This window comes from Astatotilapia calliptera, unplaced genomic scaffold (assembly GCF_900246225.1).
Source record: "Astatotilapia calliptera unplaced genomic scaffold, fAstCal1.2 U_scaffold_7, whole genome shotgun sequence".
NCBI classification, from domain to species: Eukaryota; Metazoa; Chordata; class Actinopteri; order Cichliformes; family Cichlidae; genus Astatotilapia; species Astatotilapia calliptera.
This window is the reverse complement of record NW_020535811.1, coordinates 3,695-147,873: the sequence shown is the minus strand read 5'-3', so window position 1 is coordinate 147,873 and position 144,179 is coordinate 3,695. Positions and strand designations below refer to the sequence as shown.

The 144,179-nt window shown below is 41.8% G+C and overlaps 3 protein-coding genes across 4 annotated transcripts; 1 reads left to right on the top strand and 2 right to left on the bottom strand.

Annotated features, from left to right (window-relative positions):
- Positions 1-9,800: 9,800 nt before the first annotated feature.
- On the top strand, positions 9,801-15,323 carry LOC113018368 (chymotrypsin-like protease CTRL-1). The gene is made up of 6 exons (XM_026161434.1): positions 9,801-9,891; positions 10,432-10,452; positions 10,695-10,899; positions 12,928-13,175; positions 13,260-13,372; positions 14,626-15,323. Exons 1-6 carry the CDS (start codon positions 9,834-9,836, stop codon positions 15,028-15,030), a joined length of 1,050 nt encoding a protein of 349 aa, XP_026017219.1. The 5' UTR covers positions 9,801-9,833; the 3' UTR covers positions 15,031-15,323.
- Positions 15,324-48,192: 32,869 nt separating this feature from the next.
- Positions 48,193-88,108, bottom strand: LOC113018367 (uncharacterized). Of its 2 annotated transcripts, XM_026161431.1 has the most exons (15): positions 87,980-88,108; positions 86,255-86,333; positions 85,950-86,172; positions 84,616-84,896; positions 73,302-78,541; positions 63,181-63,397; positions 60,793-61,004; positions 59,967-59,996; positions 59,349-59,813; positions 59,034-59,143; positions 57,128-57,652; positions 54,943-56,580; positions 52,785-52,823; positions 50,230-50,311; positions 48,193-49,538 (listed from the first exon to the last, which is right to left on the bottom strand). In XM_026161431.1, exons 2-12 carry the CDS (start codon positions 86,321-86,323, stop codon positions 56,480-56,482), a joined length of 7,473 nt encoding a protein of 2,490 aa, XP_026017216.1. In that variant the 5' UTR covers positions 86,324-86,333; positions 87,980-88,108; the 3' UTR covers positions 48,193-49,538; positions 50,230-50,311; positions 52,785-52,823; positions 54,943-56,479. The 2 variants fall into 2 exon arrangements, with proteins under 2 accessions (XP_026017216.1, XP_026017218.1); XM_026161433.1 differs by lacking the exon at positions 48,193-49,538 and having other exon boundaries at positions 49,763-50,311.
- An 11,118-nt stretch (positions 88,109-99,226) lies between these two features.
- Positions 99,227-123,732, bottom strand: LOC113018370 (uncharacterized). Its single transcript, XM_026161436.1, is given in 8 exon segments — positions 99,227-100,167; positions 102,591-102,779; positions 110,254-110,592; positions 110,998-111,237; positions 111,240-111,335; positions 113,881-114,199; positions 123,210-123,493; positions 123,678-123,732. Coding segments are annotated over 8 exon segments (1,668 nt in total). The 3' UTR covers positions 99,227-100,021.
- Positions 123,733-144,179: the final 20,447 nt, after the last annotated feature.

Sequence of the window (144,179 nt, the reverse complement as noted above, 5' to 3'; positions counted from 1 at the left end):
AAAAAAAAAAAGAAAGATGGTACACACTGGAATCCTCTACCTCTGCATCAGCTTTGCTGCCATCGAGCTGTGTCAGAGTTGTCAGGGCACTTTCAATGTATCCTTTCCAAGATTTGAAGATATTCATCCTGGCTTGCATTTGGATCTGGAGGTTGCTGTTTGTGTGGTGTGGAACAAAGGCACTCATCACTGAAAAATTACAAAACATCATCGTATTTGTTGATTCTGAGAGATAGACATCCACTGCAGACTGTGCTTCCTCCAATAATTTCTTTGCCTCAGCTATGTAGTCTTCTTTTCTGAGGTTGAGTGTGATGTAAGCTTGATTATAAAGCGCCACAGCACTGTAGAAATGATCGCACTCTGCAGCTTTCTGCCAGTAAGTCTTTGCTCCAAAGTCACATTTAGTTTTGTTCATGCAGTGCAGGTCAGTTCTGCTTGTTGCCTGTTTGATGTAATCATAGAAATTACAGCTAGTCCCCTGCAGAAGGAAATCACCGGTCTTCTTCAAGTCTTTGGTGAGGTCTTCTCTCAACTTGCTGACATCATCATGTCTGCTGATGTGCTCTTCATGAAGGATGAGCCACAAAGCCCAAGATTCTTTCAAAGCATTCAGTGCAGTCTGATAGTCAAACTTGTTCTGGTGGATCTTAAAATATTCAGGAACATCCTTCAGTTTCACCTTGGACAGGTCACTCATTTCTTCCACCGTGTAATTCTTGTCAAAGTCACACAGAAATTCACAAAATGTGGAGAAGAGAGCTTCTTTAATTTCAATGTCACACTTATATTTCTCCATGCTGTCTAAATGTCTGAGCTCATACTCCTCTCTGAGCTGTCTCATGGTTTCGATGGAATGGCCTTGGTAGGCTGGTGCAAGATGGCCCTGGTTGAGAACCATCTGGACCATCCCTGGGTTTCCTTTCCGGGCAGTGCGTCCAAAGACCTGTTGCTCCACACGGTGACTTCTAGGAAAGTATGAGAGGAGCACAAAGAGACCTCCACACTCATTTACGTCCTGCTGAACATTAATGTCTGTACCTCGGCCGCCGAGGTTTGTAGCAATTATAATGTTTCCCTGGCTAAAGTTTTGTTTCTCAATGTTGTGCTTCTCACTGATTGTGTACATGGTGATCTCACTGGCTTCTCTTTCTGGAAGATCCATTTTTGTCTTCAGCTCATCTGCAGTGTTGACATCTTCACAAATGATAAGAACAACTTGGCCTCTGTCTGCAGCTCTCTGTGCAGTTTCACAGATCACCTGGATCCACTGAGTGCTGCCTCCACTCACCTGAACTGCTGGCAACTCAACAAGCTTCGTATGGCGGTGAGCTGGAATGACATAGCTTGCTGTTTTGTAATGCCGTTCTAGAAATACTTTCTCAGCTTCATCCCCCAGTGTCCCAGAAACACCAAAAATGCCTTTTCCATTGAGGTACCTTTTAAAGAAATGGACATTGGACATGTAATTTGTCACATTGGACAGCTGTGAAATGGCCAGCTGGTGCTTCATCTCCAGAAACTGTTGTAGGCCCTCACCCCATCGCTTGTTTTTCTCCAACATCCCACTGGCCTCAAAGTCCACAGGAATTATGGCATCATACTGATGACTATCAGCATCACTGAAACCACCAGTGTCAGCTTCAGGTGCTTTTTCAATCATGTACTCTCTTCCCGGAGTCATTCTGATGGCTTTTAAGGCGTTCTCTGCAAAAAGTGGTAACCGATTCTCAATGTAAGTTTTCAAAAATGAAGGGACGATGATAAATCCCTTACATTCATCCAATGATTTCACAGAACACTGGTCAGAATATTTAATTGTTGATTTTAATTTGTCCACAGCTCCTTGGATGAGGGATTCCTCGGACATGATTTCACAGGTACAGCCATTCTCCAGGAGAAGCAGGCTGACGTCAGGGTCTCCATGAGACCTGTCCTTCCTGTAAAGTTTGGCTTTGTTGTCCATTAGTGAGAAACAATCTACAGACACATTCTTTTCTATTTTTGTCTCAAGTTGTCTCAGAAGCTTACACTGTTTTTTCCGGTCCAATGTTGGCCATGATGTTCTCTGTGTATAATAATATATATATATCATCAGCCTTTTTTTCTATTTTGTATTCTTACACTCATTAACCGCAATATTATAATGTTGCAAGAAAACTGTATTCCCTTTAACTCTGATCTATATCAAGGAATCTCTTCTCAACACATGTTTTAGACGTGTGTCACATGTGGAAACACAACAATCCCACAATGACACAAAGATTGGTTTGAGGGGCTTCCTGCGTGGAGAGTCAGCTGGTGAATGGAAGTCCAGTCTGACCACACTGGCAGGGACCTCATTGGGTCAGTATTTCAGCAGAGCACATGGACAAAGTGGACGGTGCTGTCAGTTGGTGTTGGCTCTCTCTGTGGCATCACTTCCTGTTCCAAAACACAGTGGTGCTTTTGCTGATCTGTGTAGCAAATGTAATTGAAAACTTATAGATAACTTCTTGTTTCCTCCTGTGATCTTTGTTACTCCCCTCGAGTTTGATAAAGCTCAGCTTGTTACTCAGACACAGCCTTGACACACTGCAGGACTAACAATGATTTCATCAGATCAAACATTCACACAAACTTTCTGTGGACGATCAGTAAGAAAGTCTCTGATCCAGTGAATAATGAATCACTGCAATAACATGTGTGTCCTCGTTGAGTCCAATCAACCAATAAACGTCTTGCCTGAGCATCTGTTTGCTGTCAGTGATGTGCAGCTGTATTAGCTGACAGCAGCGCTGCATCTTCTGGCTCCTTCGTGACTTACAAGCAAAGCTGTGACGGTGAAGAAGAGTTGCAGTCCTGCACGCCTCTCTGCAGCTCGTCGAGCCTGGAGGCCAGTACGTGTACGTGGACCCAAAAGTGCGTTTTTATAACGTTTATACAGATTGTGAAGGCATTTAAAAACAAACATAAGAAATTCAAAGACACAGGCAGCCAGTGAGGCCAGCACAGGGGTTGGCTGAGCACCCTGAATGGCTGTGAGTGAGGCTGGCAGCACCTGTAACATCCAGCAGGCTCTGATGGTTCTAACAGGATATTATGGTGGACGTGTCTGTGAAGTTCTCAGTCGTCCAGGTCAGCGTTAGAAACACCTGCTGAGTTCAAACCTGAACGACTGAATAAAGAAGTGAAAGCAGCACATTCAGCTCTGTTTGACTCAGAAAGAGGACGTCACTTTGATTCAAGTCCTTCTGCCAGCAGCCGTCACGTCTCTGATAATAATGTGTCTGATTTTATCGGAGGGGGCACCTGCCGTTCAGGGAACGTTTGATATGAACTGGGTCCTGTCGTGCTGTTGTTGGTATGTGGAGCTGGTAGCTGGAGAGCTGCAGCTGTGTTAGAACAACAACTGTGCGTGTAAATAAAGTTAATGCTTAAAAGCAGGGTCACCAACCACAGGCTTATGCCTGAAATTTCCCGACATGATTTGATTTAAGAAGTTATGAGCTGCAGTCTATCTGGGTCAGATATAAACCAAGTTTAGTTTATTTTGGTTGTGCTGACTTTTTACTGTCAGTTTCAATAACTCGTACTGCGTGCTAGCTAGCATGACGGAGTTTCTATACAGCTGTGGGTGCTATGATGTTACTGATAGTGAACTTTAATTTATTCATAAGGTTAATTAGTAGAGTTGCCAACGGCTCCTTAAAAAGACGTTATCGTCTCGTATTCAGAGAAAATATTACACGTTTCATATTGAGTTGAGAAGGAACACAGTTTAGCTAGTATGAAAAAGACACAAAGCTGGAGTTATTCTGTCTTTATGCTGCACAGCTGCCTCTTCTTCTCTCATTCTCTCCCCTCTCTCTCCTGTTTCTACTTCAATCATGAAACTGATCAATGATCAGCTGATCGGCTCTCTTGTTTATTTTTGTGCCAGAAAGAGGAAACCAGCGGATAAACAACAGCAGCACGTTTAAGCTTGATCAGCTGTTGTTAGAATGTATTTAATATTAATTTCTAGTAGGTTTTATTCAAATGTTAGTCTTTTCAGTTGTTTCTCCACTTTTTTCCTGTTTCAAAATCAAACACCAGTTTGTAAGAAGATCATCTTCTTTTTTTAACAGGCAGATAAAGTTTTGCATTGGCTAATTTGTCAATTGTATGTTTAAAATGTTCATATTTTAATATTCAAAACTGTTTTTGCCCAAAACATATGTGCACTATATGTCAGTAAAAATACTATGCAAATATTGCTGTCCTTGAATGCTGAGTAAGCACTGACAAAGCACTGATTGTATCTCTTGTACTTTATCAACACAGTATCTCTGCTCTGCTCCGCGGCTGCCGAATGAGCCCTCATCTGGGACTCTCCTTAGCTCTTACTGGGACAGTGGCGCAGCTGCCCCCTCTGTGGGTCTTCCTTGGTCTCTTGTGTTCTGGGGGCCTCTGGATGTCTGGAGTTTTGATCTCCTCCATACCCGCTTAATACCATAAAGGACAGGGCTGTGGCTCCCCACACTCCCTAACAGATCATTACATGGAGAAACCTTTGGAATGCAAGCATGCTGATCCACACAGGTATGCACACAGGTGTACACACGGGTATTCACAGACGCGGACTAAAGCTTTCTTGGCTGCTGCCTCAAAGCACACTGTGCGCTGTCTATCTTGCGTGCTGCACAATATCGTTTATTATTTAGTAACTATTGATATTTATGACTAGCTAGTTTATTGTGATGGTGCTTTTTTTTTCTATTATTGTGTTGCTCTTTGTTGTTTGCTGTCTCCTCTGTTTGTTTGTTTGTTTTCTCCATACAGGTGACCCAGGAGTTTGGTTTTTTTGTTGTTTGTTTTTTTTTTCTCCCTTCCCCCCTTCTCACAGTCTCTTCTCCCCTTTGTTTTTCTTTCTTTCTCTCCCCCTCTTTCTCTCATTCTTTTCCCCCTTTCCTATTTAAAAAAAAAAAAAAAAAAAAAAAAAAAAGATGACAAAGGATGAACTGAAGCTCCGCCATCACGTGATGTCACATGCTGCTGTTTCTGATGTCACTTAAGAAAAAACAAACAAACAAAAAAAAACACAGCATCTAAAAACTTTGCACCGTAGTGGTTAAAATCTCATTCTAATAAGAGTTAAAAGCGCATTCGGTTATTAGGTTTACAGGATTATTGAATTATGGTGAACGGTTGGTAGAATTGTTTTTAACATTATCTGCCAATTACATCTGCCACCCTTCTCCAAATCTGTGCCCCTACCTGGCCCCCCCAACAAAGATTTTCTAGACACGCCACTGCTCCAAAGCCTCTCTGAACCTCCCAGATGAGAAGCATGCGTCATCTGTTTAAGACTTCAGAGAATTCATTAAAAGGATGCCAGAACATCTCACTATACGTGCAGAACCAGATACTCCAGATGTTTGTCACAGGTGTGTTTGGCAGCACATGTGAAGAGTCGTTCATTTGCATATTAGCTTGGTAACAAACTAAATACCAAAGCAACACCGTCATCTGTAAGCTTTTTAAGGCTCAAAATGTGGTGTTAGTGTCAGGGTTACAGTTAGGTTATGGTTAGGTATAAAAGAAAGTTTCATCTAATTGACTTTATAAAAGTTTTTATCGCACGGTCCTCGGGGCCGCTGGACCGTCCAGATTTCTCCTTTGAACTTCCTGTTGAACTTATCTGCTCCTCTTCTCCTCTTCCTCCATGGTCCTCTCCTCATATACTGTATCCGATCCCTGTGACTGACGAGTTCTTGTATTAAATGAATGTGAAATATTCAGCTTCTGAGCTTTGCGGGAAGAGTGGGAGATATAAATTAATCTGAAAAACAATATATAATAAAAATGCCAATAAATTAACTAAAAAATTAACTAAGCACATTATATTAAAACCAGAGTGGCAGACAGATTCCTCAATAACATCTGGAGGGGATTTGGCCTCCACGAGACACTGAGTGCTTTTTGTGCTCCTAAGATAAACTGTGAGGTCATTCATTGTTAGCAATAAATAGCCACACAAATCTTTGTTAGTTTTAAAAGTGACACACATATTTACAGTCTCTGAAGTGTACATGCAGTCAGTGTCCGAGGGAGCTGTCTAGTCCATCCAATGTTAATATAATATTTCTTTTTATATTTTTAATTAAATGTTAAAACTATAAAATAAATTAAAACCTTTATTTCCACCACTGAAAATACCTGATTGTTTTTCTGGTGACAAATGATTACAGTTTGTTTGAATGAGAAGGACAAACACTGCTCCTTCTCAATGCCTAACGCCACCTATTGTTTATCTTCCCTCCTTCGTACACCTGTATGTAAAAAATAAAATAGCCCTGTGTTTCTCTGCGTCAGTGTTGGGACGCCCCTCATGCTGTGTGTCTGGTCCTGTGTGTTTTTGTTAGATTTTGCCCAGTTTAGGTCTTGTGTGGTTTTTCTGTCCAGCAATAAAGCTGCTTTTTCGCTCCCAGTTGAGTCTGCATTTGGGTCCTTTTCCTGCCTGCACACAGCCGTCACATGACACAATCTGTCCTGTGTGAACATCGTCAACAACGAGTGATGCTGTTAGACCTGTTTTATTGGCCTGACGGTGGGATGTCTGTGTGTTTCTGAGAAGCTGAACACAAGATTTTTGTTTTACTTTTTGCAGAATAAGTGTTTTAAAACACAAAGTCCAGAGTTCATCCAAAGAACACTGCTCACTGACAGTACGTGTCATTGTTGTCAGAGTGTTGGAGGAGAAACCGACTAACTCTGCAGAAACATGGTGGACACAGGTGATAATGACACATGAAAGAAGAGAACTGACTAACACAATATGGCTGTGATAAGCATCAGGTGAGGTCGACTGCAGAAAAATGTGCATTTGTTATACTTTGAGAGGGGATTTTGATGAAAACCACTGGTGTGCCTCAACATAACCCGCAGTAACACTGATAAAACCGACTTTGTGTTGAAGCACACAGCCGGCTGTATTTCAGACAAAGTTCCCAGAATTCGTGCTTTAAAATACAAATTTCTGCGGATGAATTTGAAGTGATTATAACATAATGCTGTGCAGATGTGACCCACCACCTGCTTTTCCCTGTGTGGATGTCTGTGTGGCACTGAATTTAAATCAGTCACACAGTCAACCAAAAGCTCTGAAGCTCTGTTAGCACCTCGTGCTGTGAACAAGCATAAGAACGACATTCTGAACAGCAGATCTAGAGTTTTATGGTGTGACGAACGCCTCTCTCTAACATTCCTCATTTATAGCAGCTGTTCTCTTACTCATCTGCCCCTTCCTGCTTCTCGGTGTGTGTGTGTGTGTGTGTGTGTGTGTGTGTGTGTGTGTGTGTGTGTGTGTGTACATGTGTACATGTTTACATGTCTCTGTGGGGACCAACAGCCCTCATGGGGACATTTTGAAACTCAGAATTTTTGTTTTAGGGTCAGAGTTACAGTTGGGCTATGGTTAGGAATTTAAAACAGCATGGCTCAGTTTACCTGGTTTCTCATTGAATTTGTTCTGACTCTAAGTCGGCTGTGCTGTAAACTTTAGGAATTAATCTAAAAAAGGAGAAACAACCAATTTCAAACATGTCTCTCTGTCTGTCTCAGCAGAAGAGTAATTTTTCATTTTTGTTTTTATCCTTTTCCAAGGGGAGACTATATTCTCAGACCATGAAATTGTTAGAATATCACCTCAAATGAAACAATTCAACCTCTCAATCAGAGTTTCTCACTTTATTTACAGTCACACATAACATGTGAGGGGAGCTTGTATTGCCTGGATTTATTATCCTTCAAACTTGTCTCCGTATATAGTAATTATATTTGATGCCATGTGTTATAAGTTTGTATTAAAATACAACTTTATGGAAGATTTATTAGAGGCCTGATTTTTGGGGGTGGGACTTTATTGTCCAGTTGTTAACAAAGGAGCATTGACACATTGTTCCTCCTAACTCCTTGTCGTCACTCGTGTAGGACCCCACCGATGGGCCGGAACAGGCCGTCATTCGATGACAAAAATAATCCAAGGTCTCTATTTGCTGAAATACACTCATAACAAAGAAAGTCCCTACAAAAACCCCAGAAAATTATCAGTGTATCTGTGGCGAGGCGTGGTCGACGGTGCGGCTGCAGGGTAGGCAAACGCACCTGCAGGTCACAAAGACTGAACTGGGTCCTGTCGTGCTGTTGTTGGTATGTGGAGCTGGTAGCTGGAGAGCTGCAGCTGTGTGTTAGAACAACATCTGTGCGTGTAAATAAAGTTAATGCTGAACAGCATGAGCCTGTGGTTGGAGATTTTCCCGAGATGATGTGTCCTCCCTCCACCACCCTCTCTTCAAAACCTGAACAAAACTCAGGGCTCCAAAGCCTCTCTGAACCTCCCAGATGAGAAGCATGCGTCATCTGTTTAAGACTTCAGAGAATTCATTAAAAGGATGCCAGAACATCTCACTATACGTGCAGAACCAGATACTCCAGATGTTTGTCACAGGTGTGTTTGGCAGCACATGCGAAGAGTCGTTCATTTGCATATTAGCTTGGTAACAAACTAAATACCAAAGCAACACGGTCATCTGTAAGCTCATCCATCTGTTATGTTACCCTGACAGTCCACTTTGGAGAATATTATTAATCTCTAGCTAAATCGTGGCTGTTTTCCTTTAAAAAGACCTGTGTGTCCACAAACTCTGCCTACCTCCCTCTAGAAGTGGCTGTTGTTGAGTAACCTGGACGTCTCCTTGTCACACTTTGTGTTTTGCTTCAAAACCAGCACAAACCCCATGAGAGCAAAGCTGTGGGAGCTCTGGTGGACCTGCTCAGTGTGTCCTTTGGTGTGTGATGCTGGGTGCTGGCAGTGTTTGGGTCAGTGTTGAACTTCCATGAAAGAGTGCCGTGGTCAGTGCTTTCTACTCTGTCTTGGTACAAAAATGACATTTGATGACATTACAGCAAACTAAATATGGCTTTTTGAGCACCTTCCTGCTTTGAGTAGCACTTTCTAGAGCAGAGGTCTCAAACTCGCAGCCCCGTCACTCCTACTGGTGGCTCGTATATTGGCGTGAAGAAATATAAAGCAGTTTTGCCGTTGAAGAGACTTTTTGTTTGTTGTTGAGTGCGACGTTAAAATGTTCTTTAAATGATTTAGTATGAACAGAGAGTGCAGAGATTGCAGAGGAAAAACAAAAAGGAAACCTGTCTCAGGGCTTTCTGATAGAAACAAATAAAATGTGTCGCCAGCTGCTGCACCCGTAAGAGACAGAAAACCAAAACAAAGATACGACACCTGGGACGGATACCCAGCAGGAGATGGAGGGAGACCCCGGGGACAATCCAGCCCCCGCATCCCAGGGAGGGGCTGAAGTGTCCAGAGGGGAGAGGTGACCATGTCCCATGGGGCCAAGGGCCAGCCAGCCCCTGATCCACCCACCCACTAGTGACCCACACAAAGACATGAAGACCCATGTACACACACTGCCCCCCCTCTCTCCTGTGGTGTTAATTTAACAGGATTATTTGTAACCTACAAAGTGTCATGTTTGCCCCAAAGTGTGCGTAACAAATCCCAAAAACATGACGGCAGTAACAAACTGATCAGGGCTGATTGCAGTCTGCAGACTTTACCTGCTACTGTAGGGTCTACCTTACAGCATAAAGCAGCACCAGCTGACTGTTGCTGTGATTGAAAAACCTGCTCCAACTTTCAGTGCCTCGAGCTGCAGTCCAAACAGCACAAAGACCAACGAGTCTGACCGGATTCTTTGGTGGGGCCCTGATGACTTCTTGAAACAGGTGGAGCTGAACATACATCTGACATATTTAAAGTCTACGGTGAGCTGAAACAGCTGCAGTTAACCATGGCTCTGCAGCAGTTTGTGTGCTGCGTCACTGTGCTGATCATTTTCTTCTGCAAAGGTGAGAAACTGTTTGAATTTCCTTCCTCTCATTGCTGAGGTTTTATCAGGGCTGGAAGAAGAACGAGATTAATTACAGGTACGAATGTTTCTAAACGAAATGTTGCTGCTGGATACAAGGAAAGAGTCCATTTAGCATTAATGTCATTCAGCATCGTATTTAATATGATAATGTAATGAAGTCACAGTCACCGGAGGTCTTCACTCTTTATTTGATATCAACAGTTTCTTTTACAGACGTGTTGTTGCGTTCGTTAGTTTACTTTGTTGTGTTGGATTTCTAACAGTTGATGATATTCAGCAGAGAGTAACTTTATATTACAGTTACTGATGTTTGAGTAAACTGAGAACATGTATTTGGTGAGGAACACCGATGCCAGAGCTTTGATGCCAGAGTAACGACACAGGCGACTCTGACCTTCATCAAGGTTGTAACTGCAGTCAGCATTAAAGTGTTGTGTTTAGTGTGATCGGTTCTTCGAGTTGAAGAAAACCATCACTGCTCACTTTCACAGGTTTGTCTGTGTTTTCTCATTTTCAGGTTGTGACTCACAGCAGCCCGGTAAGCATCCAAAGACATTTAACCCGTCTTCCTTCTGTCAGCTGGACAGCACTGAGCACATAGAAAACTGAAATGATTTTTGTTCTGACACAGAGGAGGGACGTCTGTGGATCACATGTAAAGCACAGTCTGATGTTAGAGTAACTTCCACATGAATGTCAGAGCTCAGGATCTCCCAGCAGAGCGTTGATCAGTGGTTTCAGTGGTTTTAATGTTTAGCTGTGCTCTCTCTGCTTTGTCAGCATGTGGCAGCATGGCTGTGAACAGCAGCAGCATCACAGGAGTTGGTGACGCTGCAGCAGGAAGTTGGCCCTGGTTCGCTGATATAAGAGTTGGTGGTGGGCCTCCATTCATTGATGCTGGAATTCAGCTGCCTACCAGTTTTGGGTTTGGAGGGTCTCTGATCAACGACCAGTGGGTGCTGACAGCTGCATCCAGCATGTCACTGTGAGTCAGTGCTGCCAGTTTACACTTTGTTGAATATTAATATGAAGGTGAAGGTGAAGTGTAGCATTCGTGTGCACTAGAGATATTTTTAATATTTCCTCACTTCTTCTAACATTTAAAAACAGCAGCTGCTGCCCAAAGTGCTGAACTGCAAAGTTGTCTGCACAACAATCAAACCAGACGCCACATTAGTTTAATCTAAACTATAAAGTCATTTCATAGATGTCCTTGTATTTGAGAAGCATTGATTTTTCTGTCCACTGATGACAGAAGATGGTTAGCTTAGCATAAAGCTGCTGCTATTACAAACAACTACACACCTCTGTGAGGCTCGTTAATGAACACATGCTGGGAAACTGAGACTGGAGAGCAAAGACTGAGTGAGGAAAAGTCACAGTCATGTGTTTTTTTTTTTGTTTTTGTTTTTTTAAGTGACATCAGAAACAGCAGCATGTGACATCACGTGATGGCGGAGCTTCAGTTCATCCTTTGTCATCTTTTTTTTTTTAATAGGACAGGGGGAAAGAATGAAAGAAAGAGGGGGAGAGAAAGAAAGAAAACTAAAGGGGAGAAGAGACGGTGAGAAGGGGGGGGAAGAGAGAAAAAAAAAAAAAAAAAAAAAAAAAACCAAACTCCTGGGTCACCTGTATGGAGAAAACAAACAAACAAACAGAGGAGACAGCAAACAACAAAGAGCAACATAATAAATAGAAGAAAAAAAAAGCACCATCACAATAAACTACCTAGTCATAAATATCAATAGTTCCTACGCAAGATAGACAGCGCACAGTGTGCTTTGAGGCAGCAGCCAAGAAAGCTTTAGTCCGCGTCTGTGAATACCCATGTGTACACCTGTGTGCATACCTGTGTGGATCAGCATGCTTGCATTCCAAAGGTTTCTCCATGTAATGATCTGTTAGGGAGTGTGGGGAGCCACAGCCCTGTCCTTTATGGTATCAAGCGGGTATGGAGGAGATCAAAACTCCAGACATCCAGAGGCCCCCAGAACACAAGAGACCAAGGAAGACCCACAGAGGGGCAGCTGCGCCACTGTCCCAGTTAGAGCTAAGGAGAGTCCCAGATGAGGGCTCATTCAGCAGCCGCGGAGCAGAAGCCAGGGGGAGTTGCAGTGACGCGCCCGTGGGCTCCGCCGGTAGCCAGCTGTGCCTGAGTGACCGAGCCCCAGGCCAAGAGGCCGGGGGCACCCCACCTCCGAAATGGCCCGAGCGAGCCCCAATAAGCGGCCGCCAAGGAGTGAGCCGGTGTGTACCCGGACGCCCACCCCCAGATACAAAGAACCACCAACGCACCGACACCTGAGGGAGTCCGCCACCGGCAGGGGAAGTGGTGGTGGGTGGAGATAGGCCACCAAACCTTGGAGGGCCCGAGATGTCCCCAGAGAGGTGGCGTCTGATACCCAACCTGACATATAGATACAAACATACAGGCACACACAGACACAAACATCCGTTCCCACCCTCATGCTCTCATGTGCACTTCACACTCAACCGACGACAGTCATGTGTTTTGTTTGTGTGCAGTGTGATCAGCTGACCTCACGTCACAGTCAGTTCAACAACATGTAAACAGATGTTACTTGAGCTCTGTGGCTGATATCCACACCCTGCACTCTGTAATGCTGGCATTCAAAGAGACCTTCAGGATCAGCAGAAGTAATATTTTGTGTCTTCCTGGTGAATACTCCAGCTGTACACTCACCCACAGAGACACAAACTGCACAGTTTGTGTGTTTGCTGATGCTTGTTGAGCTCGCTCCTCTTATCAAACACTAGATCTCCATGCAGCACCTGAAACATGAACGCACTCAGTGCTGTGGATGAATCTGGCCATCAGTGTTAATTACTTATTTATGTAACGAGCCAGCAGGTCCAACCACCTGTGCACGCACACACACAGGAACACACGCACACACAACAAAGGCCTGAAAGGAAACTGGTGGCATCGACTGCTTTGCCCTGTGGTGATGATCGGCATGAGGCACAATAAAAATATCTGTTGTGTGTGAAGGAATTTCAGTAGCAGGGTGGTCTATCTGGGCCGCAACAGCCGCTCAGGTCCAAACCCAAATGAAGTGAATCGCACAGTGGTAAACATCACCTACCATCCTGGCTTCAACTCGTCGACTCGTGAGAACGACATTTGTCTTCTGAAGCTGTCGGCTCCTGTCAATTTCACAGACTACATTCGGCCGATCTGCTTAGCCTCACAAAACAGCACCTTCAACAATGAGACCAGCAGCTGGACCATCGGCTTTGGTAAATCATAAAATGTTTATTGTATTTTACAGCATTGTGTTGGAGTCTTTAGAAGAGCCTGATGTTTAAATTCTCTCCAACTAGGAATCAGCTTTAACCTGCAGGAGGCAAACGTACCAATAGTGGGAAACAATGAGTGCAAAGCCAGCTATCCAGGGATCACAGACAGCATCATCTGTACTGGAGAGACATGTTTGGTGAGCACAAGTTTATTTATTGTGTAATCTGTTGTTGACAGTCACTGAGATAATCTCACCTTTAGTCACACTTTGCTTGTTTTGCTGTAATGGACCATAAATATTCATATTCATTAGGGGTGCAACGATACACAAAATTCACGGTTCGGTTCGGTTCGATACTTTGGTGTCACGGTTCGATATTTTTTCGATACAAAAATGTTCATGCCTTTTTAATTTGTCATTTATTAAAATTATAAATATATATTTTAACTCAAAAGTACAGTTTTTAAATTTAACCCTAACCCTTGTACGTGTTTTTTATTTTGACAGCGAATGTGCACCACTTATGTGCACCCCTGGTTATTTAGCACAGCTTAACTTTCTGTCTCGCTAGCTTGCCCTGCGCTCTTCCTTCTGATGATGCTGTCTGTGTTGAGCGCTCAGTGGATCTGCACTGGACAGTGCAGCCTAGGCGGAGTAGTCGAACGCAGATTCACTGAGCACTCAACACAGACAGCATCGTCAGAAGGAAAGTTGATAAAATAAATTACAAATTTTGTATTGTTCTTTTTTTTTTTCTCCCCTTTGGTTTTCTTTCTTTCTCTCCCTCTCTTTCTTTCATTCTTTCCCCCTGTCCTATCCCACAGTCATGTCTGTCCCGTTTGCAACTGAAAATAAAATAAATTCATAATTATAATAAAGGTCAATCAAATGGACCAATATGATGATCCACTTGGTAAAATAAATCCGCTTGGCATCTTTCTTGGCCTCAAGACAACAATTCTGATGGCTATAGATCCAAACGGGACAAAAAAAAAAAAATGTTTTTTAAAAATTGTATTGTTCGATACATATGCGTACCAAACCGAAAGCACTGTATCGAACGGTTCGATATCGATACGAATATCGCTGCACCCCTAATATTCATGTTTATCAAAGGTTGTTTTTTCTAAAGCCTCTAATTTATTTGATGAAACTGATTCGTTTAAACGAGCTGTCTGAAACTTTCTGTCTGTGGAATCGTCACTTTCATTGCACCAAAGCAGCTGAAGTGGATTCACAGTGGTTCATGTTTCCTAAGTGGACAGACTGATATCCATGAAGTGTTACTGACTGTGTTATACTGGGACGATCAATTTATTTGTTACTTCATTTATTTAAGCAGTTTGTAACAAAACTACCAACAGAGTTCAAACTTTAGTGGGTGACAAAGGTCGACCTCTAACAGTTACACATCTGTCCTGATAACTTTCATCACTGTCTTTCCACAGCTTAGTCTTGGGGCACCCCTGATGACTCAGAGTGGATCCGTTTGGCTGCAGAGTGGAGTTCTCATTGTTGTTGGATGCTCTGCACGTCCTTCAACCTACACTCCTGTGTCCCAGTACCAGCAATGGATCAGCGACACAGTTACAGGGACACCACCAGGCTTTGTTACCTTCCCCTCCCCAGACAGTTCATTACAAACCACTGCTCCTCCCACTGCTGCTCCCACCGCTGCTCCCACCGCTGCTCCCACCGCGCCTCCCACCGCTCCTCCCACTGCTCCTCCCACTTCCCCGACATGTGTGGCTGTGTTTTGCAGTGGTGAAAACCTGATCCACTTCACTCACTTCACCTCACTGTGTGTTCTCGTTGTGTTGCTCCATGTGTTTGCTGCAACTGTTGGAAACTAGATCAACACATTTACTCAAGTTCAAACATGAAGAACTTTACCTGACATGTTACTTTATAACTTTAGGAACCTTTGATTTCACCGTATTTATGGACATCAGGAGGGTTTTCTTATTAGCACAGTTATTATTTTTATGTGATTATTTTCTCTACACATCTGTCTGTATTTGCTTTACTGTCATTATGAAATGAAGCCTTCTTACATAATTCTGAGGAGTGAGATGTTGTTATCACACACTTACTTCTGTTGTTTGCTCAAAATCTTAAACTAATCTATTAAAATCTTTGAAATCTTCTTTTGTGGTGGAATTTTTTGTATATTTCCCATCTGTCCTCTGTGGTTAAAGGTAACTACACTGCCTATACCACATGCAAAGAAGGCAGGAAGTAGCACTAGCAGGTCTAACAAGGCCACTACTTGTGCTACACCAGTACTACACGGACACTGAGGGAGTTCTCTCACACACAGGTAAGTGAACATGTCTCGTTCCTCGCCCACTTAGAATAAGACACTGCCGAGACAGAGAGTGTAGTGGTAAAGAGAACGGCAGAGAGACGCTGAATTTAATCCTTTAAACGATCTTATGCTAAACACGCCACCTGGAAATAATTTGTTGTTTGAGGTGTAAAAGTGTCATCAAATCTGCTACATGTCCATTTTTCAGGATTACTGCTTCTTTCAACATGTGTTAGTTGTTTTGTTTTACAAAACGAAAATTTTAAATTTTACAGATTTTACAGAACAAGGCTCTCAGAACGTACATGAATAAAACATGTAGAATTTGAAATTTGAACTATAAACCATCAAACAACAACAAAAATGTGAACTTTGGTCCTAAAGTTTGCTTCTGGAGTCTCCTTTTTCTAAAAGTGAGTGCTTCAGGACATGTTTTAGTCTACTTGTTGTTCCTAGAGTATTTAAAAGTAGAATGGGAGGCAGAGCCTTCAGTTTTCAGGCCCCTCTTCTGTGGAACCAGCTTCCAGTTTGGATTCAGGAGACAGACACTATCTCTACTTTTAAGATTAGGCTTCAAACTTTCCTTTTTGCTAAAGCATATAGTTAGGGCTGGACCAGGTGACCCTGGATCCTCCCTTAGTTATGCTGCAATAGATGTAGGCTGCCGGGGATTCCCATGATGCATTGAGTTTTTCCTTTCCAGTCACCTTTCTCACTCACTATGGGTTAACAGACCTCTCTGCATTGAATCATATCTGTTATTAACCTCTGTCTCTCTTCCACAGCATGCAAATTGTACAATAATAGATACAGAGAAAAACCCAACAATCATAGGACAACTGTCACGGATTCAAATATTGGGGATGGATACAAGAGGAAAAACCACAATAACAACACTGGTCCGGTCGGGTTGAGTCAAACGATGATTTTAATGATCACACGCGTGGGAGATGGACACTGATGCAGACAGCCTCAGATCTCAAAATGGTGGAGCATTGATCAAACTCTTATAGCCTCTGGTGCCCCCACCTTATCATAAAAGCCTAAACATTCACATGCTTTCTCTCACACAGCGCCTAAGCTACGACCTTGGCTCCCTGTTTATCTGCTCCTGCTGAGATGGGGCAGAAAACTCCAGCATGTTCTCTTCTAATCAGACAAATAAGGCGATGACTTTCTGCAAACAGTATTTCTTATAACTCAGCAGTATAATGCATCATAAACAATATCATTCATTCACAATAAATCAGCAGTCTAATGTAATGCAAATCAGTTTAACTAATGCAATAGTTATCAGCTTCTTCTAATTCAGGAGAATAATGCAAACTAAAACTACATAATAATTCACAATCTTTAATTAGGGGTATAAGATGGCATAAAATAATATTAGAATCCCACACTCCCCTATGAACAAGCACTTTGGTGACAGTGGCTGTACGATATAAAGCGTTTTGAGGCGACTGCTCTTGTGCTCTATATAAATAAAACTGAATTGAATTCCTCAGAAGTAGAAACATTTCAAGGTGTTATAACAAGGAAACGCAGGAAAGGCAAAAGGTGATTCAAATGCTTTCCAGCTTCTTGGTAAGGGAACATGCATTCTCCAAAACCATGTGAATATCCCATCTCTGTCAAACCATTTAAACATTAACTGAGCTTTTATATCAGGTACAAGAGGTTTGCAGAGCAGGTGATCGAAGAGGGACACAAGGAAGCAGAGAGGAGGAGACAGGAGGGAAAAGAGGAGGTGCAGAGGAGAGTGAAGGTGGTGACAGAGGAGGTGCAGAGGAGAGTGAAGGAGGTGACAGAGGAGGTGTAGAGGAGAGTGAAGGTGGTGACGGAGGAGGTGCAGAAAAGAGTGAAGGTGGTGACGGAGGAGGTGCAGAGGAGAGTGAAGGTGGAGACGGAGGAGGTGCAGAGGAGAGTGAAGGTGGTGACAGGAGGTGCAGAGAAGAGTGAAGGTGGTGACGGAGGAGGTGCAGAGGAGAGTGAAGGTGGTGACAGAGGAGGTGCAGAGGAGAGTTAAGGTGGAGACAGAGGAGGTGTAGAAAAGAGTGAAGGTGGAAACAGAGGGGGTGCAGAGGAGAGTGAAGGTGGAGACAGAGGAGGTGCAGAGGAGAGTGAAGGAGGAGACAGAGGGGGTGCAGAGGAAAGTGAAGGTGGTGACAGAGGAGGTGCAGAGGAGAGTGAAGGTGGTGACAGAGGAGGTGCAGAGGAAAGTGAAGGTGGTGACAGAGGAGGTGCAGAGGAGAGTGAAGGTGGTGACAGAGGAGGTGCAGAGGAGAGTGAAGGTGGTGACAGAGGAGGTGCAGAGGAGAGTGAAGGTGGTGGCAGAGGAGGTGCAGAGGAAAGTGAAGGTGGAGACAGAGGAGGTGCAGAGGAAAGTGAAGGTGGTGACAGAGGAGGTGCAGAGGAGAGTGAAGGTGGTGACGGAGGAGGTGCAGAGGAGAGTGAAGGTGGTGACAGAGGAGGTGCAGAGGAGAGTTAAGGTGGAGACAGAGGAGGTGTAGAAAAGAGTGAAGGTGGAAACAGAGGGGGTGCAGAGGAGAGTGAAGGTGGAGACAGAGGAGGTGCAGAGGAGAGTGAAGGTGGAGACAGAGGAGGTGCAGAGGAGAGCGAAGGTGGTGACAGAGGAGGTGCAGAGGAGAGTGAAGGTGGTGACAGAGGAGGTGCAGAGGAGAGTGAAGGTGGTGACAGAGGAGGTGCAGAGGAGAGTGAAGGTGGTGACAGAGGAGGTGCAGAGGAAAGTTAAGGTGGTGAAAGAGGAGGTGCAGAGGAAAGTGAAGGTGGTGACAGAGGAGGTGCAGAGGAGAGTGAAGGTGGTGACAGAGGAGGTGCAGAGGAGAGTGAAGGTGGTGACAGAGGAGGTGCAGAGGAAAGTTAAGGTGGTGAAAGAGGAGGTGCAGAGGAAAGTGAAGGTGGTGACAGAGGAGGTGCAGAGGAAAGTGAAGGTGGTGACAGAGGAGGTGCAGAGGAGAGTGAAGGTGGTGACAGAGGAGGTGCAGAGGAAAGTTAAGGTGGTGAAAGAGGAGGTGCAGAGGAGAGTGAAGGTGGTGACAGAGGAGGTGCAGAGGAGAGTGAAGGAGGTGACAGAGGAGGTGTAGAGGAGAGTGAAGGTGGTGACAGAGGAGGTGCAGAGCTTGGGCAGGAGAAAGGAGGAGGTGACAGTGGGTCAGATGAGCAAAGAGAGAAAGGCTGCACATGGATGAGCAGGTAACAAAAACAACACAATAATTGTGCGTGCAAGCACACACTGTCAGAACACTGAACTGGGGCCTGTTCTTCGTACGTCGCTTACTACATCCAAGATCAAATGACACATCCAAGATCAAATCATCGCGCTAACTCTGAGCTCGCTATTCCGGTTCCCCGAACACACCTGTTGTCGACGATTAGTATAGCTGGATGAAGTAATGTGAGATCACTGGGTGGCCCAACAGGGGCTACGCATCGATAGTAGAAACATTGATCGGCAACCCTTTGATTGGTCGGCGAAAATGTCGAAGGAGCGCGCTCGGTATTCTTCGGCAGCAGAGCAAGAACTCTTGAGTGAGGGATTTTAGGAGTTTAGGTTTAGGGATTTTAGGCTGGCAGAAAGTTGCTGACAAATTAAACTCGTAAGTAATTTAATAATAACAATAATAATGGAGTGGATCTATATAGCGCTCTTCAAGGCACCCAAAGCGTTTTACAATGCCACTATTCAGTCACTCTCACATTCACACACTGGTAGCTGTCACAGCTGCCCTGGGGCAGACTGACAGAAGCCAGGCTGCCATATCGCGCCATCGGCCCCTCTGGCCAACACCAGTAGGTGGTAGGGTAGATTTATCATATCACACTATATTATCCAATATTATATTACATTATATTATATTACATTATGTTATATTATATCCCCTTTCACATTAGAGCCACAACAGGACCCACTAGAACATGGGAACAAGTAAAAGTGAAATATAAGAATATTCTACAGAATGGTAATATTTATCACTTATACTGCTTTTCGTCTCTTGGACAGAGACCCTGAAATAATCTGTTTGTTTGTTTATAACAGCAACCAAGAAAAGGGGCAGCGCAAAAAAAGACAGGTGGTGGTCCTGCACCCCCTCGTCAACAAGTTGGTTAAGTGAATAATACCCTCACGGGAAAATCGATATCTCTCTATGAGCACACTGTCGCGCTGAGCTAAAGGATCCTGTCTGTCCCGCAATATACGCTGGATTCTGAGGACTCTCCTTATCAATCTTGCACCTTCCGCAATGGGTGGCTCGCGTATACGGACAGGACATGGCTGCGACAGGCTTCCCAAATCCACCTTCGCTTTTATAGCCGTGGTCTCCCATCTTGATTACACGAAGTAAATTGCAATTACTACTCTGAAATCTGAATTACATCTGTAATAATCACATACATGTAATAGAATGTTAATAGTACATTTCCCTTTTTTAGGAAATGACCTGTATGTATCTGTGTGACATCAATAAAAGGATCAAGTGCTGCATTATCTTTAGTTACATTGATGTTATTTATTTATGGTACAACAGTGGTAAAATATCGCTGTTGCTTTCGTATAAATGAAGCGGACATACCTGAGTGGCCGCGATCTAATCCTGTTTACATAAAGTAAACCTGCTCCCGAGCAGGTTTACGCTTACGGCTCTGTTGCTATGACAGCAAGTCCCGGATGGGCTTCGAAGAACCGAACGATCCAGGATCACGCGAAATCGTCAACAGTCAAATCCGGCTAACTTACTTAGCGAGGTACGAAGAACGGGCCCCCTGATCTGTGTTTGGCTCACAACAGTCAGACACATGAGCAGCTGAGAATGCAACAATATATTCATTCATGTTTTATTTAACAATGTCAATAATGTTGTGAACATGTGCAACACAATCTGGCAGTACAGCAGCGGAGAGCTGACAGCAAAAATGGCGTTGGTCCTTCAATGGCCCCTTCAATGACTTCTGCATGGACACCTTCAAGGTAGAGAGAAGGATAGCGGACCACATGAGAAATCACCTGCATGCTCCTATGCTCTCATCCAATGAATGTAGAAAACATGGACGACGCGACCCCGCCTCCTCCCATTGTGCAAAAATGAAGCCAAAATATTCTGCTTGTGGAGGCTGCCATCTTGCATTTTTGGAGCCAGAGGCTAATTCAGGGTCTGCAGCCTTGAAGGCTGTATTTTAAGGCCGATTACGTCACAGCGGCGCGCCGAAGGCTGTCCCAATTCAAAGGCTGCTCGAAATGCGGCCCTCAAATGCGTCCTTCATTTCCCTGAATTTTAAGGCTGTGGCGGTGTAGACTTCGTGGCCCAACATATCCCAGAATTCATAGCGCGGCAGTGGTGTGGATAATTTTGCCGCAGACGGCAGAAGCGGAGCGGCCGAAGAGTAAACTGTGGAAAGTAAGTACTGAATATCATGTGACTTATTTATGTGCAAATGTGGAATAATGAGGAACATTAAAACATTACTGTTGGCCACATGTCGGCAAAGTCATGTGACATTAGTGATGTTTGTACTTTCAGTGTTTACTTGGTTTTAAAGCCTTTAAAATATACACCGTTCAATAGTCGACCTTAATCTCACAGAGAATGTGATGATTTTGTGGATAATTAAAGTCAGTCATATATCCACAAACACAACAAGCTGAAAGTCAGTGATGCTGCTCGGTTTGCAGTCCTGAACATCACAGCACAAGCAGGATCCACTGTACTGTTAATGTTAGCTGTGTTATATTGCTGCCTCTGTTCGGTGGTGTCGAGCCAAACGGACTTTAACGTGTGTTTGAACGAGCTGACGGTTCACTCGTTAAGCTGAAAGAAAGATGCTTTAATCACAGCAGTCACACATGTGTCCACTGCACCATCTGGAACTCTTCTTGTTTACACTCGTAATAACACAAACACTAAATCCTGCTTCTCTGGTGCTGTTGTGTAGCAGTGTGTACACCTGAGACTGTCACCTGTCTGTCTGTCCTGCACTCTCTCTCTGTTTCTTTCTCTCTGATTGTGGAATAAAAGTATGAACATGTGTTTATAAGTTACACTTGTGTTTGAATCCTGCAGCTTATCACACATTTGATTTCCATGTGTGACGACTGCAAGTGTCCAGAGTGAGGACAGACTGAGGGACCCACTGCTGCACATCATCTGTGAGGCTTTGCAGCCCTGATGATCCACCAGGACAAACTCAGCAGTGTGTGAGGAAGAGGAGGAGGAAGAGCCAGCAGCAGCTGACAGATGGAGAGAATAGACAGACTGTTCCCTGTTTGTGAAGGACTGCTAGGAAAGTTTAACATAACTGTCTGTGCTGAATCAGTCTTATTAGGTAATGTTCAAATAATGTGATCATCCCAGTGTTTCCAGTGTGGGAGAAAGTACTCAGGGCCTTCAAGTTACACACTATGAAAGGCAGCAACAAGTTTAATGTTCAGAAACCTAAAGTCTGTATCAGCAGCAGGATGGAGCTAAAAATAAATGTTGGTTTCAGTTCTATGAAGCTTTGAGTATTTTGGATCAGTAGCTGCTGTGTTTGTTGCATCATATTGCTGTAACTGTTTATATGCTTTATATATTCTGAGCTAAGCTGATCTATAGTGTTACATCATATTCTATAAGGATGTTATGTGTTTGTAGACTTTCTGCCCAGTTTGACCCATTTAGCAGACGTCAGCCTGTTTAAGGCTCTGATATCTATTCTGTGTGACTTACAGCAGTTATGACATGGTCTGATTTTCTCACCCAATAAAGGAATATTTCATATATCAGTCGACTCTTCATTCTATCAGAAACAGTTATCATGGCTCGGACATTTTGTTTTTTATACATATATGTAAGCATTGAGCCACATTTAGTAATGCCAACATACTGAAGGAACAACATTTGTCTCTTATATATGATACATCTATATATACACTGTCAAAGATACTTGTCTTTGAGTGAAGATTTAAGGTGATAAGAAATATAAATAACTGCAACTTGAATCTTTATTGATGCTCATTGAATGACACAGAGTTCACTCACGTGTGTTATACCTGCACATGTGATGTGACAATAGAAGTGATTTGATTTGAGAGTTCAAACTCACTGCTGTAATAACTCATAATGATTAATATAATAACTATAATATTGGCCATATCATACTCTCCATACCTGAGAGTGTCCAGTCTCCAGCCTGGATCCTTCAGTCAAGCCCACAGCAGCTTCATCCCTGATTCTCCTGGATGATTGTAGCTCAGGTCCAGCTCTTTCAGCTGGGAGGGGTTGGAGCTCAGAGCTGAGGCCAGAGAAGTACAGCGAACAGACTGCAGACACACAAAACAACAATCTGTCTGTTATCCATCTCTATGGCAGCATAACTAAGGGATGGTTCAGGGTCACCTGATCCAGCTCGAACTATAAGCTTTATCAAAAAGGAAAGTTTGCAGCTGATCTTCAAAGTAGAGAGGGTGTCTGTCTCCTGAACTCAAACTGGGAGCTGCTGCCACACCCAGTCCAACACAGGCAGGCTTTCTTTGCTGCTTTGACAAAACCAACAAAGGAAACATGGAGATCACATCAGTTTGTCACCAAGGTCTAAGCCCTTCACAATAATTGCAAAGCCTTTATTTTGTCCAACTACCATCAGTTCGTCTGTACTGATGGTAACTTAAAGACACAATAATGCCGTTTAGTTTGTATAGTTTATGTAGTAGAAGTATACTATAGTACTCTGATCACTGATAGGATAGATTTATGTAGATATACACCTTTGTGTTTAACATTACTGCATTATAGTACTGTGATCTTTGACCTTATATATGGTTATGTTAGCTATACTGACGTATGCATATAACTGGATATGTATCTTATCTATTCATCTTATTTGTCATGTATTTGTATTGTGTACTTCCTTTTTGTAAGAAACCCCACACACACAACCACAAGAATCAATCAAGAATAAAGAATAAAGTGCCTCAAACCAAACCTTAAGCTCCTTATTCCACACGCTGGGCCTTCAGTGGTGCTCTGGCTTACACACCAGAGTGACTGGAGTGCTAAAGAGTGAATCGGACACACCAGTGTAATCCTTGAAATCTCCACTACATTTAATTGTCCTCCAGCTTGTGGCTGCAGTTAGCTGGTCTGCTAGTTAGGTGATCTGCTAGTTAGCTGGTGTGCTAGTTAGGTGATCTGCTAGTTAGCCGGTGTGCTAGTCAGCTGGTGTGCTGACCAGCGAACCGGTTACAAGATGAGCTCGTCTGTCTGATGAGCCAGCTCTCTCTGTCTTGGTCGTTGTGTTCTTGGAACACAAGACACTTCACCTACTGCCTACTGGTGTTGGCCAGTGGGGCCGTTGGCGCGATATGGCAGCCTGGCTTCTGTCAGTCTGCCCCAGGGCAGCTGTGGCTACAACTGTAGCTGCCTCCACCAGTGTGTGAATGTGAGAGTGAATGAATAGTGGCATTGTAAAGGGTCTTTGAGGGTTTGAAAATTGCTATATAAACGCAATCCATTATTATTATTAAGAGCATCTTTAGGCCTGACTGTGCTCATCCTTCCTCCAACCTCTCCTTACCAAAGATAACAACTACATCAGTATTAGCTCAGTAACAATTTCTGCAATTCAATTGTGGACATTCACTTTTAAACCTTGTGTAAAATGATAAAACCTAAAAGTCTGAGTATTATTCTTTGTGCAAACAGCTCTTGCAGGTTACCCCGGACTTAATAAATAATAATAATAACCTTTCCTTTGAGCAGCTGTTCAGGCTACTAAATTCATCCCAGAAATAACAAGTGACAAGCGCCCAGTTAGCTCCTAGCATTTCTCAGCAGCTCTGCCTCCTTTTCGACTACCAGGACATTTAAACAATGGATAATCCGTATACAAACAAATTCATGCTTTTCTCCTCAACAGAGAGCGTCCCCTGATTCAACAACAGCGCCGTAAAATAAGGAGAATGGCGCCTAATTACAGACTTAATAATACAGACTTTGTAACATGTCACGTGAAGATTCATCAGCCAGATGAAGTGTTTACTGACAACTGACAGTGACAGCAGACATCATCATCAATATTCCAATCAATCCTCTCCACACAGACAAGCATAAACACACTCGACTATCGCTAAATCAGATTTAACACACGTTTGTAATGACGCTAATTCAGTTTACAATAGGGTTCATTCGCTCGGTCAGCAGGTGGCGGTATCCTCTGGGGAGTAAACTGCCATTTGTTAAGTGTGGCTGTGTGCAGGCAGGAATAGGACCCAAGGTGCAGACTCCGGAGACAGAACTTAAACCAAAACAGCTTTAATGCTGAACTCAAAGATGACATAACTGGAAAAAACTCAAAATAAACTTACACCGGTGAACAGGCAAAACACACAGCAAAGTAAACGGTAGATCGCGACACGGACACAGAGAAACACAGGGCTTAAATACACAGAGGGAGCAATCAGGGAATGAGTAACAGGAGGGAAACACAGCTGGGACAAATCAGAACTGACAAGACCAAAGAAGCGTAAACTGAACACACCGAGATAAGACACAGACCTTCAAAGTAAAACAGGAAACGCATAACACAGACTGAACAAAGACACAGACTCACATGCAGGCACTACAAAGGGAACAGAGACGTGGGACCAGGACAGACACAAACACTGACTGAACACGGGATATAAGAACTTAAGATACACAGACGCGAACTAGACAAGGGGATGCAGGTGACAGGGGAGACAGAGCAGCTAAAGAAGACAGAGACATAAGCCATAAGACAGAACTCAAAGAAACCAAAAACTAGACAGTATAAATAATATAAACTCAAAAACCCTGGGTCGACGACCCAGGCATCCTAACACCATTAAACAAACAGAAGAAGAAGAAAACCCCTGCACATGCACTGTACGGATTGGGTAGACCCGATTTGTACGGTCCGACTTTGCACATGCCCAGTAAGGATTGGGAGTCTTGATCCGTAACTATCTTTTTATTTTTCGTTTTTGTCTACATTATATTGAACTGTTTCATTATCGGAAACATTTTAAGGGATACTTGTTATTCTTAACATCTTAACAGATACTCTGACCTGTAACTATCGTAAAATGCTTCGACCGGTAGACACCTTTCGATAGGGTACCGATCGGGTTTCCGGTACGGAATTGGGTAGTGACAGTGACAGCAGCAGCCTTTGAATTGGGACAGCCTTCGTCGCGTCGCTGTGACGTAATCTGCCTTAAAATGCGGCCTTTAAGGCTGCAGACCCTGAATTGGGATACAGGCACGGAAACGTGCTGACAGTAAATGTTCCTCCTCCAGTAACATCTCATATGATTTCAGGTCCCTGCTGTTCCCCAGCTGCCCTGTAGGTGGCCTGAGTGTGTTCCCACTGTTTCCAGTCACCCGACCCCTCCTCCATCAGCACAGCTGTTCCCTGCTTCTCCTCCTGCATGTACAGAAAGTCTGAACACTTATTTTTATTCATATTTAATGAAAATAGTTCAGTCTCACCAGATCAAATGTTCAAACTGTAAATTTCTCTCATGTTAGGTTGGTTTCGGTTGGTTTCAGCTCTGCTCTCAGTCTTTACTGCAAAGGTGAAGGTAGAAAGTGTGAATGGATCTGTAGACTGGAAGCAGAAAGTCAGTGTGAATGTTTGCAGTATAAAGATTTATATTTTAAACAAAGTAATAAGTCTGGGTGTGGCTGTATTAGATGTAATAGATGTCTGTTCACACTGGCAGCTACAAGGTTTCATATTAACAATTGAATTTTACATTAAACTGGTCTGAGGTCAAACACACTGATGAGATTAAGAAGCTGCAATATGATTAACATTAAATTATAAAATCAAAGATTTGTTTCTACACAGTAAAATTTGAACATGATCTGGATCCATTAAAAATGTCAAAATTATTTTATTTGTGCCTTTAAATGTTTTTAGTTTCTTGTGATGAATTGTTTTAGCTGGAGAAACTGATTATGGGTCATAACCTAATACAGTGTTTGTTTATAATCATGGGATGGAGAACAGATGATCTCTGGTTTTTTTTCATTTGTGTGAGCAAGAAAAGAATCTGTGAAATGTCTAAACGTCAGATTAAAGAAGGAGTTCATCCAGAATTAAACCCAAAACACATCATGTTTGTCTGCTGAGCAGAAAAGAGAGAAAATGTTAGCAGATCTTGTTTAAACAGGTATACAAGTAGAAGAGAAATGTGTCCTGTTGGTGTCTGACCGTCACCGAGCAGGCAGAGGAGTTTCATCACGGCTGCCCTTCGGTTAGTTAAGTTTGAAAACATGTTTCTAATACAGACTGAGTATATGCATCAGGGACATGAGAAAAACTGCAATAAAGAATTAAACTCAGGGGGCATGGACGAATAGCTCACACAGCACCAGGAGCAGGAACAGGAAGAAGCTTCTAAGAGTGACTCACCGTATTCTTTAAGTACAAAAAGTATTCAAATTGAAGTGTTTACATGTGGATAATTCTTTGTTATCTGGATGTGAAAGAGTAATAAAAACGCTGATCTGCAGGGTTCATGATCCTCAAACTGGAACATCAGGTTTCAGTGTTTACAGTCAGATCTCAGAGCCTTACCAGAAACAAGCTCACAGGTCATTTCAGTTTCTTTCTTTACACAGCACAGCTGAAGGACATCAGGGTTAAAAGGACATGCTCATGCTTTGACTCCTCAATTATTCACAGTCTGCATTATGGGTTGCCATGGTGATCTATCACGGTGAAAAATAAACCCGCTTCAAAAACCTGAAATAAACCAGAGTTAAACCTAAAGTCAACTCCCGTCACTTACATACCGGCAGTTATGTGTCCAAATAAATGCTTTCTATTTGTTTTTGAGTGACAGAAACATTCTTTCCTTCTTTATGGGATCATATCTGTGTTATTTAGAGAGGAGGTCAGAGGTGGATGGACACTGGAATGGGAATGAAGCAAGAAAGTTTGAAGAAATGATTTTGTGTCCCTAGGAACTGAGAAAAAGTGGGCAAGTGTTGTTCATCAACTTGAAGGATGTTGTTCAATGAACTCGACTAATTTTTTCATTTGTTGCATAATATTTTTCTAGTTACCATAAATCTTGTGATACAATGATTTATTTTTGGTGGAGAAACTGATTATGAGCCATAACTTAATAAAGTGTTTGTTGTTTTTGAATCATGAGGTGGAGTACAGATGACCTTTGTTGTTTTTTCCTTTCTTTGTTTTCTCATGTGTGTGAGCAAGAAAAGAATCTGTGAAATGTCTAAAAGTCAAATTGATTAATGAGTTCAATCCAAATGAAACTAAAAAACAATGCTTGCCTGAGAAAGACAACAGATGTGTTTCCTCGCCTCTCACGCTCTACACAAACCACAAGGACCAAGAAAAAGGACCAGGAGATTCATCGCAACTGGACTCTGGTTGCACCTTAGAAAGTTGAATCTGTTCATCTGGATGCAGTGTTTTCAGTGGAAGAAAGGTTTCTTCACTCATTCAGGTGACTTCTTCACTCTCTATGTTAGAAAACGTGTCTGTAATGCAGGCTGAGGAGAAAAAAACGTGTCTACAAAAACTTAGAGGGCATTGAGATTGTACAGTGGCTTCAAGCTGAGAGCAGGAACAGAAAGAAACATATGAATGAAGTATTGTTTTCTTTCATTGCAAAACTATTAGTAACTGCAGAAGAATGTTAGCTTGGAGATAAGTCTTTGTATCGGGGAGAAAAATGGTTTAAGAAATGAAAGAATGACCCTCAAACTGGAACATCAGGTTTCAGTGTTTACAGTCGGATCCTGGAGCGGAAACAAACTGAGAGCTTTTTCACAGTTTGTTTGTTTGCACAGCACAGTCAGAGCAGTCATGAACTCTGATTCAAGTCAAGTTGAGATCAAGTCAAGCCTTATTCACAGTCTGCAACATAGGTGACGTACCTCAATGAAAACCTGAAAAAAATCAACCTGAAGTCAGTTTTATAAGATAAAATCCTGCTTCTTATCACTCCTATATAACCATGTTTAGATAAAGATCGGTGTCGGTCTGACAGTCTGATCTGTTTCTTTATGGGATCATGTCTGAGGTCAGAGGAGGCTTTGTGAAGTGAAGCTGTTTCTGCTTCCTCAACCTGCTGGTTTGTGAGAAGTTGAATGGCAGACTTAATGAATTACTCCATGTTTCCGTGAGTTTATGCTAAATGGAAAGAAGGGGAGAAATGGTGAAAGGAGACCAGAGGTTAGCTTCACTTTTTATAGTAAACTCTGTTGTTCGGGAATTTGAAGGGTGTAGTTAAATGAAGGTGACTGCTGCCTCTGCTGAGCTCCTCTCCCCTGTCCCCGCCTCCTTCCAGGCAACAGCTCACTGGTGTGTCCGTGTTTAGTTTCCAGGAGTGGAGCTTGTTGTTGGTGTGTTTGAAGAAACTGTAAGTTGGCTTTGTTTCCTCCTTTAACAGTTTGTCTTCCTGAGAATAATTTGTGCTTTGAAGCAAATATTTGCTTTGACAATTTAATTGCTTTGTTTCCTCTTAACACTAAACTGAATATTTTCAGACTGATGACACTGTATTCAGCAACTCAGTGATATTTAGTCACAGCTCTAGTTGGCTTTCACATTAATCATGAACTTAGAGATAATTAGTGTGAAGCTTTTAACTCTACTGAGTTCATGAATGATTTGTGTTTCCTTCATCATTATTCACAGGGACCAGCCTGGACCTCCACCCAGCTCTGGGTCCTGTAAGAGTGGCCGGTCTAAAGGTCAGGTCATAAATTTTAATGTCCAGCAGGAGTTTGCTGCAGAGAGGTGAGCTGTTAGCAACATGAACTCTTTGAGGTCAGTTTGGTGTCTGATTTAAATGAACTGTTTTTATTGTGTTTCCTGGTCTCTAAATGGCATATCTGTAGCAGTATAAGTCTGTACAAGGTATATAATAGGCACTTAATGACTCTGATTAGAACAGATCATGAAAGAAATTAACGGTTCCATGAACAATAAGAAAATCATAGACATAGACAGACTAAAGCTTGACATTGTCTTTGGGACATTATTTACAAGTATATCAATGATGCAAAATGTAACTTAAATCCATTCCCGACTCCTGGTGGCAAAACACGCATTCATACACAGAAATGTGTAGGCAGTCCTTAGCTTAAGGTAAACTTTTCACAAAATGATATATCCATGCTGCACTACCGGTTTTCACGCAATGATCCAGCGCTGACTGAAGCCCGATCACGCTGTTAAGTGGGCAGCCCCAAGATGGTGGATAATTAGTTACAGCTGTGCAGCTCGGATCAGCAACAGGTGTGTGCGGCCAGCCTCAGCGCAGGAACACTCTCAGGGACGCTCGTCATTACTCGACGGTAAACAATCCCATCACGAGAGAGAGAGAGAGAGGGGGGAGCAACACGAACAACAACTTTTTCAGCTATTTATTAATAAGTGGCTTTTATGTGGATATATGCCTGTATATATGGTGCTATTCTTAGTTAGTGTATTGTCTGTCTCTGTTAATGTTTGTTTATAATGGAGCACTGTAACGAAACATAATTTCCCCCAAGGATCAATAAAGTATTCTGATTCTGAAACACACGGGCAGGCTGCCCGGCCATGACACATAACCCCTGTTTCTTAGAGCAACACACTTACTACAGTTTAGTTATTTTCAGTGTGACTTCATTGTAGTCAGTGTGTAAAAAGGTTATCTTTTATTTATAATTTGGGAAAACATCATCCAGCTTTGTTTCTGGTGCTGATCCAATATCAGCGATACCTTGGCTGTGTGTATCTGCTGCAAGTGAGAAAAAGCAACATCGTTGTTGTTGGATATTTCCAGTCATGTTGGCTGGTGGCAGCCAACAGTGGGAGTCACTGCACCTAGTGCTCCGATTACCACTCGGACCACTGTTACCTTCACCCTCCACATCTTCTCCAGCTCTTCTGTCATTTGGAACCGCTACATCGATCACTACGGCCGTCTTCTTCTGTTTGTCTACCACCACTATGTCCGGTTGGTTAGCCACCACCATTTTGTCCGTCTGTATCTGGAAGTCCCACAGGATCTTAGCTCGGTCATTCTCCACCACCCTTGGGGGCATCTCCCATTTTGACCTCGGGACTTCCAGGTTATACTCGGCACAGATGTTCCTGTACACTATGCCGGCCACTTGGTTATATTGGCGTTCCATGTATGCCTTGCCTGCTAGCATCTTGCACCCTGCTGTTATGTGCTGGATTGTCTCTGGGGCATCTTTACACAGCCTGCACCTGGGGTCTTGCCTGGTGTGATAGACCCCAGCCTCTATGGATCTTGTACTCGGAGCTTGTTCCTGTGCTGCCATGATTAGTGCCTCTTTCAGTCCCATTCAATTCAATTCAATTCAATTTCTTTATTGTCCCACATGGGGAAATGAGTTTAGCAGCAGGAGGATAAGAACAAACAGAACAATACTATAAAACAATAATAACAATAATAATGATAGAAAATTCAAGGACAATTTTTGCCATTAAGGAGACAAGACGCAGTAGGGATAAAAGAGACCTGGAGTCTTTTAGTCCTCCTCGGAGGTACTCTAAAACGGCGGCCGGAGGCAACAACTCAAACTCACTGTGAAGTGGATGGTTCACACAGTTAATAATAGAATGAGCCTTTCTAAGCACGTTTCTATTGTAAATGGCCAAAAGTCGATCTTGCCAGCGCCCTGAAATTTTGCTAGCAGTTTTTACCAGAAGTCCCAGCCGATTCTTGTTCTTCACCGTCAGGTTACCAAACCAGGCAGCGATACAAAAAGACATCACCGATTCGATAAAACTTCTATAAAACAAGGACAACATCTCAGATGAGACATTAAAAGATCTCATTTTCCTTAAAAAGAACAGTCTTTGTTGAACTTTTTTAGTAGTGGCATCAGCATGAGATTGAAAACACAGTTTATGGTCAAGTACCACACCTAGATATTTATAACTCTCAACGATCCCAATATCGGCAGTTTTAATGATAGTGGGTGATGAGCTATAAGAGGACTTCCTAAAATCAATAATCATGTCTTTAGTTTTTGACACATTTAGTGACAGGAAGGACTCATCACACCAATTCACAAAATCATCTACAACCTGTCCATGGCCTGACTCGTCCCCCACTAGAAAACTGACGATCACTGTGTCGTCAGCAAACTTCAGGATGTGTCTGTTTGTGAAATTGCTGCGACACTCATTTGTGTACAGAATGAACAGAAGGGGGGAGAGGCAGCAACCCTGGGGAGATCCAGTAGAGGAGGAGAGCACATCAGAAAATACATGATTCACCCTCACACATTGTGACCTATTAGTCAGAAAGTCTGTCACCCAGCCGACCAGACTAGTTTAAAATGATTGTAAAGCCTGTCAGCAAGTAAGAGGGTTGAATTGTATTAAATGCCGATGAAAAGTCAGCAAATAATAATCTTGCATGGGTGTGGGGGGCCTCAAGATGCTTATACAAAAGATGCAGGAGTGTGACAACAGCGTCCTCCACACCTCTCCCTGCTCTATAAGCAAACTGGAAGGGGTCAAGATGGTGTTCAACCTGCATTAAAATCTCCTTCTTAATTATCTTCTCAAATGTCTTCATCACTAAAGAAGTCAGAGCCACAGGCCTAAAATCATTCAGTGCCTTTGGAGATAATAATAATAATAATAATAATAATGAAAAAAAGACAAAAAGTATTAAATATTTAGGGGATTTAAGACAAGTTGGTATTTACAGTTCGTGCTAAACTTGTGCAAGTGGCATTAGATGAAGTGACAGTGTGCAGACTCCTGTAATTGTAGTGAGTGTGTAGTGGTCTGTGCAGAATGTCAGCAGGTCAAAAGCCTGATGGCTTGTGGGTAAAAACTGTCCCTGTGTCTGGTAGTGCGGGTCTGGATGCTCCTGAAGCGCCTGCTGGACGGCAGGAGTGTGAAAAGTCTGTGTCTGGGATCAGAGAGGATCCGCTGTGTCTTCCTCATGCAGCGCTGTCTGTACAGATCCTGCATGGCTGCCAGGTCAGTCCTGCTGATGCTGTGCTGATCTCACCACCCTCTGCACAGCTTTGCAGTCCAGAGCATCACAGCTGCCGTACCAGGTGGTGATGCAGCAGCCAGAAGACTCTCAATGGTGCAGTATTTGTTAGTATTCTGAGGATGATACACTGCTCTAGAAAGCAAACAAAGGTTTGCAGAGCTTAAAGAGGACGTTGCTCTGATCAGTGGAAGAAAACAGCTTCATACACGTGATGCACAAACAGTCTAAAACATTGGCTCGCTCAGCGCAGCCCTCCAGGACACAGCTGTGTGGCTCCGCCCACCTGTCCTCACCCTCCTCCTGCTCCACACATCAGTGGTCCCGGGCTGAAGTTGTCGTCCCCAGTCAGAAGAAGGACTCAGAGCTGTTTCTGAACCACAGCACATGTTTGCAGACTCCTCAGCACCTGGCTCCAGATACAGAGCTGCTAACACAGGTTTTATTGACACTTTGAATCTGTTTGTGAAATCATTCCTCTCTTTTGGAAACCAACAGAGTGCAACCCAACGGCATCACGGGCACCGGCAAAAAAAGAAATACAAAATTGCTGTACTCATGCTGCCATCAACGTCATGCCAACGCATATTGGGAATGGCATAGGTACCGATCGGTTTTCTATCGCCCATTTGCTGGGAGTAAGGGCGCCCTCCGTTTGCGGCACAGGGAGGAGAGGGCGGGGCGGCGGGTGGGCTGGCTGGAGCAGTGTCTAATAACCAACTCGCAAAATAAAACAAAATAAAAACAAACCAACAAACACGAAAACACCAGACATTATAATACAGACTTATAATTTGCACCGATGTTTTTCCTAAATTCTATACGCGAAAAGTGAGAGCGAGAGCCCTCGGTGCGCCTGCGCGCAGCTGAAGTCAAAGTAAACTTTATTGTCATCTCCGCTACAGACAGTCCAGCATATAGAGAGACGAGACGACGAGGCTCCAGCTACAGCAGTGCAAGTAAACAAACAATAAGAGGAGTAAGAAAATAAATATACAGTTTAGGACTCGGGGTAAAGGATCAATAACAATTTATCATTTATATTTTACAGTTTGATGATTTAAAGTCTCACACACAACCTGTCGAAAGGGGCGGGGCCGGCTGCTTCCAAATAGAGCACATTTCATTCATAATGATGTTAATCCAAGCCCATCCTGGAATCCTGGGTTGTGCGAAATCCCAGAAATAAACCTTAGACAAAGTGAATCTGTGAACTAAGGTGTAGGTCAGTTAGGTCATGTTGTGGTGATCCTCGGGTTGGGGGATTTGTGTTTGTACTGGAGTGCAAAATTCAAACCAAGATGGACAAGAAAAGTTCAAAGCCATCAGGTGTTCAGTTTAGAAAAAAGAGAAAAGAAGAGGAGGAGAAACGAGCAAAAGATGCAGGTAAGCAGACGTGTGATTGGATCATGGCAGGTCATCCTGAACCAATCAGAATACTTTATTAATCCCTAAGGAAATGATGTGGGTTACAGTTTCTCCAAGAGGAAATGGTAAAAAATAGCAACAGTAACAGACTAAACTCCAAACTATATATTATGTTACAGATTGTACACATTTAAGAAATAGTACTAATATATACAGATTACTCAAATATAAATATCAAGGATTAACAGAGGTGAGGCTCCATCCCCACAACATTGCTGGCCTTGTGGATCAGTTACTGTAATTTAGTTTGTTGGCATCTGTGACCCTCAACCTGCTGCCCCAGCATGCAACAGCACAGAGGATAGCACTGACCACAACAGAGATACAACAAGATAACATCAATTAGTAGGGATAGTGAAAACGTCTGTTTACATTTGTTAGTTACTTGGCTATGATAGTAAACAGTAAACACTGATGTAGCTTACTGAATCTTTGGACTGGTGTTCAGCATAATATTAATTGTCAATTGTTGATTTGTCCTGTTCTCATTGTATGACGAATTATGATGGCTGTTTGCTTACTATGCATACTCTTTCGCTCTTCATATATGTGTGTGTGTGTTTCTCAGGTGAGATTCAGTATGGCAGAGGGAGTGTTCGCCCAGGGCGCCAAATAGGTTAGGACCGCCACTGGTCATTATTTACTGTATTTTGCAGACAGAGTTACAGACTCTCTCCCAGACCACAGACTCATAATACAAGTCAGAGCTGTAAAAAAAAAGAACGTTGTGTTTTCAAAATTGGAGTTCAAGTTATTTTTACTTCCATAGTGTTAACATACTGCACAGGTCATGAACAAGATTTTATTAAATTTTCATTGTAAGTGGGCTAAAGCACTTAAAAGCAGTCTAGCATAAATGTAAATGCTGTAATTTGATTACTTTAATAAACATGTAACTTGGGTGGATTGGATGCTGGCGTGACCACAGCGCACACGTCTGCTGTTGCTCACAGTGGTCCAAGTGACGCTCAGGGAGTTTGTGTGTTCAGACACATGAAAAATTTGAGGGAACACTGCCCACATGGTACCCATCCAGCCCGAGCAAAACCCAGGTGGGGTCCATATATCCATATTGGCTGGGTTTCTACCACAGTATTTTTACATATGTTCTCGATATGCATTACTTTGTTTTATTCCTCCTCTGTCTTAAATATTATTTTGAATTCCTGTCTTATGATCTTCTTCCGAACTACAGCACTGCCTTCATCTGAACTGATTTCACCTATTGCACAATTCTAGCTTGGTGTTCAAACCAAACTTTCATCCTCACCCCACTACCTACCTCGTCCTTTTCTACCTGAGACCTCTTTTCAGTCCTCCATACCCATATCATCCTTGTCCTCTACCTCCTCTACCTACCACTACCTCTACATTCTACTCCAGTCACAAGCCAGCTTATGCCAACCGCCATCTGCCTTCTTTCTCCAAAATCCCACCATTGGCGTCCTCGGTGTTCCCCACACTAAATCTCACCCCACTCGAGTCGACTCCCTCGGGACGTCTTAAGTAGCACAGCCAGTCTCACAATCATGGTGGCCCATGCCAAGAGCCTTGTCCATGGGACCTGCTGCCCCGATGGAGCTGAATCTGCTGACAGTGAGGAACCCAGATTTCTCATGACAAAGGAAAGTTCTCTTTTTCCTCTCTTGATTCTAGTTGTGAATTTTGAGCGCTGTCTATTGGACCCAGGCTGGTCTGATTCTATTTAATTTATTAACAGCAGTCTCTACTCAAGCTGATTTCCTGGTTAATGTGTGATGTCACAAAGCATCATCTTCATTGGACTGGAATGACCAAAAACCTGAACTTTAATATACCCAATTTCTCAGTAGATTTTGAGTACAGACTTAGACAGGGAGATCTTACCTTTATTAAAGTTGGGACATGAATGACTGCATCAGGAGACATGAAGCATGATTGCTGAGGCAATGCAAACTTCCAAGGCATATCCAGAAGATGATGACTTCACCAGTGTTGCATAAGCACTGATTAGCAAATCAGGTCCAGGTACCCCCGCCCTCACAGGGGCAAGCTGCACCTAGACCCAGGAGATGTGACCCTTCTCTCTGGGGTGGAGGCAAGCGGACCACCTCCTTATCTGCAGTAGCGGGGAGGCCCCGCATCCCAGACCCCAATCTGACGGCCAGCACCTCCTCCCAGCCCCCCAGCCCTGACGGCTAACAGAACCGGGGTGAGTGAAGACCTCAAACCTCCCTACGCCCGCTCATATGTAGTGTTGCTGTGTGCTGTTCTAAAGTGCATTTAAAACTTAGGAGAGCACGGTTCCTGCTTCCTCTCAGAGAGCAGCACGGCTCCTCCCGAAAACCCTCAGTGTCTAAATGCATTTAAAACTGAGGGTAGGTTACCAGCACCAGAGGTGGGTTGGGGGGACATTCATAAAAGTTTCAGGAAACTCAGGGCACTCAAGGACTGGAGTATCAAAGCTGCAGCACAGTTGCCCTTGTGGATGACATCTGACCACACGTGCAGAGCCTGCAGTATAACTGGTTGTTAAAGAGTGTTGTAGTAACCATGCTTTCAGTTTCATTTAATAAACAGGAGACTGTTTTATGCATTTAGAAATCTTTATTAGAATTTTTAATGTAAAACCGTTAAAACTATAACTGTAAAATACTGCACAGCTCATAACAAGTTGGCATTAAAATATAAATAAGCATTAAAACAATGAAATATTATTTTGTATATTTGTCTGAACAAAATAAAGGAACCATAAATAGTTTTCTTTAAATTATTGACACAGATTTTTTTTATCATCTCCATATTTTGTTTCCTGTCTCACTATAGACGCTCTGTCAGGTTTCCAGGAGTAGCTGCAGCTGGTTAGGCCTCCAGCTCTGGGCCTCAGATCTGTCCTCTGCGTTTGTCTGTCCACACAGCATAAACACATATTTAGCCCTGCAAACTTTCATCCAAAAAGAAAAAGTACATTTTTCCTGTTTTACTTTGACAGACTCGCGTCCTATGTTAGTGTTTTCACTTTTGCTTCCCCCCCATCCCCCATCTCGTTATGTTTGATCTCTCCCAGCTGTGTTCACCATGTGTTTCAACTTCCCTTATTACTCCCTTAATTATCTAAGCCCTGTGTTTTCCTCTGTGTATTGTGTTGTCTCGTGTAGATGTGTGGTTTTCCCCTGGTGTGCTGCGGGCCCTTGTATTGCTCAGTTTTGTAGTTTTCCCATTTTAGGTTTTGTTTGGTAGTGTTCTCATTTTCTTATAGCAAAATAAAGCTGCCTTTATCCCCATGTGTATCGAGTCCTGCATTTGAGTGCATCCTGCCTGCCACAAGGTACCTACTGTGACAGAATCACAGTCCTGATAGAATTATTAAGCAAATAATCTAAAATCCAGTAAGTATAAAAGACATCCCACAGCCTCATGCAATCTGCTCTTGAACCAGCAGTGTTACATTTGCCACATTAGTTTAACCAGTTTTATATTAAAACTTAAATTGCACCATTACCTCCTTTAGCTGGAGTTGTTTTTTTCTTTTTTGTTAAGGGAATGTGCGTTTTCCCTGACAGGACCTTCCTCACTGTGAAAACTGAAAAGTATATGGAAATATAATGTCAGTAATATTAATGTTTCCTTTGTATCTGCATTTATTTTTATTGTAAAGGATACATGAAGTCCTTTCTGTTTGAATTCATATACACAACTATATAAACAAATCATTCTGTTTTTATTATCAAGTAGAGACTGTTCATTTGCCCTTACAATACAAATGTATGTAGGCATGATGCAAATAGCCTCATAAATACCAGAATTTATTTGAGGAATATATAAAAAGAAATAGCGTTTGTAATCTTAACAGAGCAGCATGGTGGTTAGCACTGTTACCTCACAGCAAAAAGGGTTCTGAGTTTAATTCCACCATCAGTCCGGGTCTTTCCTTCTGGAGTTTGAATGTTCTCTCTGGGTACTCTGGCTCCCCCCCCCCCCAGTCCAAAGACATGCAGTTAGTTGGTATAACCATCCTGATAGGTGTGAATGTGAGTGTGAATGATTGTCCATGTGTTATCCCAGTGAAAGACTAGTGACCTGTTTCACCCTAAGACAGCTGGGATAGGCTCCAGCCATTAATTAATTCTTCGATCTTAAATATGATCAACCTATCTCTAATAATCGGCTATGTACCACAGGCCTTCAAGCTGGCTGTAGTTAAACCTTTACTCAAAAAGCATCTCTAGACCCAGCAGTCTTAGCTAATTATAGGCCAATCTCCAACCTTCCTTTCATATCAAACATCCTTGAAAGAGTAGTTGTCAAACAGCTAACAGATCATCTGCAGAGGAATGGTTTATTTCAAGAGTTTCAGTCAGGTTTCAGAGCTCAGCACAGCACAGAAACAGCTTTAGTGAAGGTTACAAATGATCTTCTTATGGCCTCTGACAGTGGACTCATCTCTGTGCTTGTCCTGCTAGACCTCAGTGCAGCGTTCGATACTGTTGACCATAATATCCTATTAGAGCGATTAGAACATGCTGTAGGTATTACAGGTACTGTGCTGCAGTGGTTTGCATCATATCTACTGTGGTGGAATTTTCTGTTAATAAAGTCTGCAACGAGATCAACTGTGGTCACGCTTTGTTTTAATTACTGCACGCAGGAGCGCAAAACAGGCGTTAACCATCACTTATGCAGTCAAGTTAGCTCTACCCTTGAGATGTCGCAGCTCCCTTTTATACCCTCACACATAACTCTCTTCATCTTTTCAGTTACAATAGTTTGTCCACCTGTGCTGTTGCTGGGCAGAGATTCTCACCATCTATGCTTAGGGAGCCCCTGGCACTGGCCTCCCTGAGAGTTTCATACTGTCAGCTGATAACATAGCTAAGCAAAGCTAAGCAGGTCATGTTGACACACGCATCCTTCAACTAAGAAATAAAAGCTATGCAAAATTTTACAGTGAATTCCTAATCCCCAAGTCTAAATGTGAGAATAAACTAGAATTGTTTCACCCAAATAGACTCCAGTTTGTTCATGTAAATGGAGATGACACACATTGTTAATTATGGAGTTCCACGGGGTTCCGTGCTAGGACCAATTCTGTTTATGGACATGCTTCCCTTAGCATCATTAGAAGACATGGCACGCAACTTTATCGATCCTTGATGATGATCTCCAGGTTGATGTTGGGCATGGAAAAGTCTCTCTTCTCTCAGCTTGTATATCGTTGTCAACTTTTGAGTGAACAAAGTAGAACTTTTTCTTCATCTTCTGAGGGAGTGTCACGTCATTTTCTGTGAAGAGATTGGCTGAGATAAAGAAGTCAAGTCCAACATGTTTCAAATACTTAGCTGGAAACTTGGTGGTGCCGATGCCAGGAAGATCAGAGAATTTAAGATTGGGATAGTTTGAATGGGGGTATGGTGTACCCCCTAAGGTTGTTTCTGTAAGACCAGTAGGTCTAATTTCTAATCTATAATTACTCAAATTTTTCTGAACATTCTCAACAATACACACAAACCACTTTTTTTATTTTCCCCTTTCACTACTCACACTGATTTTTTTTTTCTATCTGGGTAATACGCTCCCCTTTGATTTTACTATCCACACTGACCATGGCCTTTTCCAGGTCCTAATCAAAGAGCTTCCACATGTCTGTGCCAATATGGAGGCTTTCTCCACTTTCCAGGAGTACCTCCAATTCGATGGACGTGCCAGTAGAGGCCACACCAATGATATGGACCTGGGCTCTGTCCTCTTCTTTTGTCTCTTGATACACCACAAGTAATTATTTAGCCTTGCAAGCTTTCCCTTTTTCATCCAAAAACAAGGAAATAAAATGTGTTAATCAAACGTTTTCCCCAAATCACCAAGTCATATACATAAACACATTATTATTGGTACAAACACATGGCTTCTTCATACGTTAGTGTTTGTGAATGATGTAGTGTGCAGCTGTGGCCCATAAGCAGACTGATTCTCACTTTATGTGAGAGACCTTTATGTGTGGTCTCACATGAAAGAGGTGAATAGCTGCCTCCCTCCACAGGGACACTGCCATGGTATAACATTCTGAAATCACAAACATGACAGAATGAAAGATTTAATAAGTAATACAAAAAGTCACTCAATACCAAAACACAGCCCACACCCTAATACAATCTGCTCCTCTGCCACCAATCTCAAATATGAGACATCACTTTCAAACCTCACACTTCAGTTGCACCATTTCCTGCTTTAGCTGCAGATTTTTTATGGAACTTCTTGTTTCCCTGACCTTCCTGACTGCCGAACACGGCAGAGTCCATTAACATATAATGTCAGTTATAGTGAATGTATACATCCGTGATAAGTCTTTCCTATTTCTATTCTGGTATTGTGGTTTTCATAAAAAATATACAAACACAAAAATGGATCCTTGGATACACAACACATTTCATAATTTTCTTTTAAACCCATGCTTCAGCAACACCAACATCAGTGTCCAATTTGCGCGTTTCAATCTCTGGCAATTACATTTGCCATAGACAATGCCCAATTCACCATAATATTGACCATTTCTGTTGTAAAGACACCTTTCAGCACACTCACCAGATGCACCTTGTTTCTTTTCCTCACCTGTGATTGGGTGTGGGGCTTGCCTTAATTGCACTCACCTGTCACCCATTATATAAGGACTGCACTCACCTACACCTCACTCTTTCTTCAGTCCCCACATGGGACAGCAGCTGAGGTGAGTTTCTGTTGAGTGCCCTGAGTTCATGTATTACTTTGAGTTACTGAGTGACTTAAATCCCACTTTATTTACTTTTAGAATTAGCAGTCTATGTGCCTTTCCTTTAATACTGATCATTCAATAAAACAAGAAACCTGCAAGTGATTGATGACTGTTCATTCTCATCCTGACCAGATGAGCCCATGATGGTAACAAGCTCCAACTTCCTCTCCTCCTGCTTAACAATTCCCATTGTACCTAACCTTTTTCTTATTAGACATTGAATTCAATAAACCCCTTTCTCTGTAAATTTATTAACAAAATATAAACTAATCATCTCGTTGTTGTGAGGAAGTACAGCATTGATGATGATAATGATGGATTGCATTTATATAGCGCTTTTTGGGGCCCTCAAAGCGCTTTACAATGCCACTATCCATTCACTCTCACATTCACACACTGGTGGAGGCAGCTACAGGTGTAGCTACAGGTGTAGCCACAGCTGCCCTGGGGCAGACTGACAGAAGCAAGGCTGCCATATCGCGCCATCGGCCCCTCTGGCCAACACCAGTACAAACTGTTCAATCTAATCTCACCAGTTCAAATGTTGGCATGACAGAGATGGACTGTATAAATACCAGAAACACTTTGAAATACAAATTATCAAATCATATTCATTCATCAAATTTAGTGTTTTTTGGAAACCAACGTCAAAAATGATTATTTTTACTTGTAAATACATAAAAACAGTCATGGCCTCTCTGAAAAACTAAACCATGATCAATTCTGCTGACAGCACAAATACAGGGAGTGCAGAATTATTAGGCAAATGAGTATTTTGTCCACATCATCCTCTTCATGCATGTTGTCTTACTCCAAGCTGTATAGGCTCGAAAGCCTACTACCAACTAAGCATATTAGGTGATGTGCATCTCTGTAATGAGAAGGGGATGCAGAGGGATGCAGCAGTCTCAAAATTGCAAAGCTTCTGAAGCGTGATCATCGAACAATCAAGCGTTTCATTCAAAATAATCAACAGGGTCGCAAGAAGCGTGTGGAAAAACCAAGGCGCAAAATAACTGCCCATGAACTGAGAAAAGTCAAGCGTGCAGCTGCCAAGATGCCACTTGCCACCAGTTTGGCCATATTTTGGAGCTGCAACATCACTGGAGTGCCCAAAAGCACAAGGTGTGCAATACTCAGAGACATAGCCAAGGTAAGAAAGGCTGAAAGACGACCACCACTGAACAAGACACACAAGCTGAAACGTCAAGACTGGGCCAAGAAATATCTCAAGACTGATTTTTCTAAGGTTTTATGGACTGATGAAATGAGAGTGAGTCTTGATGGGCCAGATGGATGGGCCCGTGGCTGGATTGGTAAAGGGCAGAGAGCTCCAGTCCCACTCAGACGCCAGCAAGGTGGAGGTGGAGTACTGGTTTGGGCTGGTATCATCAAAGATGAGCTTGTGGGGCCTTTTCGGGTTGAGGATGGAGTCAAGCTCAACTCCCAGTCCTACTGCCAGTTTCTGGAAGACACCTTCTTCAAGCAGTGGTACAGGAAGAAGTCTGCATCCTTCAAGAAAAACATGATTTTCATGCAGGACAATGCTCCATCACACGCGCCCAAGTACTCCACAGCGTGGCTGGCAAGAAAGGGTATAAAAGAAGAAAAACTAATGACATGGCCTCCTTATTCAGCTGATCTGAACCCCATTGAGAACCTGTGGTCCATCATCAAACTCCGCGGGAGTTTGCTTCATTCATCCTGGCCGCTGTTTACATCCCGCCAGATGCGGATGCGCAGGCAGCTCAGTGCGCACTCGCAGAGCAGATTCTCCACATGGAGCGGACATACCCGGACTCTCTCATCATTGCTCTTGGGGACTTTAACAAAGCCAATCTGAGCCATGAGCTTCCAAAATACAAGCAGTATATTAAATGCCCGACCAGAGAGGAGAGGACATTGGACCACTGCTACAGCACGATCAGCGGGGCCGATCGCGCGGTGCCGCGCGCTTCACTCGGACTTTCTGACCACGTCATGATCCACCTGAGCCCCGCGTACAGACAGAGGCTGAAGCTCTCCAAACCTGTCGTGAGGACTAAAAAACTGTGGAGCAACGAGGCTGTGGAGGAGCTTCACACGTGTTTGGAGACCACAGACTGGGACACAATGAAGGCTGCTTCTAACAGCTTGGACGAGTTTACGGACACTGTCACCTCCTATATCCACTTCTGTGAGGACAGCATTGTGCCATCACGCACCAGGGTGAGTTATAACAATGACAAACCCTGGTTTACTCCTAAACTCAAAAAGCTGTGGCTGGAAAAGAGAAAGGCGTTCAGAAGCGGAGACAGGGACTGCTACAGAGAGGCCAAGTACAGGTTCACTAAAGAAGTGGACATTGCCAAACATCAGCACTCTGAGAAGATGCAGCAGCAGATCTCAGAGAATGACTCGGCCTCTGTGTGGAAAGGTTTTAGGAATATCACCAACTACAAGCCTAAAACCCCCCACTCCACTGATGACTTGCTCTTGGCCAACACCCTCAACGACTTCTACTGCCGTTTTGACGAGCCATCAAGCAGCCTTCACACCTCCAACGGCCCCAACAATAGAGACACTTTGGACACTAATCCCCCCACCTCTCCCCCCTCCATAGAGCCATCACCACGTTCAAACTGTTCACCTGCAACACCCGCCTCCTCACCCCACACAAAAGAGGATTTCACACCACCTCCTCCGACCACAACTCTTCATATTCATGAAGCAGATGTGAGGAAGCAGTTTAGGAGTCTGAATGCTCGGAAAGCTCCCGGCCCAGACGGTGTGTCTCCTGCCACCCTCAGACACTGTGCAAACGAGCTGGCCCCAGTGTTTTCTGGCATCTTCAACTCCTCACTGCAGGCATGTCATGTGCCTGCCTGCTTCAAGTCCTCCACCATAATCCCTGTCCCCAAGAAACCTAGGATCACTGGACTAAATGACTACAGACCCGTGGCTCTGACATCTGTGGTCATGAAGTCATTTGAGCGCCTAGTTCTCTCCCATCTCAGGACCCTCACGGCCCCCCTCCTGGACCCCCTGCAGTTTGCATATAGAGCCAACAGGTCTGTAGACGACGCCATCAACATGGCCCTACACTTCATCCTGCAGCATCTGGACTCCCCAGGAACCTACGCCAGGATCCTGTTTGTGGACTTCAGTTCTGCCTTCAACACCATCCTTCCAGTCCATCTCCGAGGCAAGCTTTCCCAGATGAATGTGCCTGATCCCATCTGCCGGTGGATCACTGACTTCCTGACGGACAGGAAGCAGCATGTGAGGCTGGGAAAGAATGTCTCGGACTCCCAGACCATCAGCACCGGCTCCCCTCAGGGCTGTGTTCTTTCTCCCCTGCTCTTCTCCCTGTACACCAACTGCTGCACCTCCACCCACCAGTCTGTCAAGCTAATCAAGTTCGCAGACGACACCACCGTTATTGGACTCATCTCGGACGGGGATGAGTCTGCCTACAGGAGGGAGGTTGAACGTCTGGTGTCCTGGTGCAGCCACAACAACCTGGTGCTGAATGCCCAGAAGACAGTGGAGATTATTGTGGACTTCAGGAAGCACACAGCCCCACTCCCCCCCATCATCCTGACTGACACCCCCATCACCTCTGTGGACTCATTCCGCTTCCTGGGTACCACCATCACCCAGGACCTGAAGTGGGAGCCCACCATCACCTCCGTCATCAAGAAAGCCCAGCAGAGGATGTACTTCCTGAGGCAGCTGAAGAAATTCAACCTGCCAACACGGACGATGATGCAGTTCTACACCGCAATCATCGAGTCCATCCTCACCTCCTCCATCACCGTGTGGTACGCTGGAGCCACTATCAGGGACAAACAGAGACTGCAGCGTGTTGTGCGCTCTGCTGAGAAGGTGATTGGCTGCAGACTCCCATCTCTGCAGGACCTGTACACCTCCAGGACACTGGGGCGTGCAGCTCGGATCTCAGCTGACCCTTCTCACCCTGGACACAGTCTGTTTGACCTGCTCCCCTCAGGCAGGAGGCTCCGGTCCATTCGCACCAGAACCTCTCGCCATAAGAACAGTTTCTTCCCCTCTGCTGTTGGACACATGAACAATAACCATATGACTGTCCCCGCCACTAACACATGACCCTACGCTGTGTCACTGCATGTTTGGCACTGATCACCACCTGCACTCATGTATATATCATGTATATATCTTTCAACGTAGCACTCTTAATTCTTATCCCTACTTTTATTTTTTCCATGTCTATTTAAGTGTTATTTATGACACCATGTTTGCACTGAAGCACCGCAGCAATTTCCTAATGTTGTAAACCTGCTCAACATTTGGCAATAAACCCCATTCTGATTCTGATTCTGATTCTGAGATTTACAAGGAGGGAAAACAGTAATAATGGATTGCATTTATATAGCGCTTTTCAAGGCACCCAAAGCGCTTTACAATGCCACTATTCATTCACTCTCACATTCATACACTGGTGGAGGCAGCTACAGTTGTAGCCTCAGCTGTCCTGGAAGCCAGGCTGCCATATCGCGCCATCGGCCCCTCTGGCCAACACCAGTAGGCGGTAGGTGAAGTGTCTTGCCCAAGGACACAACGACCAAGCCGGGGCTCAAACCAGCAACCTTCCAATTACAAGGCAAACTGCCAACTCTTGAGCTACAATCGCCCATGGTAGGCCTAAATTGTGTTGTTGTGTTTGTGTGTGTTTGTGTGAATTAGTGCGGAGCAGGCGTGGTCTGTGGCACCGGTTGTGTTGTTATCATGGATTCCCGAGTAAGCAAGACTGCCTCACAGGGAGACGGCACATTCATTAAAATAATAATAATAATCGCTCCCGGCAGAGCAAATCTTTTTGGATATTGTCATAAACAAATGTTAGACGTTTTCTGAAAACACAGCGGCCTTGATGAGCATGCAGAGATGCCCACACCAGCAGCAGTTAAGATACGCCCTGATCAGCGGCAGCCTGTGCTCCAGACCATAGATTTAACTGAGGTGGATAAATGCTAAAAGTAGTCTGCATCAAGCTTAGGGTTGCTCAAATTCAGTACAATGACATGTGAGATGAAGGAAAATAGGAAAATACCTAAACTAATGAAGTGCATAGAGGCACTTGACCTGTGTGAAAACCTGTCATCCTATTATGTTGAGATGTAGAGCACAACTATAAAAACAAGCAATATGCTGAACCCTGTATACAAAAGCTAAAACTACAAGATGGAGAAGATGAATTAAATATTCAAATCTTTATCACTGTGCAAGTATTTGCGTCTTTTGTGCGGCAAACCAACCAACACTGTGTGAGGTTGCGTTGCGGTCACTTCTAAGCTGATGAGCAAGCTACACATTATCAGAGCAGAGGGCCGGATGCATCTGTGTGTCTTTTGCAACGGTAAAAATGCAGGCCAGGAGGAAACGCTGGGTCACATGACTATGTCGACTCTGCAAATGTAATCTTTTTAGCTGTCATTTGTCTCCGTGTTTGTGAATGTACCAGGGGTGTATTATTCATGAGTATTGCTCACAGAGAAAATGTGTATATACCTGCGCAGCGCTAACATTTGCATTCTCTTTTCTACAGCAGGGGGTTAATCATGTGATTTGATCATGTGATTTATAGCAGGACACACAACTGGTTAATGTTTTCTCACAGGATTACTGGGTTTATGTGTGAAGGAAACTGTGTTTACTGGCTATATGTTGGTTATGCAATTACACTATGTTGTTGAGAAAATGTGAATATTACAGGGGAACTGTGAATGCAGTGAGACATACTGTGTTTGAAACCAGTATTACTTCTTTTACAGCACAGTGTTAACGTTATGGCCTTTTTGCAGCACCTCTGGAATCTGTTGATCCAGGACTGACCTCCGGGATGCTTCGTGTGTTTTGCTGATGTTTGTTTCTCTCTAAGAGTGCTCGTGAAGGATTCAGCACAGACAGTGATGTTAGAGCAGAAGTGCAGTGATTGTGTGACATTTTTAGTGTTGGGCTCATTATCTGACTGCTGTCGAGTTCATAGTGATGACATGAGTGACTTGCTTAAGGAAAGTCACTGACTATGGCAATAATAGTGGTTTAATGATCTGACAAAACCTGCACATGATACTTAACTTTGATGCTGAATACTTTATTACTCTTATGAGCTGCAATTGTTTGCAAGTGTGAAGTTTGATTTATCTTCCAGATCTTGTTTACCAGGCAATGATAGTGGGGATGCAGGCACCTGTGGAGCCAGGTGTTAAGCAAACCTAATATGCAACACATACTGACATCTTTTATTGCAGGGTTACAGGTCCGGAGTGGAGCTACTCCAGAGGAGGCGCCCTGATGTTGCCTGGGACATGAGCTAACTAACCTTTTTCTTTAAGAAAGGAATCGAGTTCTGCTGAGTTGATTCATGGGAGTGTCCGTGCATCAAGAGGAGGGGTCCAGAATTGACATGAAACTATGTTTTCTATGTCTTCTATGATTTTTGCAGTGATTTGTGGGATTAACCGTTTATTTACGGGTATTAAACCTATACAAGTGGTGCATCCATGTTCGGTTTTGTTCTTTTCTCATAATCCTGGTAATCAAGGATGTGAACTCATCTGAATTGCTCTCATTAGCTTCCATGTGTGCAGCTCTCAGCTGTTGAACAAGGTCAACGTCTTCCTGCTTTGTTTGTGCTTTCTTCATTTTTATTTTATTTTTATTTCATTTTCATTTCATTTACCATTTGGATGTAACGATTTTCCTTCGAGATTAATATTTTCTAAAAAGTATGTTTTACCAACCGTTGTTGACTAGTTTCTCAAACATGTCAAAGGCTGGCATTGTCTCGGTTTGCACATGCTCAGTGTGTCTCGGAAGTCCAGGTGCCTCTGAACTGAAATGAATTTGCTCATTTCTTTTTTTTTTTGAAAATAAATAGTTTTTGTTTAGTTTCTATTAGTTTCCATCTTTATTAATTATTATTGTATTTACAGTGTCAGAGGCTAGATTAAAGTACATTAATTCAGGTATTACAATTAAAACAGAACTCTTTGAAAGCGAAGAGACATCAAAAGTCAAAATAAATCTATATCTATCAAAAGTTCGTAAGCAAGGTTTTTGTTTGTTTTTTAACCCAACTAACACTACAAACTGAGGATATTTCCTCTAACACTGGGGCATTCACTATGGTGTTTTATAAATGCTGATGGAGTCATTGCATTTTGACTCTGTTAATTTAACCATGATCATTTTGCCCTGAACAAGTCCAAACATGTGGTACCTGGAATAAGTCTCAGCTGCTCATCTGAAAAATACTTATATCTTTCAATACTTTAAAAAAATGTATATATTTATTACACAGAAGAAACTGTATAACATGGATTTTTATAAGCTGCAGCTACAGGAGACCAACTTTGTCCTGAGGAAAACTGTATATAGCAGCAGCATCCACGTCAGTGTTTGTGTGTGCGTGTTTGTCTAGAGGCAACAAACTGTATTTTCATTACTGAAAATATTTTTATGAGACAGTTATTTTCTGTTATTTTACAGTATTATTTTGGCAGCCCATCTGCCGGAATATTACTGGGGGGTTTTTTGGGATGTTTTTATTAACAGTGAGGATCTTCTTAAACCTGATGAATCAAACAGCTCAGCCAAAGTCTTTTCAGGGTGGAAGATCAGGAAGATCAGCTTATAAAAACATTTCCTGGAGCACAACTGAATGAAAGTCCACTTCTATTGGACTCTTGAAATCTAATAGAGTTCTGCTGAACACGAGAGAAACGAGAGAAAGAAATTTGGTGTTAGTACTTTTTATTGGTTGACTTTTAAGTCTCTTGGTTGTCAAACTGTAATGTTTGTTTGCATTAGCTGTTCATTTATAGATCTTACCCTTACCTGGGGGATAGGTGTGCTAAGGTACAGTAAAGTACAACTATGGATGTTTTTATTTCCATGTGTAATAAAAGAATAAACTTCTGTTAAATAGAGGAAGTGTTACAGACTGTGTTAAACTCACTGGATGTTCATTGTAGTCTCACTTAGTGCAGACCTCCTGAACCTAAACTCTGCTTCACTACAGTGTAGCTTATTCACACCACAGTCTGGGATTGATTACACAATATTTCATATCAGTATTTCATGAACTAAAGGTTTATGTTCACACATCTCATAATATGGCTCCAACAACCTGCTTTCTGTCTGTTTGAACTCCAAATCGACATGATAGACTCAAGAGAAATCTTCAGCCCCTGCCACATTTAAACCATTAGCTGTGTAGACATGTTAAACTCAGAGAAAACACAGAACCCCAGTTTTCCTCAGTGATGGAGGAGAGAAACAGGGTTTAATAAAAGTTACTTTGCGTAATTTTGAGACTGAAAGGAGAAATACGAAGAAGATTTACAAAGAATGAAGGAACAACGGTCAAAAATTCTGAAACCGAAGAAGAGAAACAGAATTTAGTCAAAGTTATTTTGTGTAATTGTGCTCTTAATTTACAAAATCTGACTGAAAGGAGAAACATGAAGAAGCTTTACAAAGAATGAAGGAACAAGGGTCAAAGAGGAGGAGGACAGAGTGATGTGGGAGACAGTTAATCTGGGACATAAAATAAAAGTATACATTTTATAATAACAGCACTGAATCAATCTACTGAGCAGAGAAATCCTGTATAAATGTTAAAACTGCCTTAGTAAGTCCGTGAAGGACAGTCCTTGTAATCAAAGTGCATCATTACAAACAAAGATATCAGTAACATATGATCAAATCATAAATGGCAGGATTAACATTGTTCCACCCTCTTCATTTTGTTCCAAACTGTGTTGTCACTTCCAGACTCGATGATATGTTTTGTTATCTCCACTTATGGTGATGATCTCATGTTGTCCTTCTGTTTGAAAAAATAATCACACAGAAAAAAAGTAGGAAACAGAAGAGAGAATAATAATCAAAGGAAATTTTACTCATCAATAAAAGAAAACGTTGTGTCCTTGCTGACAACAGTAACTGTAACAGGACTGGTGGTGCAGAGGCTGCTTTTAAAGGCTTTCTGTGTTTTTAGGGCTCATCTGCTAACATTGTGTGGTTATGGACATGAAGGTGGTCCTTTCTTTCTTTTGGTGGTGCATGTGTGGAGGTGTACCTGACCATTGATCTGCTTTACTAAGCATGGTGTCCCTCAGAAACAAGTGTCCTTCATGTGTTCATGTGAGAAACGTTCCCACAGCAGTTATTGACACCACACCTGACTAATGTTACAGACAATCATAAAGATAAAGCTAGTTTAAAGAATCATACACAAACATGTTGGTCTCTATAGATAACTTCCCCCGTGGTAACTACCATGATCTGTGTGTTATACAAAACATGGCGTCACCGGTCGAGTTGATTAATTCACTGAGGATTTTTTTTTCACACAATTTATGTGTCAGTTTGATCTTTTTTGTTTTCTACCCAAACATCAAAGTTGGTTTTTTTCTTCCTCAGTGATGAATTTGCTGTATTATTCCACCAAAAGTTCATCTTCACTGTCATGGTATTTCATAGTATTTCATTAGACACTGAATTATTGTTGTCATTACCTGTTCCTACATTCAGTCTTTTGAGCTTAGTGACTGTGTTACATTCCTCTTCCAGATTCTGCCGTTTTACGGATGTTGTGTCCTGTTTAAAAGAGAAAATCCCACAGAAAGCAGAAGACAGAATTATGATCAAAGGAAATTTTACTCATTAAGAAAAGAAAACGTTGTGTCCTTGCTGACAACAGTAACTGTAACAGGACTGGTGGTGCAGAGGCTGCTTTTAAAGGCTTTCTGTGTTTTTAGGGCTCATCTGCTAACATAGTGTGGTTATGGACATGAAGGTGGTCCTTTCTTTCTTTTGGTTGTGGTGGTGCATGTGTGGAGGTGTACCTGACCATTGATCTGCTTTACTAAGCATGGTGTCCCTCAGAAACAAGTGTCCTTCATGTGTTCATGTGAGAAATGTTCCCACAGCAATACGGCTGTATAAATGTCTCGCAGGCCCTTGGCGTGCGCCCTTACGACAACGGCGGAGAGTAATTGTGCTCCAAGAGTGAGGTGTTGTGGCCATACTAGGGAGACATTCAAAAGGGCCGTTGGTGGTGGTGGGGGGGGGGGGTAAAATACGTTTTACGGGGTTTATTTATCAGATAAAATACGTTAAATGTCACCGTTATTATCGGCCGGCACGGAAACAGCGGGGGTGTCCAGAGGCTGCTTCCACCTGAGGAAAGAAAGAAAGAAAGAAAGCTGGGTAGCACGTCACGAGCTCCCTCGGTGGAGTGAAACTCTGCTGTCTGCTCCTTATCTAAAATATGACGCAAACTCTCGACCGTCTCACACTTTGTTTAATTAGTTTTCTCTTTGACGTTTATTCAGCTGTGTGAAAACCCGCAGGAACCCACCCGAGGGATTAATGAAGTTAAATTTAATTTAATCTAAAACTTTAATATCAGCCAAACCGATTTACTCACGAACAAATCAAACACTGAAAAAGCCAAACAAGAACATTTTAAGTTATCAGAGTGACTTATATATCATGTTTAACCTGAGTAGCGAAAGCCCGCGGGGGTTTGAAGACGATGTGTCGGTCGGCTCATGTATTTGAAGTTTACACAGCTACATTCTCACCAGAAAGAGAAATAAGAGTGATATTAAAACTAAGTAGCTGCCGTCATTGTTGGAAACTGGAATTGGCTGGGCCGCGCTATGAATTCTGCGATATGGTTTTTCAATTCTGTTGTCCGGGTGGAAAATCGGGAGAAATTCAGGAGAATGGTGGCTCCGGGAGATTTTCGGGAGGGGCACTGAAATTCGGGATTCTCCTGGAAAAATCGGGAGGGTTGGCATGTATGGCTGTGGCAACATCAAACAGCTCAGAGTAAATCATATCACAGAATATGACGAGCGTATGTTGAGGCGAACTGAAGAGAAGGACAGGGACAGGTGCTGCTGGGGCGAGACAGACGTCTCTCACTGAGTCCTTTAGTGCTGCAAACAGGCAACGTGTTCAAATAGGCACAACTTCAGTTTTTTATTTCTATATGATGAACTCTGCATTATTAAGTGATAAGAACGAGTAATCTGATGCCCTGTAATCATTATGACGCTATAATTTGAGATACAATACACTGGAAAATAACTCAAAATGTTAGAAATATTCCAGTGTTAGAAAATCAGCATACTGTTAATTTGGGAAACCTTTCTGTTTAAAACAATCAAGCAAAAAACTGAAGAGAGACTAATGATGAGATGACATTTTACTCATCAAGGAGAGAAAACGTTGTTTCCTTGCTGACACAGTAACTGTAACAGGACTGGTGGTGCAGAGGCTTTGATCAGATCAGCTGCTTTTAAAGTCTCTCTGTGTTTTTAGGGACAGCACAGAGCTCATCTGCTAACATAGTGTGGTTATGGAAGTGAAGGTGGTCCTTTCTTTCTTTTGGTTGTGGTGGTGCATGTGTGGAGGTGTACCTGACCATTGATCTGCTTTACTAAGCATGGTGTCCCTCAGAAACAAGTGTCCTTCATGTGTCCATGTGAGAAATGTTCCCACAGCAGTTATTTACACCACACCTGACTAATGTTATAGTTTACAGATAAAATACACACGATCAGTGAGATAAAACTACTTTTAAGAATGATACACAAACATGTTGGTCTCTATAGATAATGTCTCCCGTGGTAACTCTCATGATCTTTGTGTTGTACAAAACATGACATCACCAGATGGTTGGGTGTAATAGACTTTCATTAATATGTGTTAGCTAAATAGCAACAGAACTCAGTGAAAACAAGTACTGTAAATACAAAATCAGTCCAAGGGGATCACTTTTGTCAGGCTAACCCATATGGAAAAGAAATAGTAAAAACTTATATGTGATTACTCATGAAAGTGGCCACTTTCTCATTACTTTCATATATTGTTTTAGTAAGTACCCAAAACATACAAGTTTCATTATATAATCTTTCAAAGATCTTATATCTGTTTTCACTCTTGTATGCTTTTCATACAAGTTTCACACAAGACTGAACAAACTTTATAAGATTTATATATATCTTTTCCATATGGGAAATGAATGTGTGTAAAAACAAGTATATATGGCTCACTTTACCTTTTTTGCGTTTCAAACATTCGAGTACGATTTTTAAATCTGGAAGAAAGAAAAATAAGTTAATCAAAGTTATTTTGTGTAATTTTGTGCTCTTACTTTACAAAATCTGACTGAAAGGAGAAACATGAAGAAGCTTTACAAAGAATGAAGGAACAAGAGGAACATGGAGTCCCTCAGAAACAAGCATCCTTCATGTGTCCATGTGAGAAATGTTCCCACAGCTGTTATTTACACCACAACTGACTAATGTTATAGTTTACAGATAAAATACACACAATCATTCAGACAAAACTAGTTTAAAGAATGATACACAAACATGTTGGTGCCTATAGATAATGTCCACCGTGGTAACAATCATGATCTTTGTGTTGTACAAAACATTATGACCGGTAGGTTGGTTGGTGCTAATAGAGTTGCATGAGTATATGTTAGCTAACTGATGACAGAACTCAGTGAAAAGAAGAACTGTAAATGTGAAATCAGTCCAAAGGGACCACTTTTGTCAGGCTAATGAATGTGTGTAAAAACAAGCATATACAGCCCACTTTACCTGCTTTTTCCTGTGCTTTCTTTTCCTCTTCTAAAACAGGAGAAAGAAACAAAAGTTAATCAAAGTAATTTTGTGCTCTTAATTTACAAAATCGGACTGAAAGGAGAAACATGAAGAAGCTTCACAAAGAATGAAGGAACAAGAGGAACATGGAGTCCCTCAGAAACAAGCATCCTTCATGTGTCCATGTGAGAAATGTTCCCACAGCTGTTATTTACACCACAACTGACTAATGTTATAGTTTACAGATAAAATACACACAATCATTCAGACAAAACTAGTTTAAAGAATGATACACAAACATGTTGGTGCCTATAGATAATGTCCACCGTGGTAACAATCATGATCTTTGTGTTGTACAAAACATTATGACCGGTAGGTTGGTTGGTGCTAATAGAGTTGCATGAGTATATGTTAGCTAACTGATGACAGAACTCAGTGAAAACAAGAACTGTAAATGTGAAATCAGTCCAAAGGGACCACTTTTGTCAGGCTAATGAATGTGTGTAAAAACAAGCGTATACAGCCCACTTTACCTGCTTTTTTCTGTGCTTGCTTTTCCTTTCCTAAAACAGGAGAAAGAAACAAAAGTTAATCAAAGTTATTTTGTTCTCTTAATTTACAAAATCGGACTGAAAGGAGAAACATGAAGAAGCTTCACAAAGAATGAAGGAACAAGAGGAACATGGAGTCCCTCAGAAACAAGCATCCTTCATGTGTCCATGTGAGAAATGTTCCCACAGCTGTTATTTACACCACAACTGACTAATGTTATAGTTTACAGATAAAATACACACAATCATTCAGACAAAACTAGTTTAAAGAATGATACACAAACATGTTGGTGCCTATAGATAATGTCCACCGTGGTAACAATCATGATCTTTGTGTTGTACAAAAAGTTATGACCGTTAGGTCGGTTGGTGCTAATAGAGTTGCATGAGTATATGTTAGCTAACTAGTGACAGAACTCAGTGAAAAGAAGAACTGTAAATGTGAAATCAGTCCAAAGGGACCACTTTTGTCAGGCTAATGAATGTGTGTAAAAACAAGCGTATACAGCCCACTTTACCTGCTTTTTTCTGTGCTTGCTTTTCCTTTCCTAAAACAGGAGAAAGAAACAAAAGTTAATCAAAGTTATTTTGTTCTCTTAATTTACAAAATCGGACTGAAAGGAGAAACATGAAGAAGCTTTACAAAGAATGAAGGAACAAGAGGAACATGGAGTCCCTCAGAAACAAGCATCCTTCATGTGTCCATGTGAGAAATGTTCCCACAGCTGTTATTTACACCACAACTGACTAATGTTATAGTTTACAGATAAAATACACACAATCATTCAGACAAAACTAGTTTAAAGAATGATACACAAACATGTTGGTGCCTATAGATAATGTCCACCGTGGTAACAATCATGATCTTTGTGTTGTACAAAACATTATGACCGGTAGGTTGGTTGGTGCTAATAGAGTTGCATGAGTATATGTTAGCTAACTGATGACAGAACTCAGTGAAAAGAAGAACTGTAAATGTGAAATCAGTCCAAAGGGACCACTTTTGTCAGGCTAATGAATGTGTGTAAAAACAAGCATATACAGCCCACTTTACCTGCTTTTTCCTGTGCTTTCTTTTCCTCTTCTAAAACAGGAGAAAGAAACAAAAGTTAATCAAAGTAATTTTGTGCTCTTAATTTACAAAATCGGACTGAAAGGAGAAACATGAAGAAGCTTTACAAAGAATGAAGGAACAAGAGGAACATGGAGTCCCTCAGAAACAAGCATCCTTCATGTGTCCATGTGAGAAATGTTCCCACAGCTGTTATTTACACCACAACTGACTAATGTTATAGTTTACAGATAAAATACACACAATCATTCAGACAAAACTAGTTTAAAGAATGATACACAAACATGTTGGTGCCTATAGATAATGTCCACCGTGGTAACAATCATGATCTTTGTGTTGTACAAAAAGTTATGACCGTTAGGTCGGTTGGTGCTAATAGAGTTGCATGAGTATATGTTAGCTAACTAGTGACAGAACTCAGTGAAAAGAAGAACTGTAAATGTGAAATCAGTCCAAAGGGACCACTTTTGTCAGGCTAATGAATGTGTGTAAAAACAAGCATATACAGCCCACTTTACCTGCTTTTTTCTGTGCTTGCTTTTCCTTTCCTAAAACAGGAGAAAGAAACAAAAGTTAATCAAAGTTATTTTGTTCTCTTAATTTACAAAATCGGACTGAAAGGAGAAACATGAAGAAGCTTTACAAAGAATGAAGGAACAAGAGGAACATGGAGTCCCTCAGAAACAAGCATCCTTCATGTGTCCATGTGAGAAATGTTCCCACAGCTGTTATTTACACCACAACTGACTAATGTTATAGTTTACAGATAAAATACACACAATCATTCAGACAAAACTAGTTTAAAGAATGATACACAAACATGTTGGTGCCTATAGATAATGTCCACCGTGGTAACAATCATGATCTTTGTGTTGTACAAAACATTATGACCGGTAGGTTGGTTGGTGCTAATAGAGTTGCATGAGTATATGTTAGCTAACTGATGACAGAACTCAGTGAAAAGAAGAACTGTAAATGTGAAATCAGTCCAAAGGGACCACTTTTGTCAGGCTAATGAATGTGTGTAAAAACAAGCGTATACAGCCCACTTTACCTGCTTTTTTCTGTGCTTGCTTTTCCTCTTCTAAAACAGGAGAAAGAAACAAAAGTTAATCAAAGTTATTTTGTGCTCTTAATTTACAAAATCTGACTGAAAGGAGAAACATGAAGAAGCTTTACAAAGAATGAAGGAACAAGAGGAACATGGAGTCCCTCAGAAACAAGCATCCTTCATGTGTCCATGTGAGAAATGTTCCCACAGCTGTTATTTACACCACAACTGACTAATGTTATAGTTTACAGATAAAATACACACAATCATTCAGACAAAACTAGTTTAAAGAATGATACACAAACATGTTGGTGCCTATAGATAATGTCCACCGTGGTAACAATCATGATCTTTGTGTTGTACAAAACATTATGACCGGTAGGTTGGTTGGTGCTAATAGAGTTGCATGAGTATATGTTAGCTAACTGATGACAGAACTCAGTGAAAAGAAGAACTGTAAATGTGAAATCAGTCCAAAGGGACCACTTTTGTCAGGCTAATGAATGTGTGTAAAAACAAGCGTATACAGCCCACTTTACCTGCTTTTTTCTGTGCTTGCTTTTCCTCTTCTAAAACAGGAGAAAGAAACAAAAGTTAATCAAAGTTATTTTGTGCTCTTAATTTACAAAATCTGACTGAAAGGAGAAACATGAAGAAGCTTTACAAAGAATGAAGGAACAAGGGTCAAAGAGGAGGAGGACAGAGTGATGTGGGATTAATGTTAAAACTGCCTTAGTAAGTCCATGAAAGACAGTCCTCGTAATAAAAGTGCATCATTACAAACTAAGATAACATATCAATAATATATGGTCAAATCATAAATGGCAGGATAGCAGCACTGAACTGATATGAACAGGTATTAAAGCCAGCTGGTCTTTCTCAGTTTGCGCCTTGTGATATTTTCAGTTAAACATAGACTGTTCATGCTAACAGAGTGAACGTAACATCATATTGCAATAATAAAGTGATGTAACACAGGCAGAGTGCAGTACTAGTAAACTGAATGATGATGAAGTCAAATATAGACTGTAACACGTGTCTGCTCACTTATTACAAACTTCAGTGTGAGTGGATCATGTTTGTGATGGCTGGTTAAAATGTGCAGACGTTTTTCACCTTTTCTCTTTTTTTCTTCTATTTCTATAAGGATTTCTTTGCACAATTGAGCCACGTCTGGATCAAAGAAAACTTCAGAGAGACGTTTTTCCAACAAATAATCAGGGAGATTTTTTTTCAACTGAGCTTCGTTTTTTCCCAACCATTCATCAAGGTTTTCTTCTTTCAACGAAGAGAGAAGATTTTTCAAGTCAGCTTCGTTTTTTCCCAACCATTCATCAAGGTTTTCTTCTTTCAACCAAGAGAGAAGATTTTTCAAGTCAGCTTCGTTTTTTCCCAACCATTCATCAAGGTTTTCTTCTTTCAACAAATGATAAGATAGAATTTTTTCCAACTGAGCTTCGTTTTTTCCCAACCAATCATCAGTGTTGCCTTCTTTCAACGAAGCTTCGTTTTTTTCTTCCTTCGGAGTGATGACGTTCTTGTAATATTCCACCAACAGCTTGTCTCCAATGTGATGATATATCTTATCATCTTTACCAAAATTCTCTTCGTTGATCGTCATTTTTAACTTGGGAAATATTTCTGTTAAAAAAATCCCACAGAAAACAGAAGAGAGAATTGTGATCAGATGAAATTTACACTCATTAAGGAGAGAAAACATTGTTTCATTGCTGACACACAGTAAATGTTATTGACAACACAGCTGACTAATGTTACAGTTTACAGATAAAATACACAATCATTCAGATAGAACTAGTTTAAAGAATGATGTTGGTCTCTATAGATAATTTCCCCCGTGGTAACTATCATGATCTATGTGTTGTACAAAACATGACGTCACCGGTCATTCAGTTAGTGCTAATAGACTTGCATTAGTATATGTTAGCTAACTACTGATGAACTGATTTCTGATTTCACTACTAGTGAAAACAAGAACTGTGCTTGATCTTTTGTTTTTAAAACAGGAGGACAGAAACGGGAGAATCCAGCTTTTACCCTGTAATGTTGAGACATTCTATCGACACTTTCTAAATGATGACAGCTTGAATAAGCCATGTGACTCAAGCTGGAGTGGACACTTTCCCCTCTGTATTTGATTTTTGGATCGCATGCCGAGCAGGACATCAGCTGACAGTATTAAGGTGTTGATTAATCCTCAGTCATCTCGAGTACATGCAACTAATTTGTAGCATGACAGGTTGGTGCATGCATTTCACATGACAGATGCAACTGTGTTTCTGATCAAAGGATGACCTGGTCATCAACATCAAGCAGTTTGAGCCTTTCCTCATTTCTGTTTTGCTCTGTACTCTCTGGCTAAAGATAAAGGATCAACAAATCCACATCACCAAAAAATAAAAGCAATAACAGTTTTTATCATAATGCTTTTGAACATGTACACAAAACACATGATCCTCAAGATTTAGTCTTATTTAATCTAGTCTAAAGACTTCCTGCGCCTTTTTCTTTTGGTTTATGTTAGAATTTCTGTTTTTACATCATGCTGCACTTCACCTGTGTCCTTGTACGTCCTGAAGATGATTAAATGTCAATGAGCCATTTTTGATCGAAAAAGTTGTTTTATTTTGTAATCTTGCTTTCTTGACTCTTTTATTTTTGTGCCAGCCCCTTATCTTCCTTTAACCTACTTCACTTGTCTCATTGTTGGTGTCTAATCTAGCTGTTCTCCACACCCGTGTCTTTTCCTGTAGTAATGTTACCCAGTATGTGTATATATTGTTGTACCCTCCCTTAAGCTTGTGAGCTGCTTGTTTCTATAGTTTAATATTTCAGTCCCAGACTCCTGTGGATTCTGGGTCCACTGCTTACCTTGCACACACGTTTCATGATATTATGAGTGCTATCTCACACACACAGAGACACACACACACACACACACACACACACACACACACACACACACACACACACATATATATATATGTTGGTAAAAATCACTTACTGTTAACAGTCTTTTTGATGGGTTTTGACACCTCTGGATTTGCTGCCGTCAGTGACCATTTTATCAGTTTTTCTCCATCACCAGAAAGAAGGGTACGTTGAAGGATTGCACTTTGAGAAAGAACAGAAGAAAGGAAGTTATGCAGAAAAACAGCACATTGAATTCAACTTAAAAAAAAAATAAATATATATATATATATATATATAAATATATATATATATATATATAAATATATATATATATATATATATATATATATATATAAATATATATATATATATATATATATATATATTTATATATATTTTCTCTTACCTGATAGCCTGAGCACATGTAGAGCCGCCATAAGTGAGGCCTTCTTCGTGATGCGACTTACGAACATTTCTGCATGCCCCGTTATCTCCACTTTCACAAATCAGATCATAAAGAGCCTTCTTTTCAGACATTTTATTTTTAAGTTCCTCCAGTTTTTCTTGGTTATTGTTATCAGCTTCAATCAGCCTCATTTTTTCAAGGATCATCTTCTCATACTCATTTTTCACAAAGCAAATTTCAATGGCTTTTTGTTTTGGGGATTTGTTTTCATCTATTATTTTTTCAGACTCAATAATGTTCTTATAGGCCTCAATGGTCTGCTCCACGTCTTTAAAAAGATAATGTAGAGGATCTTTGATATGTTCGGTATCAAGCTGCCACTTTGCCACTCTGTAGAAAGGATTTCCATTTAGATTTTTGAAGACACATTTAGGAGGGATATGGTCTGCTTCCACTTCCACAGCCCTGATAGAACACAATGTGCTTCATAAAAAAAAGCATGCAAAATTGTGCAAAAAAAATATGCAAAATGTGAAGCAGCGAAAGGTGAACTGTGTTATAGCGAGGGATCACTGTATACTAATTAATACATTAATTGCTTTGCTTAAAAATACTTACTTTAAAATGTCTTTCGTTATGGCTTTTAACCTTTAGAAAAGAAACACATTAATGACAAGATTACATTCATGTCAGGACTAAATATCATGTCACAGTTTGTCCATTCATGTCATAACCAGTACAGAACCACACATCATGGCTGACAGTATGCAAGAGGCAGGTTACATCCTGAACATACAGTAAAACTAACTCAAAGAGACAGAAAGCTGGAGAGAAGCCACACAGGGACAATTTATCATTTAGGCTGCCAGCAGTGCTTAGCACTACCCACTGTGACAGTCATAACAGTAAATCATCATCTATGTGTATGTTTTAGCATTTATCTTCACTGCAACTGTAATATATACTAATTCATACATTAAATGCTTTGCTTAAAGATACTTACTCAGAATGATTTCCATCTGAATCATTTTTCAAATAATCCTCTATTTCCAACTTCCCTTCCTTGATATTTTTTGTTATCTCTGTTAACCTTTAGAAAATATTAATGACAAGATTACATTCATGTCAGGACTAAATATCATGTCACATTTTGTCTATTCATGTCATAACCAGTACAGAACCACACATCATGGCTGTCCCAGCTGGCAGTGTGCAAGAGGCAGGGTAACCCTGAACATACAGCAAGACTAACTAAGAGAGACAGACCAGCTTGAGAGAAGCCACACAGGAACAATTTATCATTCAGGCTGCCAGCAGTGCTTAGCACTACTGTGACAGTCATAACAGTAAATCATCATCTAAAGGCACGCTTTGGCATTTATTTTTACTGCACTTTTAACATTTACCAATTAATACATTAAAAGCTTTGCTTAAAAATACTTACGCATCATGCTTTCCGACCATACCAAGACCATAATTCTTAACTCTTTGATCTTGAATCTCCAACTTCTTTTCTTCATATTTTTTTACCCAGGCCTCGATAATTTTTACATCTCTTCCTCCACAGATGTAATATCTTCCAGGGGACGTACATGTTTCTTCAAATTCTTTCTGCAGCTTCAAAACTTCCACGTATCTCGGTAAGTTTTGTTGAAGCTGAGTGGAGATCAGAGAGCAGAGGAGACGAGTTACCTCAGCAGCAAAGTTATTCATGCGTATGCATCCTATACTGTGTGCACAGTACAGTCTATGTGAGTGTGCATAGAAATGACGCACTGAAAATAAATACATCACCAGGTATAAGTCAGCTAGCTTTCAGGTGTGCAGTCCTCTAATACTCAGAAAGGGGTCTTAACTGAGGTTTTCAGTGTGAGACTTGGGTGTGACCCAGCATTTTAGTATTAAACCGAGGACAGAAAGACGCGGTGGCAAAGTGCATGATCCAACGTTACTGATCACAGGACAAGACTGGGTGTTGTTAAGGATATTTGGACATGACAACATGTAAATCCCTTTAATCTTTTACAGTTTCCCATGTGATCAGCTGCACTGAGATTCATAGTCATCCAGGTCATGGTGATCTTAGTAGCCTGAAAAAGGTTGACTTAAAAAAGGGGCTGGCAGGAAATGTGTTTCAGGAAGAGACACTGACGGGCTCACAGAGCTAATCATGGATGACATCAATACCTGTCATTCCAACATTCAAGCACTAATCCATCCAAACAACTTAAGGAAGAGGGCCCATAGAGCCTGCAATGGGGAGGAGGTGAAAAAGACTCTGATGCCATGAGTGTCGGTGTTCTCAAAGGTTGTTTCAGCTCTCTGGGTGTTCGACCACATCTTCAGGATGAGCCTGAATCTACAAAGGGTGCATGCAAGAGGTCATGACTGGTGCCTTTGCCAAAGACATGACACCCCAGTGGCCCTAAGCACTACAGATTTTACTTTTATACACTAAAATCTTAGTGTACTGTGTGTTTCTCTGTTTTTATGGTCCTCGTGGCCTTTTAAATAATAATAATACATTTTATTTGTGGGCACCTTTCTGAAACCCAAGGAAACTGTACAAAGAAAAGAAACACTATAAAGGATAAAAAAAACAGCATTAGACAAGAATTGGAGTCAATGTTAAAGAGAGTTAGCCCGTTTAAACTGGTGGGTTTAAATCTGAATAAGGCAAGAGAGCTAGTATTCCTGATATCAGGAGGAAGTGAATTCCAAAGTCAGGAAGCAGAGTGGCTAAAAGGTTTGTTCTCCATAATGGTGAGACGAGCAGAGGGAACAATAAGGTGAATGGAGGACAAAGATTTAAAGGAACGAGAGGGAGCAGCACTGTGAAGTAAATCACACAAGTAGGGAGGGGCCAGTTTATGGATAGGTATGACAGTGAGAAGCATTATTTTGAAGGAGACTCTGGCGTCTACAGTCAGCCCGTGGAGCTGATGAAGAACAGGGTGATGTGCTCTCTGGAGGGTGTGTGTGTTATGATCCAGCTGCAGAAATCTGCAGCAGCTGGAGTTTGACTTGTTAGGGAGACTAAAGAGAAGAGAATTACAGCAATCAGTCTGAGAAGTGACAAGGCTGTAGACGAAGATAGCAGAAACATGTGGGCTGAGGAAAGGAAGACTGATGCTGCGTGAGTGGAAGTAGGGTAGGGGTGGTGTCATTAATATGAAAGTGAAATGCCAAAGTGCTGTTGAGGAGGACACCCCTGCTCTTAATCTGAGGGGAGGATGGAAGCATCCCTGTTGTTTTATTAGTGCTGCTGTTGTTAATGAATCTGTGTTATTAGTGGACAGAGACCACACTGAAATTGTTCATGTATGTCTGTGCACTACAAACTAACCACAGAAGGCAGCACACTAACTACAGCATGCCAAAATGAAAGAAACGCCTGTAAATGCAGACATGTGAGTTTGTGCTGAAAACAGTTATACCAAACATTGGCATCAAACAGCATGAGGTGGGGCCAAGGGCATCATATTCTCTATATTACTACTTTTCTTCATTTCGAACATTTCATTTATTGACAGCAGGATAAATTAGTAAAGCATTCTCATTCTGCAAGCATGCAAAAGAACCTAGTTAAGTCACATTTATAACATACTTAAAAATGACTCACAAAGTCTGAAGACATGTTTTTCTAAATAGACTTCAAGATTAGACTGTGTGTTAAACCTGCTTTGTGTTACATGAATAAGATATATATATATATATATATATATATATATATATATATATATATATATATATATATATATATAAAAACCTCTGTTTTTATTTATGGATAACACATTTTTCTGAATGTGTCAACTGATGATCAAATACTTACAGTATGTTTGATTTCATTCCTGAGGATAACTGCCTCATTTCTCATATCACCTTGGTCTTTCCAGGTTGCCTGGACAACAGCATGATAGAGGCAGTTCTGACCCTCTGAATTTACAGGGATCACGGTGCCATCTGGGCGCAGGATTTCAAAGTGACCACTGCATTGGCTCCGTTCACCCCAGATCGCCTCAGTCATGTCTGAGAAGGATCCCTCTGTCCTGTTTAAATTAAAAGATTAGATTAAAGAATTAATTCAGTCAATTAAACATTCAAAAGAAAATAGGAAAACTGTCAGAACTTTTACAAATATACCTGCAATTCACAGCAAACTCTTCTCCAGGCTTTTCTAATCTACAACAGCAGTTTGTTAGTGCAAAAACTGTGCTGGATCACATATTTTCTAACTTTGTGTAACTCAAGTCTACTAAAATACAACAGTATGCAGTATTTCATGTACAATAATGCTAGGAGCTAATGATTTAAACATTTCACTTTTAAACTTTTGAAAAATTGGTGATATACAACAAAGGTCAGTTATGGAGAAAACTTATCTGGTGACAGGAAAATCATTAAATAATTAATTTTCTGTGAATATAGGAGATATTAGTTCATGGATCCTTTAGTTAATTAGTTTCTCCCCAAAAGGAAGGCTATGTTTTGATACTTTGTTTAAAATAAGAGGAAAGAACAGGAAAAAGTACAAACAGAACTGAAGACCATACTTGCTACAATGTCTACATGCTTTGAGCGTGTGGTAATGATTACTAATACCTTTGCCCAATTACATTAAGTTTAGAAGTAGAAATTTATGATGTAAAGAAAGGGGAAAAGGTGGAAGAAGCTTCCAGGCCTCTGGCGGAGGACCCTTAAAGGATAGACCGGCAAATTTTTGTGGGGCGAGCTGAGCGAGCTGAGTGTTTTGTATACAAAAGTGTTTTATATATACTGAGTGTATTTATATAAAATGCGGGCAGTTTATCCAAGCTTGGGTCTTCTGGACAGAGATCTCGATGTTGTTCCTGGTTGTCACCGCACCTAGTGCTCCGATTACCACGGGGACCACCGTTACCTTCACCCTCCACATCCTCTCGAGCTCTTCTCTGAGCCCTTGGTATTTCTCCAGCTTCTCGTGTTCCTTCTTCCTGATATTGCTGTCATTCGGAACCGCTACATCGATCACTACGGCCGTCTTCTTCTGTTTGTCTACCACCCGTGTCCTTGAAACCCGACACAGAGCTTCACTTCGACTCAGTCGTCTGCATAAAAATTAAATGAGACTTTATGTTTTTTTAATTATATGGCCAAGGGGAAGTAAATAAATACTAAAAAGCAGGGGCCGGAGGATGGATTCTTGAGATAATCCACATTGGAGGGGGGCGGAAGATGAATAAAATTTACCAAGTGAGACAGAGAAACTTCTGTCAGACAGGTCTGACTTGAACCACTCCAAGGCAGTGCCTCTAATTCCAACATGATGTTCTAAGCGAGAAATGAAAATGATGTGAACTACTCTATCAAAACCTGCTGTGAGATCCAAAATAGATGTGGGTTTTGAAAATCGATTTATTTTCAAATAAATCAAGGCCTGGGGCTCGGTCACTCAGGCACAGCTGGCTGCCGGCGGAGCTCACGGGCGCGTCGCTGCAACTCCCCCTGGCTTCTGCTCCGCGGCTGCTGAATGAGCCCTCATCTGGGACTCTCCTTAGCTCTTACTGGGACAGTGGCGCAGCTGCCCCTCTGTTGGTCTTCCTTGGTCTCTTGTGTTCTGGGGGCCTCTGGATGTCTGGAGTTTTGATCTCCTCCATACCCACTTGATACCATAAAGGACAGGGCTGTGGCTCCCCACACTCCCTAACAGATCATTACATGGAGAAACCTTTGGAATGCAAGCATGCTGATCCACACAGGTATGCACACAGGTGTACACATGGGTATTCACAGACGTGGACTACAGCTTTCTTGGCTGCTGCCTCAAAGCACACTGTGCGCTGTCTATCTTGCGTAGTAACTATTGATATTTATGACTAGCTAGTTTATTGTGATAGTGCTTTTTTTTTCTTCTATTTATTATGTTGCTCTTTGTTGTTTGCTGTCTCCTCTGTTTGTTTGTTTGTTTTTTCTCCATACAGGTGACCCAGGAGTTTGGTTTTTTTTTTGTTGTTTTTTTTCTCTCTTCCCCCCCTTCTCACCGTCTCTTCTCCCCTTTAGTTTTCTTTCTTTCTCTCCCCCTCTTTCTTTCATTCTTTCCCCCTGTCCTATTAAAAAAAAAAAAGAAAAGAAAAAAAAAAAAGAAAATCGATTTATCGATTAAAATCGATTCTAGCTTGGATAACGTAAAATCCATCCATCCATCCATCTTCATCTGCTTTATCCGGGGCCGGGTCGCGGGGGCAGCAGCCTAAGCAAAGAGGCCCAGACCTCCCTCTCCCCAGCCACCTCCTCCAGCTTATCCGGGGGAACACCAAGGCGTTCCCAGGCCAGCCCAGAGATATAATCTCTCCAGCGTGTCCTGGGTCTGCCCCGGGGCCTCCTCCCGGTGGGACATGCCTGGAACACCTCACCCAGGAGGCGCCCAGGGGGCATCCTTGTCAGATGCCCGAACCACCTCAGCTGGCTCCTTTCGATGTGGAGCAGCAGCTGCTCTACTCTGAGCCCCTCCCGGATGGCCGAACTTCTCACCCTATCTCTAAGGGAGAGGCCAGCCACCCTTCGGAGGAAGCTCATTTCCACCGCTTGTATCCGCGATCTCGTTCTTTCGGTCACTACCCACAGCTCGTGGCCATAGGTGAGGGTAGGGACGTAGATCGACCGGTAAATTGAGAGCTTCGCTTTTACACTCAGCTCCCTCTTCACCACGACTGACCGGTGCAGCGTCTGCATCACTGCAGCTGCAGCCCCAATCCGTCTGTCGATCTCCGGCTCCCTTCTCCCATCACTCGCCAACAAGACCCCGAGATACTTGAACTCCTCCACTTGGGGCAGGAACTCATCCCCGACCCGGAGTGGGCACTCCACCCTTTTCCGGCTGAGAACCATGGCCTCAGATTTGGAGGTGCTGATCCTCATTCCCGCTGCGTTACACTCGGCTGCGAACCGTTCCAGTGCGAGCTGGAGGCCCTCACCCGATGAAGCGTAACGTAAAATCGATTCATTAAAATCTTGAATCGATTTTTTAATATAAATTTATTTTCCCCGAAATGCGAGAATCTCAGGTGAAACGTCACAAACTTTCAACAACCACCAAACAGCTGGGACAGTAAATGAGAGCAGGTACACGGCTTCTGCACAAGGACGTGAACACAAAGTGCGGAGCCGCGGATCAGGATCAGTGAGATGTCGCCTTTTTCACCCGACGGCACAGACACGGTCGGGGCTGAAAGCCGACAGCTCGCTGATCCTGATCTGTCGGCGGGTCGGCGCTTTGTGTTCACGCCCTTTATGCGCTGATTCTAAAGCTGTTAGTTTGATGTCTCTCCAACAATATTGACCGAACCAGCAGCAAAAGAAGCTCCAAACTACGCTTCACATAAACATCGTCATGAATTCACTCTTTTGCTGTTTTGCTTCCACAGCGATGCACAGCTCTCTCTCTCTCTCTCTCTCTCTCTCTCTCTGTTTTCTTCATTATTCGCTTGCTTGTTACGCACCAGTCTACTGTTGTTTACAGGCTGTCGGCCGCTGTTTTTTTCTCTTTTACATTCTTCTGAAAAGAAAACCTCATTTCTGCCGTTCAATACTGAACAAATTTAAACTTTTTACAATTTTACAAAACGCTGTTTCTCTAATAAAACCGCTGTAACGTCAGAGGTAATGTTCATGTGCTGATTAATGGTTTTCTTTCGTTTTTGATGTACTGCAGAATATTTTTATAAAATCCAGAACAGGAAAATCACCTTCATGTTTTTCTGTGTTTTATCTTCAGCTACTTTGACACAAAGGCATCTGCTGTGATGCTCACACCTGTGATAAAGTCTTGTGTGTGTCAGCTTCCTTTTTATAGATACAAAAATATGTAAATGTACTGATCTGAATTATAATATTTCTGACTGTCAAAACTTCCCAGATTTAAATCGAATCGAATCGAATTGTGGATCGAATCGATTCTAGAAATCAGCGATGATACCCAGCCCTAATCCAAAAGCACAAGTAAGACAGACTTCCCAGAGTCAGCAGTTAGTAAAATATCATTAAAAACTCTCAGAAGTGCAGACTCTGTGCTGTGAAGTGCTTTCAAACCTGATTGAAATACCTCAAAAATAATCTGACTGTTTAAAATAGTCCGCAGATGTGAGGACACTACTTTTCCAAAATTTTGGAGACAAAAGGAAGCAATCGTGGCTCAAGAGTTGGGAGTTTGTCTTGTAATCGGAAGGTTGCCGGTTCGAGCCCCGGCTCTGACAGTCTCGGTCGTTGTGTCCTTGGGCAAGACACTTCACCTGTTGCCTACTGGTGGTGGTCAGAGGGCCCGGTGGCGCCAGTGTCCGGCAGCCTCGCCTCTGTCAGTGCGCCCCAGGGTGGCTGTGGCTACATTTAGCTGCCATCACCAGTGTGTGAATGTGTGTGTGTGAATGGGTGGATGACTGGATGTGTAAAGCGCTTTGGGGTCCTTAGGGACTATGTAACGCGCTATACAAATACAGGCCATTTACCATCTTTGAAATAGGCCTGAAATTACACAACAAAGAGGCATCCAAGCCAGGGTGTTTCAGCAGAGGCTGGACCACCGCCTGTTTAAAAATTACATGGCCTAAAGTCAGGCTGCTGTTTATAAGCCTTTGAATATAAGGTCAAACTTCTTTAAAAAGAGAGGGGGAAGGACATCAGTGGGAGAGCCAGACTTGATTTGGGTGACAATTTTACCAGATACGACAGAAACACGGGTTCAAAGTGGCTAAAAACTGCTAGAGGCGTAAAAATACCAGAAGGGTCATAAGATGGGGTCAAATATGTGCTCGAATAGTTAAAATCTTGTCCACAAAGACATTTAAAAAAGCTTCACAAGTTTCAGCAGAAGCTTGTACAGTTGGATTGGGGAGGGTTAAGAACAGAGTTTAAAGTACTAAATAAGACACGGGGCATATGGGTGTGGTTAATAACACCTGCAGATATCTGGTTCTTAACAGTTTTCTGATATTTATGCCAGTGATCTTTTAAGATATCGTAAGACACTTGTAGTTTGTCTTTTCCCATTTGCGTTCCACTTTTCTGCAGAATGATGTCGTTCAGCCACGGCTCAGACTGCGATTTAGGCCGCCTGACCTTCAGAGGAGCAGCAGTGTCCAGAATGTTTTCACAAGTAGAGAAAAACTTTGCAGTCAGCTCCTCAGTGTCAGCACAGGCTGAGAGCTCTGATTCAACATTAAAGGCCTTATTAAAGGGGTAGAAAACTGGGCGGCACTTGATGGTTTAAACATGCGAGAAGCAGTAGGAGGACACAAGTAATGACATTACAGGGAAGAGAAGTTTCAAACAATACAGGTTCAGAAAAGACGGCATCATAAATTTGAAGATTATAAACAGGTAAACCATGAGACAACACCAGAGTGTGTCCACGTTTATGAGTGGGACCGGTGACAGACTGCAACACATTAAAAGCATCAAGTAGGTTTAAAAAGTCCTTTGCCAGTGGTTTAGTAGGACAACACACATGAATATCACCCAATATTAAACTTTGTCCTACTTTGGCATTATTTCAGCCAAGAACTCAGAGAAGTCATGAACAAAGTTGCTGGCTATATTGGTCACTGATATTTTTATTTTATTTTGAGATGTCAGAAATTTTTATATGTGGATTGTGAGTACTTTTATTATTCTAACTTTAACATTTGCAAATAAACTAGTGAGATGGGAAAATGTTATATATATATACATATATATATATCCCCAATCCAACTGCACATAAATATATATATGTGCAGTTGGATTGGGGATATATATATATGTATATACATATATATATATATATATATATATTCTCTTAAAGACAAAAATTCACTTTTACATTCTTAAGCATTTGAGTTTAGGTTCATTAATATTTTGGATTGACCGAGAGCACTGTCCTTGATCCGTAATGAAATTAATCCTCAGAAATACAACTTGCCTAATAATTGTGCACACAGTGTATTTCAGGTTGGTGCACAGCTGACAGGCCTATTTCACAACTGGATCAGTGTCAGGCAAGTTACTTTGAAAAAGTAATTAATTATAGCTACTAGTTACTTCTTCAAAAAAGTAGCTGAGTTACAAGATTCTAAAAATAATTAATTACTTGAAAAGTAACTATTGTGTTACTTAAAAAAAAACGTTTAACCCTCTGGGGTCCAGGGTGTATTTGGCCATTTTTAACTACTATTGATTTTCACTCCACACCTTTAAAAAAACTATTTCCTTCAACTTTTTTGGTATCATGCTTTTCAGCACAACCTCACGTGTCTGAATTTACAGTCATGTTTTCAGTTTGACAAACTGTATTAACACAATTGATCTAAAATCAGAGAAAAAACATAAAATCAGAGTAGAAAAAGTTATTTTTTACTGTACCAACCACAAACACGTTTAATGAATCATATTTCATAACTTTAAATGCAAATATAAATTGACAATTTTAAAATTATATGCACAATTTTTGCAAACAACATGACAAGCCTGATACCTCAGGACTCTAGACTAACTTTTTGCCATGGGCGTACCGGTACACCTAACTTTAAAAAGTTAGGCGTACCGGCACAAAAGTTAGGTGCACACAAATTTTATAATAATTGATATAATATAATGTGTTTTTCTGGATACACTGTGTTTTTTCAGCATTCAAAGATTGATGACACCGTGTCAGAGCACTGGCTATGAATTTCAGAAGGATCAGGCCTTAACTTAACAGAAAAGTGATCAATAGTTCTTTTCCTATTACAGCTACATCCACTTCTGTCGTGCCTAGGCTGCTCATAGGGCTGCGTATCATCACTGATTTCTATAATCCATTCGATTCTGGTTTTCAAAGTCCCGATTCGATTCAACTTAGCCTCAGACAGTCAGAAATATTATAACTCTGATCATTTATCAGTACTGACTTCATCAGCATTGTGAACATCACAGCAGATGCCTTTGTGTGAAAGTAACTGAGAATAAAACACAGAAAAACATGAAGGAGATTTTCCTGGTCTGGCTTTTTATAGCAGATAACCTTAAAAATATTCTACAATGTTCTGCATATAAAGTTTAAATTTCTTCAGTATTGAACAACAGAAAAAACAGGCTTTCTTGTCCGAGGTCATTTAAGTGAAAAAGAAAAAGACAGCAGCCACAGCGCTGTGAACAACGGTAGACTGGTGGGTAATAAGCGAATGAATAATACAGAAAACAGAGATTGGAGACGGGAAACTGTTCTTGAAGTACAGAGAGAGAGAGAGAGAGCTAGCTGTGCGTGAAGTGCGATTTTAATAGTCGTGGAAGCAAAACAGCAAAATTCATGACGACATTGATCAAATGTGAAGCGCAGTTTGCTGCTTCTTTTGCTGCTGACTCGGTGGATTTTGGTTGGAGAGACAAAACCTGCAGCTCAGAATCAGCGCAAAAAGACGTAAACACAGCGCGGACCGGACGCATCAGGATCGCTAAGCTCCGACAGCGTGTCCGTCTGCGGGCCGTCGGGTGAGAAAGCCGAGAAAGACAAAGCTGATTCTGATGCGTCGGTTCTGTGTTTACGTCTTTGTGTGGAATCCGTGTGCCTGCTCTCATCTGCTGTTTGGTTGTTGTTGAAATGGTTTTGTGAGCTTTAATCTGAGAATCTGGCATTCTGGCAAAACACAGTTATATTTAAAAATCAGGATTTAATGAATTGATATCGCTTTATTCAAGCTACTCACCTCCCACTTCCACCTGCACTTTCAACTGGACCACGGCCAATCAGAGAGGTCCCGCCCCTTACTATCTCTGATTGGTTTAGTCCACGATAGGGGCATAACACGTGTCTGTTGTTGACCACAGGGAAGGTTGAAGATTTTTGTTTTTTTGTTTTTTGCTACCCGAACAGTTGGTCACACAGGTGCAGCCAGATTTATTTATTTTTAGTCGCACCACTGAAAAATTTGGTCGCATTTGCGACCAAATTGGTTGCACTCTAGAGCCCTGTACCTGCAGGTCTGACAGCAGCAGGTGTATCACTCACCTCATTGTTCTGACACACAACACAAAACTATCCACAACACTACACACTAACTACACAAGACAACACGTCACTCCTAAAACTTCCCCCTATTCCTAAACAACCAAATTTCGTGTTGCCATATCTTTTTTTGATTGGTCGCGCAGCTGCTTAAAGCTGTAGCGCCCAGATTACTTACATAGACAGCAACTGCAACTGATATAAGATGCGGTAAGCTGAACACAGCTTCAACCGTCTGTTTGTTGAAAAATAGTAACACGACCACACCGCATTTTCTTGTTAGTAACTGTAACGGCGTTGTAACGATAGGAATAGTAATTAGTTAGATTACTCGTTACTGAAAAAAGTAACGCCGTTATTCCCATCACTGCTGAGGATACATTCATCTGAGTCACCAGCCTCAGAAATCACACGTTAACAGCAACTCAGATTAGAGTCCAGATAAATGCCACAGAGTTCCAGTAACAGACTCATCTCTACATGTTCAGAGGAGACTGTGTGAATCAGGCCTTCATGGTCAAATAGCTGCTACAAAACCATGACTAAGGAAAAGCAACAAGCAGAAGAGATTTCTTTGGGCCAAGAAACACAAGGAATGGACATTAGACCAGTGGAAATCTGTACTTTGGTCTGATGAGTCCAAAATTGAGATCTTTGGTTCCACTCGCTGTGTCTTTGTGCAGAAAAGGTAGACTGTTGGTCTCTACATGCATGGTTCCGACTGTGAAGCATGGAGGAGGAGATGCGATGGCACATTGAACCAGCATGGCTACCACAGCATCCTGCAGTGACATGCATCCCATCATTTATTTTTCAACAGAACAATGTCCCCGAACACACCTGCAGGATGTGTAAGGGCTGTTTAACCAAGAAGGAGAGTAATGAACCAAGTCGAGATGGTTTGGGATGAGATGGACCACAGAGTGAAGGCAAAAGGACCAACAAGTGCTAAGTATCTCTGAGAACCCCTTCAAGAACATTTCATCAGGTGATGACCTCATGAAGTCCATCAAGAGAATGCCAATAGTGTGCAAAGCACCAATCGAAGCGGGGGGGGCTACTTAGAAGAATCTAAAATATAAAACATGTTTGAGCTTATTTCACAAATTTGTGTTTACTACATATGTGTTCATTCATAGTTATGATGCCTTCAGTGACAATCTAGAATGTATAGAGCCATACAAATAAAGAAAACCATTAAATAAGAAGTTGTGTCCAAACTTTAAACTACTATTTTGCATGAATGTTAAAGTAACCCACTATAAGGATTTAAACTGTTACGGAATAAATATATATTCTTAGTGCTTATTTTCTGATTATATTGTTTTATGTATTTTAATAATAAAGGCTTGTATAAAGCAAGGCCAGCTGTGAGAGAGAACCAGGTCAGAGGGTGACAGGTCGCCTTAGCAACAGAGGTTTAAGTTAGTGGAAGTTTAAAAAACAGGAAGTTTAGAGCAGAGCTGCAGAGGCATGTTAATAAAATACAGGAAACCAGACAGAAAAAGCAGAACTAGTAACACAGAAGGAGTTGTTTTTATCGAAACTATGTGTGACGTGCAAAGGACCAAAATAAAATAACACCAACAAAATAACACCTATATGATACACATTTTTGGTTTCTAATGCTAGAGTTCTGAAAAATGGCTTTGGGCTGTGCAGGTCTCTCTCTTCCGGAAGATGATTAAATAAAAGATTATAAATATTTTGACTGAGTCGTGTTCTCTCTATTCAGTAAAAGAATGGCAAGAACCAGATTTAATAAAACCGAACATTAAAATTGCACATTGATTTTAAAGTCTATGCGATTATAACATCTGCCTTGAAATGAATGGTTTAAGTCTCTGTTACAATTGAAATTAGAGGTGAAGTGGAAACTTTATGAGGGTTCTGATGATTTTGAAATAAAACATTTTAGTGATAACTTATACGATTTCAAATAATTAATGTATATCACTTACTGTGTTGGATTTTTTGGCTCCTTCTTCAGCTGGAGGACTATATCACCTGCTGAGTCCTCCTTCCCTGGAAAATAGTCTTCTGAAAGCTTCTTCCCATCGTTATCCACCGTAACCAGTTTGATGCCTTTGCCTTCCAGAGCATCACTTTGTGTGAGGACATGGATGTCCAAAGCTGTAGCAGGGTGGTTAACATCAGAAATTTTCTCTATGTAAGACTCCAAGTCCCTCTTCTCAGACTGTGACAACAACTCATGTGGACTTTGGATTGCCTTTTTCATATGATGCTTATAAAGCTGGTTTTCACAGAAACGTTGGGCATCGATACTGCTGAGAATGTTTCTAACGGCACCACCAGCAGCATGGTTTATTTGACTCATGCATATTTTGCTCATGATGGAGGTCATATGTCTGAAACAGGCCTCAACATAAGAGCTTGAAGCACTTTCTGCAATCATGTTGATGAGTTCATGTTTAAAGCGTTTCACATCTGATAGACCATGTCTTCCATCCTGGTCATTCCTTTCTTGGGGTAGTTTTTCCATGCTTTGCAACAGCTGAGGAACAAAAGTGTTGTTAATGACCTTCTCCGTAGGTATTGAATCCAGTGTTTGTACATTAACTTGTACATTTTCAGCTGATTTTTCCATTAGATCCAACCCTTGATGGCTTCCTGTTTGTTGTGTTACAGCACCACACACTTCTGAAAGTATATTAAGAACCTTAAGAACCATGGTACAATTCATCATCAGGGCAGGAATGACTTCTCTTGTTATCAGATCCACTGACTGAAGCATTTGTTCCTCACACCCTTTGTCAATTCTGAATTCACTGGACCCATTCTCCAGGGCAGTCTTTGGTATTCCTGAGCAAATGAAGTTTGTGAGAACTTCATCCAGCTCACGGTTGGCTTTTATCAGTGAAAACACTTTTTTCTCAAAGACGTCCTTCAGAACCTTTTGGAAAAAAGCATCAGTTTCCCTCTCAACAGTATGAGTCACATCACTGATAAATCCTTGCTTCCCCAGTTCCTGAACTGCATACTTTCCCACCTTCAGAAAACACTGTTTTACTGTACAGACAGATGTACTCTTCACTCCTGTGATCAGACTTTTTGTGCCACTTTGCACTGCACTTCTGGCTTTCTTTTGTCGGCTGAATCCACCAGAGATCAGAGACAATCCAATGGTGATGGCCTTGGAGATTGCCCATTCAGCCCAGTCAAAGCCTCCTTGTATCATTCCCTTGATCCCTTCAATCATGTCAGATACCCCCTCACAAGTCAGTCCAAGTCCAAACTGACTGGCACCACCACATGACAGAGCACAAACAAGAACACCAGCTGCTACTTGAAGGGCACCAAGAACAAAACAAGCAAGGGCATCATAGCAGAACTCGGGCTTCTTTTTAACCTCAAAGACTGTGCTAAGGCCATTTTCACAGAGCATCATCAGCTCGTTGATGGTGATTAAATCTTTATCTTTGGAAAGATGGTACACACTGGAATCCTCTACTTCTGCATCACCTTCGCTGCCATCGAGCTGTCTCAGAGTTGTCAAGGCACTTTCAATGTATCCTTTCCAAGATTTGAAGATATTCATCCTGGCTTGCATTTGGATCTGGAGGTTGCTGTTTGTGTGGTGTGGAACAAAGGCACTCATCACTGAAAAATTACAAAACATCATCGTATTTGTTGATTCTGAGAGATAGACATCCACTGCAGACTGTGCTTCCTCCAATAATTTCTTTGCCTCAGCTATGTAGTCTTCTTTTCTGAGGTTGAGTGTGATGTAAGCTTGATTATAAAGCGCCACAGCACTGTAGAAATGATCGCACTCTGCAGCTTTCTGCCAGTAAGTCTTTGCTCCAAAGTCACATTTAGTTTTGTTCATGCAGTGCAGGTCAGTTCTGCTTGTTGCCTGTTTGATGTAATCATAGAAATTACAGCTAGTCCCCTGCAGAAGGAAATCACCGGTCTTCTTCAAGTCTTTGGTGAGGTCTTCTCTCAACTTGCTGACATCATCATGTCTGCTGATGTGCTCTTCATGAAGGATGAGCCACAAAGCCCAAGATTCTTTCAAAGCATTCAGTGCAGTCTGATAGTCAAACTTGTTCTGGTGGATCTTAAAATATTCAGGAACATCCTTCAGTTTCACCTTGGACAGGTCACTCCTTTCTTCCACCGTGTAATTCTTGTCAAAGTCACACAGAAATTCACAAAATGTGGAGAAGAGAGCTTCTTTAATTTCAATGTCACACTTATATTTCTCCATGCTGTCTAAATGTCTGAGCTCATACTCCTCTCTGAGCTGTCTCATGGTTTCGATGGAATGGCCTTGGTAGGCTGGTGCAAGATGGCCCTGGTTGAGAACCATCTGGACCATCCCTGGGTTTCCTTTCCGGGCAGTGCGTCCAAAGACCTGTTGCTCCACACGGTGACTTCTAGGAAAGTATGAGAGGAGCACAAAGAGACCTCCACACTCATTTACGTCCTGCTGAACATTAATGTCTGTACCTCGGCCGCCGAGGTTTGTAGCAATTATAATGTTTCCCTGGCTAAAGTTTTGTTTCTCAATGTTGTGCTTCTCACTGATTGTGTACATGGTGATCTCACTGGCTTCTCTTTCTGGAAGATCCATTTTTGTCTTCAGCTCATCTGCAGTGTTGACATCTTCACAAATGATCAAAACAACTTGGCCTCTGTCTGCAGCTCTCTGTGCAGTTTCACAGATCACCTGGATCCACTGAGTGCTGCCTCCACTCACCTGAACTGCTGGCAACTCAACAAGCTTCGTATGGCGGTGAGCTGGAATGACATAGCTTGCTGTTTTGTAATGCCGTTCTAGAAATACTTTCTCAGCTTCATCCCCAAGTGTCCCAGAAACACCAAAAATGCCTTTTCCATTGAAGTACCTTTTAAAGAAATGGACATTGGACATGTAATTTGTCACATTGGACAGCTGTGAAATGGCCAGCTGGTGCTTCATCTCCAGAAACTGTTGTAGGCCCTCACCCCATCGCTTGTTTTTCTCCAACATCCCACTGGCCTCAAAGTCCACAGGAATTATGGCATCATACTGATGACTATCAGCATCACTGAAACCACCAGTGTCAGCTTCAGGTGCTTTTTCAATCATGTACTCTCTTCCCAGAGTCATTCTGATGGCTTTTAAGGCGTTCTCTGCAAAAAGTGGTAACCGATTCTCAATGTAAGTTTTCAAAAATGAAGGGACGATGATAAATCCCTTACATTCATCCAATGATTTCACAGAACACTGGTCAGAATATTTAATTGTTGATTTTAATTTGTCCACAGCTCCTTGGATGAGGGATTCCTCGGACATGATTTCACAGGTACAGCCATTCTCCAGGAGAAGCAGGCTGACGTCAGGGTCTCCATGAGACCTGTCCTTCCTGTAAAGTTTGGCTTTGTTGTCCATTAGTGAGTAACAATCTACAGACACATTCTTTTCTATTTTTGTCTCAAGTTGTCTCAGAAGCTTACACTGTTTTTCCGGTCCAATGTTGGCCATGATGTTCTCTGTGGCTGTCCACTTGGCATCCTTAAAGCTGTCGGTCTCTGTTTGTGTCTGACCCTCTGCTTTATTTAATTCATCCACATCCTCCTGTGAATAAAACCCCAGCTGTGCACCAAGCATCAGTAGGTCAGCGGCTGAAAAATCTTCTGATTCTGAGCCAACCACTGCTTGAATTACAGCCTTGTGGAAGTGCTGGATCCTGGTTCCCCACCTGATCTCCCCCGTTTCAAACATTTCTATTGGCCAGCAGGCAGACATCATGGCCCAGATACTTGCCAGGACTTGCTCCACGTGTCTTAGGCTACGGGCTTGGTCTGACAGATATGTGACCTGCACTCCACAGTCTAGTGTCATGTAGTCCACCTCATCTGCTACCACACATTCAAACCCCCTCAGACCTCGAGTAGTCTTCTTCTCATACTCTTGCCTCAGTATGTCTGCTGCAAAGGTACCAACTGTACCATAAACAACCTGCTGGCTGTATGCATCCTCAAGCAGCTTGTCATTATCTTTAAAAGAGCAGTTATCGATGTGTGTTGGAGGCACCGTGGATGATGTAATACCAAACACATCATATAATTTTCTCCACTCATCCTGATCACGACTTGCTAACAAAGAAGAGTTTGTCACAATGTCCACCTTTACGCCTCGTGTGGCCTGTATTGTAGCAAACATGGCTAAAATACAAGTTTTGCCCTCTCCGGTGCCAATTTCCAACAGACTACCTTTTTTATCCCCAGACTGTGGCAACAGGAGCAGCAGCAGTGAAGCCAGCTGACTGAGTCTTGGGAAGTAGCCCTGAACTTGTTCACCGCTTTGAGTGGTAAAGGTGGTGCATTCCTTTACAGCTCTGGATACGATGATCAGGACTTTCTTCAGAGCATCAATCTTATGATTGTTAAAATCAAGAGAATTTATTATCTTTTTACAATCTTCAATCTTCTTCGCCTTAATGGGCTTACTTACATATTTGGGTAGCTCTTCTTCAATATACGTCAGGACTTTTCGCAGGAGTGACAGGATACACTCTGGATAGTTTTTGTCTTCCAGTTCAGCCAATAGTGTGTCAGCATCTTTGTCATGCTCAGCTCTGTCCACACAATGTTGGATGTAGTCTACAGGATTTTTCTTTTTCAGGGCAGAGAGAGCGTCGTTACAGCTCAGCCTGTAGGTGCACGCTTTGTGGAGGATTTTTACGACTGTTTCCTGATCCACTCTCGAGGTCTGTCTAATGAAAAGCCTGATTTCTTTTGGTGTCCAGATGTTGTTGAAGACTATGTGACAGAGGATCTCCTTACATGATTCGGTCAGCTTTGAGGACAGATCCAGAACATTTGCTAACACCTGTCTGGCCAGTGTTGGATTTTTAGCTTGTAGCTGTTCCTGCAAATTGAAGAGGAACTCAGTCTTCCTGTCTTGTCCAGTCGTGAGGAAACATTTAATATCAGAGTCACCATCTAAGGTCAACTTCACAACTGACTTCAGAATGTTGAACCGCTCAGTCAGAGACAAGTTCACATATCCAGTAGCCTGATCCAAAGCCCATTGTAATGAAGTGGGGATGTGGTGCTCTTTAAAATATTGTAATGTCAGCTCATTTTGGAGAGTTTTCATCCTGTTTTTCAGTGGAATCTTCACATTTTGATCCTCTCTGATGTCATACTTTGATAATAGTTCTTTAAACTTGTCATTAACATCAGTGACCTGTATTGAAAAGGAACACAGAGCATAACATTAGTCTCAGTGAGCAAAACTGGAAGCATTGATATTATGTACAGTGTTATAGCCTATGTAACTTTTAATTGTCCATAATGTTAGTATTAAAAGGAGGTCAGTTTTAAGATGTAGGAAAAGCAAAACAAAATAAAACAGTAATTATGGGATATCATGCAGTACCCCATCTGAATAGCAGTTAAAGTGTATGCTATGCCTTTTGATGATACTGCCTATGGGAAGCATGTATAATGTAAACAGAATTGGTCCTAGCACTGAACCCTGTGGAACTCCATAATTAACCTCAGTGTGTGAAGAGGACTCTCCTTTTACATGAACAAATTTGGAGTCTATTAGATAGATATGATACAAACCACTGCAGTGCAGTACCTGTAATACCTACAGCATGTTCTAATCGCTCTAATAGGATATTATGGTCGACAGTATCGACCCCTGACAGTGGACTCATGTCTGTGCTCATCCTGCTAGACCTCAAAGTAGAGAACAAGAGATCTTTTGTAACCTGTGATGAGGGCTGTTTGATGTGAGGAAAATTTAACATTGTGATATACAATATATATCGCAATATGTCTTGAGCCCCAGTGCCCCCGGTACTGAAGGCAAAGGAGGTGAGCTGCAGTTTAAGCCTCACCGAAGTCAGGTTTTTTATGTAAATGCCAGCATGTGTGGTATCCACAGAAATCTAGGGATGGGTATCGAAACCCGGTTCTTGTTGAGAACCGGTTCCCACTGTTTCAATTCCTTGGAATCGTTTGGCATTTTTGCAAACGATTCCCTTATCGATTCCAGTCGCCCTGAATGACGTCCCCACGTTTACCTGGCAGGAAACACGGCGCCTAAGCGGCTCAAACGCTCAAAAGTTTGATTATACTTTATGAGAACGGATGACAACAGGGCAACTTGCAAAGTAGATACTTCATTTAAGGGAGGAAACACTGTGAATATGCAAAAGCATTTGCTCACAAAACACGCGATGACCGTAAATGAATGTCGTGTTTTTAATTCCGCTCCGGACTCGGTAACGTTTGCACGTCCTCTCCCGTTAATGCGGCAGGTAAATAATCAACTAACAGTGCATATTATGTTAGCACGATCTGCCTTATTACAAACCTGCCATTACTGTGCATTTAGTGACCATGATGAGACAGAGTCTGGCTCAGATGCTGGCAGTTCTCGCTGCAGTCTGCCGGCAGCGTCTCCTTTTAGGCCGGGATAGACGAACGTCACCGAGCAGAGACTCAGTTTGTGGTCAAAGGCTTGCAGCCGTTTGCCACAGCAGATGATTTTCAGTAAGTGAATGTGTTTAATTGTAGGCAGGGACATTACTGGATATTCTTGTGTAATTGCTACAGAATAATTTATGTTATACTTTGTTATTGCTACGAAGAATATTGATTTCATTATTTTACATTTACAATTGTTTTCCTGGGGACCCTGTGACACCCCATTGAAGAGCCGTAGGCTGGATCTCTGAAGATCTCACTGTTGGGTTTGTAAGGCCATGTTACTCCTAAATTTCTATCTCGTTCAAAGAGAAGATATAAAACAAAGTTCTAAGCTAATCGACCTTAGTGTTCTCCTTTTTTAAAAAGAATCGATAAAGGATCGAATCGTTAAACAGAATCGAAAATGGAATCGGAATCGTTAAAATCTTATCAATACCCATCCCTACAGAAACCTCTGAATCGCAGCTAAAACTCATATAAACCATTTCTACAACCACAGCAACAACAACAAACAATTAGTCAAAAGAGCAGTTATGTAATTTTGCAAAATGTCAACACAAACAGCGAAGCCACGAACTCAGCAAATGGCCATTGTGTAAAAGCAGAGATCTCACAGATTCCTAAAGTACAAGTTCAGTTTTGGGTCCTTTATTCTTTTTTATTGTTTTTAATATATCTTCTCCCCCTCCAGCATATAATGGGCTCCTTTGAGGACATTTCTTATCACTGTTATGCTGATGAAATTCAGTTGTACATTTCTTTTAAGCCCCAGGATTTATCTAAGCTTCAGCTTCTGAATGACTGCTTAGATTCCATCAAATGTTGGATGGCTGCAAGCTTCCTTCAACTCAACGAGGGGAAAACTGAAGTCCTCGTATGCGCTCCGGACAGATTTTTTATCCCAGATAGTGGAAGCCCTTGGTCCTCTCTCGGTGTATGTTAAATCCTCTATCAGGAATTTATGTGTTACTTTGGGCTCGACTCTCACATTTAATGGGCATGTAAAATCTCTGGTTCAATCTTGTTTTTATCATTAAAGAAATGTGGCTAAGTTAAACCCTATTTTCTCTCGCCCTTTTCAAGATGGTGCCTGTGTGTGCAGCTTGCCATCAGATTTTACCCATTTTGTTTTTGCTAACTTTATCAACCCCTGTTTTCTTCAAAAATGTCTCTGCTCTTCTGGTTTATGACCTCCAATCGCTACTAAATATCAGAGCCACTGTTGAAGAGCAATCCCGACTGGCCCCAGGATGTGAGGATTTTCGCATTCCACCTGTGTTAGAGACTGTACCACTGTTCCTCTGCTGCAATTCACGCTGCCATACCTCCAGGAAGAAATGCCACAGAAGTGCAAGGGAAACGGGGTGGTATATTGGTAAAATTTAAAACCTACATAGCTGCATCACCGATGACTAATCCTCGCGCTCTTCTGGACAAACTTGCCCCGGACACCAAGTTGTTAATCTCCTGGCGATCCCTGGAATCGGATCACCGATGGATTGTACCAGTGGCCCCGCATCTCAGTGTCCGGCATCACGGCATCTGTCCCCTCGCCTTCGCAGAGGGGGACTGGATCACCAGAATCTCTGTCCTCTGGGTTGATCACCCCAGCCAGCTAGCAAGACTGTGTTTGCTAGATTGGCTCTGGTTAATGCTAGGTTGCTAGCAAACAAGACCTTTATTTTGAATGACTTCTTCACCGGTCGTCGCTTGGATTTTCTTCTGGTGACAGAGACTTGGCTAAACTTGGGTGACTTGAGCCCACTTTCTGAACTTATCCCTCCAGACTGTAACAATCTCGACTCGCCTCGGACTACCAGCCGGGGTGTAGGGTTTTTTATAAAAACTGTTTCAACTGTCAGCAGCTAACAGCGGGTGCTTATGCTAGCTTTGAACTGCAGTTGTTTGAAATCCAGCTGTCCACTCTGGTGCTGTGTGCACTGATGTACCAACCACCGAAGTACAATAAGAATTTTATCAAGTACTTCTCTGAATTCTAGGCAGGAATTATGCCAAGGTATGGCAGTGTTTTAATTGTAGGGGATTTTAACATTCCCAGTTGCTGTTTAAGTACACCGCTGCCTAATGACTTCTTAAATCTTATAGACTCTTTTAATTTTGTTCAGTCAGTTAAAGGCCCAACACCCGAACATGGGCATACCTTGGACCTCGTACTGTCTAGTGGCCTGACTCTCTGTGACACTGAGATCTGCAACATTAATTTCTCTGACCACATGCCTGTAATATTTCCCTTTTTCATGTCAGTCTGTTAGACCTGATGTACCCAAATACCGATCTCGCATGATTACCTCAGATACAGCTGATCGTTTTGTTTGTTCTTATAAAAAGTCTAATCATGCCTTAATTTCTAATGATTCCACTCAATTGACCACTGATTGCCTACCTTTTCTGTTTAATTCAACCTGCTTGGAAATACTCGATTCCATTGCTCCCGTCAATACCAGGTGTCTAAAACCTAAAACCCAGCCTTGGTTGAATAATGCTACCAAGAACTCAGACAGGTGTGTAGAACAGCTGAGCAAAAATGGAAAAAGGTTTCATGTATTTACTCGTTAAATTATCAAACGGCCGTAAGAGCAGCAAAAACAAAGTATTTCTCTAAGATTGTGTCTAATAAATGTCACAAACCTCATATTTTATTCAGCATTATTAACTCTGTTCTTAATCCGCCTACTGCTGCTCCCCATGTGGCATCGAAAGCAACATGTGAAAACTTAATGAAATTCTTCATTAATAGGACTGTGGATATCAGGTCTCATATTGTCCCTCCTGCTACCGACCCATCTGTTCACACACCAGCTTCAGTTGCATTTGACCATTTTGAGACTGTGTCCTTTTCATTACTGAGTGAAGTGGTCAACAACTTGAAACTCACAAGATGTACTTTGGATATTGTTCCATCCAATTTACAGAAAGATGTGTTTGAAACTGGGTACGAGTTTGCTTTCTATTGTCAATAGCAGTCTTCAGTCTGGGTGTGTCCTTGCTGACTTCAAACATGCTGTGGTGGAACCTATTCTTAAAAAGCCAAACCTGGATCCAGCAGTTTTATCCAACTACAGACCAATTTCTTTCTAAAGTCCTGGAGAAAGTTGTCTTCTGTCAGCTTTCTAGATAAATAAATTGATGAAGTATTCCCGTCTGGTTTCAAAGTGCACCACAGCACTAAAACTGCTCTTTTAAAAGTTTTTAATGACCTTTTAACTTTTACTGACTGGGGAGAATTTGCCATGTTAATACTATTAGACCTCAGTGCTGCCTTTGATATCGTAGATCAGGGGTCACCAACTCCAGTCCTTGGGGCCGGTGTCCTGCATGTTTTAGATCTCACCCAGGGTCAACACACCTGAATCCAATGATTAGTTCATTACTAGGCCTCTGGAGAACTTCTGGACATGTTGAGGAGGTAATTCATACATTTAATTCATCTGTGTTGGATCAAGGACACATCTAAAACCTGCAGGACACCGGCCCTCCAGGCCTGGAGTTGGTGACCCCTGCTGTAGATCATAGGATTTGAATGGTTTAAATCCTACCTGTCCAACCAAAGCTTTTCTGTTAGACTGGGGGATACATCATGCCTATTTATAAAAAAAAACCATGGCATCTCATTCCACGGACGGGCACAAGCATAAATCTCTGATCTTCTACAGCCCTATGTCCTTAGCAGGTCCCTGAGATCATCTGATCAGGGCTTACTTGCTATAAAACAGACTGAGATGAGAACTAATGGTCATACAGCTTTTGCCACTGTGGCCCCGAGACTGTGGAACTGTCTCCCTAAACCTTAAGAACTGTGGACTCAGAAGTTGTTTTTTAAAAACAACTCAAAACTTGCCTTTTTAAAACTGCTTTTGGTTATTTTTTGCCTGTTTTATATTGTCTGTTAAACTTTTTTATGACTTCTTATCTAATGTGCAGCACTTTGTGTTTCTATAGCACCTTTCTAGACAGAATCACAATGTTATTGTTATTATTATTGTTGTTAGTATTATTATTATTAAGTTTCTTCATGCACCTACCAAAGTTCACTGAACCAGTCACAAAAGAGGACAACAAATATACTTATAATAATATCAGTATACTACTGATATTATGATAGTATACTAATAATATAAGTCCTTAATATATTTGGGGTTCGATGAACATTAACATGGAATCAGATTTATGCGTGCCATTTTTCTGTGTTTTGGCCAATAGTTGTTGTAGCTCATTTCACAGCTGGTTTATTTAACCTTTTCTTTGGTGTGTGGGGAGACGTTGACGCTGAGTTTAAAACAGTCTTGGATTTGCAGGGGATGACCTTACAGCTTTGTGGAAGAAATCCGTGGTGCTGCTACATTTTGCGGCAATAATTTTCTTGGCATGTTTTTGGAATAATTTTGTTCGACATCCTTCTTGTGAAATCCAAAAGAAACTCCTGCTATCAGCTTCTACTTCTCTATCTTTTGTATATAAACACGCATGCTAGCACGGTGTGCCAAGTAGAAAGTTTTCTCATTGGGGCGAATTAGGGACGCATTCGCAGCATGTGGAAGAACCCCCTCCCCCCACATACATTTGCAGAGAGCTTAATATTTCCATGGCAAGCTATACCTATACTCAGTGGTTACAATAAAGCCATTTTAACCATGGGCCATTTTCGCAATCACCTGACCTGGTCCTGACGATCATTGGTTTAAAATCAAAAACTTCAAATACCTGCACGCCCCACCTAACTCACCCTTGTTTCAAATGCATTTACATGGGTAACATTTACATTTCCAAAAAGATTAAGATGTTAGCTTACAACCCTACCTCATCCCTTGCTATTCCGTGCTCCTCCGCCACAAGCTCATGCAGGACTTGAGAGTGCTGCTGGTGGTAATGCTCCTGGGCTTTGAGGTTTAGCTCCAGCTGAAGCCTGTCGTGTGCTTCAGAAAGCAGTTCCCTCAGTTTTTTATTCTCCTTTTCAATCTGCTCTTGGATTGTCCTCTTCCGGTCCAGCGCTGCCTGCCGCCTCGTCTCATCTTCTATTTTCCTGCGTTTCTTCTGTTGTTGGCATCTCTCATACTCTTGTTTCTGGTCATCAATTCTTCCTGCAGGGAAATGAATGACTCTTATAGTTAACGAAGTTTGCTTTAAATTAGTAAAACAATAAAGATTTATTTGAACTTGTAAACTGGTCTCTACCACGAGCTGCACTCTGCTGTGTTCTATTCAGTTGAATTCAATTCAGTTTTATTTATATAACAAATGCTCTTTTGTTCACATGTAAAATATATGTATAAGGAGGGACTGTTAGGGTTGAACATTTTTCTTTTTTCTATTAAATAAAGCTGTTTTAATTATGTTATTTATACACAATGCAGTTGTGCTCATAAATAAGTTGGCACTCCATGTTTTGAGAGTAAAGAGCTTCATTCAGCATTATTGTCTGGATCTGAAATATTGAAGAGTGGACGTTGAGCGCAGAGGGGTATTTTGCAACACGCTTACACACACTGACAGCGTTTATAATAGGTCTCTGTGTCAGAGAGTCCGAACAAGATATCCCGAACCAGACCTAAAATAAGCAGAAGAACAATGAATAAAAACATTAGATAATCAAGGCTGTGCAGGGTGTTTTTGTCTCTCTGAGTCCAGGAAAAAGAGCAGATAGGAGGTCGAGGAAGTAAGCGGACGTGGCTTGAACAAGGAGGATTCGGAGCAAACTGCCACGTTTGTGTTGGGAGAAGACAGCCATAACAATCTTTGTTATTGTCTCACTATACAAGCCAGTAAGGCCAGCTTCAAGGTTATCTTTGATAATAATAATAATAATAATGTATACTTTATTGATCCCCATGGGGAAATGTGAGGCAGACTATTATATCACGCAAAGGTCCAGCGCTGTAAACTTGTAATTTCATTTGTTCATTTTTTAGGGAATTATCTGATTCTTGTGTCAAGTTTTGGTGCTTAACGTTATATCATTATTATATTCATGTAAAAACTGTTCAGACATTCGTTTAGGCAAAATGATTGGTTAGGTTTAGGTGATAAAACCTAAATAGTCGTATTAACAAATCTTCAGCCTTTCCTCTTAAATTTCAAATGAGTCTCTCCAACATGTGCAAACACACAACCAGGCACTTATTACTCATACATACCAAAGTTTGCACAGCAGTCAGCAATGACATTCAGTCTTCCATTGACCAGTTCAATTTTTCCACCGTCATCGCTTTCTCTTAAGGTGTACGGAGCACTGTGACCTGCACACCTGAGGTCCCACTCTGAGTGATCTCCATATCTAAAACGGAGGCCCTCAGAATTGAATGGAGGTATTGGATGTAAGTACTTTCCTGTGCTATGGCCGTGCACTGTACGAACACCCTGTAAACAGAGAAGGGTGGGCATATAGAGACGCATAACATCACAATGGTAAAATCGTTTTATATACTGTTTTCTAACTTACCCCTCTACCCACACTAGAGTAGTGAAAGGCATAGGGAGTCTTATTATGTATTGTAAAGGAGCTCCCCATGGTCCAGGCTCTGGAAGAAAACAAACAGATTATAGTTATCATTCTTAAAGTAATATTTATTTATGAAGTGGTTCTGTATATGTCACAAGCTGCTCCTCAGAAAACAAACTGAGTTAACAGAAAACCTGTTTGTCTGTTCAGCAGTTGTTGAGTAGCCAACACCGGAGCTGTGTGGAAAATAAAATCTTATCTGGAACTTGGGAACAGATATGTTTACTCAGCTTATGGTTCAGCAGCAAACTCTGGGATCAGCTGGCGAGCTTAAAACTCACTCTGTGGGAATCAGTGGATTAGCCCTCTAAGGAGAAACCAGAGTTTTGTGGCTGAAACACAGTCAAACCTTACTGCACACTGGGTTTCTGGCAAGAATAAAATGTTATAGTTTTCTTTCTCATAACTCTGATACTGCCTGACCCAGATACTTCTGTGTGTGTACAGCATTGTTCCAGGGTGTGATCTGTGGCTCAGCAGCAAGGGAGGGGTGGTGCAGTGGGTTCAGGGGCAGCGAGGAGCAGACAGCTGCACAAGGATCAGCTGTGACAAGGAAACATTGTGAGCTAGAGAACAATGTCAGCCTTGTTGGATAGAGAACAACAAGGCTGACATTGTTCTCTAGCTCACAATGTTTCTTGTCACAGCTGCACAAGGATCAGCTGTGACAAGAAACATTGTGAGCTAGAGAACAATGTTTCTTGTCACAGCTGATCCTTGTGCAGCTGTGACAAGGAAACATTGTGAGCTAGAGAACAATGTCAGCCAACAAGGCTGACATTGTTTTGATGGCTGACCTGGTTTGACAAGCTCTGGGACGGGTAGTTATTTTTACAACACTGGATTTAAACATCGGCTACTCATAGATTAATTGATCTCAATTTAAATTGAATTCAATTGTATTTATATATATATTTAAATATTTAACAACTGCCCCAAGGTGCTTTATATTGTAAGACATACATTCACACATATATTCTGTCTTGCTTTTGTTGACTTTTTATTCCTCTTCTCTTCGGAGCACACTCAGACACTCTGCTACATGCACTTCAAACATCACATCTGTAGAGCTCTTTCTCAGCATGAAGCCATTCTGTTGCTCACTGATCCTCACCTCCCTTCTTAACCTAGCTTCAACAACTCAACAAAGCACCTTTAAAAAAGTGCACTTAAGGATGGTACAAAGAAAAAGGAAACTTGATTCCAGGAGGAATAGCACCAGGAATCAAAAGTATCAGGAGTGAACAGACATGGGAACAAGACAGAAAGAGGAGACGAGATAAAGCATGAAGTGAACATGAAGATGAAACGTGTGACTAAAAATAAAGCGCAGTATAGGACACGTAGGATGTAACACAAAGAGAGGAACATGGGAACGGGTCAGTGCAAGCTGGCTCCCCCCAGTCTGCATGCCAAATATCCCCCCCCCCCCATAAATCAGTCCATTTACACGACTAAGACACAGACAGCGAGGGAGCGAGACACACACACACACAGAGGGTTAGAGAGTGGACAGAGGATGATGGAGACGCAAACAGCGATGTGTTTATAGGCATCGATATGGAAAACATCAGCAAGGACAATAAAACTAAAAAGGAAGACAAGCATTTATTAGCCTCAGAATCTAAACTATCACAAGAGCCAAAATCAATGAGATTTACTTACAAGAGTCTCAACACTGAACTTGAAGAGTTGGGTGCCTGCAGACAGACAAATCTTTTTCATATGATGGCTGCTCCTAAAAACAGACTGAAGAGGAATGAGGAAGGGCTGGAAACAGGGAGGCCACTCCAGGGTTCACTCACACATTTTTTTTTGTAAGTCATGTGATTTACAAAAAGCTGAGCAGCAGAGGGAGGGTATAACAATGTGTGAGTGGACCCTGGAGTGACCGCCCTTCCTCTGCTACTCAGTTTTTTGTAAGTCATGTGATTTACAAAGAGCTGAGCAGCAGTGCATGCTCAAGCTACAAGCACCACAGGAAGCAAGAAGGAAAGAGGCCTCTATCCAGTGTCCATGGCAAACAGTGAAACAGTAGTGCTTTGAAACCAGACTAACATGTTTCTGAGATGTCAATCATTTCCAGATAAGCCTGCAGCTGAAGGAACACAACTTTTTCCATGATTCTGGACAAGAAGGTTAGTTTAGAGATTGGCCTAAAATTTGAAAGAAGATTTGCTTTTCAATGTGAAACACTATGAAAGGCAGCAACAAGTCTAATGTTCAGAAACCTAAAGTCTGTATCAGCAGCAGAATGGAGCTAAAATAAATGTTGGTTTCAGTTCTATGAAACTTTGAGTGTTTTGGATCAGTAGCTGCTGTGTTTGTTGCATCATATTGCTGTAACTGTTTATATGCTTTATATATCCTGAGCTAAGTTGATCTATAGTGTTACATCATATTCTATAAGGGGCGGGGCCATTATTATCAGGCCATCCTGATAATAATGAATTACAGTCGTCCAGCCTGGAAGTAATAAATGCATGAACTAGTTTTTCAGCGTCACTCTGAGACAGGATATTTCTAATTTTAGAGATGTTGCTCAAATGGAAGAACGCAGTCTTACATATTTGTTTAATATGTGCATTGAAGGACATGTCCTGGTCAAACATGACTCCAAGGTTCCTCACAGTGTTACTGGAGGCCAAGGTAATGCCATCCAGAGTAAGAATCTGCTTAGATACCATATTTCTAGGATTTTCAGGGCCGAGTACAATAACCTCAGTTTGATCTGAATTAAGAAGCAGAGGAGGGTGATAAATGAAAACACAATAAAACATGTTCATAGAGCCAACCTTGATTGTTTGGATACTTGCATGTGTAACTGTCCTTAAAGACGACAGTAAGTCCTCCACCACGGTGACTGAAACAGGGGGCACCCAAGTAGGAGCAGCCAGTAGGGCGCAGTTGGTTTAGGTTAATAACCTCACCATCCCTCTGCCATGTTTCAGAGAGAAACAGAAAATCCAACTTTGTTCCTGTGGAAATCTCATTCAGGGAGAAGGATTTGTTGGCGATGGAGTGGGTGTTCAAGAGGTTCCACATCAGCTTGTGGAAGTGGAACTAACAGCAGGACCAGCCACTGGTTTTGCAATGCAAGCTACGAGGGCACAGCAGTATAGAGGTAATTGACAGAATCCAGAAAATCAGACAAGAAGAATCCAGGCTTCAGTGGCTGTGAGTACGCATTTCCAACCAAATCCAGAAGGGTAACTGGCAGCAAAAACTCCAGACCAGTTGGGGAATCTCCGATCTAGAGGCTCATCTAATGTGTACCTGGATGCTGGCCCTAAAGCCTCTTTTCCATCTCTTCTTAGCCTGCACATTTCGTAAGTAGTAATAAGTAATCCAGGAAAAAGAGCAGACAAATGGTGGGGGAAAGTTTTCTTGAAACTGTTCTGATCAACATAAACTCTTTGATGTGGATCAGGTCATAAAAGTCATCTTTTTCTCTCCGTTTTGGAGATGTGTCCACATCGAGAAGACGTTTTTGGTCAAGGAAAACTGAGCGACTTGAAGTGGACAGCGAAAGCGGAGACTTTTGGAAACTAGTTAGTCATATGATGCAGTCATGTGAACAATTAAACAGCAGTTGTTTTGTTTGCTCTCAATTTTGACAGCCCTGTTAAAGATAATATCAATTTGTACATGCTCCAGATAGCTTCCCTTCAAAATCTTTAATTCTAACTGTTAGGGAAAATGTTCTAAAACACTTCTTCAGTAAAGACTCAGAGAAGAGAAACACACAGAACTTCTTGCTAGCAAGGGCAGTCTTTATACTGAAAGACTCCAGCGAGAGCGCTGCCCTGGTCTTTATTTATACTCTTGAACGTGTGTGTGTGTGTGTGTGTGTGTGTGTGTGTGTGTGTGTGTGTGTGTGTGTGTGTGTGTGTGTGTGTGACTGCTGATCAAAGGGTCATAAAACATACAAGCAAACACTATTTGGTTAGGAAGAGGGTAGACTAGACCCCCCCCCGGTGAGGGAGTCCAGCAGTTCATCTAAACAAAAAAGCACTTAGACTAGAACAGACGTAGCTACGTTAATCCTACCATAAAACTATAAGGCAAGATGCAAACTTTTCCCATGCCCCCAAGATGCAGGTGTGCATTCCAGGAATGCACACCAAGCCTCTGTAGCCTGTTAAAGATCACACAACTTATCACTACACAACTTATCACTACACCTCTAAGTATACATGGTTAAACATTTCCTAATACAAATAACTACAAACAGCATCCTACCATAAGCAAACTTATATCACTAAAAGATTATACTGACTACGAAATACAATTTTCCATTGACATTCCCTCCTGTTGTCAGAAAAACTTTTAAAGTAAGATATCAGTTTGTAACATCTTGTCGTACATTTTCTGTCACATTGTCATTAATCACACAAAGTCTTCATGTTCCAACAGGCCAAAGTTATCATCATCATTTGTCACAGCTGTATATGCAGCAACAGTAAAAATATTATGCGGTTAATCATGAGTCTTACACGTTACAAAAATACAAAATAAAAGTAAAAATATTCCAACTCCGATGAGTAGCCTTTTTAGCACCTGTAACCAGGAGCCAGTTTATAGCCAAGAAAACCAGTCACTTGTATCACTTACATAGTCCTGATTTTGGGCCTGCTGGATCTGTCTCAAAACATTCAGGGCGTCAGTCATGTTTGATGAATGTACATCGTCTGGTATGTAAGTGCAGCATGTGTTGTTGAAAAGGACACAAAGTCCCCCTCTCTCTGCTAATATCATGTCCAAAGCTACTTGATGTTGCATCGCTGTAATTCGTAATGCATCAATTTCCTGGTTCTGCTGTTCGTTGATCTTACATGAAGCGTTCAGGAAAAAGTCCAAACCAGTAATCCAGAGTTTCAATTCTCAGCATGTTTTTTCAGCTCCCATCCAGGGGAACAATGAATGGAGTACTTCCTGTCCAGTAGTCCATAATTTAAACTCCTTAGGCACGTCGCCTCCCCATATCAAGTCATGTGGTTGAGATTTAGGAATCGCTAATCTTCTTTTCCGGCGTAGTGTAGAAGTGGTGTTCACTGCAGTCATCCTGAAGGTGTGGTCTGACAGGAATATAGGAGCACATGTTCCTGTCCAGTCTGGGGGCAATATGAAATATGCCCGTTGTCCACATAGCCAGGCCATTCCTTGCACCCAGTATGTGCCATTAGAGGGTCCACTCATGTTCACAGGTGCGAGTTGTCGTGTGTCCATCTCTTCTGCCTGCCTCCTGGTTCAGCTGCTGTTGAGGTCAGCTGAAGTCCTGTAAGGGTGAGCATCGTAGTCAAGGTAACCAGGAGGGTCCACCTCCCCATGGTTGCACACAGATCCATCACACCTCACACTTGGTTGCCCTAGAGTTGATCAGAGGCTGGAGGTTGGAGTGCGAGCTTACCCTACGGGGGCTCAATCAGCACTCCCCCCTCACCACTGAAACAACCAAGTGTGAGATTTCCCTAATGTGCTGTCTTGGGGGTGTCGGGGTTTCCTGGGACCTCAACCTTTTTGCAGTGGCTCTGATAAATCCAGGAGAGTCTCTCTGCTATTTTGCAGGTCAAGGTGATGTTCATAGGAAACTGCTGTCATCACCACCATAGCTTCTGGTTCCTGTGCTTTCACAGAATCATAATGCCATCCTTAGATTCCCTCTGCGCTGTCGATGGAGCTTGGCACGCTCCCCTCATCCTTCAGGTGCCCATCTGTTGTCCACAATCTCCTCTGTTGGCCTCTGGAAATCTCCTTTGGCACAGCTCTCATTCCAACGCAGTTTCATGGTCCTTGCTGTGGCTCCAAAGTCTGATCTCATGATGGGCCCTAACCAGCTTGACCTTTGACCTCAACCACTGCCTGGTGCTGTCAGCTATGCCTGGAATGGTTCTCGCTTCTCACTGGGCCTCTGAAGATTTCCCAGGAGATTACTGCTGCACCTGTATTTTAGAAAAACTTCTATTTGGAGAGCATGTCAACAATCATCAAACCACATTCTTTAGTTCAGTGAACTTCACTTATAGGCCATCAAAACCTCATCTGAACATGGATGCACCACTTGCATAGGTTTAATACCCGTAAATAAACGGTTAAATCACAAACCTGGATCCCTGTCTTAAAAACCGGCTCCACCAGGAGCCCGCATACACAAGAGCTGGAAATAAAATCAACCTTCACACGTATAAACAATTATATCAAAAGAGTAATAAGCATTCAGCACTGGCAAGACAAGTGTCATGTGCAAGTTTTCTCAAATCATTAAATCACTATTATTACCATAATTCGCCTCAACCATGGATCATCCCATGTGCTCAGTTAACATTAATGTAATCGGTGACTTCTCTTAAACAAAGTCATCCACTCATATATTTATTATGGGTTCAAAGTGGCCAGCTAAGAGCCCATAATAAACTTTTCCATAAACACCGTAACCTCTTATTTGTTTTACCCATGTCACTGGTCCGTTTCAGCTGAATCTTCCACAACATCCTCAAAGAAACTAACATTAGCAATACACATTACTGTGGTCAGACAGAGGTCAGACACAGGTCAAATCATCATGCACCCTCGAATGTTGCTGTCATCTTACTGCTCCTGTAACAAAAAACACATATAGATTCATCCACCCTTTGTCCTGTCTGGGTGGAGATTAACTTTGAGTCGTGATCAAGTCTTGTCAGCTTTTACCAGTCAGTCAGTTTTTATTTCATTCCCATTCATACATTCATTCTTTCTTTGCTGATAGTGGAATCGATTGTCGCATTTAGTTTCCACTCTCAGCAAAATGACGTCATTTCAAAAAGAAAAAAGAGCTTGTAGATGGGATTACCTCGCTGAATCCCTTTTTTTTTTTAGGCTGGGACACTTATAATAAGTTGCTTTCTCCAGAACCCAATTTAATGTGGAGAAAACTCACTTGACACAATTTTCTCGACGACGTGTAGCATTTTTAATTCAAACAAAATCAGTGCCTGTTCAAAAGATAAAAATGAAAAATAACAGAGATTATCAAACAAAACTTTCAGTGCACTGTAAAAGTATCAAAATAAAAAGGCCTTGTTAAGTCATAACACAAACTCCTCATCTCAGGAGGGTAAATCATACCATCAGCATGGTTCATCATACCATCATACTAATCTGCAGGCTCGACTTCACAACAAAAGAAAAATCATCAGCTAGATTCACTCCAAATCAATCATCAGCTGTACAACACACAACAGTCTAACCCTAATGTCATATTAGCTATGAGTTTAATCACCAGGTCTGTGCTCTTCACTCATTTAGGCCACAGATCTATTTTATTCAATTTTCCTTTTTCCCTTCATCATAAAACATGTGACATGCTGTCATGCACTTCACAAAAAAAAAAGTTTGTTCTGACGTATTCAGAGTTGTGTATCTAAATACAGGATTCACTCGCACATCAAAGCAGGAAACTCAGTGTTTTAGAGTTTCCACTCAAACACAAACTCCAACACATCTCATTCACTCGTGCTAGAATTCAGTCACCTTTCATTAATCTAAAACCCAATAAACTAATTTGCATATCAGCCATTAACCCACTAAGTTGACAGGACAACAGAAGAGCATGTTCAAAATAATATCACAAAAGACAATTTCCCTCATACAGTAAATTACTTGTGCTGCATTAATCAAGCAGGAAGCTTCTCCCAATTTACCATTTTAACACTAAATTTATTGCCTGATCACTGGTTTATCAAACCAGGATTTCTTTTCCCCACAAAAGTTAAATTGTTGTCCTGCAACTTGGAGAGTCAATTTTTTAGAATAAATTCAGTATTTGATAACAAGTGTCTGCTAAATTGACACTATTGTAACACTGATGAAAGATAACAAACTAATTTTCATTGCATGTGTGTGTCGCTGTATATCCAGCAGAGCATGCACTGGTCTTTACATCACACGAGGTGACTTGGACAAGATAATAAACAAACTCACACACTTAAAATGTTGTCTAATCTTCATGAGCTATTTTGTGTTTGGAATTGTTAGTAGGGTTAATATATGTTCTGTTTCTATGTATCTTCTGAAACAGGTTACCATCGGCAACCACACTGTGTGTTGTTAACCCCTTCTACAAATACCCTCTTTTAATGTGTAACACTTTGTGTATGGTCTTGTGTTATCTCTGGTGGATATTAGCTGCATGTGTGGTGTCACCTTTCCATTTTCTAACAGCACACTTGCATACCTCAGTGCTTGTCCTCTTCCTCCTTTTGTGGTGGTCTGGACACTGTGTCAATCCTCCACTTCCAGGCAGTCGCTTGTCTCCCCGAATTCCTTAACCTAATTTGATTGCCCACACTAAAACAGCAGCCTCAGTCCTCTTCTGCTCCTCTCCTTCTCTCCCACTTTTCAGTCCAATGGCAGTCAGCTTTTTTTCCAGCTTTGTCCCGTGTCACTCTGTGTCCCACTGTCTCTTTCATTGCCATCTCACTCCAAACATGGCAAATGTCAAACTCAGACAGTCTCCTCAAAAGTCCTTCACACACAGTGAGGTTGCAGCTGGCTGGAAACGCATCTCCATCCATCCAATCTAGATGGTGGTTCTTCTCTTCCTGATGCCGTTTGCCCACAGCGCTGCTGGACCTCTCTGCTCAGATTGTCTCTTGGACTCCTGTCCACTGTTAAATGTTCATGCTCGTGCTTCTGAAACTGCACTCGGTGTCTTCAGGGAGAGATTAGCTTCCTTGGAGCTTAGAGCTTGCTTGTTCAGGATGAGGACGAGAAGCTGCAAAACAATTCAGCCAAAAAATTCTGGCTGAGTGTTTCTAATTTTCTAATGATTTCAACCTATAATTTTCTTACGACTGCTGCCCGTGTAGGATTGATCCAGGTCCGTTCCCCACCTGTAAACGACAGACTGAGAGACTTTCATTATTATCATCACTGCTTAATCATCACACATCTCTCTCTGTCTGTGTTTGTGTGAACAATCCTTTCTTAAAAGCAGAAAATGACATTGTAGTTGTTTTTCGACTGATCAACACAAAACCTTTTTCCTATAATTATTTTTCATCTACAATGTAAATTTTGTCTCTTTTTCACTCTTTTTGTTTGTATTATTATTTTAAATAGCTGGTGACCTGCAGAATCACCGCTCTCACAATCAAAAACAATTACTTTTACACAGCGCACAAAAACACTGTGACGTCAGACACATTCACACTCACTTTTTCATCTGCGTAAATAAATCACATGGCTGGAGATATGTGCCATGGTGATCCATAGGCATGATCACCAGTTTATTTAATTATTTTTCAACCCAACAAAACAAATAAACAAAAACATGATGCTGATGCTACACACACACGAGTCAAGGTGCAGAAAAACTGCTCATGGAAACGCTGCACACTCTCTGTTTCCCCTCTCTTTGAGCAGCTCTCAGACAGCTCTTGATCTGATGATGTGTAGCTTGCTCATCAGCTCAGAAAAAAGAAAAAAAAGAACTGCAACGCGACATCACACAGTAGTTGCATGCTCTGCCCACAGTGGCAAAGTCTTACACTTTCATATTCAATACAGCTTCTCCATCATGTACTTTTAGATGTTTCATACAGGGTTCAGCATAGTAGTTGTTTTCACAGATGTGCTGCATATTTCAACAATGGCTCATAATAAGACGACAGTCTTTCACACAGGTCAAGTGCCTCTATGCACTTCATTAGTTTAAATATTTACCTATATCACGTCACCTCACATGTCATTGTACTGAATTTAAGCAACCACAAGCTTAATGTAGATTACTTTTAACAACTATCCACCTCAGTGGTTTGGCACACAGGCTGTTAACACTTTGTGTCAGCAAAGGGGGTGGGGGAAAAACCACCCACCAGAGCACAGCTGCTGATGTGGGCTGGCCTTCTCCACACACTCCTGGCTGCTTAGGAAACCCATGATAACAACAACAGCTGCTGACGTCACACACCACGCGGTCTGCTCCGCACACACAACAACAACAAGGACGAAAATAACAATAACACAAAATAGGCCTACTGTCCAGCATAATCTGGACCCCGCGGAACTTCTCAACGTCCCACAAAGTGGCGGAGAACCAAAAAAGTTCGAACTGCGCAACTCTGCGACTTAATGCTTCTGCACAAAAAACCCCCATTTTCAAAGATTTTGCTGGGCCGTCGCTGGCACGCTTGACTTCAGAGTGGTTTACTGATACGGCCTTCGACTTCACCCTAACGGTGAAGCGGTATCAGTTTTATGAGATGAAACTCATCCGTTCTCCGTTGTCACCAGTACGTGAGCCTCAGCAAAGAAAACAAAAATAGAAGTAGTTCAGCAGCGTATTGTGCTGTAAAATCAACTTACTTCCAGACACATACACACACATAGACATTTGCGCGCTAATTTGTCACGAAGTAATTTCAGCTACCTCTAAAACTAGTCGAAACACAGTTCCTTTCGGCGAACTTAGACCTAATTTGTCACGAGATAATTTCAGCTACCTCTAAAACTAGTCAAATTCGGCTCCTTTCGGCGAACCCAACCTAATTTATCACGTTACTTTAAATCTTTGCGGCCGTCTTTATATACCAAATAGTGTTTCTCACCCCTGACGTCCCACTGACGGTTCGGATCATCAGACTGAATCCCAGCGCCGTGGACCTGGTCACCGGCCCAGGCTCAAATTCACGCCCTGGGACTCTCTCCTCGTCTAAAAGGGCTGTGCACAGACGTCGGTGCCAGCTCCCCACGGCGTCAGGAATCAGTGCTGGATCCTGGAACAGAGTCACAGATAACAGTTCTGATATATTCTGCACCGGCTACGAAGGACCAAATAAATGTTAGGGAAAATGTTCTAAAACACTTCTTCAGTAAAGACTCAGAGAAGAGAAACACACAGAACTTCTTGCTAGCAAGGGCAGTCTTTATACTGAAAGACTCCAGCGAGAGCGCTGCCCTGGTCTTTATTTTATACTCTTGAACGTGTGTGTGTGTGTGTGTGTGTGTGTGTGTGTGTGTGTGTGTGTGTGACTGCTGATCAAAGGGTCATAAAACATACAAGCAAACACTATTTGGTTAGGAAGAGGGTAGACTAGACCCCCCCCCGGTGAGGGAGTCCAGCAGTTCATCTAAACAAAAAAGCACTTAGACTAGAACAGACGTAGCTACGTTAATCCTACCATAAAACTATAAGGCAAGATGCAAACTTTTCCCATGCCCCCAAGATGCAGGTGTGCATTCCAGGAATGCACACCAAGCCTCTGTAGCCTGTTAAAGATCACACAACTTATCACTACACAACTTATCACTACACCTCTAAGTATACATGGTTAAACATTTCCTAATACAAATAACTACAAACAGCATCCTACCATAAGCAAACTTATATCACTAAAAGATTATACTGACTACGAAATACAATTTTCCATTGACACTAACTCACTTTTGCACTTTTGTGTTACTCGCAGCAAGAGCTCCACCTCATTGTCAATTCATTTAAAAAACTTGTTTTTCCTCAACATTTTGCCTTTTTGATGTTTTAAGGAGCCGAAAAATAAATAAACAGCAGACAGAAATGACACAGGGCGATTAGTCGTTTCAATGTGAACGAAAAACTCCGAACGACTGAAAACGATAGTGTTCAGACGAAAACACTTTTCAAATTTATCGGGAAGATGTAGACGTAGCCTCGGTCTGTTTCGGCTGTCTCCCAGAGGAGCCTGCAGGCATGTTGTTGTGGGTGAATCCCATCCGGGTCTCTCCTCAGCTTTCTTTTTTTTTTCAGGAGCTCTGAGCTGGTTCAGAAGATGTGATCCAGAAGTTAATCCAGTCTGAGTCACATGTTCGTGACTTTGTGGTTTATCAGACAATAAAAACCTTCAGCTTTGTGTTTTTTTCTTAACCCAACTCCACCTTAAATACTGAGAGACACCATCAATGCTTCACAGGCTGAGGAACAGTAAATAAAATATTCAATTTTGTTTATACAGCGTCAAATCACAACAACAGTCGCATCAAGAGCCTTGAGGCGACTTACATGCTTTGTGAAAACTAAAGTCACAGGTCCTCGCCACAGATTTAGCTGCTCCATGTTTATGTAGTTTAATAAAACACAACTGCAATATGCCACTGTCATTTGAATTAAAGAAAATAATGAAAGTTTATTTCCTATACTCACGTTGCTTTAATTTACCTAAGAATTAAACAACAGAAAATGGACTTTGAAGTCATATAAAACAACAAACTGAGCAAATATTCAACAACAACTACTAGAGAATGATTTTTATTCTTTACAACAAATTGAACAAATCATTAAAGACACCAAATGTCTTGCCAGATGTTTTTAGGCTGAGGTTGTGGTTTAGTCTTTATTTTCTTATCAATTCAATATCATTAAAGTCAATCAACCAGAACAACTTAAACTTTTCTGTTTCACACATTTATCCTGTACAGCAGGGGTGTCAAACTCAGATACACAGTGGGCCAAAATTCAAACAAAGTCGCGGGCTAACGTTAATATTTATTGAAAAAAAAATCTTCCTCCAGATATAAGAATGAATCTTTTCTTATGGACTCAAACACGTTTTGCTGAAAACCTGAATATGGAACGAGCAACGCTTAATACTAAACAATATATATATTAGCTGTATGATACCAGCAGGCCAGCTCTAATAGTAATTTGGTATGGCTTCGCAGGCCAAATGTAATTAGGCTGCGGGCCAAATTTGGCCCACGGGCCAGAGTTTGACACCTATGCTGTACATTAATCATAAATGTAAAACATCCGGAGCTATTACAGTTTATTTTATTTGTGCATGAGATAAATATTTTCTCTGCTGGAGAGAATTTACAGCAGCTTTTGTGAATTTTCACACAAGAAATGCTTCAACTGAAAACATGGTTTGATAGAAATAAGTTATCACTAAATTAGAATAAAACCACATTTATTTGGAAATTGCAAAAAAGATGGTGGAGAAACATTGTTGATGAATAATGTTGAAGTGGAGCAAGTTTTTCATGCATATTTCTGGGTGTGATATGATGCTCAACATGTCAGGATGTTACAGAAACGACCAAATGATCAATTTTATAAAAGTCAGATTCACAATTTAAATAAAGACACTGATATGTCATTAATATTTTTACTTATCCAGGTTCCTTCTAGTGTTTAAAATAAACAGCCCTGTCCTCAGAAACAGGATGCTGGGTGACTGTAAAGTTGTATTAAAAGGAAGACTTGTTTATCCTCCAGCTGTGGCCTTCTATTAAAGCTGAAGGTTAAACTCTGCTGCTAAGGACACAGCTGTGCTTCCTTCACTTTGTCTCCTCCTTCAGACGAGGAGACACAAACACATCAGAGAAGAAGAAAAGCCCTCCGACTCCTCGCGTTTTAGTGTGAACCAGGAAACAAAGATGGATGATCGCTTCACTTCCTCTTATTCTTTAAAGGTGGAGGTCCATGCAAACACTTCTTGTTTGCATGGAAGTCCGAAGAGGCCGTTTGGTCTGTTGATCGTCTGTTGATCGACAATCTTTTAAACCTCAAGACAAAAACATTGAGTACAAATGGAATATACATACAGTGTTTGTGGGCCTGTTGTCTGTGCTCAGTTCATCTGTTTCTGTATGATTTTAAACACTGACAACACCCAGAACTCTGAACAGCGGCAGCAGACTCAAAGATGGAAAAAGCTCTGAGACATTTCTACCTCCTAAGGTTAGAGGTTAGTAGGAATTAAAATCCCGGTTCTGTCGTTCATATTTTCTATAGATCACAAAAACAATAACAACAGCAACAAGAAACACGGCAAAAACATTCAGACCAATGAGCAGTCCAACAGATCCATCCACTCTGAGTCCTCCTGTGTGACCTGCAGGTGAGAAACAGGTGTCAGCTGTCAGGCAGGTGATGAGTGAAGAACAGAATCCATTTGCTCTTCAAACTGCTGTCAGACATTATCTACTGATCACATCACTCAGACCAGCTGATTTCTACAAAGTCTCATCAACAACATCTTTAGAAACAAGCATCAACAACCAGGAAGCAGCTTCACCTCTGATCACACACTCACCTGGAGGATCAACAACTCTCAGGCTGATGATGCTGATGATGCTGATGAGCTTCAATAAGTGTGTTTCTCCCATGAAGACACGACACTCGTATGTTCCAGTGTCATTAATCGTCACATCCTTCAGAATCAAAGACACGTCTCCATCCTTCATCTGTCTGTCCTGCAGATCCACCCGGTTCTTAAAAGATGGATGCTGGTCATGTGGATCAAAGTGACCATCCCGGTACAAAAGCACATAATCATCTCCCAGGTCAGCTCTGCTCCACTCTAAAACTAAGATGTTGTTGTTTGGAGCTCGACATGTCAGAGTGACGTCCTGTCCAGACTCAGCTGTGATGGTTTTCTGCTCTGAAAAAGGAAACACGGAGCAGAGAGGTTAAAGGTCAAAGTACAATCACGATCAGAATGATTGACTTTAACCTCCTGAGACACAAACTCTTTCATGACATGCATTTTTAATTTCTCTTTGCTATTTGGACTGATTGGGACCCTATGAATGTAAGAACAAAGAATTATCTTTTTAGCAAGCATAAATAAACAGCATTATTTTTTCCCAGAGTTTCTGAGTAAAATGAGATCCACATATGAGGACATTTGTTTTAAATTTTGATAGGACGGCGGCAGTATAACGTCCTCGCAAGCAGTGTTGGGTGTAACATGTTACTGTAATTAAATTACTTTTTGTAATTAAATTACTTTTCCACTGAAAAAGTAGAGTAACTGATTACTGTTCATTTTTAGGTATTTTAATCACAGTTACTTACAATGTACTTGCGTTACATTGTAAAATAATTAAACCCGCTGAATACCATTATTTAATTTCATTAATTGATCTTCTAAACGTAGAAGTAAACTCTGCTCTTTAACATGGCTGTAGTGCAGCTGCTCGTCATTTCGCGCCAGTTTGCTGCACAGTCGTTTTCTACAGCAGAAGCTGTCTGACTCGCTGAAGCGAGTGGCTGTTTTATGACATGGACATATTCCCGTCTCTTCACTCTTCTGAAACAAGCAGACAAGAACATTACAGTAATATGTAAAACTATCGGCTGCTGTTAATAGTAATCTACTGAAGCACCTGACACGGAGCATAGACAAACACTTCTGAGCGATCTTTGTTCGTCACCCATGGATAACACCGCGGCAGCTCCTGCTAAGCAGCAAAACCTGATTTTACTTCAGCAGCACAGAAAGCGTCTGAAGGTGAGCTTAAAGAATGATTGCAGGCTCCACTGTGGAAGAGATGCTACCTCTGCGTACTGTAGAGCAGCGGTCCCCAACCCCCGAGCCACAGACCGGTCGTTTGGTACCGGGCCGCGAGAGTTGAGGCTCGGGTGTGAAATGTTTGGTTTTCAGGGTTTTTATCGGTTTTCAGCGTTATTTTGTTATCGTTTTGATCATTAACTCGGTTTTCCTGGTCTTTTCCCGTGTGTTATGAATAAATCTTCTTTTTTCAGTACCAGTACTGGTTTTATTTTGTTGTATTTAGCCGTGACACCTTAAAGGCCGGTCCGTGAAAATATTGTCGGGCATAAACCGGTCCGTGGTGCAACAAAGGTTGGAGACCGCTGGTGTGGAGTCTAAAAATTATTTATTATGTAAAGAGTTTAATTTCTATTGTTTGTCCACTCAAGGTTTATAAAGATTTTTAGAAGTATTTAGTTAAATTACTTATTAAGTAATTAAGTTACTTTTCAGACACAGTAATTAGATAAGTATTTTAAATACAATATTGATTAAGTAATTAGTAATTAATTACTTTTTAAAAAGTAACTTACCCAACACTGCTCGTAAGTGAATATCAGGCCCTTGTAGAGCAAAATTTAGTGTTCTGGTCTAGACCACCCAAAATGTGATGTCCACATATGTGAATGCCAGGTCCTAGGAGGGTAAATATTTTGTTTGTTTCCTTTGACATTTGAGTTTTTAGTCATGTTGGATTTGATGAACCTCTGAACATCCACCAGGTCACCAGTGACCCACTGAGGGGGAATTTTAGCCTCATGCTAAACATGCAAAGTGTCAGAAACTCCAAGATGTTAGCTTCCACAGAACAACAACATGTGCTGGTAATAAGTGAACACAAGTGAACTCTAGACTACCAGCCACAAAGACAACAGCTGGAGAAACATCTGTCTGCCTCTGACATCCACCAGCTCATCCATACAACAAACAAGCATCAACAACCAGGAAGCAGCTTCACCTCTGATCACACACTCACTCACCTGGAGGAACAACTCTCAGGCTGATGATGCTGATGAGCTTCAATAAGTCTGTTTCTGCCATGAAGACACGACACTCGTATGTTCCAGCATCATTAATCGTCACATCCTTCAGAATCAAAGACACGTCTCCATCCTTCTTCTGTCTGTGCTGCAGATCCACACGGTTCTTAAAAGATGGATGCTGGAGATCTGGAACAAAGTAACCGTCATTTCGGTACAAAAGCACATAATCATGTTCCCAGGTCAGCTCTGCTCCACTCTAAAAACTATGACCTTTGTTGTTTGGAGCTCAACATGGCAGAGTGACGTCCTGTCCAGACTCAGCTGTGATGGTTTTCTGGACTGAAAGAGGAAACGACACAGAGCAGAGAGGTTAAAGGTCAAAGTGCAATCATGATCAGAATGACTGACTTTATACATTTTGTTTATTTCCTTTGACATTTGAGTCAAAAGAAATAAGCAACAAATTGTCGTATATGTTCCTGGATGTCAGCAACAAAAAGCTTTGTAGCTGTATACTGACTCCTGAAACTACAACACATCACACTGACACACATTAGACATCTTTGTCTCTGTCACAGCTGCATTACAGATGTTAAGTGCCCAATCAGTCTTGCATGTCCTTCATACACACAGAAAAACTGAGTCCATATAAAAAATAATAATTCTAAACGAATCATTCACATGTAAACCAGACACATAATCTTTATCACAGATATAAACATCATTTGGTTTGTACCAGCTAGATTTCCAGGTGTGCACTAGGTTGTAGTGCACATGTGTCAACAAGCATGCTGCCTTTTCCAGTTGTTCCCGCTTTTTCTCTTTAGTCTAGCTTTGTTCTTACTTTTTTTTTTTTACTTGTACTTGCGTCTGTTTTAATAACTTTATTTCAATCATGTGGATTGAGAGAGTTTTTGATCTACTTGGGGTTGGAAAATGTTCCTTTTATCGAGCAACAGGACCACAGCACAACTTCTACATACTGCACGGGCTGTTTACTCGAGAGAGCAGCTGATAGTACTCAGACCCACAGATGTGCCAGCTGAAATCTGGAGGAGAACACACCAAGGATGCAGAGGTGGAGGACAGAAGAGGAGAAGGAAGGAGACAGCAAGACAGGGGATGCTTGAAGTGAGGAGGAGGTACAAACCGTGTCTGCCGTCTATCATAATGGGAAATGTTCAGTCGTTAGCAAATAAAATTAATGAGCTAACGATGCTAGCACAGAGTCAGAGGGAATATCGGGAGTGTAGCCTGATGTGTTTCACAGAATCATGGATACATCAGGACATTCCCGACGACAACACGTCCGTGGAAGGCTTCCACATTGTTCGGACGGACAGGGACAGCATCGCTAGCGGTAAGCAGAAAGGAGGGGAGCTTGCTCTTCTTGTTAACAACCGGTGGTGTAAACTTGCCCACATATCATTCAAAGAATGCTGCCTGGACACTGAACTGTGCACTGTTGGACTCAGGCTGTATTATTTCCCCAGGGAATTTACCCATGTAATCTTGGGGGCTGCTTATGTTCCTCCCTCTGCCAGCATGTAACACTATCCACTCTGCCATAGCCCGGTTAGTCTCACCACTCCAGTGCCTTTTTTGCAACATTGGGGTACTTCAACCATGTCACTGCCAGCTTTCACACAGTATGTGGTCTGTCCCACCAACCTCAATGACTAGAAGGGTCCAGGTGTTACTAAAGGACAAGATCAGAGAGGCTAAAGACAATAGAGCTTGAAAATGTGACGTCAAAACCGCAAAAGGTTGTAGGATTGTAGGAGTGGTAAGTGGTACTAGTGAACGCAGCCTTTCACAAGAAAACAGTAACACAGCAAAGAAACACAAAGAATGGCAAGAAGCTGTTCTATTATTAACTGCAATAGCCGGTCGCATGACAGTGACAGGGAAGCCGACGGGTAAAGAGATCGGTTTTAAGCGGATTCCATCGTGGAAGAGAAATTGTTCATGTCATGTTTCCGAAGTAACAAAAAGCTGACGGATGGCCTGGATTGCAGCCATTTGAAGACCAAATATAACGTCCCAGAACACTCCAGCTCACATGTTAGTCTGCTCCAAGCATTTCTACAAAGGTCAGTCTTCCTTTGTAGTTATTACGTAATTTATCATAACATAATTGTTGATGTAGGTTACAAATAAGTCTTATATTGATTTGAATTGAATTTGTTGCTATGCTGCTTTGTTCACTGTGGCTTAGCGGGCTAATGTTTGTTGTGATTTGTAGGAAAACCAGAAACAAAATGCTGGAATAATCCAGACTGGACCCTCTATCAGCCGGGGTCATACCGAGTTTAAAGCTGCTACCACAGTCAGATCTGATCGGTGAAGAGAGAGAGCGAGATCAAAACAGCCACGAAACGTCCGCATATATGTGCCCAAGTGTTGTACTGAAGCAATCAAGTCATGAATAACTGTTTTCCACTATGTTGTTTTGCAATGTTGTTTTTTCTTTTATTGTTGTCGCATTGTTGATTTGTTTTTACCACAGCAGCTAATAAAGCATGATGGAATACAACGTTGCCTCTTTCTTGTAAGATTCTATAACAGAATGAAACAATAACGCCAGTTATAAATAATGACAACAATTAGATTCTCTCCTGTACAGGCCAATGCAAAGGAAAAAAATGTAGCCACACATCCGAGGCCGGGTCGCGGGGGTAGCAGCCTAAGCAAAGAGGCCCAGACCTCCCTCTCCCCAGCCACCTCCTCCAGCTTATCCGGGGGAATACCAAGGCGTTCCCAGGCCAGCCGAGAGATATAATCTCTCCAGCGTGTCCTGGGTCTGCCCCGGGGCCTCCTCCCGGTGGGACATGCCTGGAATACCTCACCCAGGAGGCGCCCAGGGGGCACCCTTGTCAGATGCCCGAACCACCTCAGCTGGCTCCTTTCGATGTGGAGCAGCAGCAGCTCTACTCTGAGCCCCTCCCGGATGGCCGAACTTCTCACCCTATCTCTAAGGGAGAGGCCAGCCACCCTTCGGAGGAAGCTCATTTCTGCCGCTTGTATCCGCGATCTCGTTCTTTCGGTCACTACCCACAGCTCGTGGCCATAGGTGAGGGTAGGGACGTAGATCGACCGGTAAATTGAGAGCTTCGCTTTTACACTCAGCTCCCTCTTCACCACGACGGACCGGTGCATGTGAGATGGAATCGTCCAAATCACCAAAGTAAACTGGAGCTGGGCTTGTTGCAGGATCTGAAGTTACCAAACATTTTGTGAGTGTATGAACTCACACTTAGGACCATATAATAATAAATATGTGAATGATGAAACGCCACTCTGTATGCTCGTATGGGTCTGACCCTTTCACCCCTTTGATTTTTTTCCTCGTACTTTTTTTTGCCTTTTCGTCACGTCTGTCTTTGTACGGAGCTGCTGTGTTCTCCATCGTTTTGTACAGAACTGTTTTTGGGGCAAATAAAATGCAAGTAGGGATTAAAACCGCAGAATTAAGGATTACCGGTGCTGGAAATGCTGTGCTTGATGCAATGTTTTGATTGTGTTGCCACTCGTACCCACAATGCAATGCGCGAAAGTCACGTGGTCTGTCGATCTCTGTACCAAAGATGCCACATCCCAGCAGCCCCCAGGGTTACAGGCCTGTGTAACTGACCTCCAACATGATGAACACACTGGAAAGACTCATCTTGGACCAGCTAAAACCTATAGTCAGACCACATCAGGATCCCCCGCTGGACAATCCGGCGAGCACTGTGAGGGTCATGTATTTTTGACTTTTCCAGTCCATTTAACACCATCAGGCTGACCCTTCTGGGTGATAAGTTAACAGCAATGCAGGTGGATGCTTCTCTGATGTCCTGGATTGTTTATTACCTGACACACAATATGTATGTCTTCCCACAGTGTGTGTCTGACAAAGTAATCAGCAACACAGGGGCACCACAGGGGACTGTCCTCTCCCCCTTCCTCTTCACCCTCTACACCACAGACTTCAGCCACTGCACAGAGACCTCCATCTTCAGAAGTTTTCTGATGACTCTGCGGTGGTTGGATGCATCAGCAGGGATGATGAGACAGAGTACCGGGCTGTGGTCGACTCCTTTGTCACGTGGTGTGAGCAGAATCATCTGCAGCTCAACGTGGCAAAGACCAAGGAACTGATCGTGGACTTCAGGAAGACCAGGACACACTTGACCCCTGTTTCAATCCAGGGGGTCAGTGTTGACATTGTGGAGGACTATAAATACCTTGGAGTACACATTGACAATAAACTGGACTGGGCTAAAAACACCACAGCACTTTACAGGAAGGGCCAGAGTCGTCTCTATTTTTTGAGGCGACTGAGGTCCTTCAACATCTGCCAGAAAATGCTGAGGATTTTCTATGAGTCTGTTGTGGCCAGTGCGATCCTCTATGCTGTTGCATGCTGGGGGAGCAGGCTGAGGGTCGCAGATGCCAACAGACTTAATAAACTGATCCGTAAGGCCAGCAATGTTGTGGGGATGGAGCTGGACTCCCTCAAGGTGGTGTCGGAGAGGCGGATGCTGTCCAAGATAAAGACAATGTTGGATAACACCTCCCACCCACTCCATAAAGTGCTGGCTAACCACAGGAGCACACTCCGTGAGAGAATGAGATTACCCATAATGCACCACTAAACTGTAAACACACATAATTTCTTTAGGGATTAAGGCAAGGAAAGTTTATTTATATAGCATAATTCAACAACAAGGTGATTCAAAGTGCTTTACAGAGACATTGAAAACAAAAACAAATAAAAAGCATGATTTAAAATTGATTAAGACAAGCAAACAAACAAACAAACAAAGCAGTATATAAAATCAAAAGTCAAAACAGATAAAATCAGAACAGTAGATAAAATCAGTAGTTAAATGTAAGTTTTGAAATTTAAGCTTAAAGTGTGGATTTGGTGCTTTATTCAAATGCAGCTGAGAACAGGTGAGTCTTCAACCTGGATTTAAATAAACTGAGTGTTTCAGCTGATCTGAGGCTTTCTGGGAGTTTGTTCCAGATATAAGGAGCATAAAAGCTGAATGCAGCTTCTCCGTGTCTGGTTCTGACTCTGGGAACTGATAAAAGACCGGATCCAGATGACCTGAGGGATCTGGAAGGTTCATACTGGGTCAGGAGGTCATTGATGTATTTTGGTCCTAAACCATTCAGAGCTTTATAGACCAGCATCAGGACTTTAAAGTCTATCTTCTGACAGACAGGCAGCCAGTGTAAGGACCTCAGAGCTGGACTGATGTGGTCCACTTTTTTGGTCTTAGTGAGGACTCGAGCAGCAGAGTTCTGAATGAGCTGTAGTTGTCTGACTGATTTTTTAGGTAGACCTGTAAAGATGCTGTTACAGTAATCAAGCCTACTAAGGATGAATGCATGGACTAGTTTTTCCAGGTCCTGTTGGGACATCAGATCTTTTATCCTTGATATATTCTATTATGGGGCAGGGATAGCTCAGTAGGTAAAGTGGTCGCCCCATGATCGGAAGGTCGGTGGTTCGAATCCACTTAACGGCTAGCTACCCTGAGGTACCCCTGAGCAAGGTACCGTCCCTACACACTGCTCCCCGGGCGCCTGCTTAGTGGGCTGCCCACTGCTTCACTGAGTGAATGGGTCAAATGCAGAGAAAAAAAACAAGTAATTTCCCCATGGGGATCAATAAAGTATCCATTATTATTATTATTATTTGAGGTGATAGTAAGCTGACTTTGTTATTGTCTTAATGTGTTTTTCTAAGTTTAGGTCTGCATCCATCACTACACCCAAATTTCTCACCTGGTTTGTGGTTTTTAGATGCATAGATTGAAGTTCTCTGGTGACCTGTAATCGTTTTTCTTTGGCGCCAAAGACTATTACCTCAGTTTTGTTTTTGTTTAGCTGGAGAAAATTGTGGCACAACCAGTCATTAATTTCCTCAATGCATTTACCAAGAGCCTGTACAGGGCCTCGGTCTCCTGGTGACATTGTGATATATATTTGTGTGTCATCTGCATAGCTGTGGTAGTTTATTTTGGTGTTGTTTATAATCTGTGCCAGTGGGAGCATGTAGATGTTAAACAGAAGGGGTCCCAAGATGGAACCTTGGGGAACTCCACATGTGATACTTGTCTGCTCAGATGTGAAGTTACCTATTGATACAAAGTATTTCCTGTTTTCTACGTATGTTTTGAACCAGTTTAGTACAGTTCCTGAAAGACCTGCCCAGTTCTCCAGTCGTTTGAGTAATATGTTGTGGTCAACTGTATCAAATGCTGCACTGAGATCCAGTAAAACTAGGACTGACATTTTTCCACTGTCTGTATTCAGACATATGTCATTAAACACTTTGGTCAGAGCGGTTTCAGTGCTGTGGTTCTGTCTAAAACCTGACTGGAAGGCATCGTAGCAATTATTCTGTTTTAAGAAGTAACTGAGCTGTTGAGAAACTGCTTTTTCAATGATCTTACTTAAAAATGGGAGATTTGAGATCGGCCTGTAGTTGTTCATTTGTGTCTTGTCAAGATTGTCCTTTTTCAGTATAGGTTTGATTACAGCAGTTTTTAGTGGTTCTGGAAACACACCTGATAATAAAGAAAAGTTGACGATCTGTAACAGGTCTGACTCTAAAGTCTTTGAGACCTTTTTGAAAAAACTTGTTGGCAGGACATCTAAACAGCAGGAGGAGGAGTTCAGTTGACCTAAGATGTCCTCCAGGTCTTTGCTGTTAATAGGGTGAAACTGTTTCATGGTGTTTAAACAGTTTTTTGGTGGACACAGTACATATCCTGGATCTGCTGTTGATGTACCAATTGCTTGTCTAATTTTTTGGATTTTTTCAGTGAAGAATTTGGCAAAGTCATTGCAGGCCATGGTCGAATGAAGTTCAGCTGCCACTGACACAGGAGGGTTTGTTAGCCTGTCAACTGTAGAAAATAAGACCCGAGCATTATGGCTGTTTTTAGTGATGATGTCAGAGAAGTAGGACCTCCTTGCACTCCTCAGTTGTAAATTATAATTGTGAAGTTTCTCTTTATAATGTCATAATGAACCTGGAGGTTTGTTTTTCTCCATCTGCGCTCAGCTTTCCTACACTCTCTTTTTTCTTTTTTCACCAGTGTGGAGTTTCTCCATGGAGACTTTTTCCTTCCAGAGATAACCTTCACCTTAATGGGAGCAATAGTGTCCATGACATTTAACATGTTAGCATTGAAGCTATTGACGAGCTCATTGACTGACCCTCTGGACAGGTCAGGTGTTAGTGGGAAGACCTGGTTAAAAATTGCACTACTGTCTTCAGTTATGCACCGTTTTGTTATCACTGTTGTTGATATATTTATGTGGGCTGAGATTTTACTTTCAAAGAAAACACCGTAATGATCAGACACGCCCACATCAGACACAGTAATGTTTGAAATGCTCAGGCTTTTGGAGATCAGTAGGTCGAGAGTGTGTCCTCTATAATGTGTGGCTTCTGTTACATTAATAAAGATTCTGATTCTGATCTGATTTCACCTTTCAAGTAGACCGACACAGTTACAGCAGACGTTTACACACGAGTTAGAGACAACAGCTGGAGAAACATCTGTCTACCTCTAACTTCCACCAGCTCATCCATACAACAAACAAACATCAACAACCAGGAAGCAGCTTCACCTCTGATCACACACACACTCACCTGGAGGAACAACAACACTCAGGCTGATGATGCTGATGAGCTGCCATGAGTGTGTTTCTGCCATGAAGACACGACACCTGTATGTTCCAGCGTCATTAATCGTTACATCCTTCAGAATCAAAGACAAGTCTCCATCCTTCATCTGTCTGTCCTGCAGATCCACCCGGTTCATAAAAGATGGATGCTGGAGATCTGGATCAAAGTGACCATTCCAGTATGAAAGCATATATTTTGGCTCCAAGTCAGCTCTGCTCCATCTTAAAACTATGATCTTTTTGTTTGGAGCCCGACATGGCAGAGTGACGTCCTGTCCAGACTCAGCTGTGATCATTTCCAGATCTGAAAGAGGAAACAACACAGAACCGAGAGGTTAAAGGTCAAAGTACAATCACGATCAGAATGATTGACTTTAAAATTTTGTTTATTTCCTTTGACATTTGAGTTTTTAGTCATGTTGGATTTGATGAACCTCTGAACATCCACCAGGTCACCAGTAACCCACTGAGGGGGAATTTTAGCCTCATGCTAAACATGCAAAGTGTCAGAAACTCCAAGATGTTAGCTTCCACAGAACAACAACATGTGCTGGTAATAAGTGAACACAAGTGAACTCTAGACTACCAGCCACAAAGACAACAGCTGGAGAAACATCTGTCTGCCTCTGACATCCTCCAGCTCATCCATACAACAAACAAGCATCAACAACCAGGAAGCAGCTTCACCTCTGATCACACACACACTCACCTGGAGGATCAACAACACTCAGGCTGATGATGCTGATGAGCTGCGATGAGTCTGTTTCTGCCATGAAGACACGACACCTGTATGTTCCAGCGTCATTAATCGTCACATCCTTCAGAATCAAAGACACGTCTCCATCCTTCATCTGTCTGTCCTGCAGATCCACCCGGTTCATAAAAGATGGATGCTGGTCATCTGGATCAAATGGTAACCTCCCGGTACAAAACACATATTATGTTCCAGGTCGGCTCTGCTCCACTCTACATCTCTGATGTTGTTGTTTGGAGCTCGACATGTCAGATTGACGTTCTGTCCAGATGCAGCTGTGATATTTTTCTGCTCTGAAAGAGGAAACACAGAGCAGAGAGGTTAAAGGTCAAAGTACAATTATGATCAGAATGATTGACTTTAAATATTTTGGTTATTTCCTTTGACAATTGAGTTTTTGATTGATTATGATACTTTTCAGCAGAATTTTCAGTTTCTTCACCGCCATACAATTTTTTGCAACTTTTCATCTTTTTCAGCTATTTTCAGCAGACAGCTTCAGCGTTACGGCATCCACACAGCATTTTCGGACGAAATGCAACTTTTTCATGTTAATATTGAGTTCTTTCGCAGCTGCTCTGTTCCCATGTTGTAGTATATTAATAACTAACCTCGTATTGTAGAGGGTTATCTCAGTTGTTCTCCTGACTGAAGTTTGGTCCGTGTATATGTCTACATCCTCTGAACATCGACCAGGTCACCAGTGACCCACTGAAGGGGAATGTTAGCCTCATGCTAAACATGCAATGTAGGGCCGGGTATTGTCACTGATTTCTAGAATTAATTCGATTCAGATTCACAAGGTCCCGAATCGATTCAATCCGCGATTCAATTCAATTCGATTTGACGCTATTTAAATCTGGGAAATTTTGCCTCAGACAGACAAATATTATAATTCAGATTAGGGCTGCCACGATTAGTCGACTAGTCACGATTACGTCGACTATCAAAATCGTCGACGACTAATTTAATAGTCGACGCGTCGTTTGAAGCTTTGTAAGATCCCAAAAGACGCAGGAATAAGTAGCAGGATTTAAGAGTGTAATAACGGACTGGAAACAGAAGATGGCAGCACTGCATGTACAAGGATGCCAGCTGCCGTTAAACCCCGAAGAAGAAGAAGAGCTGTGTCCCAGAATTCATAGCGCGGCCCAGCTCAGTTTCCAACAATGGCGGCAGCTAGTTAGTTTTAATGTTACTCTTATTATTCTTTCTGGGTCACAAAATAAACGTTTAACATATTTTCAGGTGAGAATGTAGCTGTGTAAACCTCAAATATCTGCTCAGTTTATCAAGACACCACATATTTTCAAAAGCGCTCCGACGTTTTCAGAGACGTCTGTTACCCACTAGCTTGATAGCTAGCCGGGGGGCTAGGCTAACTAGAGCCGTGAGAACACCGGACTCCCGGCTAATCGTTTTCAAACCCACCGCCATCTTTCCCTACTCAGGTTAAACATGATATATGAGTCACTTAGATAAATTAAAAATGTTATTGTTTGGCTTTTTTCAGTATTTTATTTGTTCCTGAGTAAATCGGTTTGGATGAGATCAAAGTTATAGTTTTTACACAGCTGAATAAACGTCAAGCAGACAGCTGATTATCAGAAGTGTGAGATGCTGGAGAATTTACTCCGGTGTCCTGTTATATTTTAGATAGCAAGGAGTTTATTAAACTTCACCGAAACAATCTGCAAGTTTAATTAAAATTTAATAAACTATCATCTTGTCTTTATTTTTAGTTAGCACAAACCTTAAACACTTAAAGCTGTAAGCTAATGACAGTTATATAAGAGCAGATGCTGCTGGTGCAATAAGCTGTGTTTTATGTCCAATGGATGATGATCTGATTAGTCGACTAATCGCAAAAATAATCGGTGACTAGTCGACTATCAAAATAATAGTTTGTGGCAGCCCTAGTTCAGATCAGTACATTTACATATTTCTGTATCTATAAAAAGGAAGCTGACACTTTCCAGACTTTATCACAGGTGTGAGCATCACAGCAGATGCCTTTGTGTCAAAGTAGCTGAAGATAAAACACAGAAAAATAAATAAAATAAATATAAAAAAAAATTATATTAAAAAATCAATTCAGGATTTTAATGAATCGATATCATGTTATCCAAGCTAGAATTGATTTTAATCGATAAATTGAAAACCCACCCCTAATGCAAATTGTGTGAAAAACTACAAGATGTTAGTCTGTGAAGGTTCTCCAGGTCATCGTAGTCAAAGGAGCTTGCAAAGAAAAGCGTCTGGACTTCTTTAAGTTGCTTGAAGACGTTTCACCTCTCATCCAAGAAGCTTCTTCAGTTCTAAGGTCAAATGGTGGAGAGTCCCAGATATAAACCTAGTGGGAGTGACCCCCACAGGCCATCTGACCTCAGGAATTCGCATGACAAGGTGGGGCCAGGTTTCACAATGAACACACCCGAAACTCTGGCTGATTGGGACCCACACCCAATTTCACACCTTGGCTCAGGTGATTAGAGGATCATCAGGGGGTCCTTTTGTCCCTCTGTGGGGGGAAACTCCCACTAGGTTTATATCTGGGACTCCCCACCATTTGACCTTAGAACTGAAGAAGCTTCTCGGATGAGAGGTGAAACGTCTTCAAGCAACTTAAAGAAGTCCAGACGCTTTTCTTTGCAAGCTCCTTTGACTACAAGATGTTAGCTTCCACAAAAAACAACGTGCTGATAATAAGTGAACATAATATGGGAGAGAAAGCAGCCCTCTGGATAATCTACCTCTGACATCCTCCAGCTGATCCATACAACAAACAAGCATCAACAACCAGGAAGCAGCTTCACCTCTGATCACACACACACTCACCTGGAGGATCAACTCTCAGGCTGATGATGCTGATGAGCTGCGATGAGTCTGTTTCTGCCATGAAGACACGACACTTGTATGTTCCAGCGTAATTAATCATCACATCCTTCAGAATCAAAGACACGTCTCCATCCTTCATCTGTCTGTCCTGCAGATCCACCCGGTTCTTAAAAGATGGATGCTGGTAATATGGGACATACTGTCCATTTCGGTACAAAAGCACATATTCATCTCCCAGGTCAGCTCTGCTCCACTCTACACCTATGAATTTGTTGTTTGGAGCTCGACATGTCAGAGTGACGTCTTGTCCAGACTCAGCTGTGATCATTTCCTGATCTGAAAGAGGAAACAACACAGAGAGGAGAGGTTAAAGGTCAAAATACAATTATGATCAGAATGACTGACTTTAAATATTTTGGTTATTTCGTTAAAGTTTGAGTTTTTAGTCATGTTGGATTTAATGAATCTCTGCTGGTGACCTGGTGGATGTTCAGTGTTCCCACTAAGCTGTGCGCGTGCACAATTGCGCACTGCTGGTACGGTCTCTGCTCACAGAAAATCTTTGTTACCCACAAAATAAATCTAACCTGAATTGAAACTAAAGTAAATACGTTAACAATTCTGTTTTGCAGTGTTAGTCAGTAAGTGACTGGTTGCTCCTGTATGGGACTAGAACAATGCCACCTTATCCCAAAGTCCAGCCAATCGCGATTCACATTCGTATATGCGCAGCTAATCAACGTCGCTGACAGGCTCTGACAGCGTCCTTATGTGCCGACGCCGGTGTTTTAGCAAAGCGGCTGATGTGGAGTGAAGCCACGTTAATGACAACGTGTACAACCATTGGAGATGTGAGCAGGACAGACGGAACAACTGACGGACAAAGTGTGGACTTTATACCAGTTTTTAAATTGTGTTGATCGGCCGCGTAAAACCAGAGTCATGATAAAATATCTGCAATGTTTGTTTTTCTTCCTGAATACTGTCGTTGTTTATATTTACTGCGGGAAGAAACGGTAAAAACGCTGTTTTATAAGGAAAACGCTCGAAAGCCTGTGAGAAAAAACAAACCCCACCCCCCCTTCCATCCTTTCCCATTGGTCGAAAAATGTCGACCAATCAAAACATGGCATTTAGTTGTTTAGAAACGGGGGGAACTTTTAGGAGTGACTGTGTGTTTTGAGATGTAAGCGAATTGTGACGTTTAGCGCAAATCTTGTGTAGTTAGTGTGTAGTCAGTGTGTAGTCAGTGTGTAGTCAGTGTGTAGTCAGTGTGTAGTGTAGTCAGTAGTGTTGTTGTGTGTCAGAACAATGAGTCGCCTGCTGAGTGTTACAGGTGTTACAGCAGTGACACATCTGCTGCTGTCAGGCCTGCAGGTATCAGGCTGTTGTTCTCCTTCATCTCATAGTGGATACAAATTATTTTTGGAGCGGCACAAATAATTTGTGTGGCATCAAATTAGATGCAGAACAGCTGATTGTTCTGTAAATAGTTTGAAATGTTTATTTAAAAAACGTCTTGGCTGCATTTTTAGGTAAACAGCTGCAAAACATTGTTTCCATAACTCAGTTACTTTTTTGAAGAAGTAACTACATAATTAATTACCCAACATTGGTCTTTATTTGCTGTATTTTGCAGACAGAGTTACAGACTCTCTCCCAGACCACAGACTCATAATACAAGTCAGAGCTTCATTAAGAAAAAGAAAGTTGTGTTTTCAAAATTGGAGTTAAAGTTATTTTTACTTCCAATAGTGTTAACATACTGCACAGGTCAATGACTAGATTTTTTATTTTTATTTTCATTGTAAGTGGGCTAAAGCTGTTAATTAAAAGTAGGGAACACTGGTCACTAGTGACCAGTGTTGGGACTAACGCGTTATTAAGTAACGCGTTACAGTAACTACGTTATTATTGTGGTAACAAGCACGGTAACTAGTTATTATGCCAAAACCAGGAACGCGTTAGTCGTTACTGGGATTTAGATAGGGTCGTTACTCGTTACTTCGTGTGGTGGCATCGCGGAGCTTCCACAGATTCAGTAACATTAGCAAGTGGTGGAGGCAGCAGGTGGATGAAGGAAAAGGGACACAGAAGGAAAAGGGACGCGGCCGCCGGTCCAAGTGTGAACTGAACTTCAGGTAAGAAGTTATGACCTGCAGTCTCTCTGGGTCAGATATGAACCAAGTTTAGGTGGAGTTTATTTTCGTTATGCTGACTTTTTCGTGCTGCGCACTAGCTAGCATGACGGAGTTTCTATACAGCTGGGTGGTGCTATGTTACTGATGTTGAACTTTATTTTGTTCATAAGGTTAATTATTAGAGTTGCCAACCGTCCCGTCTCCTATTCAGAGAAAATATCACACGTTTCGTATTGAGCTGAAAACAGTTTGTCCCGTAATTCAGCTACAATGAAAAAGACACAAAGCTGGAGTTATTCTGCGTCTTTGCTGCACAGCTGCCTCTTCTCTCATTCTCTCCCCTCCCTCTCCTGTTTCTACTTCAATCATGAAACTGATCAATGATCAGCTGATCGGCTTTTCTCTCTTGTTTGTTTATCGCTCACTTTGCACCAGAAAGAGGAAACCAGCGGATAAACAACAGCAGCACGTTTGATCAGCTGTTGTTAGAATTTATTTAATATTAATTTCTAGTATCAGCTGATGTTTGCTGGAGCCACAGCTGTAAAGCTGCTGGTCATGATGTCGGTTTGGATATGTGGTGAGAGGGAAACATGAAGATGAAACCAGGGCCCTATTTCAGGAAGCCGGTTTAGTGCAAACTCTAAGTATACCCTGAGTTAACGAAAACTCTGGGTTTTCGGTTTCACAAAGCGAGTTTAGATTGATCCTGAGTGAGTTACTATGACGACACACTCCGTGAAGCTAACCTGCCCCCTAGCAGGTTTACTACAACTAACCCTGACTGTCTCCGCCTCTGTGTCAGAAACCTGACAGTAGGAAGTGTCAGACATGGCGTGCTCCTTCCTTGAAGAGCCAGTAGATGTTGAAGCCCAAATTCTCCGCAGAGCTCTCCGCCGGGAGAGAGTGATCAGAGCGCGTTTGGACATTTTATCATTTCCTGATGATTTTCTGTGTGAACGTTACCGTTTTTCAGCACAATCTATAATTTATTTGGATAACATCCTCAGGCCATATATTACGCATGTGACACATCGCGGACATGCTCTCAGTTCATTGCATATTATTTGTATTGCACTTCGGTTTCTTGCAAACGGGAGCTTTCTGTATAATATTGGTGACGCTGAGCACGTTTCCAAGGCTACCGTCTGTCGGGCAGTCAGGAATGTTACAGTTGCACTGAAACATCTCCTGTACTCGTTTGTGGTGTTCCCCGGTCACAGACCCACAAGATTTATCAAAGAGGGATGCCACAAAATTGCAGGTATCAGGATGAACAGAACTTAATTCATGATGTGGTGATACTTGAACTACTACTTAAAGTTTACATTTGTTCTCACGGTTCCCAGGCGTGATTGGCTGTACAGATGGCACTCACATTCCAATCATTGCTCCTTCAGTAAATGAAGGAGACTATGTGAACAGGAAGTCTTTCCACAGCATTAATGTACAGGTACATACCGTATTTTCACAACCATAAGGCGCACTTAAAAGTCTTAGATTTTCTTCAAAAAGTACGGCGCGCCCTATAGCGCAGTGCGCCCTGTGTGTTGTAATGAGGACGTAGTAGAGAACACCACGAGAACGCTAAAGGGTGAAGTGTGGGCGAGTTGGAGGAAAGACTCGAGCAGTGGATCATCGAGCAAAGAACGAGCAGGAGAAGCGTTTCGATGGTCACCATTCGGCTAAAAGCAGTTTCACTTTCACTTTTTATGAAACGGTGCCATTTTTCCATCCGGACCAGGACTACGGTAGCGCAGCAACTTCCAGCGGATTATAAGGAAAGGCTGGCCATCTTCCGCTCCTACTGCAGCAAACACATCCAGCCCAGCCACATCACTAACATGGACGAGGTCCCGCTCACTTTTGACATCCCGGTGAGTCACACTGTGGAGAAGCAGGGGACCAGCACGGTAGCGATACGCACAACGGGGTATGAAAAGTCTTCTTTTACTGTTGTGCTTGGCTGCCATGCTAATGGACAGAAACTGCCGCCTATGGTGATTTTTAAGCGAAAGACTTTGCCTAAAGAGAAGTTTCCAGCAGGAATCATCATTAAGGCAAATGAAAAGGGCTGGATGGATGAGGAAATGATGAAAGAGTGGCTGAGGGAGGTGTATGTAAGGAGACCAGGTGGTTTTTTCCACGCATCACCATCGCTGTTGATCTGTGACTCTATGCGTGCCCATCTCACAGCCGATGTGAAAAAACTAGTGAAACAAATGAACTGTGAGCTTGCTGTCATTCCGGGAGGCCTGACAAAGGAACTCCAACCGCTGGACATCGGTGTGAACCGCCCGTTCAAAGTAAGGCTGCGAGCGGCCTGGGAGCGATGGATGACCGATGGAGACCACAGTTTCACTAAGAGTGGAAGGCAGCGCCGGGCGAGTTACGCCACAATTTGCGAATGGATTGTAGATGCTTGGACTAACATATCTGCTGGTACTGTTGTTCGAGCTTTCGCAAAAGCCGGCATCATTTCCGAGGAGCCGCACGGCACTGAAAGTGACTCTGACGGTGAAGAAAGTGAACCTGGCATGTTTGATGGAGATTTAGCGCAGCTGTTCAATTCAGACACAGAGGATGAGGACTTCGATGGGTTTGATTGATGATAAAAATGTGAGCACCAAACTCAGTTTTGCTCCTGCTTTATTTTTAAATACGCACACTTGTATGCTTGTGTGTTGTTGATGATGACGATTACTGGTAATAAAAATGTGAGTAAGGTACCGAACTCAGGTTTGCTCCCGCTTTATTTTTAAATACGTGCAGTGTTGGGAAGGTTACTTTTAAAATGTATTCCATTACAGAATACAGAATACATGCCCCAAAATGTATTCTGTAACGTATTCCGTTACGTTACTCAATGACAGTAATGTATTCTGAATACTTTGGATTACTTAATATATTATCGTGCTTTTTACAACAACGTGAATGTACTATTGCTGTGTGATTTATTACTGTTACTGAAGGTCCGCGACTCCGAACTGTAGTAAAGGGACCTCTGACTAATACGGCGGGGTCCCTGTCGGCTCGTAGCCGAAAAATAGCTTTACTTTGTTGTGTGGGTCAACTTTTCTTGCGAGAGACAGAGAGAGGCGTTGAAAGACTGCTCCAACTGAACTTATTGTTTTCGGAGGAAAACAGGAACACGGTGTACAGTCGAGTCTTAATAGCTTACTTACAACTGGGCTCGTCAGGCTCTCTTCTTGGCTGCAGTGGTTATTATTATATTTACATGCTTCCAGCTCCCGTTTTTCCTCGACGACAACTCGTACCTTTCCACTCCCCTTTTTCTCCCTCCTCGCGCTCACAGACCCATAACGTGTATGGCAGTCCATTCTCCCTGCAACACGGACTACACTGCCCATGATGCTACATTCTTTAGAGCTATGCTTGTAGCATTCTGCCTGTTAGCTTAGCACAACAACAACAACAGCGAAAAGGCCTCTCTCACCCAGGAAACACACAGTCACAGAGAGAGAGAGAGCGTCGCCCTGTAACCATGGCAACCATAACGCTGCCGCCTGGAACAACAGAGCGTAGCTGTCAAACAAAACCCAAACAGTCCTGACCCGCGACAAAATGAAACAGGAAAGTACCGCAGTGTAATCCATTTATTTCAACAAAGTAACTGTATTCTGAATACCACCTTTTTAAACGGTAACTGTAACGGAATATAGTTACTCACATTTTGTATTCTAAATACGTAACGGCGGTACATGTATTCCGTTACTCCCCAACACTGAATACGTGTAGCAAGTACATAAGCTAAAATAATTTAAGTTGGTTATGAGTAGTTGGGCTAATTCAGAAGATATCAGATTCGGCTCTAGGAGGTGAGTGAAGTACAATAAACGTACAACCACAGATATTGTGATTATAATTGTTATTTATAGTGAAAATAAAGTGCAATTACCAAACACCAATATTTACAAAATCTGCAGACAAGAAAAAAATAAAACAATTCAAGCTTGTAAAATATCCGCTGCACGGCAGTGCAGCAACCTCGTCCAACCTCTGTCAAACAATGTCCATAAAGTTTATTTCATGAGTGATATAAGTCCAACGCGTATGACAGTCTAGACAGGTTGAAATTTGAAGTATGATGATCAGCACTAAGATTCCAAAACTGAAATCTCGGAAGTGAGAATTAGGGGACTGAAAACCAAGAGGGGAGAGTGTAGGCCGCAGCAGCCTCCTACCAGACCGCAGGAAGTTGTAGCTGGGGTTCTGGCTCGTTGGGCCTAGCTCGCCATCCAAAGTAGTGGTGTCGCTGTGGTCTCTCCAGGGCACCACTAGCCTGCACTATAATCACAAGACCACTATTAGCAAAATTCATCTAAACTTCCCAAGCTAGCTTTAGTTCCAGTGTACACATAAAATCCATGAGAAAATACAACAAATACATATCCAACCATTGTAATGAATTAAAATAAATGACAATCTCAAATAACAAAACTACAGCCACATAAAGTGAGAGTAGTAGTAATGCAGTAAGCCTCAGCCATCCCATCAGCTAATAGCACTGGCATACTGTTACAGGTTACAAATACAAACAAACATTCAGACTCACTCACCATTCACTACATGCGATGTCACATACGAGCCCCACGCATCTACCCACGGCGGTATCAAAGTACTGTTGAACGCAATCCACAATTAATTCAAAAACAAGTCAAGATAGTAAACAGCGAAAAGCGCTCGCCCCACGTACCTGTTGCTTCCATCCGCTAACGCCTCTCCCCCGCGTCGTTTCGAGGCGACAACCCGGAAGGCATATATCGGTGCCTCGCGAATGTGATTGGTCACAACAGGCATGTGCAGCCTCGCAGCGTGGCGTACGTCATGACGCGTCACGATGCCTTCACGGACACGCTCCGGTTGGAATTTAAGATTCCAATTTAGTTATAGACGCAGTTCTTTTTATTTTTATGTGGGTTACATACGCATACGGTACTTGTATGCGCCCTATAATCCAGTGCGCCTTATGTGTGTGTTAAATACAGTAATGGCACACATAACTGAGACTGCGCCTTTTGCGTCTTATGGTCGTGAAAATACGGTAGTTCCCTTTAGCATTTCAAACTAACAAATTATACCATTATAGTAATGGATGCTAATTTGTGTTCTCTGCACTGTGAAGATCATATGTGATGCTGCCAACATTATCACAAATGTGGAAGCCAAGTGGCCAGGCTCTGTGAGTGGTGGTGGTGGAGGACCCCCACCTGTTTTTCGGGCCTCCGCTTTTTTTCTGTTGGCTATAACGGGCCACATTTGAGCATACAGAGTAAGCAAATATGTACTTGTAATGTGCTCAGATAATTTCAATAAGTGCTTACAGAAAGAAAATTAATGTAGCCTCTAACTGCAATTGATTTACATAGGACAAACAGACCAAGCACTATGGCTCATAATACAATTACACCTTACCTGTTTGGACTATATTTTTATATTTCATTTTTACTTGCTGCCAGGAACGTTTGGGGCCTGTTGGGTTGCACCTGCGCTCACATCACATCAAAAAATAAAATGTATAAAATAACAAATAAAATAACATATGATAAAATAACGTGTTAAATGGGTGGAAATCCCTCGATCAATGTTTATATTAACACTCACGCATTGACTCTGTCGGCTATGTTTTGCCATGCATGCTCCCTTTCTTTTGCAGCTGTGGCTGTGTTACTTTTTTTCTGCAAAATTTGCATGTTATCGGCATATGCTGCCATCAGAATTTCGGCCTCAAGCGCTGTGAAATACATTGACCACGCCTTCTTTCCCTCTGTCTCCATGGTGACTCGCTTAATCTGTGCTCCGCTAATCAGGGCTTTATGTATCCTCGTCCGCGCGCTTCACTTGGGGTTAAAGCAACTCCGTGTTGACTGAACTAATTGTTATCAGCCTTTCTGAAACGGAATATTCCGAGTTGGACAGTTCGGGGTTACTCAACCCTGCGTATCGTTTTTCACTCTGAGTTTTCTAAACCGGCTTCCTGAAATAGGGCCCAGGAGATGTCCTTACTGAGTCATCAGAGCTGTGATGGAGAAACAGGTTTACCTTTTAGGTGACATGGATGAGTTGAAGTTATGAACTGTTTCTGAGAGACAAATAACACCAGGATCCTTTTCTAAGCAGCTGACAGCTGGTAACTGTGCAGGGGTGGGTCTAGCAAAGTGTTGCCAGGGGGCCAGGTAGGGCATTAAAAGTGAGAGGGGGGCACAAAGAAAGACTTTTCTTTCTTATTCTCATTTAAAATGTCTCACTTTTCTCTCTCACTTTTAAAAAATAATTATCTGAATCTTACAACAAATGATTGATAGATTGATGCATATATACCATCAGAACAGTGAACATCACTGTCACAACAGTGTTTGTTTTCATTCAAAGGCTTTATGATTTTTACTATAATGGCGGGCCGGTCTCTAGTCAAAATGCCCGGGCCAATTTTCTGTCCCAGTCCAGCCCTGTATGCAGCTCATCTGCAGTCTGGTGTTACCTACATCTTCCTATTCAGAAGGCAGAATTTCCGAGTTCTGAGTACAATCAAAGCACCACGACTGCAGTTTTTGTGTTGGATGTAAAAAGCGCACATGACTCTGTGATGTAGGCTAGAATCATGGCAGCAGTCAACGATGGTGCAGGCGTGGGATTTCTCTCGTGGAAATGTGCACATTTTCTTTTTTTCTATTGGTAGGTGGCACAGTGCACTGTGGCAAGTAAGCAAGCTAGAAGACTGGCAGTCTGGCTGGGTATCCAGTTACAGAAGCAACACATTAACAAGAGAATTCTGAGTAAAACCAAAGTTACTTTCCCTAATAACTAGTTACTCTGAAAGTAACGAGTAACTTGAAGTAACTGAGTTACTTTTGATTGAAGTAACTAGTAATGTAACTAAGTTACTAATTTAAAGTAACTTACCCAACACTGCTAGTGACCCACTGAGGGGGAATTTTAGCCTCATGCTAAACATGCAAAGTGTCAGAAACTCCAAGATGTTAGCTTCCACAGAACAACAACATGTGCTGGTAATAAGTGAACACAAGTGAACTCTAGACTACCAGCCACAAAGACAACAGCTGGAGAAACATCTGTCTGCCTCTGACATCCACCAGCTCATCCATACAACATACAAACATCAACAACCAGGAAGCAGCTTCACCTCTGATCACACACACACTCACCTGGAGGAACAACAACACTCAGGCTGATGATGCTGATGAGCTGCCATGAGTCTGTTTCTGCCATGAAGACACGACACCTGTATGTTCCAGCGTCATTAATCGTTACATCCTTCAGAATCAAAGACACGTCTCCATCCTTCATCTGTCTGTCCTGCAGATCCACCCGGTTCATAAAAGATGGATGCTGGAGATCTGGAACAAAGTAACCGTCATGGTACAAAAGCACATAATTATGTTCCAGGTCAGCTCTGCTCCACTCTAAAAATATGAATTTGTTGTTTGGAGCTCAACATGGCAGAGTGACGTCCTGTCCAGACTCAGCTGTAATCATTTCCAGATCTGAAAGAGGAAACAACACAGAGCCGAGAGGTTAAAGGTCAAAGTACAATCACGATCAGAATGATTGACTTTAAAATTTTGTTTATTTCCTTTGACATTTGAGTTTTTAGTCATGTTGGATTTGATGAACCTCTGAACATCCACCAGGTCACCAGTGACCCACTGAGGGGGAATTTTAGCCTCATGCTAAACATGCAAAGTGTCAGAAACTCCAAGATGTTAGCTTCCACAGAACAACAACATGTGCTGGTAATAAGTGAACATAATGTGTGAGAGAAAGCAGCCTCTCATTATAGGACACTGTGAGTCTCTGCATGCTGCCTTTATGGAGCTACAGCTGTTTGTATACACTGAACAGAAAGCTTTGTAGCTGCATACTGACTCCTGACACTACAACACATCACACTGACACACACATTACACTTCTTTGTCTCTGTCACAGCTGCATTACAGATGTTAAGTGTCCACCCAGCCTCGTGTCTCCTTCACACACACTGAAACAATATGAAAATAAGGGTTTGTTAGTAACATGTAAAGCAGCTGATGTATCTCGGGGACAGTTTAGTGTGGAAGAGTCACAAAAACATGACAAACATCAGAGTGAGTGACGCAGGTAGAGCAGAGATACGGCTTCTGTAGTTCTGCTGATCGCACTCTTATTCTGTATAAGCCTTGTTATTGTTTTGTGTCGATGGGATTTAAATAAAGTCTTCAGTAAAGCTGAAAATCACAGCTGATCGCTCCGAGTTTTCATTTTATGCCTTAAAGAGGAAAACAATGGTAAGAAAAATAATAAATAAATAAAAATGCGCAGCTGTTCTTTAACCAGCTCCACGGTATCAAACTGAATGTATTATTCAGAATAGAGAGACTTTATTAGTCTCTGCACACACGGACAAACTGAACCAGTATGAAAGTAACTCTGCTGCCAGCTGTTTGTCTCACAGGGAAATGTTTGCTTTTAAAAAAGGCGAACAAATATTAATATTTTTACCATGCAGCCAATTTTTTCTCAAATGACCTCCGTTTGTGTTTTAATCCAGTTAAATTCTGAAAGCTCACCTGCAGAGACGAACACGACAAACACCAAAGCGGAGCAGAGTGACGCAGTTACAGCAGACATGTTTCTGCTGAGAGTTAGGGAGGTTAGCTAGTTTGTCCTAAAAGTCTGCTGCTGTTTTCAGCTGAGGTTAAACCTGAACACATCAGATTACATATTTAATAATGTTTTGCCTTTCAGCTCTTCTTGCTCCTCCTCCCAGTATTTCATACTAACGCAGCTCCTTCTCCTTCTTGTTCATCCGTTTTAGTAACAGCTTGCATCCAAAGACGCTGCACTACTGCCCTCTGCTGGGTTTATTGTTACATCACTTCCAAATCCTTAGAGCCACTGGATGAGTCCAGTATTTCTCATAAACCCCTCCTTTCCCTTCATCATGACTTAAGCACTCAGTCACCTTTTCAAACTTCTGTAGTACTACCCACTACTACCCTCAACATTCTCCTTTGACTGACATATTTCCTGCAACTAATAAGCAAACGCTCAATGCTTTCTAGCATTACACCAATTACACAACCCAGTCGGATGTTTCTCCATCTTAAAAATAGTGCCATAGAGAAAGCAATGCCCTGCTCATATTCTACTTATAATTATCTCCTCCCACCTATTTAATCCTCTACTCCTCTGAACTTCTATTGTGTTTTGCAATCTATATAAATGTCTCCCTTTTATTTCATCAGCCCATGCCATTTCCATTTTAAACTCTTACATACTGTTTCCTTCAGATTTAGACAATGGTATCTGCACATCAACATCTACTCATATAACAGCTTCCTTAGCAAAACTATCTGCTCTTCCATTATCCAGAATAGCTACATGAGCCAGAGTCTACATTATTACAATATCTTTACTTTTTCACACAATCTATGATGAGCAAAAGGAAACTCATACAGAATTTGCTTGTATTTCCTTTTCCAATGCATAATAATGCCGACAATGATTCACTACATATTATTACTTTTGATATTCGACTGTCTTCCACCCATTCTAATGCCAACAATGTAGCATATAACTACTGCTGATGCTGCTCCTTTTCTTCTATGTTTTGATGGCGGTAGGCAGCAGACCACTCACTTCCAAGTGCATTACTGCCAGCCTTTAGATTGGAGTATGGAGCAGAATCTACAGCACCACCAGCACCACCTCCTGTTTTTTTTAATCAAAAGATAGCAGCAAAAACTAAAAAGAGACTTCTAGAAATAAATTATCCTTAAATTATTTTTTGTTCTTATGAAGATTTCCGACTAATATTTCTCTCTGATGGCAGTGTTTATAACAATCTAACAATATGCTCTACTCTTTCCATTTGCCTGCAATAATCACAATAACTTTTACCATTTTAATAATGACTTTAAGCTATTTATTCCAGCCTGACTAAAGCTCTCGTTCTTTGGTTTTTCAGGGTTTTTTTAAGTAATTTGTCTTACTTTTCCTGTCCTGTCTGGCACTGTAACAATCAGAATTATTTTCTGAAGGTGGGGGGTGGGGGGGGGGGCAAGTCCTGCTAAGCAGCCACCAACAGTGAGCCAGTACACACCGGAGCACGCAGGCTCCATCCTGACATTATAGCACATTATGTAAAAACACCCACTTGCCTTTGAATATTGTAATAATGCCCAGCCTTGACATCTCTGCCCTATTACTCTTCGTATTTCTTCTTAACGTGCAGCTTACCTATACTCTTAACTTCATTTTCACATTCAAAACTGCCACATTTTTCTTTACTGCACAAATTTATCAGGAAACTATTTTCCCAAAATGTGCTGTAACTTGATCACTGTGCCATTTCTTCACATCCTGAAACCTGAAAGATTTATTTCTAATGTCTGGTCTTGAGTCTGACTGCATGTATTGAATTTGTGTTAATGTAGTACTGGAGTCTGAACACTATAACAGCCATCTAAAGAGCTTGCAAAGATAAGCATAGGCACTTCTTTATGTTTCTTTAAATATTTAGTGGAAAGTCCCAGATTTTAAGTGTCTCCAAGGGGGTTGTGGACCCACCAATGAATCATCTACCAACGAGCGAATCAAGTGAAAGATCCATGCAGCGAATCCATGTTTCTCTCCAACCAATCAGGGAGCTACTTACATAGAGCCTTGTGGTTAATTTGCATTGCTTCAGGTTTTCAACCCTGAAGCAACCTTTCGCACCTGCATTCACACCTATGGGCAATTTCCAATTAACTTAACCCCACTAACTGTGGAAGAAAGTCAAAATACCCATCGAGAAGCCACGCAAACACGGGGAGAACATGCCAACTCCACACAGAAAGACCTCGGGCAGGTGGCGGAATTAAACTCAGGACCTTCTTGCTGTGCGGCAACAGTGCTAACCATGCTGTCCGGGATTAAGAATTAATTTTGAAAAAAATGATTTAAAAATAGTGTTTGAATAAATAAAATCATAAAAAATAATTTGCAAATGCATAATTTATTTTAGATTAAGCACAAAATTCTTTATTTTGATGTGTGGCTCTTGTCATCCTCCAGAGTGCTATGTCAGTGTAATGGATCTAAAACTGTTAAAATCTTAAAGAACAACTTACAGTTGTAGATATTTCTGATATTAACAGCAACTCTGGCCTTCTTCTGTAAAGAAGAGTGCAACTGATGTCTTCTCTGTCTACAAAAAGATAAGAAAAACTAAGGAGTGCTGAATCATTCCAATATGCACACTGAGAAAAAGGGATTGGCCAACTCTTGGATTTACGTAAGCATCTTGCGTGTATTTAACACAAGTGCCTCGTGCTTTAAAGTTAAGTGTAACTATATAGTGTAGAAACTACATGATATGCAGAGAGGCAGATTAAATTGTTCATATCATGTTCGAGTGAAGTAAGTCAATAACTTTCTGCGACACTGCACGGGATCTCAGTGGTTTCAGGAAGGCATCCATCTCAGGCAAGTCGAGCAGCCGCCTCTACTTTTGTTGGTATACCGAAAAAAGTAAATTGGGCAGTTGTTACATTAAAAAAGTCTAACTTGTAATTTAAACACAATAATTTCATGTTTCTATGAACGTAATTAAATCATGAAGAATCTGTACGAAAGTCAACAACTTAATTTGTTCTTGTTGAGATGACCTGATACAATCTAGTGAGAGTGGTTAGTTGCTGAACTCAGGAAATTCACAGGATGGCACAAGATGTCAAACTGCAGGAAAATCACTGGTGTTATAAGAGGCAGACAGCTACACACACACCACGTGTATGCTATCACTATTTATTGTGGTTTAACCTGTCAAGAACAAAAACGTACAAAAGAATTCTGCATCAAGCCTTGAAATCATAGCTTTCCTACTACTGCCTGTGTAGCATGCAGTTCAGAGTAAGGATGAAGTCAAATGATTCAGTAAAATTATTCTGTGTTGAAAGTAGAAACACTAAAAGCTTTACCTGTCTTGTTTCCATGCTTGAAGATGCAGATCCTTCCTGTTGAGGTAATTGAATGAATTTAAAGTGTGCTGCACTCTCTTTAGTGTTACAGACACAAAGTGAAGGTGATTAGTCTAATTAAGAATGAAAATGAAAACTTGCAAATCTCATAAACACATTATATTCACAGTGAATCGTGGAAAACATAAAATATTTAACCTCAGAAAATAGTCCATCTGATGCAAATTATTATTATAAAAAACACAACGATAAGCTCAGTGTTATCTGTAATATTTCGTCCTCCTGAGTGGAGCAATACATCTCAGGTTGAAAACTGCACTGGATTCACCTTCCAATCGTAGTCTAAGGAGCTTGCAAAGAAAAGCGTCTGGATGTCTTTAGGTTGCTTGAAGACTTGCTTCTCGGATGAGAGGGTTAGGGTGGTGTTTGCTGTACAGTGCAGCGAGGAATGCCCAGACCTCTACATCGGAGAGACCAAACAGCCACTTCACAAGCGCATGGCACAACACAGAAGAGCCACCTCCACAGGACAAGACTCAGCAGTCCATCTGCATCTAAAGGTCAAAGGTCACTCTTTGAGGATGCCAATGTTCACATTTTGGACAGAGAGGACAGATAGTTTGAAAGAGGAGTGAAAGAAGCATCTATGTCCACTGTGAGCGACCATCTTTGAACAGAGGCGGGGCTTACGACCAGCGATGCGAATAACGGCGTTACAAGTAACAATGTTACTAAAGGCATTAGTTTTTTCAGTAACGAGTAATCTAACTAATTACTATTCCTATCGTTACAACATCGTTACAGTTACTAAGAAGAAAACGCGGTCCGTTACTAGTTTTCAACAAACATACGGTTGAAGCTGTGTTCAGCTTCCTGCAGCTTATATCAGCTGCAGGAAGTAGCTGTAAGTAATCTGGACGCTGCAGCTTTAAGCAGCTGCGCTCTCCCGCGGACGGTGATCACGAGCACTGTCTGGAGCTCAGGGGGCAAAACAGTTACATGAGTGCTGCTGTTTGACTGAAGCAGAAGAATAAAGTAGTCGTGGTAAGTCAGTCAGATGACCACTTAAAGACGAAACAACAAGGTGATATATACCAGTTTATAAATTGTGTTCATAGGCCACGTAAAACCAGAGTCATGATGAACAAGATACACGCGGCATTTTCTGTGATGCTTACTGTCTAAGGAAAGCACCAGCAAGCACTCTCTGCTTATGATTTCCCCCTCACATTATAACTCATCTTTTTGACCTACTCATGTTGTTGTAGAGACCCACCTTTTAGCACATCCCAGCACACCCACTCACTTCACCAGATGCACCTTGTTTAGTTCTCTCACCTTTGATTGGGTGTGGTGCTTGTCCTTGATTGCACTCACCTGTCACACATTATATGTCACACAGTATATAAGGACTGCATTCACTTTTGGCTCACTCTTTCCGCACTTCCACACGGGGCGGCAGCTGAGCATTGGCAGTCCATGTGTGTCTTTGTTTCCTTCCTTTTTTGCCTTATTTATTTGAGAATAAAAGGAGTACCCTGAAAATAATTCTGCATTAGATGGCTGCTTTTCTTATTCTAACCGGATGAGCCCATGAAGCTGATTGCTTCAGCCCTGAACCTTCCTCCCTTCAAAACACATGTGTTAATTATTATGTTCTTGTATGTATTTGTTTTTATTTCCTTGATTAAGAATAAAAACCTGCAGGTGAGAAACAGGTGTCAGCTGTCAGGCAGGTGATGAGTGAAGAACAGAACAGAATCCATTTGCTCTTCAAACTGCTGTCAGACATTATCTACTGATCACATCACTCAGACCAGCTGCTTTCTACAAAGTCTCATCAACAACATCTTTAGAAACAAGCATCAACAACCAGGAAGCAGCTTCACCTCTGATCACACACACACTCACCTGGAAAAACAACAACACTCCGGGTGGTGGTGTTGATATACTTCCATAAGTGTGTTTCTGCCATGAAGACACGACACTCGTATGTTCCAGCATCATTAATCGTCACATTCTTCAGAATCAAAGACACGTCTCCATCCTTCATCTGTCTGTCCTGCAGATCCACACGGTTCATAAAAGATGGATGCTGGAGATCTGGATCAAATCGGCCATCTCCCAGGTCAGCTCTGCTCCACTTTACAACTATGATGTTGTTGTTTGGAGCTCGACGTGTCAGAGTGACGTCCTGTCCAGACTCAGCTGTGATGGTTTTCTGGTCTGAAAAAGGAAACACGGAGCAGAGAGGTTAAAGGTCAAAGTACAAATATTCACTTCTACTGCAGCCAATTAGAGTGAGGCGAGTGAAATAGTGATGGGATTTCCGACTCCTTCGGCTCAGAACTGGCTTTGTTTTTTAGTGTATAGACCGATATTTGTTTACGTTGCTTTTTCCCATCTCGGTTTAATCCTTGAAAGGGAGACCTGGCCAAGACGGGCAGCAGCAACTGTCTCACAGTTATAAAAAATTATTCAATTAAACACAGGCAACAACAACACACATGCAAAAATAAATGAAACATATAAAATAAAATCAGAATCGTGTTTATTGGCCAAGTATGTGTGCAGACACATACAGGGAATTTGGTTCTGGTAGATGGAGGCTCTCAAGCACAGCAATGTAAATCACACACACACACACACACACACACACACACACGTGTCTTTATATACACTGTCAAAGGATTTTTGTTTTTACAGGTTTTTATTATTCATATAATAATCAGCTAAGAGTGTTTATATTTCTGTTTGTACTCAACCAGCTGCACAATTAACCGTTGGCTCCTTGCTCTATAACGGAAACTGTTTGCCATCACATTATCTGTCAGCAGCAGGAAACCAAGAGTAAGAAACGACCTTGTAGAGAACACAACGTTTTGAGAAGTTACACCAAGATAAGCATGTTATTTCCTTTTTTGTATGCTTCATGCTGTGTATAAATAAAGGCAGAGAGCTACTGCAGGGTGTCAGTTTCCGTTGAGCCCTCACCCGAGCACGTTAAACTGCTGAAGTGTCTGACTGTTATTTTATTATATCTGAGTGCTTGATAAGAGAATATCTCTCACATACACATACGTACACAAAGCTGTGTAAACCAACTATAAATAACGAATCTAAACTTATACAGGGAGTGCAGAATTATTCGGCAAGTTGTATTTGTGAGGAATAACTTTATTATTGAACAACAACCATGTTCTCAATGAACCCAAAAAACTCATTAATATCAAAGCTGAATGTTTTTGGAAGTAGTTTTTAGTTTGTTTTTAGTTTGAGCTATTTTAGGGGGATATCTGTGTGTGCAGGTGACTATTACTGTGCAGAATTATTAGGCAACTTAACAAAAAACAAATATATACCCATTTCAATGATTTATTTTTACCAGTGAAACCAATATAACATCTCCACATTCACAAATATACATTTCTGACATTCAAAAACCAAACAAAAACAAATCAGCGACCAATATAGCCACCTTTCTTTGCAAGGACACTCAAAAGCCTGCCATCCATGGATTCTGTCAGTGTTTTGATCTGTTCACCATCAACATTGCGTGCAGCAGCAACCACAGCCTCCCAGACACTGTTCAGAGAGGTGTACTGTTTTCCCTCCTTGTAAATCTCACATTTGATGATGGACCACAGGTTCTCAATGGGGTTCAGATCAGGTGAACAAGGAGGCCATGTCATTAGTTTTTCTTCTTTTATACCCTTTCTTGCAGCCACGCTGTGGAGTACTTGGACGCGTGTGATGGAGCATTGTCCTGCATGAAAATCATGTTTTCTTGAAGGATGCAGACTTCTTCCTGTACCACTGCTTGAAGAAGGTGTCTTCCAGAAACTGGCAGTAGGACTGGGAGTTGAGCTTGACTCCATCCTCAACCAGAAAAGGCCCCACAAGCTCATCTTTGATGATACCAGCCCAAACCAGTACTCCACCTCCACCTTGCTGGCGTCTGAGTGGGACTGGAGCTCTCTGCCCTTTACCAATCCAGCCACGGGCCCATCCATCTGGCCCATCAAGACTCACTCTCATTTCATCAGTCCATAAAACCTTAGAAAAACCAGTCTTGAGATATTTCTTGGCCCAGTCTTGACGTTTCAGCTTGTGTGTCTTGTTCAGTGGTGGTCGTCTTTCAGCCTTTCTTACCTTGGCCATGTCTCTGAGTATTGCACACCTTGTGCTTTTGGGCACTCCAGTGATGTTGCAGCTCTGAAATATGGCCAAACTGGTGGCAAGTGGCATCTTGGCAGCTGCACGCTTGACTTTTCTCAGTTCATGGGCAGTTATTTGGCGCCTTGGTTTTTCCACACGCTTCTTGCGACCCTGTTGACTATTTTGAATGAAACGCTTGATTGTTCGATGATCACGCTTCAGAAGCTTTGCAATTTTGAGACTGCTGCATCCCTCTGCAAGATATCTCACTATTTTTGACTTTTCTGAGCTGTCAAAAACTTCTTTTGACCCATTTTGCCAAAGGAAAGGACGTTGCCTAATAATTATGCACACCTGATATAGGGTGTTGATGTCATTAGACCACACCCCTTCTCATTACAGAGATGCACATCACCTAATATGCTTAATTGGTAGTAGGCTTTCGAGCCTATACAGCTTGGAGTAAGACAACATGCATGAAGAGGATGATGTGGACAAAACACTCATTTGCCTAATAATTCTGCACTCCCTGTATACATAAAATACAGAAATGAATGAGGTGGAATGAATACTACAAATGTACATAAGATCAAAAAGTCTGTGTGCAGGGTGTGAGGGGTCTGCGATGATTTTCCCTGCCCGTTTCCTGGTTCTTGAGAGGTACAGATCCTGGATGGAGGGCAGGGGGGCGCTGATGATCCTTTCTGCTGCCCGTACAGTCCGCTGCAGTCTGCTCCTGTCCTGTTTAGTGGCTGCTCCATACCAGACTGTGATGGAGGAGCACAGGACAGACTCAATGACCGCAGTGTAGAACTGGATCAGCAGCTCCTGTGTCGACTGTACTCCCCCAGTTGTCTCAGGAAGTACATCCTCTGCTGGGTCTTTTTGAGGATGGAGTTGATGTTGGTCTCCCACTTCAGGTCCTGGGAGATGGTTGTACCCAGGAACTTGAAGGTCTTCACAGTTGACACAGGGCTGTCTGATATGGTGAGGGGGAGCAGAGTTGAGGGATGTCTCCTGAAGTCCACTGTCATCTCTACAGTCTTAAGAGTGTTCAGCTCCAGATTGTGCTGACTGCACCAGAGTACCAGCCGCTCAACTTCCTGCCAGTATGCAGACTCATCACCATCTTGAGTGAGGCCAATGACAGTGGTGTCATCTGCAAACTTTAGCAGTTTGACAGCCGAGTTCTTGGAGGTGCAGTCGTTAGTGTAGAGGGAGAACAGTAGTGGTGAGAGGACACATCCTTGAGGGGCACCAATACTGAGGGACCGGGTTTCAGAGGTGATCTCCCCCAGCCTCACTTGTTGCTTTCTGTCTGTCAGGAAGCTGGTGATCCACTGACAGGTAGCTGGTGACACGCTGAGCTGGGAGAAATGAAATTTAAAATAAAATTTAAATGACAAACAATCTCATTGAAACAGTTGCATGTTATAGACTTGGCCTCAGGGATTCTTAGTTCAGTTTTAAAAGCACTTAATGAAATGAATTCAGTTCTTTTCCAGTTCTTCTGCAGCTCTTTTACCAAGTTCAGTTTGGGCAAATGGAACAAAAAGCAACAAGCACGAAGAGAATAAATACTAGCACCTTTCATTGCTAACAGGGAACAAATATAGGAAGGCAGCAACCCGAGTATCGCCTTATATATAAAACTGTATGAATGAGAGTTCCTCCGACTTGCCAAAGCAGGCCGTCCTACCTGAGAGTATAACTCACAGTGGTGAGTCTAAAATTCACGGTTAGTGATGAACCTCAGAGAAGCATGATACACAGAATCAACCATTCAAAGACATGTGGTCAACCAGGAAGAAGATATTAAAACTATTTTTAAAAAATAATTAATTTCCTGTTGTCGGAAGGTAGCACTATAGCTATTGCTGAATATTGGCGTGTAGATGCGTTACGTCTTTAAATCGTATCATCCATGTGAAGATTGAGGTGGATTGGATGACTAATATTAAATTCATGTTTCATGAACTGAAATTTGCCATGCTGCCATGAAAACCCAAGAGATGTTACAAATAAATTTCATACATGATTCCAACATGGCTGTGGATTTGGTTTTAATAAATTTAATACAAAAATCAACTTTGACAGAAAAATAATTTAATTTTTCCCCAAATCTGAAATTTGTTAAATATTAAATTTGTATAAATAATAAAACAATGATAATACTGATAAAGTAAGCAATTACAAGAGGACTTCACAATAATCATTAAGAAATGAATTAATTAAAAAAATAAAAGTCATCATGATGCAATTGTTGTCAGCTCTGATACTGTACATCATACAATACATAATCAGGAATTTGAAATATTTATAGAATAAAATCATCAAATGGAGTCTGCCATGCTGCATTTACTGTGCCACTATTTTGTACACGTGGCACTAGTCAGCAGAATAATGTCATGTATAAAACTTTGTGGCTGTTCACCTTTAACTCCTTAAACTACAACATGATACACATTTAAAGTTCTGTAAGATCAGTTCACTAAATCTCACCTGCAGAGACAAACACGAGGAGACTGACGAACAGCAAAGTCGAGCAGAGCGATGCTTGTGCTCCGGCAGACATTTCCACGTTCTCGAGTTTGACTGACCTGATACTTAGTTTGTCTAAAGCAGACTGAATAGAACGGACTGAAGAGAAACTGAGTTAAAAACTTGACTATATGAGATTAAATTAAAGGTTCAAATAATGCTGAAAGTCACCAATCGGCAGATCTGTCATTAAGCCACTCGAACAGATTCTTGAAGTCGCATTAGAGGGACATTTAGTGGGTTGGACTTAAGGATGATTAAAAAGTTCGTCATAAGAGAAGAGGTGGACTCTAAAGCAGGTCTGAGTGTTTAAAACAGAAGAATACAAACATAAGCTATATCATCATCAGCCATCAGCTACATACTAAAGACCATCATCAGGACCAGTAATCTGCAAGGTTTAATCCTGGTTCAGATGGATACACATTAACAATTAATCCATTGAAGCTCACAGACTTCATCAACCTGTCAGATTACGTAAAAGGCTGAAAGACGTCATTTTAAACACTTACTGTTGTTCTGAAGGATCTGAAACCCTCAAACACTCTTCTGATCATCAGGATGAAAATTATTTAGTAAAAAAAAATATGAAGCTATGTTGAGAGGTGAGTACGTTTTACAGTAAGTTCTACATAAAAAATCTTAAACAACATCAAAACAAATAAAGATTGATGTTAGAAATAAGATTTCTGTCAAAAATGTAAAGGGACCTCTGTACCCAGCAGTCCCGAGTCAGCTGTTATATATGACACACCTGTGTGACCTCAGCAGGGACCATAGCAACCACGTTTCCCTTGCTCTCCATGTATCAGCTGACGAAAGGAACATATGCAAAATAACAGGGAGTGAACTTATTTTTATTGGTGTAGAGACACATGTCCAGTCTGTGTGAACCTTTCGATGGAAATGTAATCTAACAAAAAAAGCAAAAACCGACACTTTTAATAAAGATAATCTATCTAAAATAAAAGCATTCCTCCTAAATCAAACAGGTAATAATTATGAATACATACTCAAACAACAAGAAAGAAAAAGAAATAAATACTTCAAATATAATGAGACCTGCAGGCATGCACTCTTTTTCAACAGAACCACCCACAGTTGCTAAACCTGCAGGAAATGAAAGTGATCCTGAGCTAGTGTGTGTGAGCTTGAGAGAAATACTGATGGTACAGGCTCGATATGGTGATTCACAGCTTGGCCCGTGGAAGCAGTCTGCTGGAGAGGGTCTGGACTCTGCTCCAGTCAGGAGTTGTCACAGTGAGAGGCCTCCTGCAAAACACCACCCAGGTGAGATTTGCAGCTGGGAGAACAACATGCAGTACATATGAAAAAGCTGCATTGTTGCATTTTTAACACTTTCTAGAATATTTTAAACTTACTTTAAAGACAAGTTTACCCACTTTAAAGACAGAGCTTTTCATGTGGAAGCAAGTATCCATCCTGTTCCAAAAACACATATCCTCTGTAAAAGTAAAGAGTCAGGCTACAATGACTCACTCTTGATGTTCTCTCCAGTGAGACGGTGTTGTTTGGGATCATAATTTAATCCAGTTCATAGTGAATAAACCTCCTGAGTTAAACCATTGTTGTTTTCTTCCTCACATCTCCTTTGAACCCACAGATAGTGTTTGATGACCCGTCCACTGTTCTTCATATCTTAATATGAAGCACTGCTGCTTCATCACAGAGGTTTGTCATTAATCCCAACTTTGCCACAGAATGAAGATGAATGAAGATGCAGAAATAATGTCAGTTTGTCTTTTATTCATTGTAATATTTAAGTTTTGGATGGCAGCACTCCTACCTTTGATGAAAGTGATTAAAATAGAAAGCCGTCTCTCTTTATTCTGACATTTAACTCATTCAAAAGATATTTCAATATTTATTTATCCAAAACAAAACAAGTTTACTCTAAATTGATGTTGTACAGTAAAAAAAATGTTTCTATGTTTTCCCCCTAAAGTGTTTGTAAACATCTGGTTTCAACTGTCAATATGTCACGGGGTGAAACGGGACAAGTTATTTAGTTTTACTGTGCATGTTTTGCGATGTTTTATCTGTTTTAATATTGTAATATTGTATATTGGGTTTGTTTGGATGAGTTCTATTGCAGGTTTTTATCCTATTTAATTGAACACCTGTCTCCACCCCTATCTGATTACTAACTTGATTTCACCTGAGAGGTACCAGAGAGGCCAATAAGAGGGCTGGGTAGACGACAGAAAGGAGCGCTCTTTGAGGACGAGTGGGGAAGGAAAGCTTTGCTTTGAGGAGTTACGCTCAAAGGCTAGAGGCTGAGCGCCTCGGCTGAGGGCTGGAGGCTCGGAGCGGAAGAGACGAAAGAGAGTGACCGGAGTGACTGAGAAGCCGAGCCAGAGATATGGAGAGAAGGCTTGGGCTGTAGAACTGTGATTCACGGCTGCGCTTGAAGGCTAGAGGCTGAGGGCCTCGGCTTCGGGCTGGAGGCTCGAGACGAATGAGACCGGAGAGGCACCCGCGCGCAGAGGCACCCGCGCAGAGAGCGACAGTACCAGCGCGCAGAGAGCGACAGTACCAGCGCGCAGAGAGCGACAGTACCAGCGGGGAGAGCGGAGACAGCACCAGCGGAAGGCACGAGACGGCTGTGCCGATTTGCAGTTTTAAAAAAGCGGCGGGCGGAGTTGAGAGCTCTGCCCACCCGGGGTAAGTCTCTCACTTATCCCTTTTTATGAAGTAAAACTGTCTAGAAGAATAGTGACTGCCGCTCCTCCCTTTCTCCAGCATATCGGGACGCGCAAAGGAAGGAGAGGACTCCGCTGGGTTTCCCTTTTTATACTTCGCTGGATTTCTTAGCTCCCTGGGACTTTTAGGTCGCGGCGCAGGCCACAGGACTTTTAATGTTGGTTTATTGATTGTTTGTTATCCCTTGGCCAAGATTGTTTTAATTTATATTTTTTAAAGATAATAATCATATTTTAATCTGACAGTTGTATTGTGTGCTTCCCCTCGGTGGCTCCACTGCTCAACCCGGTTGGAGGAAGATTTTCTTCCTTCGCACAAAACCCACGGTGGTAATAAAGTCGGGGCTTTCTTTCCTTTCTTCCTTTCCACGCCCATTCGCTCCCCGCTCCGCCGTGACAAATACACTGCTGTGTATTGAAATCCCTCTGGTGTTGCATAGAAATGAACTGTAATGATGGTTAAATGTTGTTTACAGTGGCATGTTGGTTATCTCTGCACACTGTTGTTATTTCTTTAAGATGCATGTTTGGTTGTGCTGCAGGAAAAAGGGAGTTAATGTGTGCAGGAAGGGGAGGGGGTCCTTGTTGTTGTGTGACTGTGCGGGGCTGAAGTGAGGGGCTGTAGGAGAGCGCTCTCCCGGAGTTAGCGGCCCGTTTGCCTGTGTTACCGAATGAACGGACAACTGAGATCCAAACGTCTGGTTCTTGCGAACGTTACAATACTGAACAACAAAGCATAATGTGTGCATTGTGGCTACTGTTTGTTAGCTCACCATATGCATAAACGTCTTAATAATAAATTCCATATTCTATCACCACATTATTTGTGATCAATGGGTTTGCAGGGTTAGGGTGTTGGGGGTGTTGGGGGTAGGGTCTTAGGCTTTGGCCCCACCCCTGCCACCAGCATATTTTTAAGCAATTATTTCTAACTTTTATTTGAATATTCAGTTTCCTACCATCTGCGCTTAAAAGGTAACCCGCCCTCCCCTTCGCACACATGACTATATGCCTCGGTGCTCTTATAATTACGTAACTCCTCGCCATCAACGTCTTTGGGAAATACAAGTTAATTAATAATGTTGATGTAGCTAACATCAGGCCACAGTTTCATGCCATCTACCCAGTCCGTGAGAAGTGAGGCGCTGTTACTGAATTGTTCTCGTCGCCTTTTAAAACATGTCTACTGTGTATCCACCTGCCGGAGGTTTGCGAGTTTCCGAGGTTTACGTGAACGCAATCCGTAGTGTTTGGATGCTCCCGAGTGTCCTCAAACGCATCTTTGGCTGTTTCCTTCGTCTTTGCTGAGCTTCGTGGAGTGGAGCTTGTTGTTGGTGTGAAGAAACTGTAAGTTTGCTTCGTTTCCTCCTCTAACAGTTTGTGTTTAGGAACTTTACTGTTTGTTCAGCTCGTGTTGGAGTTCTTCACACAACAAACTGTGTGTTTGTATTAAAGTCAGTGTGTAATGTTTTCTAACGAGGCCGAGTGTGTCCGCCTCTGTCTGTGTGTGATCAGACTCCGGGAGTCAGGCTACGTCCACACGTACCCGGGTATCTTTGAAAACGCAGATTTCTCTGTGCGTTTGCACCTTTCGTCCACACGTAAACGGCGTTTTCGGTCACTGAAAACAGATTTTTAAAAACTCCGGCCAGGGTGGAGATTTTCTAAAACTCCGTTTTTTTTTTTTTTGTTTTGTTTTTGTTTTTGTTTTGTTTTTGTTGGAAAGAGGTGGAAGCTCTTAATAACTGTAAACCATCTCTACCATCAACTGCTGAAGGTGTTTCTGGGGCAGATAACATTGCAGCATTATGGAGACAGCATTACAGTGCGTTGTTTAACTGTATAAAAAGTGATCCATATGAGGACAATCTTGACATGAGTAATGACACAATAAGTGTAAGGACACATGAAGTATATGAAGCCATTCATAGGTTGTCTGATAATAAATCCTCTGGTTTGGATCACATCACTGAAGAACATTTAAAACATGCTAGTGTAAGGCTAGCTCCTCTTTTAGCACTCTGTTTCACTGGGTTTATGATTCATGGCATATTACCAGACTCAGTGCTGTGTATTTTAAAGGTACCAGTTATGAAGGACAAAGCTGCAAAATGGGGAAGCAGTATTTCTGCCCCCTTGGTGTCAGACAGGGTGGGATTTTGTCTCCAATTTTATTTAATTTATATGTTGATGATTTGTCCATACAGCTGAGAGCCTGTAACACTGGGTGTATATTAGGTAAAGCACTGATAAATCATCTCATGTATGCAGATGACCTGGTTGTTTTTAGTCCAAGCAGTGCTGGGTTACAGGATCTTAATGTCTGTACTGAATATGGTGTGCAATATGACATTGAGTACAATGCTGCTAAAAGTGCTGTTTTGATATGTAGAACCAAGCAGCTAAATTTCCCTTTGTTTAAACTGGCACAAAAAACTCTTGAAGTTGATAAAAAGGTGAAATACCTCGGTCACTTTATTACTGAGCAAATGAATTATGACATATACAGACAGCGATGTAAGCTCTATGTGCAGGCAAATACTATTGCACGCAAATTCAGCTTTTGTTCATTTCCAGTTAAAGTGGCTTTGTTTAAAGCGTATTGCACACCGCTATATACTGCCCCCTTGTGGTCATCCTACAAACAATGTAGCATGCAGAAGCTGCATGTTGCATATAATGATGCGATGAGAATCCTTTGCAGGATACCTAGAAGTGGTAGTGCCAGCCAGATGTTTGTAGCTGTGGGTGTTTGGACTTTTAAAGCACTTTTAAGAAAGTTAATGTTCAATTTTAGAGAACGACTGGATGGTTCGAGTAACAGTATAATTTTAGCACTCACAGATCCGACACTGAGTGGTTCCCGTTAGTTTCTTGTCTTGTTTTTATGGACATGAAGTCTGCCAATAAAGATTGAATTGGAAAGTTATTGTTTCGGTGAAATGAATTTCTACAATACTGTTAATTCTACTCTCTGCAGTGTTTAAATGCTTACATATACACACAGTTACTGTCCCTCCACACATACGACCCCAGCTTGGTTTACTTTTTCCCACCGAGGCTTCTAGACTTCTGATTGGCCAACATTTCTGCACGGTTAGGAATCTAGCGCCACCTGCTGCTTTGGCATGTTCATAGCAGCGTTTTCCTTCATTTCTGCCTTTGTGTGGACGGGATTATTTTTTAAAACGGAAACGGAAAATCTCCGTTTTCAAAAACACCCGTGTACGTGTGGACGTAGCCTCAGACTAAACACCCTTAATGTGGTCTGAGCTCGGCCGTTTATATTGACAGGGGCAGCGGGAGAGCGGAGTTTGTAAATGAACATTTAGTACAGATGTGTGTTAGACGTTAATGTTATATAAAAACACTGACAGCTCAATCTCTGCCTCAGTCACTCTCCCTGATCCAGCTGAGTCAGCAGTGGGAAAAATCTGCTTTTCACAGGAACTTGGTCACAGCAATAAGAGAATACGTAGTTTATTCCAAGAAGATATCGTCTCTCTCCCATATGTAAAATCTTATTGGAACTGAAATGTTCCAGATATCACCTGGAAGACAGTCTGGATGGTCCCCCATAAATATTTGATTGTCAATAAGGTGAAAGAAGTCTCATTTAAAATTCTACATAAATGTTATCCAGCCAGTCACTACATGGTCACATTTATAAGGGACATTAATACTAATTGTACTTTCTGTGGGGATCATCCAGAAACTGTGACACATCTTTCTTGGTTCTGTTCTTTTACACAGAGATTCTGGAAGAATTTAGCAGGTTTGTTATTGTCCATATTTTAAGGGAGTTTTCTTTATGATGGAAAATGTTTTATTGTTTCTTTAAGTTCCCCAGGAAGTATGAGAAATGTACACACACGGTATAAATCATTAAATATATGTATATAAAGCATTAGTAAAAATATAAAACCATAATATACATAAAACACAATTACTTAAAATAAATCAATAAGTACACAAACACTTTAACCAGTGCTTTCTGAGACTGGATGTTTTTTTGTGATAAATTTGTTAATACTTTTAGCTACTTTTTTTTTTTAAATCCATAAATGTAAGTTTACTAACAAAACACCACATTTCTGTCATTATTTAAGGATGTGCAAATGTACATACAATCAATATCAGACTGCACCAACAAAAAACAATATTTATGTGTATTTTTGCATGTATTCATATAATTGTTACCTTTTTCTTTTACCCCTGGCTTTGTGTGTTCATGTTCTGTCCTTTTGTATACTTCATCTGTTCGTATGTTGTATACTCAGTTTTGTTAAATAAAGTTCTTTAAAAAAAGTGTGTTAGACGCAGATTCAACATGTCGGTCTTGAAAATACTGCGTCACAAACTCTAGAAGTGTTACAAAACACACAAGTTATTGTAGTTCACTAGAACTGAACTCACAACTAAAACTAGATGTGAAAAAGTTAAAACAGAAATAAAAACTAAACACACAAATTAAAATGAAATTATTGATAATGATCAATGAAATTGGAAAATTAAGTTTGGCCAAATGAATGGCTAACATTAACAGATAATTAGACATCAGGTATGTCAACAGGTGAAGTCAGATGTTCAGACAAGTCATGATTCTTTATTCGTGTACAAGTACAACACGCAGTGAAATGTAACCTGACTGCTCCTCCACTTGTGCAAAAGGGGGAGAAGAACATTATATATTATACAACCCTCGAGGTTAAAAATCGAGGTGCTCGTGCTTCATATATTAAATCCTCCATTAGGAACCTTGGTGTTACCTTTGACCCAGCTCTGACACACACGTTACATCTTTGGTTCGCTCTTGTTTTTACCATTGAAGAAATATCACTGAGTCCCATTGTGTCACGCTCTGAACTGGAAATGATTCTTCATGCTTTTGTTTCATCTCGCTTAGATTATTGTAATTCCTTGTTTACTTGCTGAAGTAACGCCTCCCTGGAACGACTGCAGGGTGTTCAGAATGCTGCTGCCAAGCTTCTGATAAAGCATCACAAACACTCCCATGCCACGCCCCTGCTGATTCAGCTGCACTGGCTCCCTGTCAAGTTCAGGGTCCAATTTAAGATCATAATCATGACTTATAGGGCCCTGCACAGTGTAGCTCCAACTTACTTAAGTGATCTTCTCCTTTCTTATCACCGCAGCAGGTCCCTGGCTTGTGGAGAGCCCACATGTCCGCGGCACAGACGGTCAGCAGAGTCTGAGCCCAGCATGGCTCTCAGTTAAAAACCTTCTCCAGGAACTAAAGGCAGTACACAGCTGTTTCACATCTTAAGCTTCACACTCCCAGAGTCCTCGAAGACACAAAAGACTCTTCTGTGGAGTTCCTGTTTCCCCCAACATCCTTACTACACCCCCACCATTTGTCTAATGCTGGGCTCACACTGTGCGATTTTTGGCCCATTTTGAGCCGATGAGTCGTGCGACCGTTTTGGTGATCGGCCCGATTTTGGCCTTCATCGTGCGTCGTGTAGTATACGTGGGGTAACGAGACGCGATTAACACCTCGACCAGCTCCCGATCATCAATCGCTCGGTCATAAAAAATTAAACCTGTTTGAAATCCTCGCGACCGTCGTGAGGGTGTCACCGCAGTTTGTCACACTGCTCACGCACAAACACGTAAACGTCGGTGAAAAAGACGGAGCAGCACAGCGGTGCAGCGTGTGATCTGGACACAAGCGGTGGAGGCACAACTTGTAGAACTTTGTGTCTGTGTGAGTGAAAGACAGAGGGAGAGCGACAGATTTTCTGTTATAACCTTCATGTTATGGAGGCACAGTGTGAGCACTCAGGTCCCATCAGAGCATCGGGCCGTATAGTGTGAGACCTGCATCGTGACCTATGACCTTCTAACCCCTGCGAGTCAATCGTGCAGTTTGAGCAGGAGCTGAATAACGCGACTGAATAAATCGCACAGTGTGAGCCCGGCAGTAACATCTGAGTGTGAGACATGTTAAAACCCAGTGGCACCAAGGCATCATACAATAAGATAATGTGATTAATACATCAGTAAAAGAATTTCTCATACACACTATGCTGAATATTGTTAGACTGATAACTGTTTTCAGCAATGAAGCAACTTTAGTAACAACTCTGGTTGGCACTCACATTTATCCTGACCACAGAGATATTAGTGTGAAGCTTTTGCAAATGTTGTTCACACATGTTGAACTGACTGAAGCTTCCAGTCACAGTGCATCAGTGTGTGTCAGTGAATGCATCGTGTGTGCTTCAGGCTCCATCTAGTGGCCTGATAGCAGAGCAGCTGATGGCAGCTTCCTCTGCCTCACACTGCTGTCTGACTGCATCCAGCTGACACTGAGATGAAGCAGGAAAGAAGCAGCTGATGTTTGGACAGCACACATGATGGACATCAGCTGATGTGCACATGAATGATTTGTGTTTCCTCTGCAGGTAGAAAGTGTGTGTGAGCTGAGCAGCATGGATCAGTGTGAGGACAGAGAGGAGGGAGCCCCTCCCTCTAAAAGAACTCTGTGTGGGGAACATGAGAGCCAGACCAAAGCTCAGAGGTGAGATGACCATCTCTAACTGTCCATGACTCTTCTCCATGTCACAGCTCAGCACTCACATCACTGCTGCATCATTATTCACAGGAACCAGCCTGGACCTCCACCCAGCTCTGTGTCCTGTAAGAGTGATGGGTCTAAACATTTCTCCATTGAATTTGAATCCCAGCCTGAGTCTGCTGCAGAGAGGTGAGCTGTTACCGTGTAAAAA

Coding starts and splice junctions, on each gene's coding strand:
- LOC113018368 (XM_026161434.1), top strand. CDS start 9,834: ATGGCTCTGCAGCAGTTTGTGTGCTGCGTCACTGTGCTGATCATTTTC. Junction 10,453..10,694: donor TTGTGACTCACAGCAGCCCG/GTAAGCATCCAA, acceptor CTGCTTTGTCAG/CATGTGGCAGCATGGCTGTG. Junction 13,373..14,625: donor GTACTGGAGAGACATGTTTG/GTGAGCACAAGT, acceptor GTCTTTCCACAG/CTTAGTCTTGGGGCACCCCT.
- LOC113018367 (XM_026161431.1), bottom strand. CDS start 86,323: ATGGGGAGCTCCTTTACAATACATAATAAGACTCCCTATGCCTTTCAC. Junction 59,144..59,348: donor ACATGTGCTCAGGCTATCAG/GTAAGAGAAAAT, acceptor TCTTTCTCAAAG/TGCAATCCTTCAACGTACCC. Junction 57,653..59,033: donor CATCAAAAAGACTGTTAACA/GTAAGTGATTTT, acceptor TTTTTTTAACAG/AAATATTTCCCAAGTTAAAA.